This window comes from Colletotrichum tamarilloi, assembly GCF_030869305.1.
Source record: "Colletotrichum tamarilloi strain Tom-12 chromosome Unknown Scaffold_109.1, whole genome shotgun sequence".
NCBI classification, from domain to species: Eukaryota; Fungi; Ascomycota; class Sordariomycetes; order Glomerellales; family Glomerellaceae; genus Colletotrichum; species Colletotrichum tamarilloi.
Window position 1 is genome coordinate 1 of NW_026849492.1, and position 109602 is coordinate 109602.

At 51.8% G+C, this 109602-nt stretch overlaps 39 protein-coding genes across 39 annotated transcripts; 18 read left to right on the plus strand and 21 right to left on the minus strand.

The window, feature by feature from the left end:
- Positions 1 to 994: 994 nt before the first annotated feature.
- On the minus strand, positions 995 to 3445 carry CTAM01_13939 (uncharacterized protein; the record flags this gene model as incomplete). The annotated part of the gene is made up of 5 exons (XM_060529941.1): positions 995 to 1790; positions 1839 to 2103; positions 2155 to 2245; positions 2294 to 3103; positions 3185 to 3445. The coding sequence occupies 5 exons, from the start codon at positions 3443 to 3445 to the stop codon at positions 995 to 997; spliced, it is 2223 nt and encodes a 740-aa protein (XP_060375443.1).
- A 958-nt stretch (positions 3446 to 4403) lies between these two features.
- On the plus strand, positions 4404 to 5303 carry CTAM01_13940 (signal recognition particle receptor beta subunit; the record flags this gene model as incomplete). The annotated part of the gene is made up of 1 exon (XM_060529942.1): positions 4404 to 5303. The coding sequence occupies one exon, from the start codon at positions 4404 to 4406 to the stop codon at positions 5301 to 5303; it is 900 nt and encodes a 299-aa protein (XP_060375444.1).
- Positions 5304 to 5689: 386 nt separating this feature from the next.
- Positions 5690 to 7311, minus strand: CTAM01_13941 (cystathionine beta-synthase; the record flags this gene model as incomplete). Its single annotated transcript, XM_060529943.1, has 2 exons — positions 5690 to 6998; positions 7052 to 7311. The coding sequence occupies 2 exons, from the start codon at positions 7309 to 7311 to the stop codon at positions 5690 to 5692; spliced, it is 1569 nt and encodes a 522-aa protein (XP_060375445.1).
- Positions 7312 to 8635: 1324 nt separating this feature from the next.
- On the plus strand, positions 8636 to 9871 carry CTAM01_13942 (uncharacterized protein; the record flags this gene model as incomplete). The annotated part of the gene is made up of 1 exon (XM_060529944.1): positions 8636 to 9871. The coding sequence occupies one exon, from the start codon at positions 8636 to 8638 to the stop codon at positions 9869 to 9871; it is 1236 nt and encodes a 411-aa protein (XP_060375446.1).
- Positions 9872 to 10773: 902 nt separating this feature from the next.
- CTAM01_13943 (uncharacterized protein) lies at positions 10774 to 11540 on the plus strand (the record flags this gene model as incomplete). The annotated part of the gene is made up of 3 exons (XM_060529945.1): positions 10774 to 10824; positions 10890 to 11315; positions 11385 to 11540. The coding sequence occupies 3 exons, from the start codon at positions 10774 to 10776 to the stop codon at positions 11538 to 11540; spliced, it is 633 nt and encodes a 210-aa protein (XP_060375447.1).
- A 2439-nt stretch (positions 11541 to 13979) lies between these two features.
- On the minus strand, positions 13980 to 15056 carry CTAM01_13944 (uncharacterized protein; the record flags this gene model as incomplete). Its single annotated transcript, XM_060529946.1, has 1 exon — positions 13980 to 15056. The coding sequence occupies one exon, from the start codon at positions 15054 to 15056 to the stop codon at positions 13980 to 13982; it is 1077 nt and encodes a 358-aa protein (XP_060375448.1).
- Positions 15057 to 15993: 937 nt separating this feature from the next.
- Positions 15994 to 16941, minus strand: CTAM01_13945 (uncharacterized protein; the record flags this gene model as incomplete). Its single annotated transcript, XM_060529947.1, has 1 exon — positions 15994 to 16941. One exon carries the CDS (start codon positions 16939 to 16941, stop codon positions 15994 to 15996), a length of 948 nt encoding a protein of 315 aa, XP_060375449.1.
- A 917-nt stretch (positions 16942 to 17858) lies between these two features.
- On the minus strand, positions 17859 to 18427 carry CTAM01_13946 (uncharacterized protein; the record flags this gene model as incomplete). The annotated part of the gene is made up of 2 exons (XM_060529948.1): positions 17859 to 18162; positions 18252 to 18427. The coding sequence occupies 2 exons, from the start codon at positions 18425 to 18427 to the stop codon at positions 17859 to 17861; spliced, it is 480 nt and encodes a 159-aa protein (XP_060375450.1).
- Positions 18428 to 19084: 657 nt separating this feature from the next.
- Positions 19085 to 22270, plus strand: CTAM01_13947 (uncharacterized protein; the record flags this gene model as incomplete). The annotated part of the gene is made up of 2 exons (XM_060529949.1): positions 19085 to 21684; positions 21772 to 22270. The coding sequence occupies 2 exons, from the start codon at positions 19085 to 19087 to the stop codon at positions 22268 to 22270; spliced, it is 3099 nt and encodes a 1032-aa protein (XP_060375451.1).
- A 1120-nt stretch (positions 22271 to 23390) lies between these two features.
- CTAM01_13948 (FAD binding domain-containing protein) lies at positions 23391 to 25109 on the plus strand (the record flags this gene model as incomplete). Its single annotated transcript, XM_060529950.1, has 1 exon — positions 23391 to 25109. The coding sequence occupies one exon, from the start codon at positions 23391 to 23393 to the stop codon at positions 25107 to 25109; it is 1719 nt and encodes a 572-aa protein (XP_060375452.1).
- Positions 25110 to 25220: 111 nt separating this feature from the next.
- On the minus strand, positions 25221 to 27122 carry CTAM01_13949 (uncharacterized protein; the record flags this gene model as incomplete). Its single annotated transcript, XM_060529951.1, has 1 exon — positions 25221 to 27122. One exon carries the CDS (start codon positions 27120 to 27122, stop codon positions 25221 to 25223), a length of 1902 nt encoding a protein of 633 aa, XP_060375453.1.
- Positions 27123 to 29167: 2045 nt separating this feature from the next.
- CTAM01_13950 (uncharacterized protein) lies at positions 29168 to 30028 on the minus strand (the record flags this gene model as incomplete). Its single annotated transcript, XM_060529952.1, has 2 exons — positions 29168 to 29302; positions 29528 to 30028. The coding sequence occupies 2 exons, from the start codon at positions 30026 to 30028 to the stop codon at positions 29168 to 29170; spliced, it is 636 nt and encodes a 211-aa protein (XP_060375454.1).
- Positions 30029 to 31730: 1702 nt separating this feature from the next.
- CTAM01_13951 (uncharacterized protein) lies at positions 31731 to 32123 on the plus strand (the record flags this gene model as incomplete). Its single annotated transcript, XM_060529953.1, has 3 exons — positions 31731 to 31765; positions 31817 to 31952; positions 32007 to 32123. The coding sequence occupies 3 exons, from the start codon at positions 31731 to 31733 to the stop codon at positions 32121 to 32123; spliced, it is 288 nt and encodes a 95-aa protein (XP_060375455.1).
- Positions 32124 to 34328: 2205 nt separating this feature from the next.
- On the minus strand, positions 34329 to 36792 carry CTAM01_13952 (uncharacterized protein; the record flags this gene model as incomplete). Its single annotated transcript, XM_060529954.1, has 2 exons — positions 34329 to 34790; positions 34900 to 36792. 2 exons carry the CDS (start codon positions 36790 to 36792, stop codon positions 34329 to 34331), a joined length of 2355 nt encoding a protein of 784 aa, XP_060375456.1.
- A 5232-nt stretch (positions 36793 to 42024) lies between these two features.
- Positions 42025 to 42582, minus strand: CTAM01_13953 (uncharacterized protein; the record flags this gene model as incomplete). The annotated part of the gene is made up of 1 exon (XM_060529955.1): positions 42025 to 42582. The coding sequence occupies one exon, from the start codon at positions 42580 to 42582 to the stop codon at positions 42025 to 42027; it is 558 nt and encodes a 185-aa protein (XP_060375457.1).
- Positions 42583 to 44760: 2178 nt separating this feature from the next.
- Positions 44761 to 45585, plus strand: CTAM01_13954 (uncharacterized protein; the record flags this gene model as incomplete). Its single annotated transcript, XM_060529956.1, has 1 exon — positions 44761 to 45585. One exon carries the CDS (start codon positions 44761 to 44763, stop codon positions 45583 to 45585), a length of 825 nt encoding a protein of 274 aa, XP_060375458.1.
- A 1016-nt stretch (positions 45586 to 46601) lies between these two features.
- On the minus strand, positions 46602 to 47293 carry CTAM01_13955 (uncharacterized protein; the record flags this gene model as incomplete). Its single annotated transcript, XM_060529957.1, has 2 exons — positions 46602 to 46869; positions 47202 to 47293. The coding sequence occupies 2 exons, from the start codon at positions 47291 to 47293 to the stop codon at positions 46602 to 46604; spliced, it is 360 nt and encodes a 119-aa protein (XP_060375459.1).
- Positions 47294 to 50247: 2954 nt separating this feature from the next.
- On the minus strand, positions 50248 to 50469 carry CTAM01_13956 (uncharacterized protein; the record flags this gene model as incomplete). The annotated part of the gene is made up of 1 exon (XM_060529958.1): positions 50248 to 50469. One exon carries the CDS (start codon positions 50467 to 50469, stop codon positions 50248 to 50250), a length of 222 nt encoding a protein of 73 aa, XP_060375460.1.
- A 1826-nt stretch (positions 50470 to 52295) lies between these two features.
- Positions 52296 to 52535, plus strand: CTAM01_13957 (uncharacterized protein; the record flags this gene model as incomplete). The annotated part of the gene is made up of 1 exon (XM_060529959.1): positions 52296 to 52535. The coding sequence occupies one exon, from the start codon at positions 52296 to 52298 to the stop codon at positions 52533 to 52535; it is 240 nt and encodes a 79-aa protein (XP_060375461.1).
- Positions 52536 to 59758: 7223 nt separating this feature from the next.
- CTAM01_13958 (uncharacterized protein) lies at positions 59759 to 60037 on the plus strand (the record flags this gene model as incomplete). Its single annotated transcript, XM_060529960.1, has 1 exon — positions 59759 to 60037. The coding sequence occupies one exon, from the start codon at positions 59759 to 59761 to the stop codon at positions 60035 to 60037; it is 279 nt and encodes a 92-aa protein (XP_060375462.1).
- Positions 60038 to 62547: 2510 nt separating this feature from the next.
- Positions 62548 to 63094, minus strand: CTAM01_13959 (uncharacterized protein; the record flags this gene model as incomplete). The annotated part of the gene is made up of 2 exons (XM_060529961.1): positions 62548 to 62659; positions 62730 to 63094. 2 exons carry the CDS (start codon positions 63092 to 63094, stop codon positions 62548 to 62550), a joined length of 477 nt encoding a protein of 158 aa, XP_060375463.1.
- Positions 63095 to 64920: 1826 nt separating this feature from the next.
- CTAM01_13960 (uncharacterized protein) lies at positions 64921 to 65322 on the minus strand (the record flags this gene model as incomplete). Its single annotated transcript, XM_060529962.1, has 1 exon — positions 64921 to 65322. The coding sequence occupies one exon, from the start codon at positions 65320 to 65322 to the stop codon at positions 64921 to 64923; it is 402 nt and encodes a 133-aa protein (XP_060375464.1).
- Positions 65323 to 66728: 1406 nt separating this feature from the next.
- On the plus strand, positions 66729 to 66956 carry CTAM01_13961 (uncharacterized protein; the record flags this gene model as incomplete). The annotated part of the gene is made up of 1 exon (XM_060529963.1): positions 66729 to 66956. A coding segment is annotated over one exon (228 nt), but the record flags the coding sequence as incomplete, so codon positions are not given.
- Positions 66957 to 67707: 751 nt separating this feature from the next.
- On the minus strand, positions 67708 to 68109 carry CTAM01_13962 (uncharacterized protein; the record flags this gene model as incomplete). Its single annotated transcript, XM_060529964.1, has 1 exon — positions 67708 to 68109. One exon carries the CDS (start codon positions 68107 to 68109, stop codon positions 67708 to 67710), a length of 402 nt encoding a protein of 133 aa, XP_060375466.1.
- Positions 68110 to 69272: 1163 nt separating this feature from the next.
- CTAM01_13963 (uncharacterized protein) lies at positions 69273 to 71468 on the minus strand (the record flags this gene model as incomplete). Its single annotated transcript, XM_060529965.1, has 3 exons — positions 69273 to 69793; positions 70061 to 70492; positions 70550 to 71468. The coding sequence occupies 3 exons, from the start codon at positions 71466 to 71468 to the stop codon at positions 69273 to 69275; spliced, it is 1872 nt and encodes a 623-aa protein (XP_060375467.1).
- Positions 71469 to 74028: 2560 nt separating this feature from the next.
- CTAM01_13964 (POT family protein) lies at positions 74029 to 75946 on the plus strand (the record flags this gene model as incomplete). Its single annotated transcript, XM_060529966.1, has 3 exons — positions 74029 to 74032; positions 74087 to 75488; positions 75547 to 75946. 3 exons carry the CDS (start codon positions 74029 to 74031, stop codon positions 75944 to 75946), a joined length of 1806 nt encoding a protein of 601 aa, XP_060375468.1.
- Positions 75947 to 78005: 2059 nt separating this feature from the next.
- CTAM01_13965 (uncharacterized protein) lies at positions 78006 to 78424 on the plus strand (the record flags this gene model as incomplete). Its single annotated transcript, XM_060529967.1, has 3 exons — positions 78006 to 78064; positions 78124 to 78226; positions 78278 to 78424. 3 exons carry the CDS (start codon positions 78006 to 78008, stop codon positions 78422 to 78424), a joined length of 309 nt encoding a protein of 102 aa, XP_060375469.1.
- A 2999-nt stretch (positions 78425 to 81423) lies between these two features.
- Positions 81424 to 83259, plus strand: CTAM01_13966 (cytochrome P450; the record flags this gene model as incomplete). The annotated part of the gene is made up of 4 exons (XM_060529968.1): positions 81424 to 81961; positions 82030 to 82098; positions 82152 to 82760; positions 82832 to 83259. The coding sequence occupies 4 exons, from the start codon at positions 81424 to 81426 to the stop codon at positions 83257 to 83259; spliced, it is 1644 nt and encodes a 547-aa protein (XP_060375470.1).
- A 469-nt stretch (positions 83260 to 83728) lies between these two features.
- On the plus strand, positions 83729 to 85337 carry CTAM01_13967 (succinate-semialdehyde dehydrogenase; the record flags this gene model as incomplete). The annotated part of the gene is made up of 3 exons (XM_060529969.1): positions 83729 to 83752; positions 83803 to 84278; positions 84335 to 85337. 3 exons carry the CDS (start codon positions 83729 to 83731, stop codon positions 85335 to 85337), a joined length of 1503 nt encoding a protein of 500 aa, XP_060375471.1.
- A 168-nt stretch (positions 85338 to 85505) lies between these two features.
- CTAM01_13968 (uncharacterized protein) lies at positions 85506 to 85865 on the minus strand (the record flags this gene model as incomplete). Its single annotated transcript, XM_060529970.1, has 2 exons — positions 85506 to 85750; positions 85808 to 85865. 2 exons carry the CDS (start codon positions 85863 to 85865, stop codon positions 85506 to 85508), a joined length of 303 nt encoding a protein of 100 aa, XP_060375472.1.
- A 747-nt stretch (positions 85866 to 86612) lies between these two features.
- CTAM01_13969 (uncharacterized protein) lies at positions 86613 to 86807 on the minus strand (the record flags this gene model as incomplete). The annotated part of the gene is made up of 1 exon (XM_060529971.1): positions 86613 to 86807. One exon carries the CDS (start codon positions 86805 to 86807, stop codon positions 86613 to 86615), a length of 195 nt encoding a protein of 64 aa, XP_060375473.1.
- A 4526-nt stretch (positions 86808 to 91333) lies between these two features.
- Positions 91334 to 92459, minus strand: CTAM01_13970 (uncharacterized protein; the record flags this gene model as incomplete). Its single annotated transcript, XM_060529972.1, has 3 exons — positions 91334 to 91399; positions 91459 to 92158; positions 92209 to 92459. The coding sequence occupies 3 exons, from the start codon at positions 92457 to 92459 to the stop codon at positions 91334 to 91336; spliced, it is 1017 nt and encodes a 338-aa protein (XP_060375474.1).
- Positions 92460 to 93501: 1042 nt separating this feature from the next.
- CTAM01_13971 (uncharacterized protein) lies at positions 93502 to 93935 on the plus strand (the record flags this gene model as incomplete). Its single annotated transcript, XM_060529973.1, has 2 exons — positions 93502 to 93555; positions 93612 to 93935. The coding sequence occupies 2 exons, from the start codon at positions 93502 to 93504 to the stop codon at positions 93933 to 93935; spliced, it is 378 nt and encodes a 125-aa protein (XP_060375475.1).
- A 450-nt stretch (positions 93936 to 94385) lies between these two features.
- CTAM01_13972 (uncharacterized protein) lies at positions 94386 to 94998 on the minus strand (the record flags this gene model as incomplete). The annotated part of the gene is made up of 2 exons (XM_060529974.1): positions 94386 to 94554; positions 94700 to 94998. Coding segments are annotated over 2 exons (468 nt in total), but the record flags the coding sequence as incomplete, so codon positions are not given.
- A 3517-nt stretch (positions 94999 to 98515) lies between these two features.
- On the plus strand, positions 98516 to 99529 carry CTAM01_13973 (uncharacterized protein; the record flags this gene model as incomplete). Its single annotated transcript, XM_060529975.1, has 1 exon — positions 98516 to 99529. One exon carries the CDS (start codon positions 98516 to 98518, stop codon positions 99527 to 99529), a length of 1014 nt encoding a protein of 337 aa, XP_060375477.1.
- A 2167-nt stretch (positions 99530 to 101696) lies between these two features.
- Positions 101697 to 103213, minus strand: CTAM01_13974 (uncharacterized protein; the record flags this gene model as incomplete). The annotated part of the gene is made up of 3 exons (XM_060529976.1): positions 101697 to 102015; positions 102100 to 103006; positions 103075 to 103213. 3 exons carry the CDS (start codon positions 103211 to 103213, stop codon positions 101697 to 101699), a joined length of 1365 nt encoding a protein of 454 aa, XP_060375478.1.
- A 1869-nt stretch (positions 103214 to 105082) lies between these two features.
- CTAM01_13975 (FAD binding domain-containing protein) lies at positions 105083 to 106293 on the plus strand (the record flags this gene model as incomplete). The annotated part of the gene is made up of 3 exons (XM_060529977.1): positions 105083 to 105154; positions 105362 to 105514; positions 105577 to 106293. 3 exons carry the CDS (start codon positions 105083 to 105085, stop codon positions 106291 to 106293), a joined length of 942 nt encoding a protein of 313 aa, XP_060375479.1.
- Positions 106294 to 106468: 175 nt separating this feature from the next.
- CTAM01_13976 (oxidoreductase) lies at positions 106469 to 107613 on the minus strand (the record flags this gene model as incomplete). The annotated part of the gene is made up of 2 exons (XM_060529978.1): positions 106469 to 107221; positions 107281 to 107613. 2 exons carry the CDS (start codon positions 107611 to 107613, stop codon positions 106469 to 106471), a joined length of 1086 nt encoding a protein of 361 aa, XP_060375480.1.
- Positions 107614 to 107988: 375 nt separating this feature from the next.
- CTAM01_13977 (dimeric dihydrodiol dehydrogenase) lies at positions 107989 to 109242 on the plus strand (the record flags this gene model as incomplete). Its single annotated transcript, XM_060529979.1, has 2 exons — positions 107989 to 108124; positions 108185 to 109242. Coding segments are annotated over 2 exons (1194 nt in total), but the record flags the coding sequence as incomplete, so codon positions are not given.
- Positions 109243 to 109602: the final 360 nt, after the last annotated feature.

Genomic DNA, 109602 nt, shown 5'->3' on the forward strand with positions numbered 1-109602 from the left:
TCCTCGAGAGCCTGACGAAGCTGATCTTCGGTATATTGAGGCATTATATATAGAAGAAGACATGTGCAAAAGATGAGCCCATTTGGACGCGAATTGAAAATGTTGTGATAAAAGGAGGTTGGGGGTGGGCATTGGGTTGTGGTGGATTTTCGCGTTTTTGTGGGTGCCAGAAACAGGGGGGTGCCAGGAAGTGGGTATGTTGACTTAATTCGCGAGATAATGCACGCTTGAGAAAAGCCCGCGTTGATGAAAAGGACAAGGCTGGCTTCGAGTTTCAAGAGCGACAACGATGTTAGTGTTGCCTGATTGAAGACCACCCCTCCTTACACAACTCTGGACGTAGTGCTTACGGCAAGACATTGACCCGAGCAACGTGAGGCGCAGATACCCTTGAACACTTTCTCCTATCAAAAAGCAGGGTGATTGTGCTGACTACATTATGATTGGCGGAGAGTGGTCGGTACGCCTAACGTGAATATGCCTTACAAGCACCCAAAACATCTCTGATTCCATTGGCACAAGGCCGGCCATTCAAGCTATGGCTGTGTTGGACCTCTTCGCTCCGGGATGGCGGTCCAATGCAACCGGGTCTGTACCAAAAGGGGAACATTCAAGACAAGGAGTCGGTAATGAAATACAATTACACAGCAAAAGCAGCTTGGAGCCAAGTCAAGATTGTACACACGGAGAAAAGACTCCCATTCCTCAACACCAACCTAGGTCATACTTCTACATATACGGACAATTAATACATCCCGAGCCATGCAATTGCAGCCGCCCGTTGACGCCGCGTCTTCTCTTCATTGTGGGGGTAAAATAACATCATCTTAAGCCTCGTCGTAATCTTTCTTCCATAGAAGTCGTCGCTTGGAGAAAAAGCAAAGCGCGCAAAAGGAGGGGGGTGGGAAGGGCAGCGCTTTCCGCTTTACTTCCCACCAACAGTCGTGGAACTGATCAAGTACCCCTCCCTCCAATCATGACAAAATCAAGTCTATTATACCTCCTCTGCAGCAACGGACTCGTAGCCGCCTGCTCTCCTCCGGCCCCTGCTCATGTTCATCAGGGTCGGGCTCTCGTACATGGCGGTGTAGTTGACAGGCTCGCCACCCAGCATAGCAGAACCGTTCTCGCGCTGGCCAAACGTAGGCGCGGGATCGCACCAGAAGTCGCGGCAGTTGGCCATGCAGCCGTTGGAGTAGGGGTTCTTCTTCCTGCGCTTGTTCTGGGTTGCGGCGCCGCGACCGCGGATGGTCTCGATGAAGGGGTCGACACCGAGGAGACGAGACCATTGCTGAAGACGGCCGCCCTTGTGCTTGTGGCCGTGAGCGTGCGCGCCAGTGGATTCCGGAGGAGTCAACGACGGGTGGTTGGGGTCGAGAGGGGTGCCTGTTGAGGTGAAGGCGGTCGTGAGAGAGCCGTCTTGGATGCCGAACATGTTTTCGTAGGTGGTCATTGCGCGAGAGACTTGGACAAATTGCACGAACAGCAGCATGCCAACCCAGGTGAGCTGGAGAGTTGTCCACACAGTAAGAATTGCCGTGTAGCCATCGGCGTTGACAACCTTGCAGAGGCTGGGGCTAAGGAAGTTGCAGGTTTCTGAGACCTTGTCCGAAATGTCTGTGAAGTCTGTGCCATTGGTGTTAGCGTGGAAGTAGAGCTCAGAGAATCGATGCTTACAGTAGTATACGAGGAAGTCGTAGGAAACGATGCCCAACGTCAAGCTGATCAGGTACATAAAGAAGTGGCGGTGGTTGTTAATTCCAACGCAGTTGTAAACCCAAGGACAGTGACTAGTCTGGTCAGTGAGGTTTGACATTAGAGGTAAAAGGTCTACTCACTGGTCGTGTTTCGCGACACACTTCTGGCACCGCTTGCAGTGCTTACTGCGGAGAGGCGTCCGGATCATGCAGGTAACACAAAAGTTGGTCTCATCAAACTTCCACTCCTTGAGCAGCTCATCAATGACGGCCTTTTGCTCGGCAATACCGTTCATCTTGGGGACAAATCCAGGGTCGTATCTCATCGCGGCGCTGTAGAAGTAGGCACAGAGACCGAGGAATACGCCAAAGATCAGGTTGAGCCACCAATGGGAGGAAGTGCCGGCTGTGTGATGTTAGCAAAGAATTCAGCGTCGTATAGTGTAGCTAAGCTTACCAGCAGACCCGGTAGTCGCGGGAAGAATAGTAGTCAACCACCTCAGACCGACCAAAAACAAAGATGCAGAGAAGATACCAGCCAACCAGGGCTACTCTTGTCAGTCCAGATCGTTAATAATGCCAATTGAGGGACTTACAGTCTTGTGGAAGTGTCTCATGTCGGGAGGCGCAAACTCGATGACCTGTTGAGCACACCACTGAAGCGCATAACCAACGACTAGAGAGAAGAAGACACCAGCAAAAACGTTCAAGCTTCCCAGTATCGTGATCATGGACCAGACCAGAAGGAAGGGCCACAAGAACAAGAACTTGGTCACGAAACCCCTCTTATCCTGGCGTAAGAAGCGCGAACCAGGGAAGCTAGGCTCGATCGGCTGTCCATCTTCATCGTACCCGCACTCCTTAAGAGCCCGATGCCATGCGCCAGTCGTATTAAGCTCCTTAGCCGTGACAGCGGGCGTCTTGCCAGTCTGCGTCTTTGCGAATCGATCTGCTCCGTACTCGAGGAGCCTCTGTATACAGGCCGGGGAGCCCTTTACTAACGCCCAGTGAAGCGCGGTGAAGCCCTGCTCGTCCGTGGTGTGGATGCTAGCGCCCCAGCGGAGGAAGAGGTCCACGCATTGAGGGAAGCCCTTGTAGGCGGACCACATGAGCGCCGTGTGACCGTAACTATCGAGCACGTCTACGGGGATGCCTTGGTGGAGCAGGAGGACTAGGAGGAGGGTGTTGCCATTGAAGGTCGAGATGTGGAGGGTGTTGTAGCCCTGGGCGTCGGTGATGAGGGGATCGGCTCCGTGTTGGAGAAGGAGGTTGACGGTGTAGTAGTGACATCTCTGGGCGGCCCATTGGAGAGGTGTTGCGATGGACTCGCCTCCCTTCTTGTTGATCTCTGCGCCATTGTCGATGAGGAACTTGCACATGGCATACTGGTTGTTTATAGCTGCCCACTGGGATGTATTAGCACAATGAGATCAGACCTGGCCGTGACAAAGGTTGGGAGGCCTTCAAAGAGGTAGCATGCAACCTACATGCAAGGGTGTGATGCCTTCATCATCGGTGAAGGTCGCATCGTACTCGCCCGACTCGAAGAGCTTCTCCATGGCCGGAACGTCTCCTACACGCGCAACCTGCATGATGTCGTTATCTGCGCTAGGCGCATCGCCGCCGATGCTTCCCATCTCCAGCTCATTATTCAGTGTAGGCGCCGCGGCGCTCGTCTTGTTTGCAGGTTGATTCGGGGCCACGGACGCGGCGGCAGCGGCGGCGGCCGGCGTGGTAGATTTGTCCATCGAAGTCGGCGGGTCGGCGGTCGCGAGGGCCAAGCCTTTCTTTCGATGTCTCGGATTGAGAAGGAGGACGGTCGGTTATCGATTGGGAGGAGCTGTGGAGGGTGGGAAAGGAAAGAGTATTATTTTGTTCGGGGAGTTTAAACTTCGGCTCGAACCTAGCGTCGCATTGCTTGAGGTAAGGGGATGGATGGATGGATGGATGCGGTCCAGGCGAAAGAATTGAGACGGGGGGCTCGCACGCGCGCAACGGTGGACAGGGGTGTCACCAACAAACGAGAGATTGATGATAAACACAGCAGAGTGGAAACAAACAGAGAAAAAAGGTGCCACAGTTGGAAGGAGGACGGAAAAGACGCTCGGAAGCCAAGAGTGACGAGATTGCGTGTCGTCAGCTTTGGCAGAGCTCGGCAGCGTTGGCAAAGCGTTGACGACTGGGGAATTCGAGGTGAGCACCGAGTGCAGTGAGTGGAAGGGGATCGCCGGGAGACCCTCCCCCTAAATCGGACTAGCGAGGCTGAGCTGACAAAGGCGGGTCGACCACTGCTGCAGTCGTCTGCCGTGATAGCCGTGATTGGCTGGGGAAGACTCAGCGCCCCAAAGCTTGGCATAAAGTGCCAGTAACACCCATGCTTAGCCTCACCTTAGAGGTTAGGGCGGATTCCTCGGCCTCCCTCAGCCTCGTCCGAAAAAGCGGGTAAACTGTGGCTGAAGTTCCGAGGTGCACGTACCACCTGCCACTCCTGCCACTCTCCTGTCTCTTGCGCTCGTTGGGGAAGGAAAGAGCTCCACTGACGGCATTTGGCGATTTCTTCTGGAAATCTGTCAACGACCACCCGACACGACTCACACCGTCCAACCCCTCCACCCCTAGTCAGCCGTTTCGCGCAGGGTCTCCGGGGACACTCTCTCAACACACTCGACAATTCTCACCATCGCCAGCAACAGCGAAACCGCAACCATGGCCGACAAGATGGGCTCCTTCACAGAGTTCCTCGAATTCATCATGACACCCTCGACGCCCGTCATCCTCATCGGCGCCGCCATCGTCCTCCTCTTCCCCATCCTCCTCCACTACATCCTCATCAAGTCAACATCCTACACAACCCTCCCCTCCGTCCTCCTCCTCGGCCCCGCCGGCGCAGGCAAGACCGCCCTCCTCACCCTCTTCGAACGAGGCGACGCCCCCGCGACAACCCACACGAGCCAGCGCCCCCAAACCGTCGAGCTCACGGCCTCGCGCGACAGCAAGACGGCCCAGAGCTTCCGCAATCACGACGACACCAGCGGCACCCACACCAAGTTCCTCCTCGTCGACACGCCCGGCCACGGCAAGCTCCGCAACTACGCCCTCGGCAAGCTCGCCAGCGGCGCCGGCGGCAGCAACAGCAAGAATTCCAAGCTTAAAGCCATCGTCTTCATGGTCGACGCCGCCGCCATTGGCGAGAACGAGGCCCTCGCGCCCACGGCGAGCTACCTTTACGAAGTCCTCCTCGGTCTCCAGAAGCGCGCCGCCTCGAGCAAGTCGTCCAAGCCGCCCCCGCCCATCCCCGTCCTCGTTGCCGCCAACAAGACGGATCTGTTTACGGCGCTGCCTGGCGCGCTGGTCAAGTCGAACCTGGAGGCTGAGATTACGCGGATACGGTCGTCGCGCAGCAAGGGCCTGTTGGATTCTGGCGTCGGCATTGATGATGTCGGTTCGGAGGAGCACGATGATTGGTTGGGCGCGTATGGCACCGAGAAGTTCACCTTTGACCAGCTGCGCGAGTTTGACGTGGAGGTGGATGTTATCGCGGGCAATGTTACTGGCAGCGCGACGGGCCCCGATAAGTGGTGGTCCTGGATTGCCCAGCGGATATGATGTGTATTGTGGTAAAGGGCAAATAGTAATTAAAGCACATAATTGATACGTTGATGACAATGACGAAAGTTATTTTGGTGACCTGAAGCTTGCGCAAAAAACTTTGTGGTTGTGATTCTATCCTTATAGGATCAGACTGGCTGCCCTGTTCTCTATGTAGATGTTGAGTCTACTCCCATCCCAAGATTTCCAAGCAAATGCTGCCAACCGGGGTCAGTTGATGCGACCCAAGATTCGCCCCTGCCACCTTTGCTATGCCCGCTTTCAAAACGCCGATACCCAGGTAAAAAAACAACATCATCTGCATCCTCATGCGTAACCTTGATACTCTATATAGGTCAAGTCGTGATTTTTTTGATTATCGTAGGAAAAAAGAGGGGAAGCGTTTAGGCCTTCTTGTTGACGACCCAGGTGAGCAGATCGACCTTTGTGACGACAGCCACGGGCTTGGACAGGTTCTTAGCGCCCTCGGCCTTCTCAGTAACAACAGCAGCGCTGTTCCACTCGAGGAACTTGCTGAGGGTGGAGAGAGGGGTGTCGAGGGTAATCTCGACAAAGTTGCGCTTCTTCTTGCTCTTCTCGCCCGTCTCACCAGCCTGTCTGGGATCCGTGACGACCTCATCGAAGCGGCCAAAGTCGAACATGACGTCGCTGACGGGGCTGGAACCCGTGGCGCGGCCTGAGGAGATGTAGCTGAGCAGGTTACCGAGGGTAACCAGACCGACGAGCTTGTGACCGCTCGCGGAGAGTACGGGAAGCTGGTCGAAGCCCTTGTCGCGCATGATCTCGGACGCCTCGGAGCAGGGGCTCGTTGCAGGAACGGACATGACGGGCTTGAGGCGGAGAGCGCGGACGGTGGCGCCTTCATAGGGGTCGACGGAGCCCTTTGCGCTGGTGGCGTTGCCATTGGAGGTGGCCTGGGTCTCGAGGCCGTTGACCTCAGGGAGGAGGTCGTTTGCGGCGAGCCAGTCGTCGTCAGCGAACTTGGAGAGGTAGGAGCGGATGCTATCGGGGAGAACGACGACGACGGTCTGGCCCTTTCCGAGACCGAGATCCTTGACGGCGCGGACCATGGCTGCCATGGCGGAGCCAGAGCTGCCGCCGACGAGGAGACCCTCCTCAGCGATGAGGCGTCTTGCGAGCTGGAAGGACTCGCGGTCCTCCGTCTTGTACCACTTGTCGACGAGGTCGCGGGAGAGAACGTCAGGGATGAAGTCGTAGCCGATACCCTCGACCTTGTAGCCCTCGTTCTCGTGCTCCTTGTTCAGGGACTCGGGGAGGGCGAGGATACTACCGTGGGGATCGGCAGCGATAATCTTGACGTCCTTGTTGTGCTTCTTCAGACCGCGGGCAATGCCGGAAATTGTACCTCCCGTGCCGGCGCCGGCGACGAGGGCATCGATCTTGCCGCCCGTCTGGGCCCAGATCTCCTCGGCGGTGCCGAACTCGTGGGCGAGCGGGTTGTCAAGGTTGCCGTACTGGTCGAGGATGTGGGCGTTGGGGATCTCCTTCTCAAGGCGGCGGGCGACGCCAATGTGCGACTCGGGGCTGTCCCAGGCGGCTTGGGTCGGGGTACGGATGATGGTGGCGCCAAGGGCGCGGAGGACGGAGACCTTTTCGGCGGACATCTTCTCGGGGAGGGTGATGATTGTCTTGTAGCCCTTGATGGCGCCAACGAGGGCCAGACCGATACCACTGTTCAACGTTAGTCGTGAAATTTGGTGATTTTAAGCTTCGTTAGGACATACGTGTTTCCACTGGTAGGCTCGATGAGAGTGTCACCAGGCTTGATGCGGCCAGTCCGCTCGGCCTCCTCAATCATGCGCAGGGCGATTCTGTCCTTGACACTGCCGCCAGCATTGAAGAGCTCGACTTTGGCGTAGACCTCACACTCGATACCCAAGCTCTGAGGGATCTTGTTGAGGCGGACCAGAGGCGTGTTGCCGATGAGCTCGGTGGCCGACTTTGCGGTGACGGCCGCACGAGTGGCGTTGATGGCGTCTCCCATGATTGCGATTGGGATGGGTATAATGTGGTTGGCTTATAGGAGGGAGGCTGATAGAGGAAAAGAGGAGAAGGGAGGAAGGAGAAGAAGTAGGAAAGGAGAAAGTGTAAGAATGAAAGTCAGTCCACGGACTATAGATATGCAAGTGGTAGGAAAAGAGAAACGCAATCGTCGTGGTGGGATGGTGCGAGAATTGAGACGGAGCGAGGGAGAGCACAGGAATCGGGAGTGAAAAATGACCCCGCCAACGCCGAAGATATCCGCCCACCTACCAAAAATGGTCACTTTCCCACCCCTCTGCTACGTAAAGGTACCTTACCGAGCTTACCTAAGGCGCCTGACCATACAGGTACCCAGCACGCTGTTCAGTACCACCGTGCCAGTGCAGGTACACCAACGAGTGACCTGACAGCGCCGCGACAGTGCAACGCAGCGACATAGGGTCCGGGCCTTGCAGCGGCTTTGCGGCGAACGGCGGCGGTAAAGAACACCCCACACGATACATCCAGCGGCACACTTGTCTCTCTGCCTTACGTAAGACAGGACCCAAAAACCCCGACCAGTGAAGTTTCTGCTTTTCTTTTTTTTCTTTGGTGTCGTTCTAGAAATTTTCTGATGCTGCAGGTCGGGCCATTTCCAGTTGTCATTATGTCATCCCGAGCCGACTTTCAATCCCCGTCACTCGGCGTTCCCCGAGTCTTTTTGCTTCATCCGAGGCACGTGGGGTTTACCAGTGTACGCTGTTCAATTCCTGACTCGAGGGACTGCATAAGTGCACTTCTGGATCTTGAATCTTGGAATGCGGTCGCCGCATATTTATTGTCAGCGACAATTGCCAACGAAGCTTTAGATGGTTCCGTACATGTATCTATGTCTCGGCCGGGACACAGTTCGGCCGAACGAGATGAATAAGTCCTTCTCACTCACCCCACTCGCGTCTATCTCAACTCCACGTGACCATGAACACTGTCAGCATTGAGGGATAACTATTAGCATACGTGTAATCGAATGGCGATTTACCAATCTTGAATCAAATGAATAGAGATGAAGCACGGCACAAGACGTGAGTGAACTCGTCCGCAATTCGGCCGAAGGACCAGCCACTGATCTCCTATTCGGCAAGCCACCGCCACAATCCATCATTACCTAAGCGTACTAAGCAGTGTTCATCCGCCCGTGATGGCCCGGGATAGAGCATATTGGCCCCGTGTAAGTCAATAAGACCAGTTAGCTTTAGAATGAGTGAGATATGATCAAAGTATATAAGGCCTCTCTATATTCGCATTGTCTGTGTGTGATCAATCCCAATCCTCGGTTGCTTCCAGTCATGACGGACCCCACTGCATCAAAGAAACTCATCGTCATCCTCGGTAGCTCCTATGGCGGTCTATCCACAGCTCACTATCTTCTCAAACATGCCATTCCAGCTTTACCAAGCGCAACAGACTTCAAGGTCGTTCTCGTCAGCCCCTCCGCAGAAGTCATGTGCCGGCCTGCATGCCCCCGCGCACTGATATCTGACGACATGTTTCCCCAAGACAAGCTCTTCGTCGACATACCCAGCGTCTTCAAGCAGTACGATAGTGGAAGGTCCCTTTTCATTCAAGGAACCGCAACAAGTCTAAGGCATGGTGAGAGAACTGTGTCCGTCACCCCGAAATTCAAGAGCGATCCAATCACTCTTTCCTACCACGCCCTAGTGGTTGCTACTGGTGCATCAACTCCCTCGCCTCTCCTCGGTCTCGACAGCGACTCTGAAAGTTTACGAAAAAGCTGGGCCGATTTCCGCGAGACTTTGCCGAAGGCGAGAAGCATAGTGGTCGTAGGTGGAGGGCCAGCGGGTGTCGAGACCGCCGGCGAGCTGGGCGAGCATTTGAATGGTCGAAAGTCGCAACGTCCAAAGGTTCCCATTACCCTTGTCTCATCTGCCCCTGAAATTCTTCCCGCGCTTCGTCCTGCTATCGCCCGCAAAGCAGAGGGTTATCTCGCTCAGGTCGGAGTCACTGTCCTGAAAGGGGTTCGGGTAAAGGATGTGGTGCCGGCTGAAGCTGGAATCACAGGAGTGACGACAAATGCAATGGTCACTCTGGACAGTGGGAAGACAATTGAGGCCGAACTTTACATCCCCGCAACTGGTACACGACCGAACACGAGCTTCATCGACAACGATCTGCTCCTCTTTGATGGACGAGTCAATACGAACCCCCTAACTCTTCGCGTTGATCCAGCTGGACCCCGCGTCTACGCCATCGGCGACGCGTCTTCGTTCGCCAGGCCATCTATTCACAACATCCTGAGTGCGGTTCCGGTCATGTGCGCCAACATTAAGCGGGACCTACTGCTGGCTTCTGAAAGTCCGGAGAGCGCCAGTGACAAGGATAGACTATTCGAGGAGGACGTCCGTGAGACTCAGTTGGTTCCGGTGGGAAAGAGCAAGGGGGTCGGGGCCGCCATGGGATATCAGCTGCCCAGCTTCATGGTGTGGATGATCAAGGGTCGGGACTACTGGCTGTGGACGACGGGGAATCTTTGGAGTGGGAAGCAGTGGGCTAAGGAGTCTTAATTGCTTGATCGAATCCATGATGTTTCTTCTTTTCTTCCTTTCCATGAACGGGTGGGTTCCTGGTTATTTGTGTGTTAGCTCTGATGATGGTCGAATGATGAGCTGACAATCTCCAAGATTTCCCTAGTCTCTTCGTGTTGTCCATGTGTCACACTAGTCCAGATCTCACAATCATTGTAAGATGTTCAACAGCAAGTATGCCCTCGCCATAACCACAAGGTTTGAGTGAGATGCTAAGTAGACTAAAACCGAAACATCTTCCAAGACATCACGAGTGCCGAAGCGAGCATACATGGCTTGTATATAAAGTAGTGTGGTATCACTGCCAACGCTCTCATCAAAGTACTATATAGTGGTCGAGGTGGTCTAGATTACCTGGGCAAACTTGGCCAGGTTTGCTAAAGGTATCAATCAAACATATTTGTGAGTCGACGGTCCATTTCCAAACGGCAGTAGGTCTTGGGTGAGCACACACACGTTCCTGCCGTGGTGTGGAATACCTTTAGCATGATGTTGTGTTCACGAAATCGCTTCCTTAGCCATTGTTCCAAATATCTCAATGGAAAGGTCCGATCGATCCTTGCAGACACTTCCTTCCTTTGTTGGGTATCAAAAGCTGGACAAAGGACCGAATTTCACGTGATTGCCCTGCTGTGATAGGTGAAGACAGCGCCGGGAGCCTGAGGCGGAAAGGTAGAGGGCATCGTGAGGTCGTTGTGTGAATATGGAGGCGGGTGATCGAATACTCACTTGCCCGGTATAAAATACCACGCTTTATCCCGCACAAGTGAATCTTATCTCTTTTTCCTCCACCACAAACTTCCATTCAATATCATAGCCAGATCCCAACTTCACCCCACCAAGCACCACCCGCACTATCAGTCCACACTCCAACCGTCAAGATGCAGATCAAGAACATCTCCCTCCTCTCTCTTGCCGCTATGGCTGTCAAGGTAATTCTTTGCAACGCATTTTCTCCATTAAAATTTCCAGATGCAACTGACACTCGAAATAACAGGGCACGACTATTGACAAGGACGTCAACGGCCCCATGGGCGTCGAGGGCTTCCACCTCATGGCCATCGAGTGGGAGGTCCAGGCCCACCCCGGCGGTGAGAACCTCACCCTCACCGGCACCGTCGAGGAGGTCCTCAAGGAGCTCCGCACCATCAACCCCAACTACGACCAGGACCTCGGCATCACCTCTCTCACTTCCACCAAGGCCATCGACGCCGCCATCAAGTCTGCCGTCACCCAGGCCGATGATACTTTCAAGGACGCCCCCGTCAACTGCGCCGGCTACGACGATGCCGACCGCAAGCGCCTCGCCCAGGGTGCTCGCTACCTTCTCGACGTCAAGGGCAAGCCCACCCGCGGCCCCGGCCCCGGCAGCTGTGGCCGTGTCAGCTGCAGCTATAACTCTGCCATCTACTGGTGCAACATGGTAAGTGGATGCTTCCTTTCAGAACTTTGTAACATCGAGAACGAGACTGACAATGTGGGAACAATACAGGACAGCAAGGCAAAGACCCTCAACTCCTTCAAGGAGATCTCCGATGGCGCCTACCACGTCATTGAGAAGTGCTACCGTGGTGTTGGCACTCTCGTCAGCGGTCGTGCCTTCCACAAGGACAACTGGACCGTCGTCGCTCGCTGGGATCGTTGCTAAGTGGTCTCAATGGTCGCCCTTGCTCACGTCTTGTTCGGGGAGGTCTACCGAAATTCGGAGTTCAACGCTTAGTGGTGGATTTATGCATCAGTGCATGGCTTGCTTCACCCTGAGAATGTAATTGAGGGATCGGTTTTGGAAGACCAAGGAGAAAATGCCAGTCGTTTTACTCCATAAGTAGTTGGGTAATCCAAAAGGCTTTCGACCTACTGACTCATTCCATGCTTTCGAGTTAAAGGTACCTGGCTCTGTCATACATGGACAGGAGAAACGTAGTATAGATCTATCTTATCTGCATTCTAAATGACCACAGTCGTAAGGGTCATCTATCCAGGCTGGTCCCTTGAATTGATGACAGCGTGCGTTTACAAGGCGTTCTGCCCACTGTGGTTTGGCCAAACCATAATGTAGCATTTCGATAATTCCCAAACCCACCATTTGCGAAATCTTGGCCTGGGACGTCAACATGAGTTTGAGGACTCTACCCCCAGAAAGATGCTTCAGTAAGCCCAACGCCATGTATAGATCGCGCCTCGATTCCAGATTCTCGCAGGCGGTAACTCCATCGAGAATGCAGAACACGGTTTTCCCCACAGGCAGTTTTTCCATGAGTCTAGCAAATAGTCGACAAAGGGTTTCCATATCACGAGCTTTCACTGATCGCCTTTCGCAATAGCGTACGATTGGTTCGGCGCTAAGGTTGAGTTTAATCTTTTCTTCCATCATTTTATCCAGAAGTTGGCACACAAGACTAGCCATCATTGCTTGAGGGCGGTATCTCTCTGCAGAATGGTCGTCCAACTTGGTGCAAAACCAGGTGATGGTGATGGCGTTTTTTTCAATTATGAGGCCGTTCGCCACTGTCGCAGCTATGTAGCTGAAAGTCGTGATCCCATTACAGGAGTTTTCCGCAGCATCTTCTGAACCATTGCCATTAAAAAGAATTGACCAGACCGGGCAGGATGGGTCTAAATTTTCACGGAACTCCTCCAGAGATGGGTGGCAGAGAAAAGGATCTGCCTTGGACCAATGAACGAGGCTCCTGGAATTGCGAATACAGTCGACGATGTCATTCGGAACAAGGTTTTTGTCATTTCTGAGATGCTTGAAGATACAATCCGTTATTTTCATCGTCGCCTTTTGTCTCAGTATCGGAGGCAGCGCGTCATTGATGTTTTTCATATCGAAAGTCGAGAACTGAGCAGGTACGCAAGGCTGCAGTTCGCTATAGGCAGGCGGTGGAGAGGTTTCAAGGGGGTCGTGGGCATTGTCGGTCATGCCATACATGTAGGCCTTCTCTGGTACGGGAGAAAACATGGCTTCCAGGCGACTCTTCAATAGGTTGAAGTTTTTGGTGGTTGGTAATATTCAGAAAAAGAAAACTGTTTGGCTTTTGAGTCGTGCTGGTTATTATCGCAATCTGTCGTTCTCGAAACCGTTTCCCTGAACCCCGAGACGACTGCTCATTTATAGAAGGGCCCAAGCTTGAGTCATACTCCATCAATCGGTTGAAGAAGTAGTGGTAATTAATAGGGAGAGGGATAGGCAGAGATAGAAATGCGAACAATGAAAACCGAACAGGATATGTGTATGACCCATGACTACGGGGTGAAGTAGAGAAAGGTCGGCAAGTCAAACACCCGTGTCAAAGAGCGTGTTTGATCCCGCAGCAAAAAGCATTGGAGCCCTTTAAATGTCTAGAGAATTACTGCCCTGGAAACTCCGATGCGTCTCGGGACAAAGAAATTCATCAAGCCAGCCACGCGCGGCTTCTAAAACGCGAGACGAAGATCAGTCAAAAGAAATCAAAGACCATGCCCAACAATTCTTTCGAGAAATGAAAGCCTCGGCGCCAAATAAGCCAATAATTCAATGACAATCAATGACAAGAAAATCCATTATGAATCATGTGATATCTCACTACAATGATAGACACTGTGGCTGCAAGCCACGTTCCACGTCTTGGTACCACAGACAATCAGGTTGGAATAATGACACCGAGTAGCTTATTGCAATATTTTGAGGTCTGGCACTAGACACAAATGAATCAAAGGGATGTCCATCTCTGCAGATGTTGAGATTCTCATCTCATCATATGGCCTTCATTATTGGCAGATCTGTATCCCCTGCTAGAGTAAGAATGCTTCGGTTTGGTGGTGCAAGTGGTAAAGAAATATCAATGAGTCTCCCTTCAGTTACTGCTTGTACAGCTACTAGAACTGCACTGCTATAATTTCAGCTCCTTTCATGTCTCCTGAGGTGTGTTTCTCAAGTTACCTTACTTAGTACTTAGAAAAGTGTTCAAGAATCACGTAACGCTTTCAGTCATCATTTTGCATATTTCTCACAATAGCGTCATGGCCACAACTGTCATTTGAAACGTGCAATAACGTATTTTGTGTCTCTAATATCTCAACCTCCGCCGGGCCACGAATCGCCTCAGGGTTCCAATCCGGCAGAGAAATCAGGATAGTCGTCACAGGGTGATGGGATCTCTGCTTCCTGTGGGACTTTCATGACTTGATCTTCACTTCTGAATGTTTTATCTATTCCGGAAGCCTCGTGCTTAAAAGTCAGAAGTAGTTTGAAAGATCGAGGTCCTGTGAGCAGCTCTGCAGAATTGGCTATTGCCACCAATGCGTTGATAGCCTTGTCTGCGTCATCAGTGAAATTGTGATCCTCGTAAGTGCATATTTCGTCGATGACACAAATTATCTGACTTCCTTCAGGAGTCTGTAATACCAGTTTGGCAAACATCTCGCTCAGCACCCCAAGTTCCCATTTACCGATGTCATCCCAGTTGAGCTCGCTATTGATGAACGACAGGTCGCATTCAATCTTCTCAGCCATCATCTGTTCTCGAAGTTTGCACACAAGGCTTGCCATCATTAATCTTGAGGAAAGATTGACTGGCTTACCAGGGTCTGTTCGATCCTCCATTTGGGTATCATCAGCGCAGAACCAGCCAATGACGAAAGTCGGGATAACATCCTCCTTGTTCCGTTTGCATGCGGACTTTTCCATTACATTGGCGGCTAATATGCCAGTCGTTGAGATTACCTCTCCGTAGTGCTCCCCAGCCATAATCAGCAAGCAACGGGTTGCCTGTGGTTTCCTCCGGACGAATTTCTTGAAGAGATCGTTCCCGATTATGAAGTCCCAAGTTCTTTCTCGGTCAACACTCAGCTTGGCCTCGCAGAACATCTCGCGTTTTTCCGCCTGCCGGGGCCAGACCCTATTGCACATGAGATACTGGGATAGTCTTTCCGCCGTCGTTTCGCCCTCTGGTTCTTCCATCTCGGCGGTTGCTTCTACTCTGAAGTCTATCTCACTCTGTTCCGAAGCTGCCTGTTTTGGACGCAAAACGTCTCTCATGCCTGTCATATCGAAAGACCATACTCGAGGCGGTGCGGAGGGCCCTGAGAAGGCTTCGGGTACCGCATCATCCACGCATGCAGTCAGGTAGCCGGACTTGATATATCTCATGTAATTCTTCGCGTAAGCTTCATGTTCCATTTTGTAAACTCACGCAAATGACTGAAAGTCATAAGTCACAAATCAAGCCGTACAAGATGTTTCGTTGGTAGTGCTTCGCACTTCTTAGAGAGTGAGAGTGAATGAGGAATAATTGAAAGACGGATCGTTGTCTCATCCCACCAGAGTCCTTCTCCTCTTCTCATTTATAACAGGATCTCCGTGTAGAGAACACCAATGCCGTCTAATAAAGAAAGCTGAACAGAGTGTGAAGGTGAGCAAAGAGAGTGGAACGGACAAAGAAAACCGAACACAGAGTCATCGTGACAGGGTTAACCAGACAAAGCCGACAAACTAGATATCTGCATCAAAGAACCGTGTTCGATTTCGTTTTGATGACATCGGGGTATTTCAGGAGTCCATGCTTGGTCTTTCCCGATTCTCGCCTGCAAATTATGGAAAGCTGCTCGACAAAGGTGTTTGCCAACCGAGTTGGCCAAGTGCGACCGGAGGTACTTCCATACCGGTATCATATCGGAACGGCCGGTCAATGTGTTGATAACGTTTGCCATGTTGAGAGGTGAGATAGATGGTTTGTAAGAAGTGAATTTACTATTGTCAACGATGCAGGTAGTGGTAAGTATTGATGTTGTTCAAATACTCAATGAGAATCTACCCTCTATCAATGTACTAGACTGCCCAATGCCATCACGAGTGGCCCAGAGTGCCGATGATGGGATTACAGCTTTGATAGATTTCGGAAAGCTATGGCATCTTTGTCGAAAAGAACTTACGATCACCATCTTCAGAGGTGTCACCTAAGCTGGCTGGATCACTATAGTGTCGATATGGAATTAGTAGCTCAAATGCGCGGATGAAGCTAAATAAACAGCACATGTCCGAACGATTAGTGCCGACTCTCGAGATTGAGTTTCTTGTCAGATTGGCAATTATCAGAGTGCTGCCACCTGGACTTTTGTCAAGCGTGGTCGTGGCAATCCATCTGACCATCCATCCCAGAGTCCAAGTATGCTATGGACATATTTGATATCGTCCACTGTGCTGATTCATCTGAGCCCGTGCTGCCACCCAAGTCGACGATGTTGTTGTAGCCAAAATATTGCGCCATACCCAAAGCTCTATTCTGACAAGTTGTGAGAAGTTTGAAAATTTGCGGTCCGGTGCAAAGTTTCTCAGCCAACCTTGCCAGCTTCCCCACGACTACGTTCGTGTCGCTCTCCAGAACTCGCGTCTCGTACAAGACAATTTCATCAACTATACATAATAAGATACTCCCTCGAGGAAGCTGCTCTACTAGTCTGACAAAGACCGAACACAGAGTCGTCGGTTTGAGCTGCTCCACATGCCGCCACTTGGAATCGTACATGAATGATAAGTCGACCTCTACGCCACTATCGATCAGTTTTTCGAGAAGCTGACCGATGAGGCTCGTCATCATTCTGCTGGGGCAGCGATCCGTTTTAGCATTATTGGCTGCCACGAGGGCTGGCTTGTGCTCCGCGCAAAACCAATTGATGACGTAGAACGGTGTCGAGGTATCCCCTGCAGCCATGAAGCTTTGCGTCGCCTGAGCAGCTACAAGACTGAGCGGTGAGATACCGTCAACGGCAGCGGTGTCGTCTCTTCCATTGACGAGAAGACAGCTTGACGACGTTGTATTCGTCATGAATGACTTGAAACTTTCGTGTCGTATGAGGGTGGCTGCTTTGGCTTTTTGTTTGCCAGTCAGTCTACTGCCAAGACGAATTTGAGTGGCCACGTCCCGTGGAACAAGGCTTGGGTCGTATTGAAGAGATTCAAGTAATCGCTCTTGTGATCTTCTAGCCTCCGCTTGTCGTTCGTCGGCATTCGCCCGCGTGTTCGGGGATATCGATGTCCCGGGAAGGATGTGGGTTGCGTTCACCATGTCGTAAGCCGAAATTCGTGGTTGTGAGGAACTAGATTGCTGATCAGATTGTTCTACATGAGATCACGTTAGCTTAACGCGTGGAATTTCTGTCCAAGAGGGGGAGGATGCAAGCAAAAGTGGAGGGGTAAGGGAGGATAAAAAATATGACCAGTTGAGTGGACATAGGAAGTTAAAGAATCAAGGAGCGAGGAATACGGGTGTTGAACATGCAGGGAAAGATTGGAGAGCTTGGGTACCTAAACCTAGATTCGTCTCCAGTAGTTTGAAAAATCTCTGAAAAAAGGGGGCCAATGTCTTCGATTGTTGATTCATTTCAGATAGAAGGCGGATGCTCTCATGTGTTTCTTGAGCGTGACATTGCTGAGCCTCGTCTCTGAACGCTCTGACCTTAGTTCTGACGTTCTCAATACTTTTCTGGAGATCTTCTTGGTATGCTCCCTGCTTGAGCCAAGCATGGGTCACATTTTCTAGATGATTAATTAGTTAGTAAGTCATAGCCTGCTTGGGAAAGATCATTGTTGATTAGTATCTGGAAATCGGAAGGCAACCTACTGAGCCTGCTGTTCAGAAAGAACTGCATCACATGAATGAGTGCCTCTAGAACGGCTTGGAACAACTCAAAGCTTCTTTTGTCAAGACGGTGGCCTCCCATGTTCCGATACATTGCCATGTACTGCCTTGAACTTTCCATCATATCTGGAATTTGTGCCAAGAATTCGAAGATGATCTCCGGGGTGTTGGAGTAGGTCGAGGCAGCCTGGTCTATCGTTAATATAGGGCTTCCCTTGCGTACGTCACCGAAAACATAAGGCAAGGCATACCCCGATGAAAAGCTTGAATACTCCACAGATACTGATCAAAAAACGCGTAAGTGCAAATTTGCATGAAGTCGGCGGGAGTGGCTAATGTCCACATTACCTTGCTCCGTAATCTCCCATCGGCAACAAACTTAACCAAGCTTCCAGAGACTCTGAATGCCGCCCAATTCTATCAATGAAGACCATTCTTTTACTCTCCTGGTTTGGGCTACTTCTCCAATGCTCTGCAGTCCTCTCAACCTCAGTCAAAACTTGAGACCAGCTGCTACGTCGCAATTCCGATGCCGCGTCGAGTGGGATGTGGGCTGCGCTTTTCTTTTTTGCAAGTTTCTGTTCCACTTGTGTCATTAAGGAAAAAAGGCGTTCCTTTTCCTCATTCGCCTGCTCCCACATTGCTGTGCTTTTGTTGATGAAGAACTTGTTAGTTGAGCCAGTCTTACATGTAATGAAGATACACATGTATTGAAACAGAGAGTGGCAAGCGTCTACCTCGCATCTTTCAGCTTCCATGCTTCATCTGCAGAAACGAAACTTCCACTTTGCTCGCTATACACTGGTAGTAGCTGTCCCGGTGGACAGATTTGATTCTCGATGAATGATACTGCCTCTTTTTGAGGGTAGCGATCCCTGGAAAGGAGGAACGAATTTCTTTGGCCACTCTCCATGGTCTGAAGTTAATAACCATGAGACTCTTGGGAACAGACTGTCAGTAATGAACAGAACGAAAGGACTGGGCCTGCGTACATCACATCATCTCCAAGAGAAGGCCAGGGATGATTATGAGTGCAGGACATGTGGCAATTGAATTCCGACACCCTAGCTGGAAGGAGCTACTGTTGCCTCAATAGCCGCTGAATATTACATGACTGCATGGTGGTACCAATCTTTATTGGCTGCGCGTAGTTTGACCAACGCATTTCAAGCAGGCTGTAGGCAGGCTTACGGCAGGCTGTGACCCTCCATCAATCAAGTGTGATACGTTACATGCAGAGGACGATAGTGCTTCTGAAAATCAGCCAATGTGAGTGTCTCGTTCTTCTGTACCTACCGGTGGCATTTGCAGCGTCACCAAATGTCGGTATTGACTGGATACAGACAGTGCGGAAAGAGATGACACCGAAGCCCCTTGCTAACCGAGAGCCTAGGACCATCACTCTCTCAAGTGCGGCGGTGTCTTCCTACACATTTGAATCCGGTGTCGGTCTATAGCCCCGTCGTACTTAAAGGAACACTGTCATACGGGGGATTTTCTGCCTTTTAGACCCTTCCTTCACCGGCTTTCTCATCACCATTGGTTTCTGCACAACCTACCTTACCTGGATATGCCGCCAGAACTATCGCAAGCAGCACGAGAAGATTCTGTCATTGTCACGAACAAGGAATTCCAGCAAAAAGATCGCGAGGAAACCTCCGAAGCTAATAAAATGCCGGAGTCTGTCTGCGGTTCCGAGAGTGAGAATGTCGACCCGACGAGCCAAAAAGCCGATACTCCGAGTTCTGAACAAGATGGTCACTCATCAGCGGATCAAGAGGATGTACCCTTAGAAGACACAGTGGAAGAGGATGAAGGCGAGGTAATAAGTGCGGCCCATCGAGCGGCGTACCCGAATGCGACACAGGTGCGTCATGTATTCGAAGAGGAGAAAGAATCCGGCCGGATGAAAATGCGATACCATCAAGCATCTCTACACCACACATTTACCAACTTGCGGATTGAAGATCTCGAGCGCGGTCTCAAGGAGCTGAAAGCTGCTTTTGAGAATCGCGATGACACTTGGGAAGCCCCGAAAAGGACCAAATTTCCCATTCATCGACATGAACTGCGGAGGTCATACGCAAATCAGTTTCGCATCACGCGGCTGACGGCTATGCTGCATTGCGCTCAGCAACCAGCCCTAGAAGTACAAGTCACCGGAAGGATTCCACCTACTCTTTTGACCTTGGACAATGAATCGCACAGTCTGTCTCACCAAACGCCTGGGAATGCTGAAGGTATACCGTTGCAAAGCGGCTCTCTGAAGACCCCAGAGCGTCTGCGAATCAGGTCGTGGTCTCTTTTGTCACATCTCGAGAAGATAACTGGACGAGCTATAATGGGCCTTGCACAATCGACTAAGATGGACGGTGTAAAGGTGCACAGCGGCGTCGCGTTTCTCCGGCCTTTCAAATTCTTCGCTGAGCACCATGATGCAATCAGGAAGAGTCAGGCTGAACTGGAAGCTTGGATGCACACTGGCACACCCTCTAATCACCGAAAAGAATCTCAGAAGCAAGCGGCTGAGCCTATTCGCGAAAATCCGACTCAGCATGACTTTGATGATAAGAACCTTGTGGAAGATTTGAAGCTACTTGTCCACTTTCTTGATAACGACCTGAAGTCCACCTTGGACCTGCGCCAAAAGGTCAAGGATGGAACGGCGCTTGAAATCGAGTATGACGATCTTTGGCATCTCTTTGCACGGGGAGACATCGTTATTACGCCTTCTGACCCCAATCAAGCTTACCGAGTCATCAACATGGCGGGCGGTCGCGAGCCACTGCAGTACGAAGCTAGGTACCCGCGAAGTGACGTGGAGAAGCCTGTTCCTGTGGACGGTTTTGTTCTGGACTGCTTAAGCTTTGGATCCGATGGCACCGCATACATCCCAAAACTACAGAGACTCCCAATTCATCGGTTTCATGGAAAACGATTGATTACTTCGTTACCCGTTTATCCTTTGCGGTTCGACCCGAAGCAGAATACATTACGAGCCGAATTCGAAGCAATGGGCACGAGGTTTCTGGACTTGACTCGAGAAACAAGTTGCCACAAGCTGGCTCGTGGCAAAACACTCGATGAGCCATCTCATGACTTAGACAATCAAGTCATAGTCGACATGCGCCTCGCGATGACGGCTAAAACTGAGTGGAGAATGAAGACCAGTATATCGTCGGAAGAGCTCACACGAAGGGACAAAAGGGAGACTATTGAAGGATCCTGGTGTTATCATCGTGAACCAGGTTGTTGCGGTGGCGATGTCATTTTTAACGACCTCGTATACGATGAAGAGCATGCTGCCGCCTTCGGTCAGAAGCTGACCAGGATGTTAGGTCCGTTGCAGGAAGAAGATCTGACAGAGGAAGATTTGATGTTAATGCAGCCTTACGTCTACGCCTTCGTTCTTCGATCTAGACAGTGGGCAACCATCTGGACAACAGACCTGAAAGAAGTTGTGTTTGAGAATAACTTCAACGACCTCGTCATTTCTGAAGACCACAAGGAGACTGTCAGGGCACTGGTAAAAACGCATGAGAACAAGCGGGCCGCAGAGTCATCTCCTGGCGTCTCACGTAGCGTAGGAACAGCGCTGGATCTTGTCAAGGGCAAAGGGGCTGGCCTTGTCATTCTTCTCCACGGTCCGCCTGGCGTGGGGAAGACGTCGACGGCTGAGTGCGTTGCCGATGACACCCATCGACCTCTCTTCCCCATTACATGCGGCGATATTGGAGAGACGGCGGCCGAAGTCGAGACCAACTTGCAATATAGCTTCAAGCTTGCACATAAATGGGGTTGCGTGCTATTGCTGGATGAGGCTGACATCTTCCTCGCGAAGAGAGTTCGAGACAACATCCGTCACAATGCCGTGACGAGCGTATTCCTTCGCACACTTGAGTACTACGCGGGGATTCTATTTCTTACCTCCAACCGTGTGGGAGCCATCGATCCAGCATTCAAGTCAAGGATTCAGATGTCACTCTCCTACAACGATTTGGATCTCCCAGTGACTCTCAAGATTTACGAGAAGTTCATCAAAAGAGCCAAGGAAGAGCAGCGCAGTACGAGGACCCAGAACTTCAAGATAAAAGAGAAGGAAATCATGAGCTTTGCCGAAAAGCACTACAATCGCCTTGAGCTTGAAGGACGATACACGTGGAATGGGAGGTATGGTTATGTCTCACTCGCCCAGCTTTCGAGTAATGTATTTCAATGTCTAGAATCGCTAAGTTTACTGACAACCAAATGATGTAGACAAATCCGAAACGCTTTTCAAACAGCCATTGCTCTAGTTGAGTACCAATACATATCAAAAGAGGCAGACGAGCCCAAACCCAGTCTTGGCAAGAAGCAATTCAAAAAGGTTGCAAAGGGGTTCAAAGAGTTCGACGACTATCTCATCAATGTGAACGGAGCGACTGAGGCAGACGAGGCTAGACGCGAGGGCTGGCGATATGATGTTAGGAAGACCGTACCTTCGCCGACGCCGCACAGATTCACCCAGGCTAGTCGCTTCCAGCAGGGTTTGAAAAATCCTGCGCGAAACCTCGAGTCTGAAGATAGCTCCGAGACAGAGAAAGAAAGTGACGATGATTCTGAGGACGAGGCCAAAGATGGAAGAGGATCGGACAAAAAAGCTACCCCCAGCACCGTTGGAGGTCAATCTCTTGCTACCGCTGGAGTGTCCCTTGACATGGAACAGTACCAACAATTTCTCAAGTTCCAACAGATGATGTCCGGTGGTGGTAAATAAGAGTTAGAAACTGCAGTGAGCATACGAATGATTAGGAAAGTGACAGTAGTAACAACAAGGACTAGACTTTGAGTTTAATCTACTCCTGCCATGCGGTGCCCATGAGATTGATCCTATCGTGAATCAGGAAATACATGAGAAACGGCTGGTTTCTTCATTTAATTACCGAGCAAGATCCGATTGACATCACGGATTTTGCGCACTAGACAGTGCGGCCACGTGAACTGCCATGCGTGCCATGAGGCTAACGAACGCAGGCAGCATCTGCAACACAGCCTTACAGCTCCACTATGCTGCAACCACATGACGTTCACAGATTTCAAAGCTTTCAACCAACCAGGCTCTCAGTTGCACAGTTGGTTTTGGCCAAGAGCTGGTTGGAACCCTTACTTCTGCAAGTCATTCGTTTCCCCTGAAAACAGCATCTCGCAAAAAGGTCCAGCAGACGCCATATGGGGGTCGCCTTGCCAGCGAAAGCACAACATTGGCCAGTAAGCGGGAATGCGGCATAACCGAAGTGATGCCTGGCCACCTATCAGAAGGTGGACATGGTTGATATATTTCAGCCGCGGCCCAAAACATCAGATATGCTCGGATCAGGCTAGCGTGTCTTATGCCAGCTCCACGCCACGGCTCTTTCGACAACGCTCGTAAACGCACCTGCGCGGCCCGGCCCCTACACTATGCAGCGTAAGCCGGTGTGATAGTCAGCCACTCCGGAGACTGAGGGCCGAACTGGTTGCAGCAATTACTCGTCGGAATGCAGAAGGCTATCAAGGCTGGCTGAGTAGTCTGTCTGGCTTGGTGATGGGACTCGGCGTCAGACTGCTGACCATCTTGTCTTTGATTACACCAATCAACGTCCGTCATTCACCTAGAAAGCCTACGATCAACTGTTGCACAAATTTTCCCGATTGAAGACGACTCTGCGGCTGAGAAGTATGTAGCCTGCCTTGAGGGTTCCGTGTGAATGGGGTCCATGCATGTGATGCTGATTGATTCTTATTTATTGCTGTTGGCTGTCCTGTTTCTGCTGATCAAGTCCTTTGCAACTCTGCTTCTTCTAAGAGACACCTCTCAAAAAAAAGATTATTTACTTTCCGTTCTAGAAATCTCAACCATGGTTCGCATTGAAGATTTCGAGGGTATGCAATACTCCAGGGTGGGAGACGAGTCTGAGATGCAAGAATACGCTTTCTTCAACCAGCAATATGCAACTTCAACATATCAGAAAGAGCACGACATGAACCCCGATCTCATAGTGCGACCTCAAAACGACCAAGATGTCATCAGAGCGGTCAACTGGGCCAGGGAAAACAAAGTGGCCGTCGCCGTCAAGAGTGGAGGCCACCAGTACAGCGGAGCCTCGTCCACAAGCGGCAAAAACATCCAGATCGACTTGGGTAACACGTACAAGGATCTGATGATCTTGAAGCCCAAGGAACCCATTGCAGACAACCGCACACTTGTTTATATTGGCGTCAGCATCACTATGATGGATCTCAACAAGTACCTCAAGCAGACGAAGCTCTTTGTTCCCACTGGCCAGTGTGCGTACGTCGGCGTCGGAGGTCACGGCCAGACTGGCGGTTACGGACAGTTAGGCCGAAGTTTCGGCCTTTTTGGAGACAATATCAGAACCATCCGCATGGTATGCCACGACGGTGTCATCCGCGACATCACCAAGGAGAACAACCCTGAGATGTTCTATGCCATCCTTGGTGGCAGCCCAGGAAACTTCGGCGTCATCACTCACTACATCGTCGAGGTGTATAAGTCTAGTAGCTACCTTGGTACCGTCGCTGGACCTAACGGCTTCAAAGGACCTCATGGCATCAAGGCACTCTGGCTCTACTCCAAGGAAGTTCTTACCACACTTCTCAATGCCATTGCCGAGATGGCTGATGACCCTACATTCCCCCGCGGCTTTGACCTCTGTGTCAGTGTCATCAGCACAGATTTCCCCATGTCGACTCTGTTCAAGGAGCTCAAAGATGCCAACGTCTGGCAGCGCATTCAGGACCGCATCAAGAATGCGCTCGAAGACGACTTCCTGGAGTTGCTCAATGGACGTTTTCCAGCCTCGATCATTCTGTACGCGCAGTGGTGCCCGACCAGCAAGGAGGACGTGTACGATGCCAATGTCGATGCCTGGTTTGGCAAGTTCCGAGAGCTCAAGAGCCTGTTGGAAGACTTCTCGCTTCAGTTTGGAGAGTTCGACATGGAGATGTCGGATATGACTGGGCAGTGGATCTTCCCCAGAGCGCGCGAGTTTGACCTTCCATACGTCAAGCGCACATACGCGACCAACTCCACCAGCCTTACAAAGGACAAATGGGTTGATGCCGTGGTTGACCGCATTGACCTCATCTACAACCCTGAACAGTATCTCAAGGGACACGAGGGTGAGAAGGACTACGAGCGCTTTATGAGATGTAAGCTGTCGGTTCAAATCCAGTGCTTTGGAGGCAAGTACTCGCGCTTCTTCGTCAACAGAGACAACGGCACATCTTACAGCTGGAGAGACTCGTCTGTTGTCCAGACTTTGGACTGCTTCCACGAGCCCGATGAAGATTCAAGAAAGCTGGCTCAATCATGGCAAGCCAAGAACGATCAGATTATGATCGGACCTGACAGCCCGTTCAGCAAGAAGGACAGACGTCTTCTTTGGGGATCCTATGGCGATTGGAACTTGGGTGATGAGAAGATCTGGAAGTGCTACTACGAAGATGAGGAGAAGTACAGGCGGCTTGGAAAAGCCAGAGCACTCGCTGATCCCAACGGAACGTTTACTGCAAATCCGTTCGCAATTACTGCAGTCAACAATGCAAAGTTGTGAACGGGACTATGTACTGCACTAAAAACTGGACTGGGCGGAAAACTTGTACGTTAAGGATTAGGTCAAAGTTGTACCCCAAATTGTTTGTAGTCTAAAATTGCATAACCTTCATCACATTGACATTCTCAGCGCCAACATTTTGCCAATATCCGGAGTCCCCAACCCAGTGACAGCGTCCCAGCCAGCCACTGAGGGCCAACTCGCGTTCGGCACGAGCTTGGCTCCGAACTCAGGCGGGAACTTTTGCGTGCCAAAACCAGTTGTGCCAGTGCAGCCCACGGACTGCCCAGCAGACACGTCGTTGATGGCTTGCAACCCAGCGCCATATAGCCATGGGTTGATGAATCCCATTGGCGGCTTTCCCGCCTGGATGAGAGCGGCGTTGACCATGCCCACCATGCCTGCCCAGATTGGAGCGGCGGCGCTGGTACCTTGGAAGCCACCTAGTTGGCCGCCCGTCACGAATGTGAGGTTGAAGCTTTGGGCGCTAACGTCTGGGAAGCCTCGGCCTGATGCGTTGAAGAGGCCGTTGAACTGGGTGCCAATGGTGTTCTTCAAGTACGCCGGCACAACTTGTTCTTGGTATGTCGGTCTGGCGAACTTGTCCGAGAACCCACCGCTCGAGAAGTCGCTGGCCCTCTCAGGCGCGATACCCCTCACCCCGCCAACTCCTGTGACAAAGGGGCATGATGCCGGAAAGACGGCATTGAAACGCGTGCTGTTGGTACCGTCGTTCGTGACACACGTGTTGCCCGGTCCAGAGTCACCCGACGCGGCAAACATCGTAACGCCCCGGGCACCGAGTGCACCGAACTGATCGCAAATCTGCTGAACATAGCCGTCCGGAAGTGACTGTTCGTTCTCGCCGAAACTAGTAGTGATTGTGTGAGGAAGCTTTTCGTCGGGTAGCTTGAGCATCGCGTCTAACCAGATCAGCCAAGGTTCCGTCGTGTCCCCAGGTTGACCGCCTAGTTCGAGCTTGATTGGTCCATCTCCCGCCACGGCGGTGACGATGTTGGGTACCGGGTTGGACAGTGAAGCCGTATACTGAACGTCGAAGTTGAGTTCGGCGTTTGAGAACTTGTTCTGAGCCTGATCTGTTGTGCCATTATTGATGCTAAGGAAAGAAAACTTCACTCCCGTTGACGGTTGATCGACGTTCTTGGCAAACAGGGCAAAGTCGTCAAATTTGGCAACCTGATTCTGCGAAGCGTAGATCCCAAGACCGCGGGCCAGACTGACGTTCATTTTGGCAGGAACATTGTACAGAGCTCGTATGCAGTTAGGTGTAATGGTCCTGTTACACGTAGGATCGGCTCGTGCTTGCGATGCGGGTGGTGTAATCCTATCTACCTGTGCCGTGTAAAGAAGTTTCGGGTTCACCCCAGTCAACGACCTCTTCACCTTCCGCAGCTCGTCGCGGGGGGTGTCGTCAGCAAGAGGCGCAACCACGGCCGATCCTTGGTGCATCATCGGGTGAGAACAGAATCTCGTCGACGGGGTGATTAATGAGATCTTGTTCTTCAACTCCAAGGGTAAAGAATACTGCAACGTCCGCAGCACTTCCTTGCCGCTATCAATGTTTCGAAACCATCTAAAGTCTGCGTCGAGCAGATTATTCGCCTTCTTCACCGTCGTCTGCACTTTGATCCAATGACCGTCGCTCTCTATATCTCCCGCTGTTGCGTTCCCGTGTTCCTGAAGCCAGTCTATAATGATGTCTCGTGACTCCGTATCGGGGTGGAGAAGTGCTTGTGCCTCCTCCCGAGAGAGGTGCCTGCCGTAAAGCTCATGTCCCGGCGTGGAGACACTATAGAGGGCCCGTTCTACATGCCTGCTTCTATCGGCGGCGATGGATATGCTGAATAGATGATTTGAATCTGTGGGACGAGAGAGTGTCCATCCCGATGGTGGATCTCTACTATACTCTACTTGTATTGAGCCAGCTCTCGAAGCGATGGCAAACGGCTCGATGAAGGAAATAACTGTAAACGCCGCAAGAAGGACAAGCATCTTGAAAATCGAGTTCGTGCCCAGGCACCGGACTAATTATCAGACAAAATTTAACAGCAAGAAAGAAATAGAACAGGCCGAATATTTGCAAATAGCTTAAAACGTTTCGCGGGGCATTTGGGGAGGAAGTAGTAATGAGACCTTGAGACCTCGTTCGTGTTGCACCAGGACGGCCGTATAAACTACAAAGCCTCCTGGTCCATTCGGCACTTGACTAGCGAGCGAGCAGTTCGAGTCAATTATCGAAACATAGCCTAAAGCTAAAGATGCGGGCGTCACCACGGTCGAAACTTGTCTGAGTATGGGTCCGCCTGATGTCACAGTATCTCTCTATGGTCGAGGGTCACATCGTTAGTCAGTTTCAGGTTTTCAAGGCGACGGTCTTTCACCAGCATCCCGCCTCAGGTCACTTCAAAACTCCGGATTCATCGGGTCTCTGCCCCTCGTCTTACGAACCCATTGCAGAGTCGGCTGCTCTGTCGATTAGAAGAATATGGGGCCCGAAATGGTTGTTCCAGCTCAACCGTAACGAGAGTATGCTCAAGTGTGTTGATGTTTGAGGAATCATGACTTGATGAAGAACTCTCCGGTTCTCGCAGGCTTTACTTAGCCTTCGCCAGGTCTAGATCTTGTTTTCTTGGTACCTGCTGATCAGTCAGTCAAGGAGATCGCGGAACATGGTCGAAGGCCTATATCTGATGAAAGACTCATTGGATGGAGATTCAGTTGCGGAGGAAGTTGCATCCTAATACACCTTTCCAAAGATTACGGTATTGAGACCGCACGAACTTCAAAAAGTCCGCTAAGGCACCACAAAGACCACATGATGGAAAACGAGTACGAAATTGGTGGTTGTTGGACACTTCTTCGTTTGGACGATGGACTATTCCAAATGTAGCTAAAATCCGAAAGCGAATGAAAGTCAAATGTGTAGTGTTCCATCCAAAAGAATGTCTGTACCTACAATAAGCTTTACGGTAAGATTGTACAGCAAAAAGTGTGATTTTTGTAAGCGCGATGGAATCTTCGGACATAGTCTTGAACCCGAGACGATCGTCAGCCAGAGAAAGCTTGAACCATCCGAAGCCTGAGAGAAGGCGGCTCCTTCATGAAGGGGCTTGATCACGGGAAGGGGCGTGCTTGGGATAACTTGGGGGAGCACAGCCCGTTAGACGTTTCCAACGCGCGTCAATTATGCAATGAGTATACAAGGCCTACCTTACGTGACTCGAACCTCACATTCGTGGTGCTGGGAAGGAAACCTTCTTTCTCCGATCCGCAAATTCCATCTAGACTAGTCGGGATCTTTCAAGCTGCAGCTGTACCCTTCTAGTATTACTTAATACTGAACAGCCGATACAACGTTGGTTAATTCACCGTCTTGGAAGTGATGCGCTCGTGGGTAGTAAGTTGAACAGCCTACAGGCACTCAGAAACCTATCGCCTCTTGCTACAAAGCGGTGTCAAAAAACACTCTCCTCTCAGATATAGTCTGAATAGGCTGCGTTGATGATCACTTTCTATGATGAATGTCTCGAATTATGTTTGGGCTGGTGATATTGCGGGCCGGAGCTTTTGACATACAGGTATTTCGGCATATCTAAGCAGAGATGCCGTCCTATTCTCCTTTCTCTCTCAACAAGACAAATAGATTTATGGCAGGCTGGAACAGTGGCTTACTGGCTAATGACGGGCAAGTTGGTCTGGTTACTTCCGTATATTTCACTCCCTATGATCAGCTTTGACTAAAGACAGAAACTGCAAGCCTCATTCTTGTTTCTGAAGTGACGGGAAGTTCTTCAACGCCATAGGCATCAAAATCCAACTGCAAGTGTTATGATATGGGCTCGTTGGCTACATTGAAATCGATATTGGTCTTTTACCCATTGAACAACCCCTCAATGCAAGCAATACAGAGAAAAGGCTTGAGCAGATGCGTCGATGTTATAATTCGTATTTCCCCTTTTATACCACGACTTCACAATTCTACATCTAAGAAGCCTTCGCAAGAAATGGAGAGGTCGAGGCTTAGGCCGGATTTCCTCTCAAATTTGCCCCCTCTCCCCTTCGCCAACAATATCATCCCAGCCCTCATCATCGGTCTCTCGAAGCACACCGCACCGAATCAAAAACTCGACGTTCTTTTTAGACCAATATGTCGAGAGGCCTACGTTGCTGAACTGTTTGCGGTATGAGTCGTGAAACTTGCAGGTGCCTTCCTTTCTAGAAGTCCCGGTGTTGCTGATGTATGCTGAATTACTGTGGTTTAAGTACCAGATAACGACACAATCCTCTTACTGGGCAGGTCATTCACCTCTATTGTCAGCATACCAAGCTCCATATGGATTGTCATGGGGTTTGGGTACGTACACAATTTCATCCGAAAGAAAAGAAGCCCAACTTACGGCATGGTTGGGGTTTTCTGTAGCAGAGCCGTGATGATTTTCGGATCGTCGTCGGCTTTGCGATTCACGATAGTCAATGGGGGTCTTTTTAACATAATTCGTGAGTGATTTTCCAGCCCAGACTCCCAAACCGAGGACGTCAGTCTTGCGATCGGATTCGGAAAGATGTGGCGCACTCTGGACAGCCAGTTTCTGTCCGTTGCGGTCGATTGATTCGGTCGCCGTCAATTCGCATTGGGGCTCGCTCGAAGCCTTCGTGCTGCTTTGAGCTCGAGCCGCTTCACTGTCCGAATCACAGTCACTGGGCTTGGGTACTTCCAGGAACTTTTTTCCATAGTCGTCGGCATGTCTGAAACTCATGTCGTACTGTGGGCTGGCAGGGTGCCCGTCACCGCGCGCATCTTTCCGGTCGTCAATGTGAAGATCGTTTAGTTCCGAGAGTAGGCCCTCAGCTGGGAGTTCTTCTGTGTTGTGGATGAATATTGCTGGTACTTTGCTCATTGCTTCTGAAATCTGGCTTGACTTGGAGCGGAGGGACAATTGCGTAACTTCGGTAGTGATGGTTATCGAAGGAATGCCGGATGTTGGTTCAGATTCTAGGTACTTCCGATATAGGACTGTGTGGGAAGGGGACATCTGATATTTTCCCCCTTAGCAACGAGTTTTATACTCGTCATTACTGTACATCCTAAAGATGGCAACTCGCATCACGTTGTTTGCATCCCAGAGGTGAATTGCAAGGTTCTAAGACGGATGATTTGACGTCTGCGGGTGTTCGGATGTTGGTAAGACGCGGTAGGTTATCCCATGCTACCTGAACAACAAGGACAAAGCAAGCATGATATGTTGCTTGATACTCTGTAAAAATTTGGGCAATCTGGTGATGGAGCCAATGGTGTCGGAACTTCGCAAAAGGTGGAGAGTGGGTGTTCTGGGAGGTCAGCAGCGGACTTTAAATAGTTGTCCTATAGTCAGTATCAAGCCCATTCCCAAGGCCGGGAGACACTGCCGCGAATGGCCAAGAGCGCAAAGTGGAATCAGAAAGTGAGGCTTTTACAAAAGTGCTTAGGCACTGACCATCTGAATTGTCTCCGTCCCTTGTATCTCCAGATATCTTCCGCGTCTGAACACTCGCCGCTGTATTATCACCGCAGGCAAATATTGAGTAGCATGAAGCGTGACCGGCAGTGCGCCCAGGCTTCGGCCTCCCACTTTGCTGTCGTTTGGCCATATCGGAAGAATTGTCAATCTGTGAAATCTGGCCATCTCCAACACACAGGTGGCCTAGGGTAGGGGATCCGCCGAGGAGCCTTCACACTCACCGGCAACTCTTAGCAAGTTGAGGTCACAAAGTGTTTGTCTAGGGACCTATCTGATAAAACAAGCTTTTGAACAAGCCTTTTCCGCCGGCTTGTGGGTCTTCCAGAAGATTTCCCATTAAGCCGAGTTACCATCATGGCACCAAGGCGCCTCTGACAGGTGGCCGCCCTACGTAAGTAAGTACGATAACGAAGATGCCGGAGATCTTGCCACTTTGGGGGTTTACTATGGTACTAATTACTGCTTTGGGTAAACTCTCCGAGTCTATACACGAGATAAGAGTGTGTCGTTTCCCACGGCTGTTGACTGCAATAACTCAATTGTTGTTTAATCTATCAAGGTGCCGCCTCGTCGGGTCCGCCGAGACGTCAGCAGGCACTCTCTCCGTATTGACATCTTTTTTCAAAACTCTACAGCATGGATTGAAGAACTCTTAGAATTGCCAAATTAGGACAGAACTGGATGATCATTGGGTTGACTGATTCCGCTCTAAGAAACCAAGCTTTTGGCATTTGATAGCATCCGGTGGGATACTATCGGCACTATGTGGGATGCTTCTGAGCCTCAGCATGAAAAGCTGGATGACGGACGCCTAAAGTCGAAAAGGCAACTACGATAACCTAGTTCAATTTGACTAGTGCGATAATAGCCCAAAGGCAAAGAGCCAGACAGGGAGGGACAGACTTTTTGTCTCGGCAACGCACATTTCCAGTCTCGACAAGTCAGTCGAGGCTACCTATCACGACTCAGTGGGTTGTCAGAATACATAGCAAACAGGTTATAAAATGGAAGACGCCAAGTTTTCTAGACCATCTGTATAGAACCCCATCATCCTCATCGTTCAATCCCATTGTACAGTCCTACTCGTCCATCTCATTTCACAATGAAGGCCGCTGCGATTCTTGCATTTTTGTACCTGTAAGATGTCCTCACCTTGTTGCTTGAGTGATATCTGACTTCGCATCTCAGCGCTCCTCTGAGTGTTTCAGCCTGGATGTGCAGCTGTTACAAGAAGAGCGTCCCCGATCTGCACGCTGCCTATCACTTCTGCCAGCCCGGCTCTGGCCATAAATACTGCGTGAACAAGACGACCAACGTCCAGGCGGTAAGACGTTCCAACGAGTGTTTATGAGTACCTTTGCAATGCTGACACCTATAGTGTATTATGGGCACGCCCATCACCCAAGCGAACTGCGCCTCGAGCTACGGCAGCGACTGGGTTGCGGAATGTGAACACTACACTGGCGGGTGCCCTCCTGGTATGACTGAGCAGTGAGAGGGAGAAAAGGAGTTGTGGCAATGGTGTAAAATCACTTTAGAAGGAGGATTTATGGCGCACCGTAGAACAGTGTTGCATATTGTATTACAATACCACTGATTGCGATAACTTTGATGCTATGAACTCGGATCCATAGACTACGCAACCCGGAGGCCACCAAAGACGAACACAGAAGAGCCGCAAAGATTAAAACAATCGATCTTCAAAAACCTATCGAGAACCCTTTAGCAAGTTAAGTCCGGGCGTGTCAGATGGCTTAATAGTGCCACCCCCGTTACTGTTTTGCAATTCTATGCGGCTAAGCAAGCCACGGGTGTACTATTGATAAGAGATACTACCATGATTCCCCCTCGAGTGTATAGCCACCCGCATGCTGACGATGAGGTCGTTGAGACTGCTAATACAGATGTCTCTAGTGGCACTGTATCTTCGTTCCTGTATGTCCTCTCCATTAGCAAGGCACCACATCTTTCTGTCTACGTACTCTGACTGCCAGGCCACACGCATGTTTCTCCTTCTTGGATATTGCGATCCGCAGTTCGCAAAACTGTCCTTCCAGTCCGACATAGCAAGCGTGCTTTTAGATCTTCAAGCATGTTTTATTCCAAAACTACTGCATTCTACCATGTGTTTCGACCCCAGGCGGCCTTTGGTCCAACAGTCCGCATTCGTCCTCGAGGGGGACTATTTCTGAGCGATTGTGAAAGCGAACTTATGCTTCCAACTACCAATATCCCATCAAGTACTCATCATCGCCAACCCATCCTGCTCGCATCCGCCACTCTCCCATAAGCCATGTACAACAAAACATCCCGTCCCTTGGCAACCCCGGGAGCGGGGTTCACACACATCGGGACCGAATCCTCCTTCACGATGGGCGCCCCAGATCATGCAACACGGACGACCCCACTCATCTCGTACAAATCTGCCCCCAAATGCGAAAGCGAAAACGACGACCCTGCCCGAAACCGCGAAACGAAATGAAGCACCGACAAGACCTTGGAGAATGAATCACTTGATCGTGGTAAGTATTAAAAGGCCACTATCATTATGCGTTCGCGGTCGCGGTCGCAGTCGCATGGTATGGGTTGTGAGGTTGAGAACTTGAAAATGATGATTGTCAATGGCAGGTAAGACGTTGATACGGGGTAGGGTGTCGCTCCGGCGGTGAAGGTGCGTCCGGGGTATGTGGCGGGGTGTTGAGAGCATCACTAATAGGAATTGGAACGCAAGACTGAGTTAGTACAGCAACGACATGACAGAGAATAATAATGTGTGAGCAATGGCAGGTTTTTTTGTCTTCCCATGCTACCCTAACTAATCAAGCCAAATGGCCGAACGCTTCTGCTAAGTGACTGCGTCCATGTTCCCAACGCCCATTGTATGAACCGGTACCTATTGTGTCACGAACGAGCCGATGCTTCAATCAATCTCAAGACTCGGTTCCTCAACTTTCGTCCGTTCCAAACCCAACCGCTACCGAATCTCCTCGACAGGCCCGTCAATACCACGCAGCGTACTGGGGTTGTTGAACAGGTCGGGGATCCGGTGCACACCCTTGATATCATCCGCCTGAGGCGGACAGAGACAATCTCATGTCATCTGGTATCATCCCAATCCAATAAAGCAAGTATTCGATGGCCAGTATCCCTCTAAGACCCCTAATGTCGTGTGCTGGTGGTCCTGGATCCTCTACCGTGCGCGGAAAGAAAGCTCGACAAGGAGCAAAATACAAATGACAAGATAATTCGAAGCGCAATGACAGCCGCTGTTGAAGGTCAAGAGTGAAGGTGCGAGCGAATTATGCATTAAAGGAACTCCTTGTATGCAGATCGATCCTGAGTACCCATCCGAAAAGGAGACTCGAACCCTCGACGCTGCGTTGAGCTCATCAAGAATGGGCAACGAATGAAAGACCAAGAAAGCAAGGCTGTTTTGTTTGTTTTCCCAATGACCCCCGAATGCCCTTCGTATGCTCGGGAAGTCGCGAAATCGAATGGAGGGCCATGGATTGTGAATGACTCTTTGAACGCCTCCCCGCGATACCATGGCCGTCCCTGGCCTTTTGGCGTCGAATGCCATTGAACGCCAATGTCCGAAAGATAAGATGAAATAATTTTTCGTCCAAAAACACAATCGAGAAAAGTCAAATGACGAGACCGCAGAGACATTCGCGATTACATGGTGGAGCGAGCGGCGCCGTTAACCCCTAATTGCTGTTGCCGCATGAGTCTCGGTATTGAATGGAAAGCGCTCCTGCAGTTGCTGGGCGTACGGAAATTCATTTGGCGACGTACCGGCGAAAGGGAAGCCACCCACCGAGGTCGAGGGGGAAGCGGACCTCATTATTGCTGGGGTGGTAGCCTGACTCGGACGTTGATTTGCGGGTCGTTCGCTTTGCAAAGGTTGACTGAGTGGAGATGAGGCTGGTGATGCACCGTAAGACCCAAGGTGCTGAAAGTAAGGGTTGGAATCGCGGAGGTGGAAGGCGTGGTGTTGTGCGGGTCCGGCGTGTTGCGCTTGGTGGGCCATGCTGGGGCTCCCGTTGGAGCTCGAGCTGGTGCTGTTGGATCCACGGGTCGCGAAAACATCGTCAGCTCCGTCGAACTTGCCGTTTCTCAATGTGCCATCCTTAATCTGAGGACTGGACTGCTTGGAGCCGAACTGTTGATAGCCAAGGTCAGTACATGCTTTTTGGGCTGAGAGTGGGCGATCGGTGAGGGTCGATGATGAAAGGGTCGGACATGGATGATTGTTGACCGGAAGTACGTACAAAGCAGTATTTGTTGACCAATTCCTCGTATGATGACGAGGCAAGAGAAGGGTTGGGAGAGTCGGTGCCAGGGACGGTAGGCTGCTTTACAACCGGCTTTGAGACAGGGGGAGCGGTCACGGCAGGGGCCGGCTTCGCCTGCTGGGGCTGTTGCGCAGGAACGTGAATCTTGCGATGGCTCTTCATGTAGAGACCATCCTGGTTGCGGTCCTTGCCAATAGTGTCCTTTGCAGCCTGGACAGCAGCAGTGAGGGAGGCACCAAAGTCGTAGCGGTTGGAGAAGGCTTGTCCACTGGGGGCAGTCAGTCGACTCGAGAGGTTATCGCTAGCCAGGTTGCCGGTAGACTTGTTGATCTTGAGGCGAAGTCCAGCAGTCGGGCCTGACTCGCCCAAGTACTCGTGGATGGGCTGGTCAAAGTTCAGCTTGGACTGGTTGCCAAAATCGTCGAAGCCGACAGGCATGGATTTAGGCCGAGGCGCCGACGAAGGGCTCGAGCGGCGGTTGCTACGGGGGAGCGCCGGGCGGCCAGCAGCGCCCTGCAGGCCTCGCTTGCCGTTCTGGGGCAAATGCTTCTTGCGGAAGTCGACCTGGAAGTTGGTGCCGTTGTTGTTGTCCCAGTACTCCTGACCATTGACGTTGTACTTGATGCAGAAGAATAGCGTCTTCGTCTCGAGGTTAGCCAGGTCGGAGAGCTTGATGCTGAACGTGAATCGGTCCTGAGCGACGTGGTCGTCCTGAGCGCGAACCTCATGTGAGTATTCGGCACCGACCTCCGAGGTTGTCTTCCAGTAGTCCAGAGTGAATCTGCACGTAACGTATTTCTGGAATGCTAGGTTGGCAACTGCAACAGAGCCCAACAAGTTCTTTTGGTCGGGTGACAACCAGACTCTCTCGAGGCGGACAGGCAGGGACTTGCGGATGGGGGTATCGGCGGGGTGGTTTGCCGTGACGATCTCCCACTCGAACGGTGGAGTGCGAGCGTTCTGGCGTTCTTCTCCAGGGAAGGGGTACTCGGTATCACTGTCGTAGGCATCGACCGGCGAGGATCCGGCACTGACAGCGAGCGGCCGATCAACCTGAAGGAAATGGCGGACATGTTCGAGGTGTGAATCGAAGTGAACGGCCTTGGAAAAGGTCGGGGTGCCAGGCATGCTGGATGGCCGCCTGCGAGCAGAGGCGGGGCGGAGTGCGGGTCTGACGAGCTCTCCAGACTTCTTGCGTACCATTGGCGGCTTGTTCTCGAAGTTGTTACCGTCCGAATCGGATTCTGAGCCAGTGATGGAAGCCGACTCCATTACTATTCTGGGCTCGGTACTGGATCTCACATGGTTGACGCGGCGGGCGACCGTCTGAGCGAGGGCGTCCAGGGCGCTGGTACTAAAGCTGGTGGGCAAACCCTCCTTGGGGAGGTCTTCCTTGGTGATGAGAGATAGTGCGGGTTGGTCGAGCTTGGAGCTGGTCGGGGAGGCTTCCCTCTTAACGGGTATTTGGCTGATGATGTCCTGAAGCTCCTTAAGATTGTCAATCTGCCTTCCGCGCTCTGCGACGTCCTCCTCTTCGCTTCCCGAGTCGGGTGGTGAGATGATGGCGCCCTTGGGCATGCCTCGCTCGTCTGTCAATGGCGGCGGTGATTGCCTCACACTGCTGCTGTTGGTGGCCATGCCCTTCAAATCGTCCGACGTTCCTGGTGGTGTAGGTTGGTCTGAGTTGCCATTTGTTGTGGGAGCACCTGCTGCCGCTGCCGGCGTTCTCCTGTGCTTGGTGAGGTATGATGCTGACCTTGGTAGTGACGGTCTGGGGCTGGACTGGAAGGAGGAACGTCTGCTCACGTCGGGCGATGACGGTGCTGAGCTTGCTGGCGATCGGTGGTGGGAGGGTGGTGTGTAAGGCATTCCCGCGGTTGTGTACGGAGAATGTGGTGGATGAAGGTGTATGGTGAGAAAGTTGGTTTCGTGCGCCCGGCACGGCGTAAGTGTGGCGGCTCGAGGATAGTGGCGGAAAGCAAATAGGTATCAATTCAGCGAAGAATTAAGGTGAGAGGCGGAGCGGCCGAGGATGAGCGAAGAGACGCCGGTAGGAAATTAGGATTTCTGTGTTATTGGAAGGTTCCCGTCAGCTCTGTCGCGGCCATGGGAGACTTTAGGATTGTTTAGTCGGGTAAGGAAATTGGTTGTGGTGCATCTATTCCGATGACTGAACTGGTAAAAAATAAGGGAAGAAAACGAGGTAGAGAGAGAGTGGGAAAAATCTAGGAAAGAAAAAGAAGCTGATGGCTGTAGCGTTGGTGGCTGTGGGAAACGCAATTCCCACGATTAGGGATCAAGAACAGGACGAAGGAAAGAGGCAAGGCTGAGAAAGTGATATGGCAATGTAAAAAAAAAAAAAGGAAAAGAGGTAAGCAATGATGACGAAGGTGGTGATGTATTTTTTTTGTTGTTTTTACAGCTGTATTACGTTTTTGTGTAGGAGTCGCAGTTGACCACTTACATGGAGGGAGAGAAAGGTCGAGTCAAGGAAGGCGGGCGACTGTCGGGTTTTCTGCTCTGGCAATGTTCCAGCAACAGGGCAAGAAACTTCCGTCGTATGTTTGGTGAGAGGAATGTCGGTAGCTGGGGAGGAGGGTCCCGTGGAGATGTCGTCGAAGCAAGTGGAATGCAATGACGAGCTGGGGAAGGACGGGGACTCGAGTGTCTCGAAAGGAAGAAGGGGCCGATGGGAGGCTCAGGCGAGGCGATGAGACGTCCCTGCACGGTGGCTTGCGACGTTCGTGGGGATCGTATGGTCGGTCAGGTTCTGGGTCGAGCTTGACTGATCGAAAAGAGGTAGAGGGTTAAGGAGACCAGCCGAATAGGTGCAAAACTATGGGGGTCAATCCTTTCCTTCCGTGCCTTGGGTCGTGACAGAGTTATGCCGTTGACTCTCTTTTTTTTCGGTTGTGATGTCTCGTTCTTGGACAGGATGGGGTTGGGTCTGTCTGTGTTGGAATTCTGTTCCTGCTCTTGCTTCGGGATGCAAGTGTCGTGTGCCAGGAAAGATGCAAGAAGAGCAACGAAAAGTTGACTATCTCTTGAGACGACTTTTTTGTGCCGTGGATGTTGAGGATGTTGGACTTTGGTGTTTGGAGCACACAAAGATTGGAGAGAGAACAAGCTGGTGGGCGGCTCCGGAGGGAACGGAGTGGTTTTGAATGGCGAGCGAGTTCCGAGCACCGCAGTCCGCGCCCAGTACAAAGTACCTCAGCAGAGCGTGGGAGACTGGGGGGGAGGCGGCGGTAGCCAGGTGTGTGTGGTGTGTGGTGAGTGCCAGTGGTGGTTGTGTGCAACACCACCGCCGCTCCCAGCAAGAAGAGACAGGGAACGAGGGAAGAGAAGCTACCGGTACCAGGCACCTCTCAGTTCGGGTTGGTCTGGTCTGGTCTGGTCTGGCTGGTTTGGTTTTTGTCCCAGCACACACACCCACGGTGCCGTGCCACGCCCCCAGCAAAAAGAGACGAGCGAAGGACTAAGACTAGGACCAGGGTCAGCGATGGGCTGCAGAACAGAGCGGCGACAGAGAGAGAGCGAGTGCAGTTGAGGAGAAGGTGGGAAATGCGTGCAATGTGTGGCAGACGCCAGCCAGCAAAAGCAGCCACTTTCCCACCTCACTGCACTTACCTTACTGCGTAGATATCCGTACTCCGTGCCTCTGGTGGTAGTGCGTAGTGTACGTACACGCCCTCTGCTCCCAGGCGGCGGGAGTCGCAGTAGCACGTACCTGATGGTCAGGAGCATCCCTGCAAGTGCGAGAGACGGCGAAAAAGACCAAAAAGACCAGGGTGGCCATCGGGGGGGGGTGATCCTTGGTATGGGCGTGGACGTGTTCGGTCAAGCAGTCAAGTAGGGGAGGCCGGGGGAGCACCAGAATGTGGTGGTGGTGGTGGAGAAGGATGTTGAGTGTGGGAGAGAGACGAATACTCAAGAGAAGACGAAGGCGAGGAACATGGCGCACAGCTGCTGCTGCTGCTGCTGCTGCACCTCACAGCTGCTGCGAGCAACAAAAAGCGGGTACATCAAGGAGTACGTACTTACTTCGTTCATGACACCGGGGGAAGGAGGGAAGGAGAGAAAAAGGTTGGGGTGTGGCTGGAGCAAGATTCGACGCTAAGCAGCGCGGCGGCGACGGGGTGTGGGGCCCGCCAGACCAGACCGAGAAAGGAAGAGCAGGAAAAAAAAAATTAGGAAAGAGCGACCATCCAGCAAAAAACTAAACAAGACGAGGCGACGCTGCGTGGGATGGTGGCACGGAGACGGCAAGCCGGCTAGGCCTTGGGCTATGGGCTTTGGGCTCGACAATTGCTGCTTGCGTTGAGGACTGCCCTTTACAGAGAGAGAGTACTGAACATAGGTACCTATCAGTTGGGTACGGATATCATTTTGCCTGTCTGCTGTGGCATGGCACTCGACCCGGCTTGGATTGCCTCATTGTATTCATTCGTCCATCAATTCATCCATAGCTATGTACAAGATGCAGAAGATGCACTCGGGTACTCCAACGTCTCCAAAGTACCGTCTGCAGAACATGCCCGAGGCCGCAAGGTAACCTGCCTGGGGGAGCTTGCTGACGATCCATGGCAACTAAATCCTGCATGTCCGTCCATCACCGCCGCCAACACCATTTGCTGCTTCTCCCGTTGTTGGTCGTCCACCATGGAGACAGGTGGAGGGGGCCGACACGCACGACACGACAAGAATGCTCCGCTGCAAGCTACCTGACACTGACCGTCTTGTATCATCTGGACGTGGGGATTTTCATCTTGGCCATGGAGAAGTGAGAACCTGAGAGGAGAGAAAACGGCATGGCGTTGGCGTCATGTTGGTGGTGCAAGAATGGCAGAAGAGCGCCAACGAAAGCCAGAGCGAGCATCTGTTCTGTATCCATACCTATTCTGAATTATCTGTAGGCGCTGGCAAGCCTTGCTGCAGTCACGCCCTCCCTCCCTTTCTGTTACCTACCCGTAGGTATTGCTTCTCAGTCTCTCTCCTTCGCCTCTCCAGGAGCCCCTTCTGCCACAGTTTAGCCCAGTACAGTAGATTGGCAACTGGCCCAAGACTTGGAGAAGCCCGAGGCGGAGGCGGAGGCGGAGACGGCGGCGGGCTGGCTTGGGAGGCTTGAAGATGCGGGTGGTGGACTCCAGGCCTGGTCTTGCAAGTTGCCCGGTTCGCATTGCATCTGGCTGATGCCTTTCCTACCCTACCAGCAGGTATGTATTTCCTTGGACGGATGAAGAAACATGTGTGAGATGGATGCATGGGTGTTTGGCCACTGGGCAGAATCTCTTCTAGATGAGCACGGCAGCTTTTGCTCACGGTAGATGTCAAATGGGAGGTGGGATGAGAGACAAGACAATCATCGCTCTCTGAATGTCTGTTCCATCTTTTCCCCCTCCTTTTTCTCCTTCCCGCAATGATCGATGGCTGCTACCGGCCGGTACCGTTGAGGCCGTCCCCCCTCCGGTATCGAGGGTTTCTGGGTGCGGGAGGAAGGACGTTGAGGTTTCCGGTAGAGTCAGATCAGATCAGCGATGACCGACCGGGCCCTGGCCATCCACCCTCTCACCCCACCCTGCCTGTCATGTCCATAATCTCCACGCCTAGCCATGCCTGGCACGCCTATCCGTACTCCGTACTGATATGCGAATGCTGAGCCAATCCATGCCGCGACGACGCGCAGTGCGAGGTGCCGGGAGCGGACAAAGGTTGAAACATGAAGTCGCTGGAGGAGAGCAGGGACAGGCGGGGAAAGGTGACGAAGCCAAAGTTCCGTCGGCTCGTAAGGTAAGCGGTAGCAGGGGCGGGACGGGAGGAGTAAGCAGTCCGGTCTGATTATGCTGCCGCCTTGGTTTCTTGGTTCTTGGTTTGCAGTGGTGGTGGTGGTGGTGGTGGTGGTGGTGGTACACGTCTTCTCGGTCAAGGCCTCTACCTACACAGTAAGGTAAGGTAGACTGAGCAGTGACGGGAAGCAAGTGGCAGAGCAGTTGAGCCACAGCAACCTGACCACACACAGTACAGAAAAGAACGTACCGGGATGACTAATGAGCAGTACAGAGCAGACCATCTTTGATAGGACAGTACGGATCCCGGGTGGGTGCTTCCTTCTCTCTCGCAAAAAAAAAGGAGTGGAAAACTTCAAGATGCGCTAGCAGGGATGAAGAGAAAAACGTACCGACTGGGTCAAAGGTGAAAGAAATAGACCGGGGGCAGGAGCAGGGACAGGGTTTCTAGTCAATTTAGCGTTGGTGCTGATATACATACTGCCATACGGAGTACTGCGTAAAATAATTGTCCCATCATTCTCTCATCAAAGAGCATGACAACCCGCAGCAGCAGCTCTTTCTCAAGAGACTCAAGACTCGATAGCTTCGACAGTGGTAACCGTACTCTATCAGGTAGAGTAAGATTGGGGTCGGAGCTTGTCTGTACGACACCACTGCTGCAGAATGGCCTGAGGTTTCGATTCCCGTCTCAGTCATTAGGTGCCAAAGAAGAAGTTGGAGAGCAATGCAACGTTGAGAGTTGTCAGATTGGTATCGAACTGCTCATGCCGGAATCATGCCCATAGAAGCTATTGGCCTATCCTATCCGTATCCGCAGTCGACACTGATACATTGTCGAGAGTATACATCTTGGCGCAATGTGCGGGAGTCGAGAGTAACAGGTCCGTTCTTGTCTCGTTCCAATATCGACCGACAAATCGAAAAGAGTTGGGACGGAGAGAGTGTCTAAACTTGGCATCCCGCCGCCTAGCAGAGCATCGCGACGCATCCAGTCGGCTCAAGTTCGCAGGTGGTTGGAAGACTGAGGCAGTTGACGATCAAAGTGTTTGCGGCTCCAGCCGGACATTGGTCTCGAGAGTTGTTGGCCCGGCACTACCCCATACCTGCCTCCTTGAAGTTGTATTAGCCTTTTCCTCAACAGTCTGTATCCGTAGCACCGTATTTCGTGCTTGGTGATGCTCCCACCTCTCTGCTTGCTCTAGCTGATTTTACCCCAGACCATCGAGCCGCCGTTTGGTCTTGATCGTTCTCAATTAGCTTCGCCATGTCTCGAATCTCGTTTGCATCAGTGGCCGCCATGCCGCGGCATACCTCATCCCGTACTGAAGACACTGTTGGCAGGGCGGCTGATATGAGAGAATGCCGTTTCCATCGTCATCGTGCCGGGGACGGAGATTATGGCGCCCTCTTGTCTCTGTCTACAAAGTCTAAGGTGCGTGCCTTCCCTCCTCTCCCGGCTCTCGCTTGCCTTCGGCACTGTACACTTGACACGGCCCCACGTCGCTTTCAACACGGGCAGAGGGCAGCAGCGACCGACCCCAGTCGGCTCAGCCCAGGCCAAGCAGCCCAGGCCCATGCCGCAAAGAAAGAAGCGAAGACGCAGGCACAGACCGGCGCAGGCAGGCCGCAGGCGAGCAATGGCAGGCACGGCAGGCACTGAGGCAGGCAAGGAAGGCATGGGTTCGCGTTTTGGAAGCAATGGCCCTGCCCTACCTCTACAAGTATGTACCTGCCCTTGCCCTGTCCCTTCCTTCCTGTCTGCCCGGGACCGGAACTGAAGTCCTTGCCCGCGCGCACTGCTTGCGACACCCAGAACAAGCCATAGAAGGGACAGGGCAGTCTCGTAATAGACGAAACAAGCCCCAACCATTCCCCCCAGTACCTGATCTAGGTATTATCCCCCCCAGTACAAGGAAGCTTCCATTATCGGTCATTTCACGATGCTCGTTTGGAACACACACGGATAGGGAACCCAACTCTCAGGCGAAAAAGATCCGGTGAAAAAAGTTCGTAAAAGTTTGGGTCGAAGGAAAGAATGATGTCATTGGTGATTGAAATTGTCATTGGCGGCAGGTGCACCTACCATCGTCGTCGCGTCGTCCGCCCGCTCTTTCTCGCTTGACTGGGCAGTTAGCTTGCTTCCCTTGCCTCTTTTGGGTGCGTGCCTGCCTCGCAGCTCCAAGGCGAAGACGCAAAGCATCGTGAGTTTTTAAGTGGGGGAGAGGAGCTGTCCTTAGAGGTACTCCTCGTCGAAACAACACTTCACTCCCACTCCCTCTCCCACTCACGATCCAGCCACACCACGACGTGTGGCCCACGACGGGTGCACGATTTCTCGGGTCGCTAGCACTCCCTTTCTATCCGATTCGGCCCACGATCCATATCGGCGGATAGCCAAAGCCGCACATTACATCACCTTCAAACGTTTGGCCTTATCTCGACCACCTCGTCTTATCAGAGACGTTTTACCGATATCTTCCATCCTTATGGCGTACGTTATCATGTTACTCGAAGCCACTAGGCTGCCTGACTGGATGTCTTTTGTACGGAGGGTGTCAATCAGACTTGTGTCGGGCGAGGCGCGTCTCGGTCGCGTCTCACTGTCAGCATGCCTTCTTTGCACCCTCTGCTTTGTCTCTCCAATTACACCGCCAGCCTGGTTCTCAAAAGACACTGAGTGTTGCCGTCGTTGAAGGATGGACGTGGCCACGACTCGAGCAAGCGTTCGATATCGATACCAAGCCCTGCTCAGCTCGAACTTTATCAATGATTGGGGCAACCCACCTGGGGATTCTGGGAAAACTTGACCCGCCGTTGATACGCAGCAAAGACAAAAAGAATTGGCTCCAGAATCTGCCCCCCCCCCCCTGCGGCCCCGTTCTGATGATCTGATCGGCCGGCGCCCGTCCGCAGACAATAACGGAGCGAAATAAGGCCATGCCCCCCGGGTCCTCGCCTGAAAGCAACGGCGACACGAAGCAGAACCAATGGTGGAACCAACACTCGAGACACTGGACGAAGATGGGGGATGGGAACATGGATGTGAAGGACAAGGAAGGGACAAGCAAAAGAAGACTGGTAAAGGAGAAAAACGATACCAGTTCGGTCCACATTCCAGCCTTTTCCCACATTCCATCCAAAGTGGTTGTCCCCGCAAGTTTGCTCTGGAACTATTCTCAACAAGGCCGAACCCATGACAGACATCAAACACTCCTGCGAAAAGCTTCGTTTCCTTTGGCTATGCTATTGCTTTGGGGGCCGATCTACCATTACTGGAATGCACTTGGAAGCAGAAGCAGGCCAGGGACAAGACAGGCAGAAGAGTCAGAGTCAGTGTCGGACAATACCTGTTGCACTCTCTTTTTCTCTGGGTGCGGGCTAAGTTTTGACGGCACGTTTGTGCGTTGTTTGCGCCGTGTCTTTGGAAGCGCTAAGACGACGCTGACCCGCTCTGTCGCTGATGACTGATGAATCCAGGGAATTGTGTGTCAGAAGCGGTACGAATAGTCAGTCGCTCTGTCAGCCACAGGTTGCAGCTGGACTAGGGCTGGCGATAGCAACGACACCGATGCCGGCATCAGCTATTATCGATGGTGGCCGTTGGCACGAGCTACCCTACCGGCGGCTGGTATGGATGGCATAGACATTGTTGATGCCGACGCTGACGGTAGTAGTGCAACTACGAGATGTTGACTACCTATAGTCCCGTATGCGGAGCGGCTGCCTGCATCGAGAGCCAATTGACACATCTCGTTCTGATTAGAGACTTTGGCTCCGACGCTCCATACTGGCGGCAACGGCGTGAAGAACTTTTTGTCGTCAAAATGTCTCATTCCGGCCAAGAAACGGCTGGGCGAGGGTTGAGATTCCTAGACCAGCATGCTGCTACGTGTGAATGAGTCGCCCGAGTCGTCACAGAAATGGCGCAGATGCATTGTGGCACTATAATGCGCTGCCATTGCTGATGGTTGCATTGGCGATGGCGATAGCAATGCATTTTGCTTGTGTTACTGTCACCGCTCTCTTGGACACGACTCTTTCTTCACTGATGCTGTTGGGCTGCCCTTGTGCATCGGCGATGAGCGGAGCACTGAGAGGCAAATGCTTCTCACAAAATGTCTCGCCAATGGCAATAATTCGTGCTCCTTGCAAAGTACGTTTCGATTGGGGTAAGAGCAGGCACCGCTATGGGCATTTGGCGGCTCAGGTATTGCCCCAGAAAGAACAGACGAAGCGCGAAAGCGACAGCAACAAGACAACACGCACGGAGCGTATTCTCAGAGTGGCCCGAGCTGTCGGCAACAATTCTCACTGGATGGGCAGACGCTGGATCACCAGGGTTATTTTGTTAGATGATGTGTCTGACGCCTTGATAACTGCGGCGTATGTTAGTTTCCAACGTCGACGAAGTATCTGCATTGCGGGCTTTTTGCTTCTTTTTTTTTTTTTTTTTTTTTTTTTAATTCACTTTCTCCGTAATCCATCTGAATCCGTATTCATCGCTTCAGAAGTGGGGACCGGAAACCGGGGCAGGCCGCAGGCCGTTGGGATGGGATTTTGGCCTGGAACTCTTGCCCTCGCGAGTCGCCGCAGCACCGCACCTCCCGCATCCACCGCACCCGTGTTTTGGGAAAGGACGGAGACGACGGGGGAGGAGCAAGTGGGATGGAGTATGGAGTACGTATCTATGTACATACTTAGACGCGGAGACGACGACGCGACGGGATGGGGGATGATTCAGCAGGAAGGACTAAAGGAAATGGAGTGGCCCGGTACCATTTTTTTACCGAAAAGGAGGGAAGGCAACACGACTGACCAACCAGCAGGCGGTATCGTGGGAAGGATCCAAGAGGACCCAAGGCTGTCATCGTAAAAAAGAGAAGAGGAAGGAGGGAAGGAGGGGCAGTTACGGAAGGAAAGAGCAGGGGGTCCCCCCCCACCTGATGGACTCAGTCTGGCCACCCCCCACCAAAAAAAGAAACTCACCAAAGAAAGGCAGGAAACACTTGAGCCTTGAGGTTTCTTCCCCCACCAAAAAAAAAAAAGTGAGAATGAAGTCAATTCCCGCTGCAACATCACATCGCCCGCCCCGACCGCACTCCACCACCCACATCCACATTTTATCCACAACCACAAGCCATCGCTCATTCACGGACCTCACCGGCACGGACTCTCCTTTGCACTCTCTCTGGTGCGCGGAGATGCCGCTCACTGCTCCTATGCTTATCCATATCCATTACCGTCGGCACCGTGTCACCTCTACATGCCAGCCAATACCATAGCACCAGCTGCTTGCTGCTACACCAAAGTCTACATACTACCGTCGATACAGTCTAGGTGGGACTGTTCAGGACAGGAAATGCCTTCAAACAATGCCCAGCAAAGCACCAAGCATGCAGAAAAACGCAACAAGGCGTTGGCGCACTAGGACTAGCTGTCTTCGACATGAGTTGAAATCATCGCAGAATCGAATTAACACTACACGCACCCATCTCACAGCCATCCTATCACCACATTCCATCATGTGTAGTATCAAAGCAACTTCACCCATTAGAATTTTCCTCCATTGAACTCTTAAACGCCTTCACCCTCACTACATCATTCCGACCTGACCAACAAGACCGGGTTCCGCACCCAACCAAAGTTGGTATTCGACCCCTAGAAACCCTCACTCTTCTACTCAACGCCAGTCGTCCATCCAGTAGTAGGTATGATGCATCAAACGTTGGGCCTTTTAGAGTTGCAGCTGGAGAGTTCCGCCATACCACTGCAAGCTCGTTCCGCCACACTCTAATATATTGCCGTCGTCATCCCAAGAGTCGTCTTACTTCGCGGCGGCTTTGAAGCTTGAACCGACCCTTGGGTGTCTGCGGCCCAGCCCGCCCGCCACTACGAATCCCGAGCATTGCTCATCTGGTTGATGTGCCATCCTCTGGATCCGAACACCGGCACCGGGGCCACTGGACGGGCATCCTCCCTCACCACCTCCGTCTTCACCGGATCAATCTTTGGCCCAGGCGCCGAAGTCTCGGTCAGCAGTACCGTAAAAACGACAACCTTCACACGATATTGCCGCATTTTCGGATGCCAGAGGTGCATCCAATTTAGCCGTTGTACCGCTTCGGGCGGGGACCTATCAAAGTCTCCAGTCTCCGCGCTGTGCAACACTCCGTGTCTTTTGTCATGACTTTTGTTCTGTCCAGCAAGCAAGGAACCCCATTACGAATACAACAAGAAATCAATACTCGGTCTTGTCGTCGCCTTTGGACTTTGGATTGCCAGGCAGCCTCTCGTCTCCCTCAGCCGATGGCTTGTGCGCAAATGCAGCCTTTTCTCAGATCATCCAGTTGAACGGACGGAGTACGGATCTCCACTGGTCCATGTTCCCCATTCCCACTCACATACCTAAAGTACCTACATCCAGCATCCACTTCTATGCTCACATTCGGTACGGAGTACAGAGTAGGGGCTGCGACTGCGAGCACTCACAGCATGCACCCAGCGGCATGCAGCAAGGCATGGCTCCGGCCATTGTGACGAGTGGGAGCCGCAGGGGCTGAGGACCAGTCATTGAGCTGCATGGCCTCGCTTGAGGCGCAGAAGCCCACGTACGCCACCGCCGTAGGTCCAGTCAAGCCCCTTCACTTACTTGAGCTACTCACAGAGCTACCTCTGTCACAATCGGTTTGAAGACAGAAGGGCATCGTCAATCAGCTTTCGGCCTTTCGGGGACTTCTTCGCCCAGACCCAGGGTGTACGACATGGGTATCGAACGATGCAAATGCTCACTGGCCCCTTCCAAATTCGTGCAGAACGCCCATCGACATTCGAAAGCGCCATGGCACGCATGGCAGGATCTCTCTGGTGGGGAATGGCTTCACCAAGAGCTCCATCCGGCTGCGCTTCAGCCTTCGTCGGATCACGCAAACTGACAATCCACCTCGCTCTCAATCTCGTCTCTTATGGATATCAGCGCATGTGTCAAACTATTACTCACAGCTTGCATTCTGGGGAAACATGCGCGAGGTGCCCTTGGCCGATTGCCCCTCACTTTCTCTCTTATCATCTTCTCAAGCGAAGTGTCCACTGTATGGCATGGGACGTTGATTAGCAATCGCACGCATTCACTCTGACAGATGTCATCGCCCAACGCTCACCTTCACCCAATTTGGCCCCTCGACGGTCAATAGATGCCGGATCATCTTGGCAAGAAATCTGGAGATAGGGGACCCGAACGATATCACCCAACACCAACAACTCGCACACGGCACAAAGCCAAGAGTGGCCGGCGACTCAAGGGGCTGCATCTCGCAGCCAAGCGGCGTCTTGTTAGCGCCTTTACGCTGCACACCGTGGTAAAAATTCGCGGTTGCTTGCTTGCTTGCTTGCTCGTCTTGCGTGCCATCACCCAGGCACGCCTTGCGCCTCTGGATTAACGACACCTCCCGGGCACGTCTCACCGCGTCTCGTTATCTTTGAAGTCGCAATCCGAGATGCCCAAAACGCACATCGCTTACCCCTGATTCGCTGCGCAGTCAAGGTGGCCCCTGCCACCCTCACCTAGTCGCCCATCAAAAGATGCTAAATTTGCCCCTGCTCATGGCATCTCAACAAGGATCTCATCGTGGCCCGCCCGTCACTGAAGCAGCAATCCTCGAACAAAGCACGCAAGCCATTGTGCAAGCCACACCTATCGGGAGCCGGATGGCGGGGCACACTTACAACCTAGGCCGGCTGCCATGTCAGTATCCGTACACGGGGATCAGCAGTTCGGTGGCCGTCTGTCAATCGACCGGCCGGATACCTGGACGGCCCGTAGTTGACGGCTCAAAGCAGAGTGCGGCATCCCTCCTACCATCGCTCGATCTTCAGACCTGCCTCGCTTCGATTCCCTCTCTACGGAACTCGTTCGGTCTGACGTAGAGCTTGCACAATGTACGAGACCTGCTCAGCCAACTACGGTAGCGAAACCAACAAGACCCTGCGGGATGACGAAAGAGATTGCGTTAAATACAATGGAGATGTTGAATGCTAGCCCCAGGTCACACAGCTGTCACATCAACTGATCTGATGTTGACTACGAAGAGACTGAGGTTCATCCTGCGCCCTTGGCTTCTGATAAGGGTCCCTTGAACCTGGTTCCGAGAGCGGACCCGAGACGCAACCCGAGTCGACTAACCTCATCCCGAGCATCAGGCGATGATCTGAGGACACACATTCCATGTTACAATGGCGTCTCTGTCATTTTTTTTTTTGAGATGGCGGATGGCGCTTTTTCACCGCACGCAGTCTAGCTGCCTACTCCGCAATAGGTCCCCTAATCCAACGAGACCCTACCGACCCTTATGTGCAGAGGACCCTGAAGTCTAGCTAGCTGCAGTGGCCGGCCAACTTCTGGGCGAAGATCGACGCAGAAACGTAGCCAACGGCTTTGGGATACGAACTGTTCCCGTTACCCTACCGCAGTGCGGATAACTCGCGTGCTCGCCTGAGCTTCGCAACCGCGGCAGAGTTATCCCCATGATCGCCGACACTACACGCCATCAAGACTGACACTAGTGACCCACGTTTGATAACAACGAACCGATCATAATCCATCTGACTGTATCGAGATGCGAAGCTGCAACATTGCATCAAGAGAACGCAATCTGGCCTTGAACTCTGTCTTTGCACATGCTTGATGCGCATTCCAGGGAAACGCCGGCTATGAGCGGTGGTCTGATGGTTGACAAGGATCATCATATCATCCAATGTTGATTTCTTACAGCTTTGGAGCACCGGGGATTTTTTTGCCTGACACCTAGTGGGCCCGGTCCCTCTCAGCTTCATGCTCCGGTCCTGGCAAAGCTCCTGATTCGTCACATTGTTTCGTTGGGGACGGCTCGATGGCCTCAAATGGAATGAACCAAAGCTCGGCTTCAATTTGCAGGAAAGACGAGCAGCGATAGTCGAACTCTGCTGCGTATCACGAATTCTTTGTTACCACGCGGCGGCGTCCAAGGTGGCGTTTTCTTCCCCAGACAACAGACTTCTCCTGGTGTTTCCAGACACCGCCCGTATGTAAGGTTCCAGGGGTTCAGGGAGGGAGTGTAACTTCAGACATCTCCATGTCGCCAGCCTGACTCTTGCAATCAAGTCACTCACTCCCGAGGCAAAGGCGAGTTGTTGGTATTGTCAGACCATTGATCTAGATTTCGAGCGCATGCACCTCCGAAACCCGAAAAGAGGAGAAGAACACATATGCGGAGATCTCACCTCGGCCCTGGGAACATCCCATTGTCAGATCTCGCTCTACGATCGACGCTGGAGACCGGAGACGGAAGATCATCTGGTGATGAATGACGGTCTTCAGCATCAGTGAGCGCCACATATGCCCGACGCCCCGAGCGATCGGTGAATCGGATACGGGACAAGGTGAGGGTTTGGATAGGCCCCAGACAGCGCGAACACAGTGTGGATTTCTAGGTGTGGCGACCGTGCCTTTCGAACGACAGAGACACTGTTTTCGTATGTTCCACTACAGGTGCGCTGCGCCTTACTGAACTGCGAGGAACGAGTGCTCGCAGGATACAAGCAAAGACCTGGCCATATCCCACCGATGCACGCTCAACACTCTACTTTGGAGAGGCGCCCAGTCGAAGCCATTGTCGGGGGCTTCTTCAACCTCTTGAGTCAGCTCTATGTCACATAGAAGAGACGAGAGCATCGATCGAAAATCAAGGGGCGGTGAGGCTGGCAAACAGCCAGCAAACATCATCTTTGGCCAAGCATCCCACGTCGCGAGCGAGTCGAGACTGGACGGAACCTCAATTAAAGTTTGTGTCTTGATCTCCACTCGGCGACGAGGCGTGGAGGAAGCCGGCGGAGCGCAGGAGTAGACGACGAGACCAGGGCTCGGCTTCCGAGTCGCTCCCGGCGCGCGTCAGCTTCCGGATCTTCCGTGCCAGGCGATGCTCAGCCCATGGGAGCAAAGTACGGATACGGAGCACATAGACAGACAGACATGGGGCATGCCTGGCGAACGGCCCCATGGCCTTAACCAATCACAACTGCAGCGCTACATGTCTCAACGCCAACATAGTACGTGGTTGTATGGACTTTGGATCTTGAACACTGTCTGTGTCCCTTTGGCGGGGGAACAAATAGAAGAGTTCGAATCTAGGTCACTTTCTATTTTCTGCAGCTCAACAGCCGGATCTCCCTCGCAGCACAGCTTGTGACCGCACTCGACAGATCAAGCAGATCAGAGAAGTATGGAATCTTGTGGTTATGTCTTCTCTGCTAAAGAGAGAAAGGGGCCATGAAGGAGTCACGGCCAACCCGGAAAACAGCAGCCTGCTATCCAACAAGTCGCCTTTATCCTCAGAATCTTGCTGGGTTCTCCAAACCATGTGCAACCCGAATCTCCATTGGCCAATCAGGCTGTCGCCCGACAGCATTCAACTCGGGGCCCGGCTCCCATTTGACGTGTCACAGGAGGAGGCGTCGAATGCGACCATACACAGCTACATGGTTCCTTGATTGTCTTCAAAGCCTCCGGGGAAGAAGGAATCATGCCAGAGCGGTGTGTTTCGCCCAGAAAACCTGCCTGGAATCATTCCTACTTGTTCCCAGCACATTTTGCAGCAATCATCTAGCTGTAAATCAGCCTGCACTAGAATCCGGGCTCTGATGCAACTGCCTGGGCGCCCCGCACGATCCGGGACAAACAAAGCTAGAATGACCCAAACCCAAAATCGTCAGACTTGATAGCTTTGCAGAAATCCCACGTCTTAACTCGGAGGGCACGGTTGTTTGCGGGGGTATTCCAAAGATCCTGTCAGAAGGCTCACGGGATCAATTTCGACTGCACCGGCCTGGTTCCGCGTCCGAGGCGACTCGAATGACTTATACAAGTCATGACGCAATTCATCACCAGCTGATACAAATGGTGCCAGACTTTTCACTATCAACAATCACGGCGAGGTGCGTTTTTGTGAGGGCCGTGGGGGGGGGGGGGGGATCGCGATTACAGACGTGTCGTTTCGTCCTCGCCGTCGCCGTCCCATTTCAAGGCTACATGTCAAGACATATCGCTGTTCGCCCTGTTCATCGTCAGGCACAGAACCCAGACTTGTCCAGTCTAGTGTCCATACGCCCCCTTCCCGTGCCACGCAACGGCTGAAGGAGGCACCAACCCGCGTGGGTCGCGAATAGAAGTGCCCCACGAGACTCCGGATGATGCCAGGTGACCGGGACGGATCGATGAAGCAGAAGCGACATGCTATTCTCGAAGTGAATCCGGTATTCTGGCTTCCAAGTGCAGCCTCCGGGTTTGAGATGCCGCTTTGAGCCCTTTAGCAGGCAACATGCGAAGGTTCAACCCTGATTTTCCGCCCGAGTTACGGTGCATATGCCTCGGAGACAATAGCTTCATCCTCTGTTCTCACCAGTCACCACGTCGTTGGCTCCAGGTCTGTCTCTGAAGAGGGTGCGGTGCTTGGTCAAGCAATCGAGTCACTCCGGTGTACCTCGCCGCGCAAGTCGGAATGCGTCGCAACCTCACAGATACGACAATGGAGGTCGGGGGGCGTTTCTCGACCGATGACGAGCCCCACCGATCTGCACGAAGTCTGCCAGAACGAGCCGGGATGCTGCCAACTTTCGCACGCGAGGGCTGAATCCATCAGACTAAAAAAAAAAAAAAAAAAAAAAGATACCCATGGTTGTGTGGCCTTTACATACATGCAGGCATGGCATTACTCTGATAAGGCCTCTCAATGGCCCTCGCTTGAGCGGCCAGGGCCAAAAAGGGCCACCGATGAAGAAAGGTCTCTATACTAATGAGACTGGGGAACGGAGGACATCCTCTTGTTCGAGAACGCAACATACACAGTTAAGACGGCAGCAAGGATCTGATTGGCAATTTTGGCCCCCATCTCCGGTGTCAGCTCCAGAACCTCATTCCATCTGTGCCGGTGAGACAAGAGGAGGATGGCGTACAAAGGACGGATAGGTACGCACAAACCTCCCAGTACTTAGGAAGCAGGTTTATGGGAAATGAGGGCACACGATCTGTACTCTCGGAAGTCTTTGACAGCAGCATCATCATTACCGTCACCACCATGGTCATCTGACTACAAAGTTCCTTGGAAGAAACCCGGGAAACACAGCGTGTCGACCGAGTATGGGCTGTTGATGCGTGAGACTCAAGTCCAGGGAACCCGTCCTCTCGACAATAACAGTCTTCCCGAATTCTGTGGTTTGCTGAGACGGGAATTGATGCCCGCAGGCTTCGGTACACGCCGCACGTAAAGTTGTCAAGACTCAAGAGTGCGGAGCGTTAAGGAGGATTTGCTCCGGAAACAGCCAACCGCAAGTCAGCACAGCACCACAGCAAGGCAGCATGAGCAAGGCAATGGTGATGGGAAAGCCAGCATGGGCCCATGGTGCGATCTCAACGTACCATTGCTTATTATCTCGGCTCGGTCGATACTCCATACTCGATACATAGGACTGCGGTCGGCTTCATCTCAACCCATCACTCCTGAGTTACAGCTCCAACTTCCAAAAGAGCCATCAACCTTGCATCAAACATGAAAGAATGTGGGCACCAAACGGGTCATATCCACCGAAGAAGCTCAGACTGTATCCCTTGAGTCCTTTCACGTCAACATCTGGCTGCCATATCCGGAGGTTCAGATCCTCAGTGGGGGAGGGGGGTACTGTGGCTCTCAACTTGGAGTCTTGACTCTTCTCCAATCTCCATCTCGTCTCTCTCTCCTCATCTGTCGTGCCCCCGCAGGAGAACGGAATGGGGGCAGTGGGCACTGCGGCAGGGAGACACAAACATGGGCAAAAGAGGCAGGCCGTCGATATCCTCACTGGGCGTACACCATTTTCTACGCACGAAATCTCTTCACTGCGTCTACGGATACTCGTACATGGGTTGCGCGTGCCTACGCTGCTACGCATCCTGGAAAGGGCTAAATGACGTAGTGACCCGTTTCACGGCCCTCAGCCGTCATCGGGCATTAACGTGCAAGATCGAGTCTTTCTCTCATGAAGTAGGCGCCTGGGGCTCTTAGCGGTACGCAGGGCTTAAAGTGGTCAACAATAGCCCCGTAGGCCCCCCCTAACCAGCCCCCCACAACGCCGGCCTCTTGCTCCAACCACGCTGCCAGCTTTGTGCCGTTGCCGCCTCAGGCGGGTGCTGGCGTCCTTTCTACAGGGGAGACCACGGAGACCAAGTAGACTAAGGAGACCAAAGGAGGACTACAGGGGCGCGAAGGGGCAGTAGGCGTCTTTTCCGTGCGCTAGGAGCGTCCGCCAGAGCCCGCAGTTTCAGCAGTAGCATCCACTTCTATCTGAGGCTTATTAGCGAGCCGCGAGGAAGCCCGCAACTTGGGAGAAAACTGTCGACAAGTCCATCACCAGGCACTATTCCGGCGGCGTCTGGTCAAGAGGGGCTGTTCAGGTTCTCGAAATGGGATGGACGAAGTATGACCGGCCACCGGCCACTGACGGATAGTAGCTACCGGTATTCCCCCGGACGAGCGCAGTCTCAGCTTCCTCACCTTCAAAGTGTCGGACTGCGGTAGACAATGGAGATGGAGATGGAGACGGAGACGGAGAGGTTGCCGTACAGTCTTGATACCGGAGCTTTTCAAACAGAGATCACCGATGACTATGGAGTCGCTACATGTCCACTCCAGATGGACGCGGCATGGGTGGTTTGCAGTCTCCAGAGGCATCCCCATGGGCCCCCCCTCGCTCAACGGCCCCTCTAGGATGTGTCTAGAGTTCTAGATCACCAATGGAACCCATCAGGGCGTCTCTCTCGAGCCTCCTGCCCGCCTGGGCTTTGGAAATTGCATCTGTAAATGGCATGGCCATATCGACCGAACACGAGAGGCAATCGACAAAGCCGTGCGAAACTCTGAGTGAACTGCACCCCGGTCGTCTCACCCCCTCCCCTGGGCGTTCTGGACATGCAGCATGCTCTTGGAATCAAATTGCTTGGGCATTTGGCACACAAAACACAATCTTTACCACTATGCGTGGTGCTGTAGACACTTGCTCCCGCCGCTTTCCTTTCTGACCGCTTCTTCACCGAGACCTCATAGAGGCCTACCGAGACATTCACCGCGCATACACCGCACAACGCCATCGCAATCTAGCCAAATAAACCACTAGCCCACTGCATCTGGCATAACGGCAGTTCGGCACTCGAGGCTGTCGATGACTTCCTTGATATTTGATCAATCCCTTGCAGCCAAGATCGCCGTGTAATCTGAAGACGGTTCGAGCTTCATCGAGAAGACGGGACGCGTACCTCTCGCCCGGGGTTCGACCCCCAACCGGCAGGCCTCCTCGAAATATTTCGCTTGCACTTCCACGTAGCGGCTTTGCCTTGGTTTTGAGATGCAGGCCACTCCCGCGTCTCGTCAACAAGATGCTCGCATAGGCACCAGTGATCTGCCTATCTGCCCGTCCAGGTATTCGTTCCTTGGGGATCGAGTTGAAAGCGCCAATCTTCTCAGTCGAATTATCTCTTATGTGGCTGACCCCGGTGGCATCGAGCCACACGTAGCTGCGCCCCATGTACTACAAACATCACCCTAAACCAAGATTACAAGTGGTTTTGGGGTTAGGGCAGCCATCACACTTGCCATCACCCACCACGCCGCCGCAGTCGGACCAAGAGACTCGCCACTGGCGGCTACCGTGGCTTACACCTCTGTAGATTGTGGATGCCTCTGGATTTCGTTTTGGCTAACTAATATCCCTCAAAAGGGTGGCCGACGTTCCATTGGACAATGGAACATCCTCGATATATCTCATGCGCAAGCTACTAGAGCTCGGGATTAGCACTCTCAGGCTTATCTTGGACAGACGCTCGATCAAGTAGCGGTGAGATTCGCCTGGACTTTGTTCGAGGATGCGGAAGCTCCAATCAAGCGTTTGGTTGGCCAATCTTTCTTCACCTTTGAGGCTCGGTCTACAGATCTACAAGATAGAGTTTCGTCCATTTGCCGGTGCCATGCTGGAACCGCGACCCACCTGCTACCGTGCGGACGCCGCCGTGTCGATCTAGGATGAGGCTCTTTATCAACTCTGGTCTACCTAGCCAGAAGCATCTTCACCGTGCCGCAAGAACACGCGAGGGCGTCTGCCGCACGGAAAGTTTCCTGCCGTGCACGCCGTAATGAAGAGATACCTACGCCATTCCGGAGCGACCGCTCCAAGCTTTTCCAACGATCCGAAGATGGTATTTACAATTTGCCATGCAGGCAACGGATGCCTGGCCGAAGCCGCACCGAAGACCGATGGGCTGCGCACGAGATATAAGCATTATCATGAGGCCGGCAATGTGCAAGAGCTGCTAATTTCCGCACCGCAGACGAGGGAACTTGTAAGATGTGAGAGGTCTAGTGATCTTTTGAGCCTGCAACGTCGGATTCTACACGCCAGCCGGGTTTGGCAAGCACCACCAATGGCCCAGGGCAACGGATTCCATTCGTCAACATTAATATCTGCCCTAGCAAGATATGTGCGGCTTTTGTGTACACATGTCGTGATACGGTTTTCAGCCCAGCATGACAAGTGTTTACCCCGTTTTCTCTTTCATATCGTTCGAAAGTGGCACCGAAATCCTGGCCGTCTGAGCAGTCGGGACCTCGGAACACAGCATCTTCAGGAAGCTTTTCCGATTTGCCAGTCATCAAGCGAAACTGGTCATCTGACACACTGTTCACAATATAGAAGCTTGACTGAGCAACGCTTGGTATCACCACGAGGCAGTAAGACGGGAGCTCCCATCTGGACCCTCTGGAGTTAACAACCTAGCCGCCACGCAATACCTCGAGCTTCGCCATATCATACTGCACTGGGTTGAGGAAGACGATGATTTCGTACACACTACTCACACCCTTTACTTCCGACAGAAGTTCTCAACGAGGTTCTCGGATGGCCTCATTCCATTGCTTTGACGGAATGTTGCACAACATTAGCCAACACACGATCTTCGGGCTTTGCCCAGACGTTCACCGGCAATGTTGCACAACAGAGAACACGCCTAGAATGAGGAAACATAATATTTGCCTTTGATATCCGCTCGGCGAGGACGCAATGCCTCTACACCGTACCAATGGGAGGGGATCTAACTACCCCGCATTCTCGAGGTCGGTGAGTTTACTTACTGCCCGTTTCACGCCCACAGCATGCAGTCAGCCTCGGGGACGCTGGTGGCATCAATATAGAATGCCATCGGCTTACTTCATGAAGCATTGCTGCAAGAGACTTCGCTGGCAATGTAATGGTAAGATCGTTTGTACGTCGCCACCCCATTGGTACTGGTCGTTGGCTGACTGGGTGTAGAGCAATGGCGATGTTACACCATGATGAACCTATTCGCTAGCCATGATGGGGATGACGAGCGACCGGACAGGACCATGGCATGGCGGTTTGTTAGGACTCGCCGCGGGCAACATCTAAACAGCCGGGCGTTTTTCTCCCAGGCAATGCCATGCCCGTTGATGAGACGACATTCAGAGGCAACATCTTCCATCGACCAACCAGCGTCTTGCATCGCTACCCCACAAACCTTCACTGCGACGACAACGACGTGGAAGCTCCAGTTGGCCATGCCATGTCGACCTTGCATTTCCACGGCGTCCGGTGGCACAGAGCAGCGAAGAGACCGTTTCAGCATCGTCCCTAGTTCTCCAGGTCTAGCTTGGAGAAAGCGGGGAGACGGGCCAGGCGCTAAGACGAGACCTCTGGTCTCACGGACGTTATTCTTTCGAGGACCATACCACGTTGAACAATGGTTCAAGCCACCGACCTTCTTTGGGCGTCGACTGCCGCCCGCAAACCGGTGCTTTTCTAAATCGTCCGAGGCGTTTGTGTTGAGGTTGTTGCTTACTCAACGTGGTGGCGGGACACTGAAGCGGAGAGGTCGGCTGGGTTCACCGCTGTTGTCATGGCGTCTGAGTTCTCCCCGGAGCGGCGCCGGATGGAGCAAAGGGGGCAATCTCAGGATACGGCAATTCAGATTTGCTGCTTTTTGGGGCTTCCCGGTAGACCAAGAAGGGCATGCTTTTGGCCGTTTTAGGAGGGGGAGGTGTGCGTGTTTCGTCGACGAACTCTGGACGGGCACACGCTCACGCACGGCATGGGTGTTTGGTGAGTTAGACTGAACCTGGCCACTATCAAGACTAATCTGGAAGTTTGAGTCTGGGTTCAGTTTTTCAGGGTCCTTTCCTTGTTCAACATTGACTTTTCCCCGGGGCTGGGAACCTGGGGTAGTCTGGGGAACCGATCTGCAGCTACGGACGAGAGTTGGGTTGTATAGCTGACGGTCAAAGGCGGGGAGTGCTTGCGGATGTCTTGTGCTAAGTTTCGTAGTAGGATACGTTACACGCCAGCCATCTCGAGTACTTGCGCCTTTGTGCAGGTACTGGAGATGTGTGAAAAGAGCTTCACGGGCAAACCAGTTTGGTCTGGTTTCGACGCCCGCTTGGTTTGAGGCCTGGCAGTCAATCAAGCAAGAGCATGACAGGGACAATGGAGTCTGATGTCGTCCTCCACACATCCACACCAGATATCCACGTCGGCCTCCTATGCGAGGATGGGCAGCAGCGGGGGAGTTGCGATACTTTCATGACTGAAGCACGATCCGGGGATTGTCAACCGCATTCGATAACTTCTCTTGATAAGACGGGCGGGGAATTCCTGGGCTTCATCTGAGGCTGTAATGCAGACCGCAACGCAGCTCGATGGGGATGATTTCCATGCACCCTTCCCCATTGGAAATATCACTACGAGCTTAAAGGTGGAGATGCAAATCGGTCTCTAGATCGACCCCGCCTTTGTTGCTCCATGGTCGAACTCCTATGGGAAGCTCTGGCCGTGGCAGTAGCAGTAGCAGCACTAGCTTGAGCTCTGAGATGAAGGGCATGTAATCATGTACCGATTCTATGTTCACGGCCATAGCCAGCGTCGTGGGACAGGGGCCGCGCCGTCAGCACACCAACTCGACTCCGGTCGAACCCAGCGGCTCTTTTCTTAGCAGCCGCCTCGTGGGCCGTCTGATTGGACGGTACCCCTCTCTCGGATATGGCGTGTCTGTTCATAGTGGCTGGATGTTCTGCCTGGCGTCCTGCCCTAGCAGGTGATGGTAGCAGTGTGGCAGTCTACCAGCGGTAAGTGGTACTGAGTGGATGCTTGGGTGGGAAAGGTCCAAGGAGCGTTGAGGGAAGAGAGTGTTACCGGTATGTAGAAGATTGCCAATCCGGTGCTCCCGCGTCGATAGCGTCCCGAACGCGGCGATGAGTTTTGTGTGTTCTGGGACAGGACGAGACCGCAGCTTGCATGCAGCGGGGTCTTTCTCATCGCCCGTTGCTACGTTGGAGTTTGCCTGCCGTATCTGCGATGAAAAAGCAAGTGTGGGTATGGGAGACCAGATGAGGCAGGGAGAGAGAGAGAGCAGGCAACATGGAGAATATTGAGACGACATGGAGAGACATGTGAATTGGATAGGCATTGGTGAGGCACTCGAGTCGACGAGCAGGCCATGGCAGTCAGCGCGAACGTGGAGGGCCACCTGCACGCGGAGGGCATCAGAGAGGGGTGGAGATGGCGCCGTTTGCTGCTACCTTCCCTTGCCCTGCTGTGCGGGGAAAGGATCAAAAGGATACCTCATCGGGAGGGGAAAAGGGGGTTCCGTTGCAGTCGTCACTAACACGCGAGCGACGGGAGATGTGGTGAGGGAGAAGGGCGAGACAAGCACGAGACAACGCTTGACGCGGCGAGACAGTGATGTGTTTGGATGAGGGCGGGATCTTCAGCATTCTTGTGGCGCTGATGTGAACATAACGCGGGGGAAGCTTGTGAGATTACCTGCGTTCTGTCACTTCGCGAAGGCGTGTTTTGGTGGTCTGGACCGATTTACACTGGGGATTGAGATGGTTGAGAACAGGCGTGAGGTGAGGGGGCATCACCAGTCTCAAGAGACTTGGTCGTTCTGGATTCATGGAGGTGATGCATGATGATGGAGGTGAGAAATGAGATGCCACTGCGAGAGGTGCATGGCAATGTGGTCGGCGGCTGTGCTGTGCATCGGGTTGGTAGTCGCACACGACTTCAACGGCTGTCGGTGGAACCAGCGCACCCGCCCGTCACCCGTGGGACCTGATATCGTGGGACTTCCGGGGTTCTCGGCGAGTGGGTTCGGGGAGGGGGCGCAGGGAGGAGTGGACTCGGCGGATATAACGGATTCATCGGGTCGCCGACGTTTAAACGGGGGGTTGAGTAGATATCGTGGCCGGAATCATGCCTGTTGATGGTGTGGTGATACACGACTGTTTACACTGCATACACAGTATGTCTTCCGGCGAATAGTCATAAGTGGGATAGGCAAGTTTAGACGGGCTTTCTGATAAGTTGGTAAGACTATGGGGATAGTCTTTCTGGGAACACGAGAGATGTGACACGACAGCACGGATGGGGATTGAGAACTTGAGAAAGAGAGTTATCAGCCTCCGATGCCGGGGTTCAAGGGTTACGAGGCACGGGGAATGAGTGAAGTTAGTGAGGCTGCATTCCCCGGTTTCTCAGAGGACCCTGAACCCGGACCTACAGGCATATTTTGATAGCGTTTTTTTGAATGTGTGGTTCAGCTCTCACCGTGCGTTGGTTGGCTCGGGGCTGTACCTGTACTGCGTACGGAGAACCTAGGCGTGGAAACTTGGACGTTGGAATGCACTGCACGGTCGTTGAGGGAATAACGTTTGCGTGGGCGGTGGATGGGATGGATTTTCTGGGGAAGGTAAAGAAAACATTGTTCGCTTTGGAGTGGCGGGTTGGGTTTGTGAAGTTGGTAGCAACTGGACTACATTTTTCACGTTTGATTGGCATTTTCGACGCCACCTATTACGATGCCTCCCTCCGGCTCCGAGATGCAGAGTCAAAGTCTGATAAGGTGTCTTTTGCCCGACGATGGGGGGAGGATAACGGCAGCAAGATGGTACGGGTGACACAAAACATGGATGTATTCAATGGCACGAACATGGAGACGAGGGTGTAGACTGAAAAAAAAAAGTCGGCAGAAAGAATTGCTGGCACGTTACCAAAGTTTCTGTATCTTGAATCGGACAAGCTTTTGCGGGGATTGAGTTGAAGGCTTGAAGTCAGTGCTTAAGTCGTTGAGTCTTTGTAACTCTGTCTGTTTGATTATACTTTTCGCGGCTGACTTGATTTTTCCTTTCTTTCCTAGGTAATTACCTGAGCACGATGGGTTCCCGGCGGCACGGACACGGACACACATTAGATTTTGCGGGGAGGAAGAGGGTTTGATGGATTATCGTGGGCATAGGTTCCCCGGCTTCCGGACACGGACGGGGGGGCATGGGTGGGTGGGTATCGCTGGACCCCGGGAGCCTGAACGGCGGTAAAATATGAATATCAGATTCGGCGACCCGGGGAACGTTTCTCGCTGATCCCCGTTCTCGCGCGTTTAGGTATCAAGGAACTGAGGAACCACCTACTAGAGTTCTTGTCGCGGCGGATGTTGGGGAGTAGAGACCATCTGTTGGGCTACGAGATGGGGTAAACCAAAGTCTAGCGGGCGGAGATATGCCTCTTCTCGTCTGAATGTTTGTCAAAACCGCGCAGTGGCGATGGGATGCTGGAGTGGAGAAGATTGGTGTTTTCATGACTGTAGCTTTTGGTGATGGATGTGTGGGCGGGCAAGGTTATCTGGGGATGGTGGTTTGAACCCCCCGGGGATGTTCGGGCCATTTTTGATGAGAGGTTTGATAATTGACACATAATCTCGGCGCTTCTCTGTTGATGGTGGATATCACTATCGAGGCGAGCGGGTTGTGGTGCGCGGTGTACGAATGAGGCGCAGATGTAGCCATGGGGAGTCAGAGATCAGACCAGTCTCGAACTTGGAATGGATGACTGGATCCTCGGCAATAGCATCGATGCTTCGTTTGGTCAAGTTGGTAGTGACAGTGGTGTTTCGAGGATGGCTGATGGGTTGCGGTTGCAGGCGCCACGGCTTACCGTTCGCCACGGGTGGAGAATGGGGGAGGCATTTTTTTGGTTCTATCAACACCACCTACGGCATTGATGTTACGAAGAGTGTAATGGGCGATGCCGGGTGGTGGGCGGAGAGAACCGCGTTGGTAACGAGGGAGAGATGGGGGCCTCGTAATTGTGCAGATGAGTGAGGCCATTTGGTGATTGTCTGCTTTGTGAGATGTGAGGGCGATGATGATGATGCGTGAGAGGCTTGGTGATGATGGAATATTCGAATTACAGCGAGAGTTTCTTTGGGCATCGGCTCACACAGCGCATAGCATTTTTTGGGTTGCAGTTTCTACGGCCAGGAGACCATAGAAGCACGAGATTCAATGGACAACATGTAACATGTGGCTCTCGATGGGGGGCTTGTTGATGTGAGGTCATAGGGGTCCTGGAGAGATCGTCGTCGATGGCGTTCCCCGTGTGTCTCTTTCATGTGCAATGCCCGCTGCGTGGAAGGCTTGCGTCGCGTTTGCGTGCGTGTATCTATGGCGAGGGTGCAAATCCTGTCTTTGAGCTGGGGAACTACGGTTCAAACTTCAGGCGAGGCGATGATTGCCCCTTCATGGGGAAGATGGACGTCAGTCAGCACGTCAGTTTACAACTTTTGCGTGCGTGTAGCAAGCTAAAGCGGCAGCAACACAACGCTACCACCTAGGGCTACCTGAGCTTGCTGGCTGCCGGCTGAGTTGGACCCCTTTGTGTGTCTGAAGATCAGGTTTTTCTTAATCATATTTTTTCAGGGTCCGACGATCATTGAAGATTATGGCTTTTGGGTTGGACGGCGACGGGCGCGGACGAAACGGGGCGAGACGCGGGGAGGTGTTGTGGTGTTGTGTGGGAGGGAGGCGGTGGTGGTGGTGGCTGGGTGGAGACTGACGAAGGGGTTTGAGGGGATTCCGGTGTAATAGAAGAGGTATTTTTTTCCATCGCATAGCGGTATACCTAGATGGGAGCAGGCGAGACGGATGCGGGAGGGCTCTCTTTAGGATCTTGGTCGTGGTGTAGGTGGTGGTGATAGCGGCGAGGGATATGGACGTAAAGACGAGGACGAGCGCCGGATGGTTGATGATGGTGGTGGCGTGCGTGGGAGACCTCGCATCTGTTGGTTCTCCATGGCCCAGACTCTTGTCAGTGGTTGCAAATCTTTGCCCTTTTCTTCCTTCCTCCCCCCCTCGCCATCTCGTCTGTATGCGACTCCCGGACATCTGTAAGTATTCGTAGGCTTGTAGCCACATGGATGGGGACACTGGAGGGTGCTGCTGGGGTGCTGGGGCCGGAGCCTCCAAGGGCCTTGCGTCTTCCGACATGCAGTATGCGGAATGCGGTCTAGGTGTGTATGCGAATGTGTGAGAATGCGCGTCTCTTTGGGTGTGCTGCAAATACAATCCGGAGTCGTGTGTGTGGTGATGGTGGTGGCAAGGCATGCGACCGGGTTCCGATGATGAGACGCTGTTATCAGGGAGGGAGGGGTCTGGAACTTTGACAGTCTCCACTCCGGTTCTCCAGGGACCAACCTATCCACTGATACAGATGCGAAAGGTATGGATGGGATGGTATTGCTGATGCTGCCAGAATTGCTAATACTACGCAGGAAGAAGAACTACTGCGTGCGCGAGTGCGTTTATTGCGCTTGCTTGCCACGATGCTACATGCTACGGATGCCTTGCCAGCCGCTTCGCTATTCTGAGTGGGCGTCTGGGGCATCAGCCTAGACATGGATCTCGAAAGGTGTGATGCGGATGCGGGCAAGGGGTGCGGGCATAGGTATCTCAGATCCAGAGGGCCCCTAGCCAGCATCATATCGAGAAGGATGTGCGGTGAGCCTGAACTTGTCAAGATGGCTTCTTTCTTCCAACACCCTCCCCCTCCAATATCAAAGAGAACCTTGAGCATAATAGAGAGGTTTGCTTCTAACTCTTCAGGAAGAAGATATCCACTCAGAGCACGGTAGCTTTGCTTGCCGCGCCTAGAACTGATCCCCCAGTCAGTGCAAGAAGAGGAGGGGGATCGTTGCGTTTGGGTCTCTTGTTCGCCTCCCCTGGGGCAAGTCTGTGCGGACAGTCCGGTCGGGGTGGGAGTGGTGCAACACACACAGCACGGAGAAAGTTTATTCTTGTTGGGGGAACCTAAGCCGCCTGGAGAAAAGACGGACAACGGACACACAGAGACTCAGAGAGAGAGAGACGTGTGTCTAGTTTTGCTCTGAAGAATCTCTCCGCTAGAGGTGAGCTAGAGCGAGATGCCAAGAAGGGTTGGCCGTTGGTGGTTTGGGTTGTGTTTGCAGTGTCAGTGCCAGACGAGGGGTTGTCTAAAGCAGCCACCTCCATCTCTTCAAGGTCGGTCAGCCAGTTAGCATGAAGTTCTACCGTCGGTGTGCTTCTAGTCGTCTTGTTGCATCTCCGGTAATAACCCTTATGTCTTTCCCCATTGCAACGCAAAAGCAGCATAAACTTCGTACGCTTTGACTATGCCACGATTGCTATAGCGCCGGCTTCGGAGGCTGGCAAGGCTGGCATGGAGAATTATAGTCATATTCATTGTTTTGTTCGCCTTCCCTCTTATTCAGAACTACTATCCCGCCGGGAGCTTCTCTGGCACGCCTGGCAGATAGCGCCCGCGACGGTGCGGTGGACAGCTCTGCTAGGGCGGCGGTGGGCGCTGTCGCTGGCTGGTTTCGTCCACTTTTGAGGCTTTTCTTGACCTTGGCTATTTTGGTGGACTCTTTAGCGCCCTCGACTGCTGGCATGGTTGGCAAAGGGGCTGGACGGGCTGGTTTCTGGCTGGTAAGACCGGGTAAGCCAGAAACACAATTGCACAGAAATAGGGATAGAGGCGTTCGCCTAGAAGGTGACGAGGTGAGTGGGCGTGCGTGAAGAGCATGGGAGAGAGGATGTTGGTACTTCAGGGAGGTTGTAAGAGTTCGTTTGTTTTACGCGATGATGGTGCTTAGATCGTTATCTGGGCAGGCGACGAACGTGGCTAGCGGGGGTTGTGGAGTTGACGAGACTGGAGGGATGGATAGATAGATGGGAAATGTGGAATGGGATGTCGTCGTCGTGGTGGAGAGCCTCACGATGTGACGAGCATGGCAAGGGGTTTTGGCTGAGCCGTTTCCTGCGCCTTGCATTTTGGCTCATGCCCGGTCCATTTCACGATGTTTGGTTTGGTGTCGTTGCAGGGCCAAGGGGTGTCGCCAAAGGCCTAGCCACAGCATTGGCCCATGGGTTGGAACGACAAGGGGTGTGCTGTTCACGATGTGTGGGCTCCGATGGGGACGACCAGTTCGCATGTCCTTGAAGCACGAGTTGACGCGTGAAATCCTCCGAAGCACATCACGTAGACCAGGGTTCGCGGAGATCCAGGCCACTTGCGGATGCGAAACATGTAAAAACGGATGAGGGACCCCCAACAATAACTCACATCGCGATGCCGACGACAACGGTGATGGGGAGTCGGGACTCGGAACGAAGCCCGCCAGCGGCAACGGGAACGAGGATGAGATGAGTTGAGTGGTTAATCGACCAATCCATGGCATGCAAGACCACCCCTTCGAGGCTCGAAAGCCGGTGGTCGGAATTGTTCAGATTCAGGGTTCGCAAGATGTAAGAGAGAGCATTTCAGCGAGGCACATATGGTGAGACAATATCGGACAGTTGGGACTGCAGCTTGATGTCGACCCCTGCCAATTACTTGCAGAGATTTTTTTCGCCTCTACTAGGGGGCTAGGCGTGTGAATGACGAATGAGCCACTGCACGATTCTTGGGATATGCGAACATGAGAATTGTGTAGATGTTCCTTAGGAGCGCTGTGTCGAGAGACTGGCAGCTACCTACACTTACAGTTGCGTGTGTACATAAGGCAACAGAAGAGGGGTTCAAGTCTTACGGAGGGTGTTTGAGTTGACTTAGGCAGAGATCGGATTTGATAGACGTTGAATCTTGCTGTTTCTGTGTTTTGGTGTGGTGAAAAATTCAAAGGCGATGGCGACGGGAATTGTACTTGCCGGCAGCGGAGTCCTCCGCCCCCCAACTATACCGGCGAGACCTACCGCCTCAAGCAAAGAAACTCAACCTTGTCAAACAAACGTTGGCTGAAGCTCGCCTCGTTCGTAAGCTCTGCAGCATCTGGAGCTGTCCGTTAGATGCGCCAAATCTGACAACCAAAGCCGACACTGTCGATCACTGAGAGGGTGGTGCGCTCGAGCTGCCCGTGGATCAGACGGAGAGGCCCTTGGCCAAGAGCTACACGGGCCGGTGAGCGTTGGCCGTAGCACCATGGGAGGAGGTGAGTGAGGTGAAGGAGGGGGTGAAGGATTCGATGGACCACGCTCTAGACCGTCGGTCTGTGACTGTCAAGATGCGAGGAGGCTCTTCTCTTCCCCCTTCGAGGCTCACTTGCAGATGTCGAACTCACGGTTAACGAGACCCAGCGGATGGGTCGGTCCCAGTGTCTGCTTGTCTGCGGATGTGGGCTGCTAAGCGCGGGAACGAGGGGCAGTCGGGGGTGGATGAGCGGCACAGGTAATATTGACGCTTTTTGCCCAGGCCTCTCGATGCTTCTGATACGCTGAACACGATGGACGTACGGATTCGAAATAGACATTACATGCAATGCGGATTTAATGTGGATTGCATGGTTCGTTGGAGGTCTGAGAAAAGTGATGAGCGGACTTATTGACGTCTTCCTCCCATGTTTCTACACCCCCTACCCCGGCGTCCGCCGCATCGCTGAGAACAGCGGATGGCCGCTGCTGCTTTTGTCTGCCTTCGATGAACGGGAATTGGGATCTACTACCTAGATTTCGAGAGTGAGACGCCAGACGTAAAAAAGCCATTCTGCTTATCTGTGGAGATTCATGTCTCTGATGAATCCAGCCCCAGCCGCCGTTTTGCGTTTGTTCGTCAGAGAGATTTAGACTCACGCTGATCGATGGACAATCTTTCCCCTCAAGTCCCCTTCCCGTCTCCGCAAAGCAGCGGCCGTCGTGCAGCTCAGCTCAGCTCAGTTCTGGAGAAGGTCCAGGCGGTCGAGGGTGTTCGCGCAAGGGAGAGGTCCACCAGCCCACAAACCCACGAACACCGAACCCAACCCCCGCGAGACCCAATTCTTTTGTCATTGCTTTGGGTTTCCACTTTACTGCTGCTGCTGCTTCGCTCACATCATGTTGAGGCTAAACGATGGGAAGACGAACGGGCCATCATCACATAATCATTCCTCATCCATCATATCAGACCGATGTGGAGCACAACAGAGCCGCCGGCGTTCAAACATCACTCCAACGAAGCACGATGGCGCCGCACGTCTCCCAAACTAGTTTGCCTTTGCCTTGGAACAAGACATGTCAAACTCGCCTCTGTGGATTCTACGCATACGTGTACGTGTACTGCGTGGTTGTTGGGGAACTTGAAAGGGACTTGCCCTGGAGGGGCGTCCGCTGCCAGCGCCAGTGGAGATGAGGAGCGGCACAGACTTAAACTGCTAAACCAGAAGAAGCTTCAGTGAGCTTCAGTGCGTTTGCATGGGGCTGACATGGCGAAAACGAGGTCGGTAACTGTGATAATCTGCGGCGTTGGCAGGGTCCCTAGATGCTGTAGGGGTTGGGTCTGCCTGGCTGGTTGGCCTGTAAAATCCCCGACCACCTTGTTCTTCACCCTCTTCTCCTGCGTATGAGTGCGTGTGTTTCTTCTCTCTGTGTTTGTGTGTCTATGGCTCGCTCGGCCGGGTGGCGGCAAGGTTCGCGCGAGGCTGTGCGCGTCTTCTTCTGCCCTCACCGTCCTTGCGTTATCGGAGAGAACAATGCTTTGTGGACTTCGCTCCGGACTTTCGCCGTTACGTTAGCTTTTTGCTAATTATTTTGTCAAATATCACGCCGAGATTGGACGCCCACCACCATCAACAGTCATACTATCAACCGTGCCACTACAATGCGCGATGGATCCACGGTCTGCATGAAATCCGTAACATCTCGCCCCGTACCGCGATGATGACGGCCCCAACAATATTCTGTCCATCTCGGACGATATTCAAGACCTTTGAGATGGAGGGTCGGGAAATATCATCCTCTCTGAGGGTGGTCCCCATCCAGCCTCGCTCAATCGCTGTTTTAAGTGGCATAATTTCCTTCCTAGGCCAGAAGCTGTCTGATGCAGACGGACCGGTGTCGGTGTACTGCGACCTCACCCATTGCCAGTGGGTGTGAGATTGATACCCAAGCGATTGACCTCTCATATGCCGCACAAGACAGACACCTGCGCCAGCCCTGCAAGAAGACGTTTCAGGGTTCAATGAGGCGCTTCTGCGTTGCTTATCAACTGCAGCCATAACATAACGTACAGATGGGTTGCGTGAGAGGGTGTGAAGCGGTGCTGATCCCTTTTCCATCCAAACACACCCTCTCGATTTGCTGCCCGCTCTGGAAAGGACCCTGAACTTGGATGATGTGGAGGGCTTGAATGACGCCAGTGATCGTCCCGTTGTCTAGACCTCTTGCACCTTTGCTTCATCCACTTCAGTCTCCAGAATTGCTTCGTATTTCGGGGTGCTTCACTGACATTGGCCTGTGAAGAGAGGGGAAGAGCCAGGGATCGTCTCTCGATGATGCGAGTTTTGTGGAACAATGGCTCGGCCGACGGTTGATGGGTGAGGTGAGGTGCTGGTGTTGCGGGTTAGCCGGGGAACATACACTTGGCTTTCGTGAGCTGATGCGTGATGTGACATCGAGACGGGAGGAGCCATGATCGTGAGGCGTCTAGATTCACGTGTCATTTTCTATCTTCTATTGTGGGATCGAGGATACCGCAGCGGTCTGGTGCATTGATGTCGATCGGCGATGTCAGAATTGTGTCTGGGTTCCTCCGGGTTTGATGAGATGGGCTCATCATGATAATGAGGTTTCAGGAGGATGTTGCCCGAACCTTCCAAGACTGTACTGGATTTGTATGGGGCATCATTAGAGTCTATCGTGATTTTCTACAATAGCTATTTTAAATCAAGGTAAAAGATATCTGCTTCGGTTCGTGTGGCTACATGTAAGTTCAAGCTGGACGTGATGAGGAATTCAGAGGGCGGACATGATTTGAACCTGCAATGAAATACGCCTCTATGTAGCAACATCTATCATGTTCACTTAGAGTCATTGGCGTTCAATACAAGGTACTAACAACTTAAGTTTACCATGCCTTGTCTTCATCACGATGAGAAGGCCTACACGTTGCATGAAAACACAAAACCCGTATCGTCATATTTTGTGACAAAGACAGTCGAGATGATGCCGTTTCGTAATGAGAGATGATTTTACCGCATCTGTCCTAATTCCTAGTGATACTGACTGGATAATAATTGAATAGGACACGCTCGACATCAGACATCTTCGCATTTTGTGCCACAACACATACTACATGCAGAACCCGGGTCATCTCAGTTTTCACAGTCTGGGACCCTCGATAAGCAACTACTTAGTGCTCAGCTGAATCAAAACCTCTTTCTCAGTCTACCCAGTAGGACTTCCTCAGCGCGCTGGGGTCCACTGGTCCAAGACAGCTGTATGCATATTCCCTTGTAGGCTGTGTGAACGCGGTGACTTGCGCATCTTCCACAGTGATGCTCGCAACCGCCGTCGCCTTCTTTCTTTTGTTCTTATCTTTCCTTTTATGTCCAGGCAGATCGTGGCTTGCAAAATCCATTCCATATACTGTTACTGTTGGCGCTGAAAAGTTGCTCAAGGTGCTGGAGGTATCAACATAGACTGCCTGGGGTTTGTCCACTAGTTTGTCTTTGTGGAATAGCCTCCCGATGGCCACGCCAGATTCCAGTGTCTCTTGAGCTTCTCTCAAAGACTGTTCTTTGATGAACCGTTTTGATGCTTTCTTAGCAGCTTTCTTGGCAGCCTTTGAATTCACTGGTATTGCTTGAGAAGCCGAGCCGCCATTAGTAAAGGGACATGGTGTCTTGATTTCACTCATCTTGGCCCTGTTCCATGGCATCAAACCAAGATGTACTGCAGTTCCAATCAGAAGCAGCAGCAACGATAGAATAATCTCGATAATTGCCAAATACAGACACACCAAGAAAGCTGATGGAGCTTCTGTAATGGACGCAGCAGACGATGGACCCGTTGCAGGTTCTCCGGGTCTACTGAGTTGAATCGCCTCTTGATTCGCGCGAGCTCGAGAAATATTCGGGAGACTCTGCGGAGTATCAGATTTATCTTGGGAAGTGATCGCATCATTTGAAACCTGACTGACCTTGGGTACGGCCGGCCTCGTCTCTGTACCTGCTTTAGTCTGGCCCATGCTCTTTTGGCATTGCGGCTGGCCTCCTGAAGCAGGGGGCAGGGCTTCATCGCTTGAGGCGTTGACGATTTGTGACCCAGGGAATGACACTTGGATAGTCTGAGTTGCTGCATCAACTCCAACTCGACGTCTGCTCTGTTGGTTTTTTAGAGACAGTGTTGGGCTGGGAGGAGACATCGTAGTGCCTGAAGCTTTGGTGACTTGTGGCATAACTAGTCTCTTCTCTCCACCCAATTCAATTTCAGGGATGTTTACTTGACTTTGTAGCAAACATCTTGGATCTGCGGAGGCATTATTATCCCTCGAAGCTGTGCTGGCTAGTGTTACGGCATTGGCTTTGCGTGTGGTGCTCAACTTGATCGTATCCGCCGACTTGAGTGGCTCGTCAGTAGGGACCATCCATGATGTGTGGGCTGTACTTTGATCAGCCATCATATAACATCTGAACATTGAGTAGTACAGGAACTGACCTCTTGATTTAGATATAGTTCTCCAGGTGTGAATCGAGGCTTGATTGACTTTGAATTTCTTGAGCCATTTATCTGTGTAGTCTACCGGCCACACCTGATAGCGGAAGTTTTGAGCTTCTTGGACAGCTGGATGAACTAGCAAGATTGCACATGACGTCGGGGTGCCTAGACGACCCTTCAAGACGGGCTCCTCTATGTCTTGCCAGTTGGTTAATCCGTCTGGGTGAAACCGTTCTGGCGGTGGCGGAGTTAGGACAGTAGTGTATGAGCCTTGAGAAATACGCCACGCAAAGACAAGGGAAGCTCCTTTGATATACTTCGACCACGCGCAGGAGCTTTTCGTTTGTCGCAAGCATAGGGGATTGCCCGAGTCCATCAATGGTCCCATGGCGGTGGTGAGCGTCTGCATCCCTCGTTGAGCTGCCCATTCTTGAACCTGATCCTTCATCAACCCGCTCCATAACACCTGCTTATTCTCCAGCCAGGGGCAAATTTTGAACTGTCTAATTATCTGCTCAAATTCCTCGGACGTCAGATATTGAGGACAGGCTGTGCGAATGAGGGCTTGGCATGACGCAGTCTGCGGACCAAGCTGGCCCACAGCCTGTTCTGATTTCTTCACCTCTTTTGGCCTTTCCTGCTCTTGGTTCTTCAGCTTCTGTTCTGGTTTCGTAGACTGTTCCGAATCCATAAGGTGCTTTGACTTCTTAGGCTGTTCTGGTATCTTGGGTTGCCCCGAGGTCTTAGATTGCCCCAATTTCTTACATGGTTCCAATTTCTTGAGCTGCTCTGGTGTTTTGGACTGCGCCTGTTTCTTACATTGTTCTGTTTTCTTGGGTTGTTCCACTTTCTTAGGCGGCTCCGACTTCTTGTCCTGCCCCGAATTCCCGGACTGATCTGGTTTCTTCTCTAGTGCCATGGTATTCAGGTGTGAAAACTGACGAAAAGACGACCATGAATCCGGAGAACTGGATAGAGGACTCATGAGCGTGTGTCTCGGTTTATAAAAGTTGATTGATTGATTGGTGTATTGCCTCGGAATCATGTGAAAACGGATGAGAAAAGTTACAGCTGGAAGTGTATCTCACAAATGACAAACCCCATGTGAGATCATGAATCTATTTGGCCACGAGCGCCTAACGTTCAGCTAATGTTCCTTCGAGGCTTAAACTGAAGTTGCTACCCCGCGCTGACATGAACATGACGTTGAGTTCACGGTCAAAACGATCGAGTTGCACGAACCTGAAGGGTCGCGCTGGGGCAAAAAGCAATTCCCTGGAATCTGGCTTCAGAAAACAGCTGTTTGGGGTTCTTTGACCTTGCGAGGTGTTGCGGCTCCTCAAGACACTTAATCTAGCGGGAGAAACGCACTTTACAATATTTCACGTTGATTACCCTAGGGCCGTCAGGGATGGCATGGGGTAGTCGAATGGAATAATACATCGGCTTCCACTACCTTCGAAAGCGAGAGGAACAAAACTCCGAGTTGGAGTAATTAGGTAGAAGACGACTATGTTTTGACTACTTCCATACCAGCTGGAACATACACTCGACGAAGATACTCGATCACATCTCCACATTTCCACATTTCAGCTCAGTTGAGTTGTTGTTAGTTTCGGTCTTAGTTGCCGGCTGCAGCTTACTAGAAGCAAGGAGAGTCAGGATGTTAAACAGGACTTGATCTTAGTGGCCACCAATCACAACATGCCCATTTGAATAGTTCCGCGCAAGTTCAAGTACAAAATTCCTGAGACTGGTTTGTGATCTCGGGGGGCTGCATGCTTCGATATGGTTCTCTCAATATTGAGAATCGTGAAGATACGTAGTTCGTTCGACATATAAGGCGGTATTGTAATGTTGAAGTATTTCTTTTTCTTTTCAACCAGACATAACTACGATGGCTTGACTACATTGCTGTGACGTCACTCAAAGCTGTTTGAGATAAATCGAAGACCACTTGCGCGGAGATATCTGCGTAGACATATGAGATAGATGAACATAAGAAGCTTCATTGACCTCTAGGATGCCCGTCAATGGACAATGTTTCCGGAGAAGCAGTGTCTTCTGCTTTTAGCAACAGGATCTGCGTCGGAAGCTACCCAAGCCTTATTCGTGAGTTTTACTGAAATTCGTAAGCATCACGTCCCCGCATACCTATGTGGAAAAACTCTTGGTTCGAGGGGAAATCTTGGGCCATCCACGTCCTTCTTATACTGCAAGAGGGAGAAAACCGCACAGTCAAACTGGTCACTCGCTACAATGGATGGCGTGCTTTCACGGTGGGCTTGAAAGTTGGAACGTGCCTCCAGTGCTTGTCGAATGTGGAGAATGCTCAACCAGATTTCCCACCGCCAAGCATCGCAAACCTTAAAGATTGCGCGAGAATTACACAGCCAACAGCGCCAGAAAGCCACAAGAACTCCAAAAACGATGTATCTTGTGCCTGTTCGGGCGCTCTCGCCGCATCTTTCTCACTCACGAATGACTCGTTACGGCTTGGCCGCCGAGACATCTTAAACAAGAAAAGGGGGCGGCGAAGGATACAAATACTCACTCATGCCTCGGCAAGATGACAATGATGCCATTCTCATAGGCCATATTGGTCTATTTGTTACGCAACTCGAGCTGGGATTGAAGTTGGGTGGATTATGGCGACATTTCTAGTTTTTCACAACAGCTCGCTCGACTGAGGATGCGCCGGTCCCAAGCACTAATAAGCTTTCGGTCGTCCCGTCCGGCGGCCAACTACGGCAAGGGGACAAGCACATCCAATTCCGTGGTTTGGGGATATCTCTGCTCTTGTTGGATGTGCAACGACAAAATCCCCCACTCTCGCAATCACGCAATCGACGTCGTGGGCTCCCGTCATGGAATGCCGGCGGATAAAAGACCGATAAGGGTGTTGATATCGGCCCGCCTCCATATCTGTTGTGTGTTGTGGACATGGGGTCCCGCTGGCCGGGGAAGTGGGCAGCAATTATGGTAACGTTCCGCTCTTGAAGTTCCCCAAACACCAAAGATAAGCGGCATTTGGACGCTCATAGATTCAAAAGAAAGCGAGAAGTTCTCCAAACTCCTTATAATTTGTGAAGATTTCGCTGGTTTTCCAGCCTTGGAATTAAAGAGACGTTATCCAGTGCCCAGACGGGAGCTAGCCACCCACTTGCCGGGACTAGGATATGCATGGGGTCAATGGCAATGTGCCAATGTCGCAACAAGCTTCCACAAGCTCGCGATCAACCTTGGCCCCGCCTTGGCCATCTGGGCAGGCCTACGGTCCCTGAACAGGATAGTTCGATGGGGCCCTCCTGTCAACTTTCCTTGGAGATCTATCTCTGGCTGCAACGTTCCGGAGACTAGCAGATAACATATCAGTAGGTGCGAGGTAGGTCAAAACTCAGTTCCCGGGCCTCCTCACCTTCTCTTCCTTCAGTCTCTTAACCTACGCTGTCAAGTTACACAGAGCGAAGTTGATCACCATGGGTAAGTTCTCTAACACAAGTTTGATGTACGTCTAGTTCGCTTACAAGTCTGCAGCTGAGAATGTTATTGGTCTCAACGTGCACAAGGTCGTCGAACCCGACTCCGACCAAGGCGTACACCCCGAGAAGGCTCAACAAGTTAGTACCCTCGACGTAGAGTCCCAAAACAACTCCCTCGATCAGGCACACTCTGTCATCGATGATGATGCCTACCCGGCTCCGACTGCTGAAGAGCGGTCGACGCTTCGCAAAGTTGCAGACTCCATCCCTATCACATCATGGTCTCTTTGCGTGGTAGAAATGGCCGAGAGAGCATCATACTATGGTGTCAAGGCCGCTTTCAACAACTATCTTCAGTTTCCACTGCCCGAAGGAGGTCCTGGCACCGGTGCCATCGACAAGTCCAAGCCTAATTCCCATGCCGGCGCTCTTGGTCTGGGACTGCAGACAGCCTCTGCCTTGGGTCTCCTCTTCACCTTCCTGGCCTACGTCATTCCCATCTTTGGTGCGTGGATTGCAGACGTCAAGATCGGCCGTTACAAAGCCATTGCATGGGGTGTTGGTATTGGAGGTGTTGCCCATGTTATCATGGTCGGAGGCGCTGCTCCGTCAATCCTGCAAGCCGGCAAAGGTGTTGCCCCGTTTCTTATCAGCTATTTCCTACTTGCCATCGGAGCCGGTATCTTCAAGCCCAATGTTGCACCGACAGTCATCGACCAGTACAAGCACCAACGCGAGTACACCAAGGTGCTCAAGTCGGGAGAGAAGGTCATCGTCGACCCTGAGACTACAGTCAACCACATCATGTTGATCTTCTACGCCTTCATCAACGTTGGCGCCTTCTTCTCTATTGCCGTCGTTTATATTGAGAAGTACCACAGTTTCTGGTTGGCATACCTCGTTCCTGGTATCGTCTACTTCCTGCTTCCGCTTTTGCTTGCCGCCACGTACAAGCGCACAGTCAGAGTCGCACCTCAGGGTTCCGACTTGAACCGCTTCGTCAAGATCACAGTTTCCGCAATCAAGGCGAGCAAGGGAAACATCTTCTCCAAGAATGTGTGGCAGAACGTCCGCCCTACCGCTCTCGCCGAACGGGGAGTCCATGTCGGCTACTCTGAGAAGGATGTTGACGATGCTCGCCGCACGTGGCAAGCAGTTCAGATCTTCCTCTACATCCCAATCTGGTACTTGAACGATGGCGGCGTTGGAAACGTCCAGAGCAACCAAGGTGCGGCAATGACATCTGACGGCGCACCGAACGATTTGCTTAGTCACTTCAACCCCTTGGTCATCATCGTCTTCTCACCCTTCATGGCCAATGTCGTCTACCCCTTCCTCGAGCGTAGAAACGTCAAGTTTGGACGCATCAGCAGAATGACAGTGGGATTCGTTTTGGCCATCATCTCTTCCCTCATTGGTGCATTGGTACAATGGCGTGTCTATGAGACGAGTCCTTGGTAAGTTTTCCTACAGATTGACCTGGCACCCGAGAGGCAATGCTAACATTCTTTGAAGTGGCTACGCTGCCAGCGACTGCGACGACGTCTCTCCTCTCTCGATCTGGTGGCAAATTCCCAATGTCGCACTCGGTGCGATGTCCGAGATCTTCATCAACGTCACGGCCTACGAGTTGGCTTATGCTCGCGCCCCGGAGCACATGAGATCGACCGTTGTTGCTCTGTTCCTCTTCATGACAGCCTTGAGCAGTGCCTTGGGACAGATTCTTCTTCCGTCTATCGCGGACCCAACCCTAATTTGGGCTTGGGCTGCCCCTGGTATCGCCCTCTTCGTTCAGACCATCGTCTTCTGGTTCAGACACCGGCATCTCAACGACGATGTATTCATGACGTACAAGGAGGACTTTGAGAGCGTCAATTCCGGGGAGAAGAAGATTGTTGAGAAAGACGAGAAATGATGAAGGGAAGATATATGTTTACAGATTCAGAAGAGTTCCAGATGGTTGCTCGATTGGCTCCATCAACCATGTAAATCAGTTATCTGGAGCTATCAATCATGTTCTGTTTATATAATTTGACGAATTGTATTTGTACTAGACCATCTAGTAACTTTCATCACATGGCAAATATTCCAGGTGCTGTACATTTTTAAGCAGTGCCAGCGGGGTAGTAGCGTTGAACTGAAGTGAGGTAGCTCTTGCATAACACCGACGATGGTTAAGAGGTGCATCTACGCCATGTTGTCTTGGGATGCTCTGTAATCGTAGGTTCATTGGTAACACTCTTCTGGCTGAACTATGGGATACGGGAGTACACAGCAGTCATTTCACTTGGCTGCAATCGTCAATGCCTTGATCGCTATGCCAAAATTGTCGTCAGCTTCCACCCCCTGTTAGTACTATCTCTGGCTAATCCTGGAAATCGTTCTTTTTGTCCTTACGGCAACCCACAAAGCTCAAAGTGATGAACACAAGCAGCTAAAAATATTGAAGTCGAGAGTTGATTAATGGTAATGTCACTGGATTGACGTCCTACTTTGTTGAAGCTGATTACTAAAGGGATCAACTAGCAACCTCGGGTCTTGGATCTGCACTTGCACATATACTTGTATGTGAATAGAAATGTGCTGTTTATTATCTCAAGCAACCAGTGAGAGCGAAAGAAGCACGGCTCGGGCGTGGTGGTTCGTGAAGTCGGCCAGGTTGTAAAATTTCGGCCGACCCTGGCCCGGATCCGGTGCGGACCCGACAGTTCGCATTCGTACTCTGTAGCTCGTTTTTGCACCCTGGGTTGCGGTAACGTAGAGCCTAGAAATTAGTCCGGGACATGATCTTATGGAAGTAATTCCGCTATGACGATAGCAATTTGGGCGATGCATGTTGTTCATTACGTATTCCAAAACTGCCTTCCTCAGACTTTTACAATCGCCAATACATTTAGTCTGGGAGTTGTTCCCTCATTGATCGCACCTGGACCCTATTTTCCACAAAAGTCAAGCAGATAAGCCAACAGAGAGACAAACGCAGTCTCTTTATACGCTGAGTATTGGGTAGGAAAGTCTCATATGCTCTCTCAGACGAACTTTGATGTGGCCGCGCAGCAGGCTGAAGCTTGGTGCGTGACACAAGTGTATTGTAGCGACTCGCGGCACGAGTCATTACGAGCGACTTCGTATGTCGTCGCTTGAGCTTTTCAAGCCCTCCATATCCATTAATGTCGATCAGTATTTTAGAACCGGGAGCTGATATTAAGGGTTATGAACAGCCATGATTTGTGTTGAAGAATCTTGAACAATGAATGCATGGTCCTGGCCTAGAATGACCTACATAACCTTTTGACACTCTACTACGTACGTAGGTGCTTCATCAATTGATTACGTTATTGTGACAACTGAGAACTTGAGTCAATCTCCAAACGAGGTACAATCTGTAAGCTCGGCCTGGCTTATTCACAATTTTGCAAGATGATTTTCCGGGGCATCCTCGTTCAGTTAGTACTTTGTCGACTCGAGTTCGAAATTTTAATAAATGAAGGTCTCGACCCTGAGCTGCCTCTCCGAGAGGCTCGACTTGTGATATGGGCATCGTATTGCGTCGTCTCATTGATCAGGACCCCTGCTAGGTTGCTCAATACGGCACCCGCGGAGCCAGCAACGACTTGCCAGGCGTCTGACAGGCGTCTGATCACTAAAAGCCATGTGGGATGCCGGAGTCCTCAGACTGGGGCCCCGTGGCAACTGTTATGAGCGATATGATTCTATCATCTATTTGTCTTTGTCTTTCGTTGAAGGACCTTGTTGACTGCAATTACAAGTTAGCAAGACCCATTAGTTAGTTGAGTGGTCGTGAGCCAGAGAGATTGACTCAGGCCAGAGCGGAAAGAACGAGAGATGGCGATGAGCGACATGACATGTCCACATGCAGCTTAAATAGGCACTCTCGCCCACTGAATGTCGAAATAGCACTAGGCAGAAATCCTACTCCTTTCTCATTGGCAACCATCAGACATCAAGCCAAAATGACTGCCTTTCTTAAGACCTTTGCCCTTGCTTTTCTGCTCATCCAGGGAGCTCAGAGGTAAGCATGCTCGTTATAAACCCCTTCTCCCTCTCAAGGCTGATAAAACATACCAATAGCAAGGACCATAGCAGTCACAACTGCTGCCTTTTGACCGCAGAAGGATGGATTCCCAGAAATGACTGGACGAAGGCGGTTTGCGAGGAGCGCTGGGGATCGGTGGTAAGTATCTCTACCACTTGACGTGACTTCAAAGGCTAACAATACCAACAGGCTACCTTTGACGGCGTCAAGTGCATACAGAAGCCTGGCAACGTGATCAGCGGTGAAGACTTCTTCACCGCGTGTAAGCTTTATGGGTACATCAATGGTTACCAACAATGGGAGAGGGGTGCTGGCTACCGTGGCACTTGCTCTTGATATGTGCATACCTGTAACTTGGGGTGGTTATAATAATCTTGGAATTATCGCAAAATACTTTTAGCCAGAGCCTGCACCTGGTTTTACTGCCCAACTACTTAGAGGCCTATTTTGATGCTATTACGCCATAAACTACGGCTTCCGTGACTTGACGAGCATCATGCACTCGGCTATGGAACCAGGTCATACGATACAACTCGTTTCTACTTTGAGATATCATGTACCTCTTATTAAAGAAGAAATCCCGCGTAAGAATGAGAAGAAGAGATGAACTGTACATCCAGCCAGCCAGCATGGATGTTCTCCTCTTGTCATCGGAAAGTAGGAGTTTGATCACCTGGCGCCAAGGGAGTCTTGTCTAAGAACTAAGACCCTGCTGTACGGAGTAATACCGCGTACTCAGCTGCTTGAGATGAGTTCACTGAAGAGTGGAACCGGCTTTTCGCTTCCTAGAATTAGACTTTGCTCTGATGGTACCCATCACTGACAAGGCGAGCAGTGTCTTCTGCCAAATACTTGGACCGTTGTTATGATGAGAGTTAGAGATGGAGCGTCACTTCTGAATATTCAAAGACCGATTCTGATGAGTGCTCATGTGCTTGACATCCTTACGGTCTATTATCTGTTTCAAGTTCAAGTCAATAAGCAATTGAATGTCTTGATCAGAGCAATGGGGAGCGATTCAGCAAGGATTGAGATCAATGGCACTGGAAGCAACGGCACTGAAAGTCATCATCAATTCTAGCAAAAAGGCACGGTCGTCAGTGCAATCCATGTTGCGTCTCATCGAGGGATCGAGCCTGGTTCGAAGGCGGTGGGATACTTCGTCTCATAGTTAGTGCGATTGGTTGTATGGCGGGTTTACACTTGATCACGGACTCTCTTTCATGCTCAACTGTTGCCTGCTGAATGCGACTCAAGGACACTCGAAATTTGCATCTAATGCTCGCATTGGAAGAAGGGAGGTTGGGACAATGATTCAGAGTAATCCTTCCTCAATGATTATTGGCAAGGGGTTGCTTGCTCCCTGCCCTTGCTGGGCGAGTGCAGCAGGGAATACTTGAGGCATAATCTTACAGTCAAGTTAGCGGCGCCGCAATGCGTTTACGATGCCCTACAGCATACGGGGTATGGGAACAGAAACTTAATTGTTGTTGCTCACGTATCCGTACTCTGTACACAAACCCTCCAAGGCTTCAACATGTCTATCCAGTCAACGATTCAGTGCGAACAGACAAACGATTACTCATTTGACAGCTGATATTTGTCGAAGGGTGGGTTGAATCCGCGGCGAACTCCCACCAGGTCGATCATTTACGCGCCGGTCCCAATCATTGTGGTACGAAGGCGATGAGCTCTAGGGCGAGAATTTCCTGTCATGGTTCCCTGAGGCAATGCACCTAGACTGTGGATACCTGGCGGACGCAGGCCTTTTCGCCCTTCCGCACGTCCCCTTCTGAAAATAGCGGAAGCGAGTCACTAATTTCTGCTCACGATGGACAGAAAAGGAATGTACAAGCCGCCCTAGACAATGATTGGAAGCTTAAAGATTTTACAATACAAAGTGATGAGCCCTTGAGATGGGTAGCAGTATCCGCAGTCGTAGAGGAATCGTCTCGAAAAGACTAGTAACTTTAATCTCAAGCAATGCGAAAACGAGCTATCAGTCGGATCCGGTCCGGAGTTCGGGCTGGACCGTTGACCTGGTCTTACGTTAATGCAGCTCTGTTGTGGGCTTGACCTGCGCAACGCAAAGGTTCTAGGCACTTTGTACGGGAGACAAGCTATTGCAGCGATGGGTTTCTGCCGAGTTTGTGCTCTTTCGGAGCTACGTGGTGGGTTGATGGCCAGCTTCCAGACTGCTGATTTTTCGTGACGGACCGGTCAAACGTAACGTAATTCGGGCTATGACCATTCATAGGGAAGTATGCCGAGCGCCCGGCACGCCGACCCAGCCCGGAGGAACCGCTGATTCAGCGGCGACCCGCACCGAGTTCGACAAAATCGGCTTCGTGACGAAAGGTCTGAGACACCGTAGATGGTAGTCCGTTTCCCCGCCCACGCCCGCTAATCATTTCACTGCCGCCATGACTGGCCCCTAGCTGGATGAATGCCGGCGGGAGGCTCGATGCGGCTTGGCGTAGGAGAGATCCCGTGTGGATCGTCCCTAGCCCTGCCGCACATGAGAGCGCTAGCGGACCGGATGTCATCCTGCATCGCATACTTACCTGTACCTACCTAGTTGTATCCGTGTACGAAGTACGGCTCTCTGAGCGAATCATAAGCCCCGGATTACGGGAAATCAGTTCCGTCTGAGGGAAGACGAACTGTAAATGCCAAGCTTGAGCGACAGTGTCACAAAGCCCTCGCTGATGGAGTGTTCAGCACATCATTGTCCGAACGATGAGATCTCCCACCATAAGTCTCAATTCTTGTGACATGCCTGCAAAGCGGAATTGATCTTCAAACAGCCGGGCGCTAGTATTGAGACGACGGTTGGGAAGAGTCCACAGGAGAAGAAGAACTTACCGCGGGAAGTATCTGTGCAGCGATGGACATGGAGCTGTCCAAACTTGTTGTGCTGCTCCTTCTTAACAGAGCTGAGACAATGTACGAGGTATATACTTGATCCTTTCGGTCATGGAAGATGACCAATGTATTTGCATCAAACGCATGCCACGCATCCCCGCAGCCCCAGATCTGTCGTGACCCTAGATTCGACACTTGATTTGGGTCCACGTAGGACTACGGGAGGATGCTTTTATTCCGTCCGAGCGGCGAGTGAGAGGGAAAAGGTATTCACCTCTTGTCGTTGTGCCATACTAGCTTCTCGTTGACGTCAACTCATATTCGAATGCCTGGATACGACCATGCTCAAGCTCCTATAAATACTACCACATCACCTCCCCTGACATGCTTCTGATTTACAACATCAACGCAAGAAAATCAGAGTCAATCTCATCTTGGACCTTTAGTTCTTAATGGGTAGACCGCTAGTCATGGACGGAACTGGAGCCGCAAGCTCTCTCTTGGGAGAAACGAGATACACTCTCGACGGCTCGGCCAAGCCCCTGTCTTACTTCTTCACGACCATCCTACTCATCATATTTGTTTACTCCCTCCAGGGAACAAAGCTCAATACCCCATCAATCAACCAGAAGAGAAGATTCGAACTTACGGACAGCCGCCCCAAAAGGAACTACCTCCTCAACGCGAGGAAGTTGATGCAGCAATGGTTTACCGCGAATCCAAACAAGCCCACACAGATGATCACGGATATGGGCAATACTATTGTGCTGCCTCCCTCGATGGCAAATGAAATTCGCAACCATAGTGACTTGAGCTTCACCGCGTTCTCTCAAGAGGTTAAGAAATCCGTCCCTGAATGCGAATCGTATGACAGAAGACGAAGAGATACTGACAACTCCATGGCCCAGTTCTTCCAAACGAAGTATCCTGGCTTCGATGCATTCGCAGAGGGAGGACATGACAGCATTACACTAGTCGTCATCAACAAAGACCTAACCAAGCAGCTAGGTACGGGCAATAATCTCGGATCATTCTTATCTTCACAACATTCCATGACGCTCACAATGTAATAATAGCAAAGGTTACTGAGCCTTTAGCTGAAGAGGCCTCTCTGGCCCTCCTGAAGATATTCACAGCAGAGAAAGGTACAAAGGAGCAAGACGTGCAAACAAGATAGAGATTCCCTGACTTTGACTAGAGTGGCACTCTATTCCCATGCGCGCAACACTACTCCACTTCATCGCCCGCATCTCTTCCCGCGTCTTCCTTGGCACCGAACTCTGCCGAAACGAAGCTTGGCTCGAAATTACCAAGAACTACACCCTTAATGGCTTTACTGCCGGTGACCGGCTTCGCGAATACCCTCCATTCCTCCGACCCATAGTCCACTGGTTTCTCCCCGGATGCCAGGAAGCGCGGAGACAGATCAAGGCAGCCGCCAAGATCATTCAGCCCATCATTGACGAGCGGAAGGTCCTCAAGGCCAAGGCGGTCGCCGAGGGCATACCGAAGCCTGTGTACCAAGACGCCATCGAATGGTTCGAGCAGGCTTCCAAGTCCAAAGGCACTGCGTATGACCCTGCTTTGAGCCAGCTGTTCCTGTCGACGGTCGCCATTCATACAACTACCGATCTTTTGGGCCAGGTTCTGGTTGATCTGGCAAAGCATCCCGAGATCATTGAGGAACTTCGCAAGGAGGTTCGGACTGTGCTCCAAGAGGGTGGTTGGAAGAAGACGTCTCTCTACAACATGAAGCTGCTTGACAGCGTTGTCAAAGAAAGTCAGCGCATCAAGCCCCTGCAGCTTGGTAAGTGCAAACGTCATAGCATCCGGCCTCTGTTACTTTGATGTACGGTCTAACACATCCTGTCTTTGCAGCTAGCATGCAACGTATCGCTATCAAGGATGTGACTCTTTCTGACGGAACCTTCATCCCCAAGGGAGCGAACACGGCCGTGTCTTCCCACTCTCAGTGGAATGCCGCGGTGTACCCGGAGCCGGAAAAGTGGGACGCGTACCGTTTCCTCCGGATGCGAGAGGAGCCCGGCAAGGAAAATGTGTCGCAGCTAGTAAGCACTCTGCCGGAGCACCTCGGCTTCGGCCACGGCAAACATGCTTGTCCCGGTCGCTTCTTCGCTGCCAACGAGATCAAGATCGCTCTCGTGCATCTCCTACTCCAGTACGAGTGGAAACTTCCCGTCGGGGCCGATACCTCGATCACGGACTACGGCGTCAATCCGTTGCTGAATCCCGGCTTGGAATTAGAGATTCGGAGGCGGGCGGATGAGGTTGACTTGACGTTCTGAGCAATAGAATACCCAGCATCAGTAATCAGGTGTGGTACTGTTACTTGGGAGGGAACTTGGGACTGCATAGGAGGACCTAGAGTGACTAGATGATATTACAGAGGGGGGCTTGCTATGATGTTCAATAATCGGGGGGGGTTTCACTCGTCTCGCGGCTCTCTGAATTTGCAAACGCCTCAAGATCGGCCTGACTAGTGGGTAGTTGCATGGACCTCAAAGGTTCTCGATAATTTGGAAGACATGTGTTCCGCTTAATTGGCTATGTGTCGAACAAAGACGTCATCTTGAATACTCGGCACCATTTGGAGGCACTTCTTAAGATGCGGGGTCGCGGCGGACTCGAAATTCAAGTCGGCTATATATCTCCGCACCTATATGTAGCCTGCATCAGCCGCATCCCCATCAATATCGTATAGACTAGAAATTCCATTTACATTGCAAGGAAGTTGCTGTTCCAAAAATCCAAATAATGGCTCAAGATCTGCCTTTCAAGGTATGTTTTCCAGTTTTCAAATTTGTCGCCTTCTTTGCTAACATCATTAGCTCGCCAATCCCGATCTTCTCAAGACGGATGCTTACGTCCACGGTTCCTGGGTGGAGGCATCCTCAAAAAAGAGATTTGAAATCGAGGACCCGGGAACTGGGAAAGTCTTTGCCTCAAGTCCAGACTTTGACCGTTCCGATGTCGACGCAGTGGTGAAATCATCCCATGAAGCTTTCCAGACCTTCCGCTACGAGAACCCGAGGTCTCGGGCCAAGAAGCTGTTAGAGTGGGACCGCCTCATTCGCGAGAATCGAGATGACATTGCCCAAGTTCTCACCCACGAGTCTGGCAAGCCTCTCGCAGAAGCTCAAGGCGAGCTTGACTATGCGCTGGGTTTCACGTGGTGGTTCGCTGGAGAGGCCGAGCGCATCCGAGGAAACATCTCGACGCCGTCTGCACCTAATCGGAGAGTCGTAGTCGTGAAGCAGCCAATTGGTGTAGCTGTTGCTCTGGTGCCCTGGAATTTTCCCATTGCGTGAGTACTCAATTTCAATCCATGACCGTTGAGATGCAGTCCTGACAACGTGTTAGAATGATTTTACGCAAAGCCGGCGCTGCATTGGCAGCAGGTTGCACCATGATTGCGAAGCCGTCACCGGAGACACCATTGACGTGCCTCATTCTCGCACACCTAGCCACAAAGGCAGGATTCGGGTCGGGTGTTTTCAACGTCATCACAACGTCTCTCGACAACACCCCTGAAGTAGCAGAGGCTCTTTGCAAACATCCTCTGACGAAGAAGGTCTCCTTCACGGGCTCGACCAACATTGGCAGTCTGATCGCCAAACATTGCGCCGAGGGCCTCAAGAAGCTGACCCTGGAACTCGGAGGAAACTGCCCCTTCATCATCTTCGAAGACTGCAACCAAGACCAAGCTCTGGAACAATTGCTTGCACTAAAGTGGCGTCACGCAGGCCAAGCTTGCATCACAGCCAATCGCGTCTACGTCCAAGACGGGATCTACGAGGAATTCCTGGAAAAGCTAGTCGAACGAACCAAGAAGATCAAGATGGGCCACGGAACCAAGTCGGATACGACCATGGGACCCCTGACGACACCCCGCGCCATCCCCAAAGCCCAAGCTCACGTCAAAGATGCAGTAGAGGCAGGTGCAAAGGTCGTACACGGCGGCCGAAAGGGAACCGAAGTCGGTCTTGAGGCTGGATACTTCCACGAGCCGACGATCTTGCGCGATATGAAGCAGTCTATGCTTCTTAGTCGCGAGGAGACCTTTGCACCCGTTTTGGGTGTGTACAGGTTCAAGACCGAGGACGAGGCGGTACAGTGGGCCAACGATACGAGCATGGGTCTGGCCAGTTACTTCTTCACCAAGAATATCGACCGCACATGGCGGTTGATGGAGAACTTGGATGCTGGAATGATCGGGATGAACACTGGCAACTCGTCGGCGGCCGAGTCTCCATTTGGCGGTATGAAGCAATCTGGCTACGGAAAGGAGTCTGGAAAGGACGTGGCGATTGAGGAGTACCTCGTCTCGAAGACTGTGACTATGACTCTGGAGGATCATTACTGACGAAGGAATACTGCGGGTGCTTTAAACCATTATATGTAGCGATGCCCATCCTCTTTGTACAGTATACCAATTATGTTCGGTGGGCAATAAATACAGTCGAAGTATCCAAATTTCCCAAGAAGCCCAAGGAAGGGTTCAGCTTGGCCGCCTAACCAGACGAAGCCAATGTCATGTCCGGCTTGTTCCTCCACATTGCGGATCGGCGCCTGGTACTACTTCGAAGCCAGTCGGAGCTACAAAGTTTCCGCACCTCCCATTATCGCAAACGCCTTGTTGTACGGTGTTGCCGCACGCGCGTCCATTGGCTGCGATCTGTTGTAGAGACGGCTGATTGCGTTTCGCAAAGTCGCTAAACTCGCGGGGAATCAATGTGATGGCGAGAGCTTCGCCTCGTTTGCCTCGTGGTCTCGGTGCTGATTTGTTGCTTTAGCTTGACCGAAGAGTAGTGCATCTGTTGATTTGGAGCTCACCTGCAAGAGCGCTTTCTGACACCAACAATAATACGAATGCAATGTCGGTAAAACGCATCATGCACTCGGAAGGAGGAAGACCTGGATTAATGGGTGCAAGTAAGACCTCGGAACCAGCAAATTGTATGCAACGATTGTTTGTCTTCTTCTTGGCTCAAGAAAACTAACTACGACTCCTCAAGAGTTGCGGTTTATGAGCAAAGTTGAGGTTGCACACGCAGCGACCCAAAGGGTCGTCTTGGGTAGCAATCTGGCTGATGTGTACGATTGACGTCGCCACGATACATGATACTTGTTTTATGTCGGAGCCCGTGCCGTGAGACGATGACAATTTGCGGGTCTTTCGGATCTGCGTAGTACTTGCGAGCCGTTGATCATGCAAAAAAGGTGTGAAGCCTGGTCCCAGTCTATCATCCGACAAATCTCATACAATGCTGGTTGGGGTACCCTGGGCCGCATGATGGGGTGATCTTCGGACCGTTCCTCCACAACATGCATTCTTCGATGTTCTAAGAGAATACGAAGACTGAAGTGACATTACGGAAGGACTTAAGGCTGATGATTTTATATGCGCAATACTTGTTGATGTCACATTAGGCCTTCTCGCGCAGTGTCGCGCCGTTGTAATTGGTGAGACTGAAGCCACGGCTACTAGACCTAAGTCAGATATTGCGGTTCAAGTAAGAGCACGCATAGGTATCGAGAAGAATGAGGTGTCATGTTCAAGTTTCGCAACAGCTGACTAGTAGCAAGGGCACATGGGGCAGAAGCTTTTGAAGTGACTTGGAATAGACCATATAAGCTTTTAAACATTCGGCAAATTTCCGTAGAATAAGCCTGAAAGGTGCTGCCAAAAGTCGTATCCTTCCGCCATCCCGCTGTCCAGTAAAAAGGCTGGGTCCATCATCATCGGCAGAGTATCAGCAGCATCAGTCGAACCGATCTTGGATAGATACCAGCTCCCGATTCCCGAAGAGTTTCCGGCGTAAGCTGCCACCATCCGCTGACGACTGCTCAAAATCGTGCTGCTATAGCTGGTGGCGCGAGGTATAGTACTGCATCGGTCGCTCAATATTTGAAGCGTTTCGGCCAAGTCTAAATTTGCCCTCGCTGTTTCCAGGTCCCAATCGTGGTCCTCCACACTTAGAAGTCCAGCTGCCTTAATTCTGGCTAGTGCCAGATGAAGAATTGACACGAACGTGAGAGTAGGGTATGGTTCTAGACTCAGAGACAGGAAAGCATTTAAGAGCTCCTGAGTGCTTGTGAATCAGCGCCACATGATGCGAGATCTGAAGTGGGCTGTTTTGAATCCGTAATTTCCGTTCGCATGTATGGCAGGTTCGAACAGCCGGATGCGTATGGCCATGCAATGGTCGCGCAAAAGGTCTATCGTAGGTTGTCAGCGGCATCCAAGTCACGCTTAAGACAGAAACGGGGCATACTGTTTGAACGAAGATGGGTTGGCAAGAAATCAGCGAATGATTCAAGCTCTTTCTGGACGTTGGCAATAATCATGGCATGAAGCCCAAACGGTCTACCAACCTGAGAGTCGTTCTTTTCCCCGAAAATATCATCGACTTGAGAGCAATTTTTCTTACTCTTGTTAAATGCACTAGCAAGGAGTCGGTCGGTAGCTCCTTGTCGTTTGACAGTATCTCACAGCAGTCAACAAAGTAACGTGCAAAGTCCAATCGAGAGGACCGGCCCAGGAGACTACCATGTCTAGGGACATTATCACGGTAAGCTTCAGAGAGCGGAACAATACTTGAGATACCTGGTAGATTCTTACACAGAATTGATGCAGAGGAGCCCCAACGCAGCGCGAGATCGTCTCTCAAATGCGCAGCATTCTCGACAATTGATCTGGAGGTCGACGTCGAGAGGTCGGGACGCTTCATCAGTTCCAAGTCTTCTGCTAGTACTCGGGCGAGGTGCATAAGGCTGGTATCAGAGGATGTCGCGAAGTAATGTATATCGCTCCTAAATATACAAGAATCAACATTAGTTATCAGAAATATCTCGGAAATGGTTGACTCAGTGTTTCTCACCAAGCGAAAAATACCAGCAATGATTGTAAAATCTCCAAGCTCTTCTCAAGCAGGACCACCACTCGGTGCGCGATATGTTGCCGAAACCATCTCTTGAACACTTCGGTTAGCTCGCCTTCAGGAGGCTTGCATGTCCAAATGATAGTCTCCAAAAGCAGCGGTTTGTCTCTGTATAGTTGTTGTGCATCGCAGACGGGTAACGGAACAAACGGAAATTGAGGAACCATGTCGGACATGTACAGTCGAAGACCCATGTTGGCTTCTTGCAAGATGACTCGATACCCTGGGATGATTGTCAGTATTCCTTGAAGCAACTCGACCGGATCTGCGGCTAGATTTAATGGCGAATAAGAGTCGTCTGAATCAGGCTGCGATGTCGAATGGAAATTGATCGATGGCGATGGATGGCCGTGTGAAGCCTGGCTGTTTCGAGCTGATTGCTCACGGTCACGATTCAGAAGCGACATCATGTCGTCCAACTTCCGTTCAAGCACTTTGGTATGGCTACAGAACCACAGCTCTGGTTAGTCTTGAGTACTTGTGATGATCCTCGAAGACTTCTTATGCTGAATTTCCTCTGTTCCTCTTGACTTACGGCGGCGCTTTAGAGCAGTCAAGATGGTGGCTAGAGCATCTGAACGATGACGCCAAAGGATGAGGCTGATGATGGACAGACTGCGTCCGGGGGCGAGACACCGCGCAGCAACATGTGAAGCCAAGCCGTCCAGTGGATTAGGGGCGTTGGCTATGTCCTATCACCTAGTCCTCACTAGTCTGGACCGAGATTTCGTCCAGGCTCTGCTCGATATTGGCAAGGCGGTTATTGATCACTCTGGATCACATGTAAGAGAGAAAACACATGGTTTCCTGTTCTTGTTAAATTCTCAAAACAAAAATTACAAACAATTTGGGTCCGTCCGATGGACGAATGTATTTGATAGATCTAGGCTCGCAAAATGCTCCAGTGATTGCATCTTTTCTTAGATAGTTGTGGTCTTTTGACCATGTCGCCTGTAGTCTATAACACTCTCAATCAGGCCAATGACCTTGTCCGATTTCAGTGATCATCAGATGAGGCTTTGTAGGCAGTTGCAGTCTCATTTGATGATCACCAAAATCGGGCAACGCAACTAGTTATCGAGAATGATATTCGTTTGTAGGAATTGGGATGTGACGCTCGGTATATTGTGTCGTCGGTGTACATTAGTTGTAACCCCCACTGCGCCCCCCCCCCCCCCTCCTCCACCGGATCTCATACGTTACATTACTATCAAGGTTCGTCCAGTAATGTATAAATGCTAGATGCCTCTTCAATAGGCTTATGGCCTTGCGTAGATCGATGGCAGTTCTGGCCGTTTCACGGAAACGAATGTTTGCAATACTCCCGCGCGTGTCGGAGGCAATTATCCTTTCGGGGGAATCTCTTCTTGCAGCCGCTATTTGGGCAGGCGTAGCGCTCTTCTTGTGTCGGCTTGTTGTGCTTGTGGCGGTGCTTTCGCATATCTTTGGGCAGGTCGCAGGAATGGCTGCAACTGCTGTGTTGGCATGTATATCTTTTTCGTGAATGGCACGATGATTTGACAGGTTTGTGTCTGGTATCTTCGAATGGCGAAGTTGAGTGGCCCGGCAGTAAGTCGGGTTTGTGTCCAGTACTCTCGATTGGCGAAGTTGGTAAACGCAGTGGCGTGTTGCTATTTTCCTCGAATAGCGAGGATGTTATCAAGTTCGAGAATTGCTCGAATCTAAATTCGTCGCGCTCGAAATGGTCGAGCAAAGTTGCGCTTAGACAGCCATCGACATACCCAATGAAATCGTTGTCATGGGAATCGAAAACGTCTGGCGGTCTGGGTGATGTTATACATGTGATATCCCAGGACCTTGACTGCCCCAAGCATCTAGGATGTTGTGCGTGTTGCTCCGGCGCTAGGCCAGTCGGCGGTGGCGGGTCACAATCAAAGTCGACGAGTGTTTCGGGGGAAAGGATTCCACACCAAGCTCTTCGAGGATCGATCGGTTCCCGTCAAAAGGCCGCCGTCTTTCTGACGGACGGCGGCCTCTGAGGGCAGAAATGGTAAACAAGGAGGGTAGCGCCTTTTGCAAGGCAAGAGTGACGGGGTAAAAGTGTCCTATAAAGCAAGAGAGTCTACTTTACAGAATAAAAAAAAGGTGTCTAGATTTTGACAGGCTTTGAAAGAAACGAGAGACTGTGCCTGAGGGGAAAGGTTGGTAGTTAAGTACTGTGTTGTTTGGGCGGACTCAGGATCTACAGGCAAATAAGAGTCCTGTGGCTTGCAGATGCCAAGACCATCTACCACCAATTAGACAGTATGCGGGCTGAATATCACACCGAAGACAGGACTCAAAATTCCAGCTGAAAGAGGGTATGGACCACTCAGACACAACACTGCCCTGTCATTGGTGATCTTGTTAGACACACCAACGCAGCACACGCGCGCGGGTTGAGCCGATCAGAGGCTTCGCCGAGATCCTGGTTTCCAGACAAGGCATTTGCTTCGTCGCTGAGTGACACTTGAACTTAATCCCTCATTCTCTTGAGAAACCAGTTGCAAGATCCTGAGTCGCCAACACACCGATGTAACGAAGAAAACATGGCTAGTGCATGCACTTACATAGTACTGCTAGATTTACTACAGATGATCTTGAGATCTTCGCTGGGGATGAATGAAGTTCCGAGATGCATATGATATGTGGTAGTGGGAAGCGTGACGCTAAGACTGAGTCCTCTTAACTCAAGAGGACTCACATTTGCTCGTGGAACATCTATCCGACAAAGAGAAAGAGTCCTTTTGAGTCCTCTTCAACAATGCGGACCGTTTCGAGAGTCCCTGGTATTTAAAACAGCAATTTATTTCGAGTGAGAGATATAAAGCCCAATTCAATGTCGAGAGTAGGTTGGTCAGAAGTGAACTCCCGGGCCACGATACCGTCACATCAACCTTGATACAATCTTAAGCTTCGGTCAACTCCCTAATTGAAAAAATGAATTCGAATTCGAAAGAAAGGTGAAACCAATATTCTCTACAGCAATTCCAATTGGTTGGATTTAGATACTGACGATGTACTGCGTCCAGTCAACCCCGACAAGTCGAAGGCAAGGGACCTAACCTCCCTCTGACCCTTCCCTCCACCCCTGCCTCTTTCAACGCCATTAGTCGTGCATACCCGTTTCCCGAGTCTCTTAACGAAACGATGAATCGATACTTTAGGTCTTTTGACCCATCTTGGATTCCTTTGCCTACGGATGAGGAGAAAGAGACGAAAGAAAAGAGCAAAGCGAATAGTCAAGAGAGCTGCGTTGCTCTAGTAAATGGCGGAAAGCAATGAGAGTCATCGTACTTTCGAATACACCTCTATTTGAATAGACTTCTAAAGTGCCAGTAGTTTTGTTAATATGTGAGCTACGGATTCTCAAACATTACCCTAGAGTTTCATTACATCATGTTGTTGCAAGATGCTATCATAGAGCTTCGTTCCCTCTATCCCAGATGACGCCTCTCCTGTCTCTCTTATTTATCCAAGTGTACTGTTAAAGAAGGGTTATTTAACTGCAAAAGATAAGCAAAAGTTTCTGGCGTGGCATACCTCAAAACAACACGGCTTTCCATCTCCCACCGTGACAGCGAGGAGATTTGCCTCGCTCCAAACAGGCCTGAAGCCAACCTCCTCAATCCTTTCCCACCACTCCGCAAACTGACTGATCTTGGGTCCCTTTTCCGGCACATGAATCTCAATCACCATCTGACCAACTGGAACCTCCTTGCCCTCAAGCTCACCACCTTTCGCATAGTCTCCCAAAAATGACTCCAATGTCGGAAACTCATCCCCTTCGATATCCATTTTGATCAGGTCCACGTAATCGTGCCTCAGTTTCTTCATGATGCTTTTGATTGAGAGAAACTCTGTCTTCTCCTTTTCATCGTAGTAGTCGTACTCTGCGACAGCCGTCTTGAAAAAGTGCGTCCGGTTTGGAAACGCCTCTAGTCCCTTGCCCCAACCGTCGACTGTGTCGTCGAAACCGTACATCTCAGCAGCGCTGGAGCGGTTGAGCATCTCCGCTTCGAAAGAGGAGTCATCTCCAATACCAAAGCTGTAGATGCGAATAGGTTTCTCTGAAGCTCGAGATTTAGGTTTCGCCCTTTCGTATTTACTCATTCCGCATATCCACTTGCCCCCATCGCCGAGTTTGCCGACTCGTTGGACATCCCAGGGACACGTGTAGGTTGCTGGGAACAGGTCCCAGATGGTATACCAGAAGCGGAGACTTTCATCTCTTGCTGTAAACCTAGTTGACAATCAGATATTGATACTGCGACCCGGAAACACTCTACTGACAGTATCGAGTCGTAGTCTTTGTTCACACTCATCCACTCATGTCTCTTTTGGACTGAACTCAACCACGACTTTTCTGACAATGCTGCCCGACTAAGCTCGCTTAAGTGAGTATCGCTCCGAGATAGTACCCAGGATGACCATGTTTCGTTTAGAATCGGCGTCAGGAAGTAAAGGGAAACTACCGGGATAAAGAAGGGAAGGAATCTTGGAAAAGACCATATCCCCTGGTTGACGGGCTTCAGAGCCGCCATTGTATGTGGTATCCGTGTCGATATTACAATGGTAATCGCTCTACAGGGTCAACTCAAATACAGATCTTGAATCCTGTATTGCACAACAATCACCAAGGTCCAAGGAGATAAGGCCAAGCAGTATTGCCACTCACTGCCACCGAATTACCGCGGGCTGGAAGACCATCTGGCCCAATGAACAGCCATCTGATCTTGACAACATCATCGGAATAGACTTTGACCTTCATTCTTTACTGAAACAGCGTACCTGAAACCGTCGTCGATCCGTAGTGGCCTCGTTTCTGCGAAATCTCCCCAAAATGCCCGCCACGAGTCAGTCTTCAGACGGCGACAAAACATCAGACTACGCCTCGGTTCATCTGTGTTCAACGAAAGCATTTCGTTGACTCGATTTTCAAGATGCACCAGGACGCAGTCCGGCTGAACGCTGGCACTTTGAGTTCAAGGCGGAGAGTCCAGTGTTCGGGAGATCGTCCAAGTGGGTTGATGTAATTGAGTCAGTTACGCTTGAGACATTCATTGCATGCCATGCCCCTTTTCCATGTTATGCCGAATGAATGGATTTGCCGTGAGGATTGAAGTCTCAGCCACACAGTATAACGTCAAATTGCCTCCCAATAGCTTGGAAAGCCTCCGGCGACAATTGCCATTAAACTTCACGCTATTTCGAAGAATTTACCGGCATTACGCTGTATGTTTCCACGATTATTGACCCAGTCGTAGCCAAGATCGCCTACAATGCACGGTGCCGTACGCGTTCCTTCCACCAATGCCGTTTCAGCGATACGGCGCTTTGGCACAAGAGTGAGGCTTTCTACAAACAACTTGCGCATCGTCTCTCTGCATAGACCACTCGGGGTAGGCGCCAAGAGTCAACCCTCGTGGTTTTGTTGTATTTAGCCATTACCCTACCCGGGACCCAACCAGCTAGGCCTTGAATTGTTTGGTCCGTTTGGCAATTGTCCACTCACAATCCACTCGATTCGACATCGAACTTCTAGTAGCTGCTCCTAGCAAGAACCCACTCACTCCTATCATCATCATGAAGTTCACATCGACTCTTCTTATTCTTGCTAGCGCAGGCGCTGTAGTAGCCGTAAGTTGTGATTCCAGTCTGCTCCACCAAAACTGCCTGACTAACTCTTGTTCAAGTCGCTCCCCAATGCGGGGATGCCACTCGTTGAACGCGATGAAATTGTGGGCAAGAAGGGACTGGAGGCAACCAAGACAAACCCTCGAGTGAAGAGAGCAGACGGAACTTTCAATCTGGTTCCACGACAGACACAAACGAAGCAAGCCAGAATGGACTCGGATGATGATGATGCAGGCCCCTTCAAGGAGAAACGCGCCGAAGAAGCAGTCCAAGAGAAGCGTGACGAGCTGACGCCGACGAAAACGAATCCTCGGGTGAAGAGAGCCGATGGCACTTTCAACCTCGCTCCAAGGCAGTCTATCACAGGGAAGGCGAAGGCATAGACGTGTGGCTGGGTTGTTTTGCGGGGATATAGCTCACGTAGGCAGTTTGGGAGGCAGAGGTAATACAAGCATCAAATTCTGTACGAAGTGAAAAGCATGGGTCAGGCAAGAGACAATCTTTCTCGCGGGGTAGTAATACATGGATAAGTGACGAGGCGCGAAGCGCCGTTCGGCATGGCGTTCTTCCACTTCGCATGATCGAAGGCTGGAAAGTTCGTCAGGTTCATACTTTGGAAACCCACAAGAAGCCTCCACTACGCTATTCTCACGCCAGTAGGCACCTCCGAAGCACCACGGCAAGGCTATGCAGTACCTGGCAGAGTCTACAGTAGCTCGCGGGCATAAAAGGACCTAGAACGGACGCCGCGGCGTGAAGAGCTACGCAAACTTCGGTATCTCGGTAATGTCAATGACCCAGAACTGCGAGAGCGAGGCATTTTCGAGCTTAGGTTAAATGAGATGTAGTACTGATAATGCGGGTAAGCGCGCAAGCTTTGTCGTGTTGCGTGTCACGGCATTGATGGCATGGCGTGACCCATCACAAGCCGCTTGACTGTCAATAGTTCGTACGACGCTGTGACGAGGATGAGTCTTCAGTAGACAGCCTTCCAGAAGCATTCTGGGGAAGTCAGTTCATCTGCATAACACAGTCGGGACGAGAATAGTCTGGGTTCCCTGTCTTGAAACGGATCAATCAGAGACCATGTTCCTAGCAGAACGCACGAGCCAAGAACGCCGAGCATTTCGCAAGTTTGTGCGTGTACTTTGCCCCGGAAGACCCGGCCTGACTCGCAGCAGCCTTAAATGTGGGTGTTTGAGTCTGGCGAATGATATTAGTGATGGGTAAGTCCGTTTCGGAGTAGTAAATCTGCCTCGTAAGGCTGGGGAGGGTTGGTTGAACGCCACCAATTATTTGATGATGATGTAGCGACCCTTCCGCGCGGCTATGTGTATTGTGGGTGACACAAGCGGTTCGATTTCTTGATACTGGAATGAGAGAAGGATGTTCAGAACACGGGGTCAAGAAGATATTTTCCAGCGAATTCCAGTCTCTCCGAGCGGCCTCCGATGGGCTACATCGAAACGGCCCCCAAATGGGGGCTGAGAAGCTAATCTGGTGGTTGCGATATTTGGCTGTGTGTGCCAGGCACTGTGCAAGAAAGACGTGAGGGGGTTCAGGGAAGCAGATCCTACAGCCTTGCGGGAATTCTCGCGGTCAGCTGGTCGGGAGCCCTCCGGCCACCTATTTCTCGGAGATCCGGGGGTGAGATAATCAGGTCGTGTGAGGAGGCATGATGCATCGCAACATCGATACAGATCCTGTTGATTCAGCTCAGGTGGAAGTGGAAGTAGTCGACCTCCGGATACGCAATTTCTACCGCGTCTATCGCTAGGCAACTGGTGGCGAGTTTAATATGACTGTAATGACTGGATTCAAAGAAGCGAGCCGGCGAAGGATCGGAGGTAGTCCTTGAGAGTGCCTGGATGCGTTGACGCGTCTGGTGTGGTTGGTGTCTTGAAGTGACGCGGGCCACGAGCCAATGAGTGATGAGCCTGCCATGTACGAGAAGCTGATTGTGGACAAGTCCTATGAGCCTAGAACCTCGACCAATTCGTCTTGTAACAGGCTGTCAAGACCCAGCAGAGATGGCTACAAACAGGTGGGAATCTGAGCTCTGTCAAGATGTCGGGTGTCCAGGCAGACGTTTAAGGTAATGCGATACGTACCTTCGGTAAGTCTAGGGTGAGCCGCATCGGGTGACCTCCAGCCCGTGTTAGTCATCAAGGGAATCTGGGGAATTTTGTTCTGACCTAAGGCAGAATGCGACTGGTGCCTGCTGGCGGCGGTTGGAATCGGAAGGTGAAAACTGGAAGGGAGCGGTGTGGACATGATGAGGTACGTATCGTTGTCTCCAAGAGTTTGTGCGACGGCCCGGGGAAAAAACAGGTGGTCGGAGCTTTCACCTCCCAGCAGCTTCCATCCAATTCCTCTCCCCCTCAATGTCAACTCCAACTCCAATTGCTGCTGCCACGATGTAATGCGCTGCACTGCGACACGATTCGATGCGATGGAATCGATTGAGCCTCTCGGAGCACTTGCAGACCTTGCAGAGAAACGCACCCCGCTCCCCTCGTCATTGTTTGAAGTGATGAGATGTCAAGCTTCTTTTGCTATCCACCTGCACGAAACAAGGCCTGGCTGCATCGGTTGGTCCGACTGAGAAGCAGGCTGTGGTGGCTGTGTGCACCTTGAACAAACCTGGTGCCATTAGTGACCAGCACAGCCGTCTCACTCGCATACTAACACTGCCAAACCATGCCCGTATGCTTCTTTCCGCAGCCAAGATTCCGACTGAACTGGCGGGACGAACATGACGCTTTCCTGGTACTGGACCGGTGCGCGCCATGGGACGAGCATCGTCACCAACCTTGTCAAGCCCTCAGTGGCTCCCCTTGCAGCCTACGATCCTTCGACGGCGACAACGAAAGCTATCGTTGATAGTTCCCGCGAGGTGGAGTTTATCGAATTGGCCCGCAGCCACTTGGCCAGATTCCAGAGTCCGATGATCGACTGCTTCAATTGTGGCCTCATGCACACCAGCCCATCTGCAAGTCAACTAAGTGGACCTGGTCCTACCGGCCACTCAGAGAAACCGCATTGTAGCGTCGCGCAAGAAGACAAACAAAGAGCTTGCATGAAAACCCTGCGAGGCCGAAGTGACTCAGGTGTCATTCGCTAAGTTCAATGGGATGATTGGCTAATGCATCACCGATTCTGAACAGAGTGAACAAAGAAGATCGCTGCGACTCGAGCACCACGGCGGCTGTCGCTTATTCGGAAACGATGTTGATTTCTCGATAATCAACATCTTCAGGTCGGGCCTGGCCAACACGGGCCAAATCTGCAGTCGAAATGTTTCGATTGCCGCTGTCCATGTCACCCTGGCTTTCCCCAACGGCGCGCGCAAGGTGCCTCTCCCCGCGTCGAATAGATGAAGAACCGGGGGGAAACACTTTGGCACTTAAGTGGTGGCATAAGGGATGGTACCGAGTTGGGAGCCAAAATAGCATCATATCGCCCAGATTATTGTTTCGCGGCTTTCCCACTCAAAAGTCCGGATTCGTCATCTTCTACACGAGGCTGCGACAACGCCAGACCTCCACGGCGACCATCCACGACCTCTGCCCAGACGAAAAAAATAGAGACGCTGACCACCAGCCAGTCGGTTCCCTCTCCATCCTACGGTGAGCCAGATACCACTACATGGATTCAACATCGCGGCGCAATTTACACGAGCCGCATCCACAGCACTCAACCACACCCTCATGCGCAAGGCCACATAGCTGGGAATTGAGGACTACTCTCAGACACATCAGAAGAACACAAGAAAGCGCCACTTGTGCGCCCTCAAGCCTGTCACGACTGTCGAAATTCCTTGGCTCCCTCCAGCGCCCTCATTTTGACGGCTTATGGTGGCCCACCCTGGCAACGTCCCAAAAGTCACCTCCCGTGCACCGCCTCTAGTACCAGTAGGCCTCCCCCAAAAGAGGCTGTGCGATATTTCCAGAGGTATTTCCCCAGCGGAGGAATGCGGGCAAGAGACAGAAGGGAAACTTGAGCTCTTTCGGAAACGTTCAGCGAGGGGAACCATCCTAGGCCGAGGACTCCAACGACCCTCCCCTCCCAAGAAAGAGAAACACCCCTGCGAGCACCGAGCACGAAAGAGGCCTAGCGGCCAAGAGCAAAGACTCATCGGCCTCTAGCGATGTGTGTGAAGGCAGCAGTCTGACAGGGGAGGGGGCATGGGCCAGGCGCAATCCACCCTCACAAGGCCTCAAATCTCCACAATGCCACGGCCTGCAGCACCTTTGGCCCACGATACCTGGGTCCTCCGCCGTCTCTTGCGGCTGACGCTGGGTACTAGCGACTTGCTGCCCCTGGTCTGCCATGCCACCACCATTAGAACGCGCTTCTTCGTCTCAGACGATATAATTCAGACGCGGAATCTCTTCGAGACAACCTGTTCCCACGCTGCTCAACATCTCCACTTGGACTATTTACACTTTGCCAAACGCTTCCCGCACTTAGACGACAGACGCTACCCCAATCTATCATACCTAGTCGATCCATTCTCTATACTTAGGCAGAACCTTTTTGAGAATCTTCAACACCTGACTTCTTGAATCCTTCCCAAGCTGGTATATAGTCTCTCATCCTCGCTTGCATCTTCTCCTGAAAGATCACCAACTCACACCACCAACAGTCAGACACAACACAATTTCGATTCACTACAAGCTCTAACATACCACTTCAACTTCACCCCAACAACACCGACACGTTGTCTTCCTATCACCACCCCGAAGCTCACTATATCGACAACACCATTGTCTATAAGTACAGGTCTCGTCGTCCAGCCAACTCCAATCGAGAACATCAACGTCCACCAACACTCTCGAGGACTCTTTCCTCTACCCAATCGACCACACCCGCGAGACGAGTTCCATTCGTTACGCAGGTAGTTCAACCCTCACCACCAACCCCGCGCACGCTGCGCCCTCATACGTTTACACAAGATACAATGTGCACCACCGACGTTTACACCTACGTCTACCCCGACGGCCGGAGGGCTGAGGAACAGCAACCCACCTTTTGCTCTGCTTCCCGCAACGGCCGCCTTTGCGCCAACCCTGTCATCTACAACCACCCGCCGCGTCCAGTCGGCTACCCTTCACCAGTGCCCATGTATGCTCCTGTCGGACCAGCATACCCATTTCCTCAGCAGATGCCGCCCTCTCCTCCCATGAGCTCACCACGCGGAACTTCCTCGGGCAATGAAGGAGGCCGCGCTCGTCGCGAATCTTCTTCGAGCGAGAGAAAGCACCGCCAATCCGGAGTATACGTAAACGGTCAAAGGGTATTGGACCTCAACCGCAAGCACCGGTCACGTAACGAGCGCATCGTGATTGTCGACTCTCCACCCACCCCGCGCACACCACCAAAGCAATTCGCTTCACCTTACACCGCGCCGCCTTCACCCATTGCAGGCGGCGAGAACCCTCAGTTCCGCTACAGCCACGTCCGCCGCGACTCTCTTCGCCCAGTCATCGTCGATGAGCGCCCGCGGTCCAAGGTCGAGATTGAGGTTATCGACAACAAGCACCGCCGCCATCACTCTTCTGAATCGCGCCACAGCTACCACAGCGCCGAGGAGGAGGAGCGCCGCCGCCGTCACCGAGATCACAAGGAGCGTGAAGAGCGCAAACGCCAGGAGGAGGATCGCCAAGTTAAGAAGCAACTACGCATCGCTGAGCAAAACGCCAAGATTGCCAGCCGCACCGCCGTACCCGTCCCTCCCGCTCCTTTGAACCGCACCTCTACTGGCTACGGTTCCCGATACCAAGAGGACTTGTTGGCAGATGCTCTTCGCCGTATGGAAGTTGTCGACCATCTCACGGCAAGAGCTGAGGATGAGGAAGAAGCCCAGCGCCGCCGACTCAAGGAGCGGATGACACCCCACCGCCGGGCTACCGTGGGGCCGGGTACACGGAGGCACCGCGTTCTCTACGACGATGGTCTCTGGCGATGGGAGTAAACGATTGCTAGGATGAATGGATTTCCTGCTTCATGCTGTTTGTTTATCCATTATCGATATGCGAGCTCTGCGCTTGATCGTTTTCTTGGAATTGTATAGATAGCCAGCGTTTCTTGATTTACATGCATGTACATATACCACGGGGGGAGGGATCGCCGGGAGAGCGATGGGAAGATACCACCACAACAGGATACATTGGGACAACCATTAGATAGTCATTGAATCAGTAAAACACAGTTATGATTCGTATATCTGCTCCTTTCTTGCCGGCTGTGATCTTTTTTGGTGATGCAGTATCTTTGCAGTACATTTTCTCGTGATGGACAGTCGCCGTCGCGGCCTTGTGATCGCATGCGCCTGCATGTCTCACTCCTGCCCTGGTCCCTCCTCGGATCTTGGAGGACTCGGCAACATCGAGTAGGCGACACTGCCGTGTTTTGCTTTCCTCCCATCCCACCCTTTTCGGAGAGAGATTACGAGACGAGACATCTGCAAGTTACCCTTATCCGTGGCGTTTTCCTGTTCGTTCACCTCAAAACATTGTTGTTGGAGACATGCATGGACGATGAGAAGAGGTGGATGGGTGTCTGTGGCGGGAGGTTGCGATGGCCTGAGTCAAGACACCCACCCACTTACACGCGGAAGGGACTGATAGATCGTTAGTGGGTTCTGCATTTACGATGGATTCCCCAAATTTGAGGTTGACATTTTTTGGTTGCATGATGCTTGCCGCGCAATGCGGATATGCGCATTGCCAGTACGGAACTCTGGAAATTGGGGTGTCACCGCAAGGACTCTTCCTTTCCTTCTCACAGCGGGGTGGGACGTTGGCGCAAATCTTCGCACCGCGGGGTCATTTCTGCCTGGACCGAGAGGACGCGATTGCAGTCACGACTCCTTTGACAGCTTCTCAAGCAGATGTACAACATCGCCAAGACCAACGGATCCCTTGCGGAAGAAGAATGACAGGAAGACCCTAAGGATTACGGTCGCGCTTGCGGGGACTAGAACAGGCAACGCCAGGCAGTCCCGCCCAGTCGGCACGGGCTTTCGGGGGGGTAAGAAGCAGCAGTTCACGGGTCATCCCTGTTGGCTGGGGGGGGTTCTTGGAGACGGCGGGACGGGTCGCTGGGGTGTTTTGGTGTGGGAACGAGTCACCGAGTGACATTTGCACACCTTGTCACCGAGGGCGCCGATGTCGGTGTATTTCGGTCAAGTGTCTGCCGGCGGGGTAATGGCCGATGGCGGGGTTAATCATGTGTTTACGCTTGTTTATGACCAGATCCTTGCTCTTTGTCTCTTGCTTCGCTTTCTATGCTTCTATGAAATATGAACTTGTCTATGATGAGCGGAATCTCGCGAAACCCGTCACAAAGTTGAAAAAGTTGCACTTTCGGAGACTGAGGCCATTTCGCCTCCCTGCCAATTACCCCACCTACGTACTCCGTGCCACCATCTCTGTTCCTACGGGCTTGGTAGGGGAGTGGGGTCATTCACCTGTCCACCAACCAGAGACTAAAGATTGGTTTTTGACTTGTGTCCTTCGTTCCGTTCCCGTAGGGAGTCATTGCGGCGTGGGAAAGGCGAAGCTTCCGAGCCAAGTGGTGACACATTCTGGCGGTGAAGAAAGGGTTTTGTGGTGGTGTGCTCGGTGTTGATCGCCTGGTTTTTGAGGATCTGGTACACGATGCAGGTACCTATTTTCTGTGACTTTTTTGGGACTTATTTTTCGATTTAGATATCCGGAGTAGAGTGAGCCCGAATAGGGAATGCGCATTTTCTTACACCGAACACGGAGCTGCCTTTCTAGGTACTGCGGTCTTAGGATCATCATGACCAGACCACCATCTATCTAATATTTAGCGATCGAATGTTGTCCTTCGGTACTTACTGGCCCTTGAAGACCGGGGATACTGTATTAAACAGCGGAACTCAATACAAAGTCATCCTAGGTCATTGAAAAAATACACTACCCTGGACTCACAACAGAGTTCCCTTTGGGCGGAGACAGAAAGCCGACTAGGTGCAACATGTAGCATTAGAGACACTAAAGCTAACATGTATAATTAGGATAGATAGTGATCCGAACGACCACTTACTGAATCTACTAAAGTTACGATTCATCTACAACAATGGAGCGCCTCGATGCTACAGTTCTAACCCCGATTCAAGAGTACCAGTCTCCCTCATCATCGTCAATCGACTCCCCCATGTCAGATTTGTGCAGCAACTCCTGAACCGTCCATAGCTTGAAGGGAAACCCGGGCACGGTGTTGGTATTCTTGAACTCCTTCCCATGGAGTAGATGCGCTGCGCAAGCTTCGTAGTTGTCGTACGCATATTGTTCGGGATCATGCTTCAACAGCCACGATCCTGTAAACTTCGCGATGCTGCGGGGGTTCTTCGCAGCTTCATCCCAGTTGGTGTGATGGAAGACCTCTCTAGACTTGAAACCAATCTTCTGGGCGCAAGCGGTTCTCTCGAAACTAGATACAGCCGTCTCATAATCAGTAAAATGACCACATATACCAAGGTTATTGATGTATGGCGTGAGGAAGAAGACAGCTTACCGGAGTTTGTTGTGCACCTTGGTTGCCAAAGCAGCAGACACCTTGCCGCCCATCTTGAGACAAGCAGCAAGAGAAAAGGCATCTTCCAGAGCAGTAGTAGCGCCGAACCCAGAAGAAGGCAGGAACGAGTGCGCCGAGTCGCCGCATTGCACCACTCGCCCTCCGTCCGACACCCACTTCGGCTGGGGATCACGGAAACGCAGCTTCCAGTCGGTAGCCTGGTTATTGGGTGTCGACTTGATGACCTCGTGCACGATAGGCGCCCATCCCTCGACGTACTTGAACGCGCCAGTCGAGTCGGCGATACGGTTCCAGTCTTCCACGGCAGCGTCTTCGTCTCTGTGCGTCAGGCCCCAGCAGAACTCGGTCGGCGATAAGCCGGTGAAGAAGTGTGCGCCGGGACCAATGTGGAGGGACGTCCACTCCCGCTTATCCTTGAAGAACTCTGCAATAGCAGGTACTTTAAGCGCCTCTTCGGCTCGGTAGCTAGCTCTGTACAGGGCAAAGCCGGAGCTGATGGGCTTCTCCTTGGTGCCGGTCACGATGCCCCAGGACTTGGATCCTACGCCGTCTGCTGCCACGACGATGTCGGCGGTAAGTTTGCTCCCGTCGGTGAGGACCACGCCACCAAGCTCCTTGGTCTCGAAGAAATCCTCAACCTCTTTGCCTGTTTCGATGGGGATGCCAAGTTCGGTGGCGTAAGTCAGGAGGAGGAGGTAAAACTCGCGTCGGCTGACGGAGATCGTGGGGAGGTGGGGGTTTCCGAGCCTGGTTCCGAACAACTTCTCGCCACTGAATTTGAAGAATTGGAACTCGGCCGAGATGGCGCTCTTGTTTAGCCTCTCCATGAACCCGGGCCATTTCGAGGGCGTATGCAGTCCGGGAGACTGGATGAAGAAGATTTCACCTGCGGATCAAAGTAGGTGTTTGGTCAGAATATTGTCTCTGGAAAGTGAGCGAATAGGTAATGCTTACCATAGTCTCCCGGGTCTATGCGCTTCTCCAGAACCTTGACGCTATGTCCTTGGCGATGAGACTCGATGGCGAAAGCCAGACCAGCGATTCCGGCGCCGACAACCAAAATCGAGATGCCTGTATCAGAAAGACGTTCCATGATGTTAGCAAATGCTCTTTTTGTCGGATGAACCAGGTTTTCGCGGCCAATAGGTGCTATGCAAGTAACTTCAATCGAGTTGAAAGAACCAGAGAACTGTGCGTTGATGCAGAGATGAAGGAGCAGTCTCTGTTCATGCTAAAAGTAGTTCATCTTGAGGTGATTGAATCATCACCCTGTCTTAGCAGAACGGCGGTCGAAAAGTCCGCGCCTTGAGACATGAAGTTTCGGACATTAACGAAATTTCAATTAGGCCGAATGTCGATGCTAAAGAACAGGAGGAAACAGATTTAACCTAGCCCCTCGATAAGATCGTGTTACATTTAACCCCACGTAGTCTGAATTATGCCGCGTCTGTAGAGCTAGAAGTAAGGCTACTTACTCGCTACTGGCCCAATCAGCTGTAGTGTGCGAGTAATTGAATTAGAGATAAAGTCGGTATTCGGGGCTGTTGTCCTTCCGTGACCCGTTCAAAACTCTCCGTAGTTTTCGTATGGATTGCCGACTAGCCTTTTGATTTCGTAGTAGACGTATGCTCGCGTTTCGTCGTTATAGAGGGCCGCTGAGTCAGCTCGCGATTCACCGGCGGTAGATCGTACGACTCCTAGTCGTTACACTAGACGAACACCTAATGCTTAGGGGTCAGGCTCCAGGAGCGGATATCGGCAGGGGCGTCATACAGAAGCCCTAAACTCAGAATTAATCCGCTCGGTCGTTTTGTCAAGTTAGGAAAGCTAACCCATCCAAATGGTGCGCCCTCGGGGTTTACCACCTCAGTCAGGTAGGAATGTGCGTATATCGTCTTCTCCACGATACGCGCCTTCTTAGAATCATAGTAGCCCCTTAGTGTTGACGTTGAAAAATATCTTCTTTCATTAAACGCATCAGCGCGTAAGGATAAATGGATGACGAAGATCGGTGCTACTCGAAGACCGATGTCCGGGAATGACTCTGTCTCTCCTCAACAGCTTGAGCCACCTTCCGATAGGTGTCCCCGTAGAGTCGGCCTTTGATCTTCAATCGCTTTATACTGCCCATTTACTATGACTCGCGGACATTAGTGGAGTTGCGTCCTTGATGGGTGCGATTTTCCGCTCTTACAACCTCTATTGTCTGCTGCCCGACAGCCCGGTCGGCGGTCGTTCATCTCGATTGTACTCCTCTCAGCATCTCTCCCAAAGCTTTGTTATAAGGCATACCCATGTAAAACCCTAGTCGGCGCTCAAAGCCCATTGAGACCTTTCTAGAAGTAGAACGCTTCTCGTTCATCATGCAACGCTATACCTGAATAGCTCGAGGGTGACGGAAAACCTCGAGTTATTGATTGATTCCATGCTCTTCACGGGCAAATGACCTCGAACACCTTGCCTATTTCACCCCGTTGGGCTTTGGATATCGCTGTTGAACAGAAAGTCGTCTAAAATCGTCAATAAAATATCCGTCAGCCAAGGCAGTTGCGTGGGTTGAGGAAGTTGCCCAAATTGGATTTCTCTCAAAACCTACATGCAGACTGAGGCGAAGGCTTTTAATTTTCTTTGCGGAAGAGAGTAAATTCCTGTCTGTATCTTTCGCCTACCCAAACTTGCGGCACTGGTGGTCCTGAACCATATGCTGCTCGGTGGCGTAGTAATATTGGAAGCCCCTTGCCCGGTCACCTGATCGACTGAAGAGTCCTTTATTGGCAGAAAATTGACATGTTGGCTGCGAGAATATGCAGGCTGTACTTGGGCGACATGAACCCAGGCTAAGAAGCGTTGGGTTTGATGTACACAAACCAAGCTTCCCATGCGGGGAACATATCACATCGTAATTAACGGATTCAAACACGCCGAAAGGACCCTAGGTTCGCTTCAGATAGAATCTCAGAACATGGAACTCAAAGATGTCAACTACGTGTTGGCGCTGCTCATCAGTCTGGGAGGTCGTGAGAACACAGTTGGCGTAAGCGGCCTTCTTCTGGGGGGTGGTAAGTCATAAGACTCCGAATCTACCAGTATGCGATCCTAGTTGGTTCATTACAGGCTTTTCTTGGTTTTCTGGCGAAGTTGGTTTCGCTGCAGATAATGTGGCCGAGTATGAGGTAGAACCAAATATTTTACCCCTGCTTTGGGCAGTACGCGTAGTGGACGCTTACCAAATGTTTTTCAGGTCGTTTTAGCCAGCGGCAATGTTATCAGAGCTAGTCAACACGTGAACTCTGACTTGTTCAAAGCTCTCAAGGGCGGAGCGTGTAACTTTGGCCTGGTCGCCAAATTCGTGCTCAAAACCTTTCCCTCTCGCAACCTCTATGGCGGGGCCATGGTATTCCCTTGGGCACAGAAGAATGCCATCGTTCAGAAGTTTGTGGAGATGATTGGCGGCAGATGATTGACGGCAACACCAACGGGCACCCCGGAGATACTGGGTTCGCAGCTGCTGCGTGGAGTCTCAGTGGTGAGAAGAGAATGTCTTTCGTTGTTGCTAACATTGAGGGGCAATCCAACTCAACGGCTTTCGCGGGACTTGAAGTTCTGTCTCCCGTGGTCGACGTGCGGGCAAACCTCCCAGTGACCAGCATTGCTGCCCAAGTCACATCGCCGAGTGGCGAGTACCAGGTTTGGAGCACTCTGACTTTTCACAACACACTTGGCATGGGCCGCAAGATTCTATTATCATTCGACGCCGTTATTGAAGAAATTCAGGACCAGGTCCAGGATGGCGACGACTTCAGAATCGTCTACCTCCTAACGCCGTTTCCAACCCTGTTCTCAAACTACGGCGACAATGTTCTTGGTCTTGACGAAATCCACAAGAAGAACTCTATTGTTTTCAGCATCCAAGGAATTTTTCCTAACATGAAATATGTTGGGCTATTGAGACAGAGGCTGAAAGAAGCGACTGCAGACATCGAGGCTTATGCTAGAGCTACTGGCCAACTGATCCCCTACTTATATCTCAACTACGCGGGTCAAGGTCAGAGACCATTGGCGACGTATGATGAAGAAAACATTCGGTTCCTGGAAAGAGTTGCGGAGAAGTACGATCCCGGACAGTTCTTTCAGTACAGCGTGCCGGGAGGATTTAAGATTAAGGATGTATGAGGGCTTACGGCATCGGGACTATCACAACCTGCCGTCTGATTGAAGAAAGTAGTATTGTGATGTGGGCACATGAATTTGGCGAAAAGATCTCGTTTGAGGGCTTTCAGAAGTTTTATTGTCATCAGTTGCCAGTTACCGGATGGATTTAGGCGTTGATTTAGTGATTGGTGTCGCTCTACAAATGGGCACTTGCATTCGGGCCCGTCAACTGACCTTGTCGGTCAAAGAAGAGCTTCTGACCAGTCCTCAAGCTTTCCTGTAGGCCTGAGGCGATCCTCAGTGACGTAAGAGCCGATCTGAGTGGGATTGGCAGTGGCTTGTCGTCCAAAATAGCATCAACGAACGCATTCGCTTCCACAACGAATGCCGAGATGAATCTATCGTACCAAGAGTTCGTCGGTTCAATCTTGACATAGCCATCAGTATCGCAAATCTCTACTCGATTCTTTCGCGGCACAGCATTGACTGTCAATTTGCCTGTCGTACCGAATATCTCAGTGACGCTGTCATAACCGTGCGATGAGCTTCTCGAGTGGTAGAAGTGAGCCATCTTTCCGTCCCAGAACTCGCACACCCCGATCGCGTTGTCCGCATCGCCAGTCTTTTCAAGATCTGGGAAGAAGGAGGTTGTTCCAATGGCAGAGACAGATTTGGGGACGGAATCCTCGCCCAAGAACATCAGTGACAGGTCAATTTCGTGAATGGCGCAGTCAAAGTAGATGCCACCAGAGTCCCTGAGGTACTGATGAAAGAACGGACTCTGGTCAAGCTTCTCACAGCCATGAGACCTGAAAACGAACGGCTTGCCAATGGCACCTGATTTGACTTTGTCGTGCGCATCCTGGTAGCTGTCGTCAAAACGGCGGGCGAACGCGACCATGGCTTTCGTCTCTGGCTTTGCTTCCACATGTTCGCAGAGGGTCTCAAGCTAGGTGAGAAAGCGTTAGCACAAATGGAGAAGGAGATAACAATGACAACGTCAGGTACCTCTGAGATAGACTTGCAGATAGGTTTCTCGCATAGAACATGAATCCCCTTATTGAACGCAGACAGTGTCTGTGAGAAATGTAGCTCGGTAATAGAGGAGATGATGACAGCCTCAAGCCCTGGCGTCTCCATCATCTCTTCGAAAGTGGGATAAGTCTTGACACCATGCGGCTGAAGATGCTGTTCGGCCCAGTCGAGATCAGCTTGAGCAGGAGAGCAGGCGCATAGAAGTCTGGCTCGCGGGACTAGGTTCAGAATATTGAGGGCATGCTTCTGCCCCATACGTCCGATGCCAACAACACCCACATTGAGGATCTTGGGTGACGAGGTCATGTTGTCAAATTCTTCGAGATACAATAGAGTGATCTGAATTTAATTTCATGAACAAAATTTTGGGGATGTCGCTGTGAACAGACGGATTAGCTCGCTTGTCGTCGTAATGATCGTGTTGTGACTTTTGCTGGCGATGTTACGAGAGGTTATACTTGTGAATACGGAGAGCGGAAGATTATTACTGCTTCTAGCGAATGAGGGCAACCCCGGCGATTTTACACCGTATTGGTAATATGACGCTCAATAATGGCTGACGCGACGTCACAGGTGAATCCCGAACACCGATGTCATCGAGCATTCACAGTGAGAACGTGTGTATAAAAGGTGGAAGAATGTCCTCGGGCTTGCAATTCCGTTTGGAACTTTGGATACAGCGGCTCGCGATCGAGTGTTGTCCCTGTACGCCTCTTCTCATACCCACTACCACCCAATTCAGCCATTCAAGTTTCCAGTTCAGCTACACACACCTCAAAAATGTCGGAATTACCAGCGATTCGCTGGGGCATCGTTGGTAAAGCATTCCCCGCATGCTGAATTCGGGGAAAAGCACACTACTGACTGACTGGAACAGCTACCGGGATGATCTCCTCCTGGTTCGTCGAAGACCTCTTGGTCTCACGATCAGATGCAAAAGTCAAGCACATTGTCCAAGCGATTGGGAGTTCATCCGTCCAGAAAGGGCAAGACTTCTCGAAGCAATATTGCCCGAATAGTCAACCGGCTATTTATGGATCGTACGGGGAAGTTTATGCCGACCCCAATGTGGATATCGTCTACATTGGCACCCCGCACGCTTTCCACAAGCAAAACTGCCTGGATGCCATCGAAGCAGGCAAACCCATTCTTTGCGAGAAGGCTTTCACGATAAACACTCGTGAGGCAAAGGAGGTCTTTGCGCGTGCCAAGGCAAAGGGAGTCTACGTTGCTGAAGCCATGTGGCTCCGCCACCGACCTCTGGTCCAAGATCTGCAACGCATGCTTCACAAAGACAAGGTCATTGGCGAAGTTTTCCGCGTCTACTCTGAGTTCGGTCTCGGGCTAGACATCCCGAACCTCCCAGACAGCTCGCGTTATAAGCAACCTCACCTTGGTGCAGGGTCGCTATTGGATTTGGGGATCTACACTCTGACGTGGGCTATCCTAGGCTTGGACGCAGGAACTCCTGGTTCTTCTGAGAAGCCCAAGATCCTAGCTTCACAGTCGCACGATGGTTCTGTCGAGGTGACTACCAGTGTCATCCTCCACTATCCCTCTACGGGTAGACAGGGTGTTGTCACTTCAACGACAATGGCAACTGGAAACCCAGATGTGTTGGCACGCATTCAAGGAACCAAAGGCACGATTGAGGTACATGGCACCGTCCCATCTGACCCAGACTCTTTCACTTTGTACTCCACATTTGAGAGAGACCAGGTCAAGGGCATCATCGGAAGGGACGCGATCAAGACATTTGAATACAAGCCAGTCGGACGAGGGTATTATTGGGAAGCCGACAACGCTGCGTTGGATGTGCTGGCCGGGAAGTTGGAGAGTGACGTGATGCCTTGGGCAGAGACTATTCGTGTCATGGAGATGATGGACGAAATCCGACGACAGGGTGGGACTGTGTATCCTCAAGACGAGGAGTGAGGGGTGTTTTCTTAAATTCAACCGTAGAATAGATAGCAAGCAACAAAGATTTGTATTTGAGGGTAACTGGATTATCCCAATTATTGCGCAGCAAGCAGTACTAAGCTTTTTGCTGACGTGGAAGCATTGTGATTTGAGGGGAATGGAGTCTGGTAAGTCAACATACCCACTTCCTGGCACCCCCCTGTTTCTGGCACCCACAAAAACGCGAAAATCCACCACAACCCAATGCCCACCCCCAACCTCCTTTTATCACAACATTTTCAATTCGCGTCCAAATGGGCTCATCTTTTGCACATGTCTTCTTCTATATATAATGCCTCAATATACCGAAGATCAGCTTCGTCAGGCTCTCGAGGA